General features: G+C 40.1%; 2 protein-coding genes across 11 annotated transcripts; one reads left to right on the top strand and one right to left on the bottom strand.

Annotated features, from left to right (window-relative positions):
- Positions 1 to 33,680: 33,680 nt before the first annotated feature.
- WAC (WW domain containing adaptor with coiled-coil) lies at positions 33,681 to 122,901 on the bottom strand. 10 transcript variants are annotated; one of them, XM_047868168.1, is made up of 14 exons: positions 122,884 to 122,901; positions 121,431 to 121,467; positions 119,658 to 119,853; positions 71,078 to 71,184; positions 65,444 to 65,559; positions 64,766 to 64,878; positions 60,191 to 60,499; positions 47,546 to 47,815; positions 46,049 to 46,171; positions 44,980 to 45,128; positions 41,919 to 42,037; positions 40,240 to 40,426; positions 38,847 to 38,974; positions 33,681 to 36,864 (listed from the first exon to the last, which is right to left on the bottom strand). In XM_047868168.1, the coding sequence occupies exons 3-14, from the start codon at positions 119,794 to 119,796 to the stop codon at positions 36,795 to 36,797; spliced, it is 1,830 nt and encodes a 609-aa protein (XP_047724124.1). In that variant the 5' UTR covers positions 119,797 to 119,853; positions 121,431 to 121,467; positions 122,884 to 122,901; the 3' UTR covers positions 33,681 to 36,794. The 10 variants fall into 10 exon arrangements, with proteins under 10 accessions (XP_047724124.1, XP_047724125.1, XP_047724121.1 ...); XM_047868169.1 differs by lacking the exon at positions 122,884 to 122,901 and adding an exon at positions 122,483 to 122,632 and having other exon boundaries at positions 119,658 to 119,871; XM_047868165.1 differs by lacking the exon at positions 122,884 to 122,901 and adding an exon at positions 122,483 to 122,581.
- On the top strand, positions 121,927 to 133,838 carry LOC125170530 (uncharacterized). Its single transcript, XM_047867258.1, has 4 exons — positions 121,927 to 121,937; positions 122,056 to 123,074; positions 124,717 to 124,786; positions 130,254 to 133,838. The coding sequence occupies exons 1-4, from the start codon at positions 121,927 to 121,929 to the stop codon at positions 130,285 to 130,287; spliced, it is 1,134 nt and encodes a 377-aa protein (XP_047723214.1). The 3' UTR covers positions 130,288 to 133,838.
- The last annotated feature ends 10,341 nt before the right edge of the window (positions 133,839 to 144,179 follow it).

Raw genomic sequence — 144,179 nt, 5'->3', positions numbered from 1 at the left:
CCTCGCGGATGCCTGCGCGTCCGTGACCTTCTGGAGGCGCGGGGTCGATCCCGGCCTCCGGGTCTGTCTCTGGCACTCGACACCGAGACCCTCACAACTCAGCCTTGGGCCGGCTTCTTTTTTGTTGCCCTCGAAACGCGCGAGAGACCGCGCGGCCGCCTGCGAAAGCCCTCCCGGGCCACGCTGCGCGCTTTAGGAACCCCAAGGACAAGTGGCGGTCCCCCGGCGTGCGCCGACGGCCAAGGCGCCCCTGCCCAACCCTCCTGGCTTGCGTGTGGCCAAGGAGGGGGTTCCGTCGGGAGCCCGAAAGGGGGGCGGCGGGCGCTAGGGTCTGCTTTCTGCCTTCCCCCAGCCGCCCTCCCTCTCAGCGCATCCGCCTCGAGCCGCCTGCCCTGTGATCAATAAAGCCCAGACAGACAGACTGTTGATCAGTGGGAGCCGCTAAGTTCTCCTGGGTAGACAGGGGACGAGTAGCCGGCTAGAGACACTTAACGAAAATTAGCAAATCCAAAAGCACCCGGCGCCAGCGAGACGACACTGGCCGAGACTGACACTCAATTAACCACCCCCCAAACAATCGCAGGCAAACACACCGGCTGACTCTGATCAATATCAGTCCCGCAGTGATCTCCTTTCTGAGATACTAATTCATTTATTAGGACTTGCAGGGCTGTCGGCTCCAACGTACCCAAAGGCGTTCCTGGAGGTTGTGCTGTTTTTTTGTTTGTTTGGTTTGTTTTTGTTGGTTTGTTTTGTTTTGGTTTGGTTTTTAGGAGGTGAAATTCAACTTAAAACTCTTGATCCGAGGGAATGCTCTTGTATCCCTTCCTCCCATAACCTGAGATTAACAAGTCAACCATTTGCGAAATTTCCTTTTAGGATCAGCCAACATTTCCCTACCTGATAAAAATGTCAAGGCAGCGGGGGGAGGGGGAGAAGGAAAAAAGCATTTAATTCTAAGGTGGGAAATGTAAAGTCAAACCCTTTGGGACTATTGTACAGAAATGACCTTTAAGACTAAGAAAAAAATGTACATGTCTGGAGGACCGAAAATCAAGGTGAACCTTGTAAATTAAACTTATTGAAAGTTCACAGAGGATACAGGATACAGTTAATGAAATTGCCATTAAAAAAATAATGTTTATATGCAGAAAAAATAAAATAATTTCATAAGTTGATGCGCTGTCCATTACTTCACTAGATCAAAATTGCATCTAAAAAAGATGGGAGAAGTTTTAGGGGGAAATTACCCTGGCTGGAGCACCAGGTAACCTGCAGGCATTTCTCAAATGGTGGGTTGACCCTTGCTCCTGAGGAGGAGTCTGATTAGAACTTCCTGACATCTGCTTCTTTGACAAGTTAACAGTTCTAAGGGGTTCATGAGACAGTACTTTTCATGTAAGGACACACTCTTTTTTAACTCTAGAAGAGTCCATCATTAGCTAAAAGGAAGCTTTTAGAGTATATTCATTCAACTATCTTGAAGCGCCCACTATAGGCCAGGCACAGTGTTTGGGGTTATAAAGATGTCAGAACCTAAACAGTAAATCACTAACAATGGAGTGGGGCGATGATAGAGATTTATGTGCACAATGTTATGCTGCATAAAGAAAGAAGAGATAACTAGACAGGAAGGTAAAGAAGTCCACGAGGTCTGTTGTAAGCAGTGACATCAGGCATGACTCCTAAAGAACAAAGAGAGTTGCAAGGAGACCATTACAAGCATAGAGGACCATGGGAACTTAGGCATGAAATTTATTGATTGCATTGGGGGATATAGGTGGTAAGTAGGGGATAGGGAGTTGGGACTGCGAGCAATTCTTTGTTGTTGGAGCATAAAATGTGAAGCAAGGAGTGGGCAGAGATGCACCAGGAAATAACTAGATTTACCTGTAATGCAAATAAATACTTGTTTAATGGAAGGCAGTCTGGGGGATGTGTTGATGAAAGTTCTATTGTAGTGAACACTTTCTGAGTGCCTTTCAAAGAATATCCGATTTCTCTGTAGTGGGCATTGGCAGCCAGACCAGGGGCCTCTGTCCCTCTAGCCGTAGGTAGTCACATGATCCCAGTTGGGCCAATTAAGTTTTCTCTCCTCCATCTTTGGCCAGAGATGCTGGTCAATCTGTAGAGGCCAATTCACAGGAGACATACAAATTCCGAATCCACCTGTGTGCAAAGAAAGAGAAAAATGACAAAGATGTAAGTCCAAATGGATTCACAGTCACACGGTGTCACTTCGGGTCCTTAGGTTCCATATTAAGGTTAACTCAGGCACCTTGGTAAGTCCCCTTCCCCCCCTTTTTAAAAAAAATTATTTATTTTTGAGGGAGAGAGAGAGAGACAGAGTGAGGTGGGGGAGGGGCAGAGAGAGAGGGAGACACAGAATCCGAAGCAGGCTCCAGGCTCTAAACTATCAGCACAGAGCTCGACAAGGGGCTTAAACCCACAAGCAGTGAGATCATCACCTGAGCTGAAGTCAGATGCCTAACTGACTGAGCCACCCAGGTGCCCCTGTAAGTTCCCCTTTTTACTTAAGGTTCTTTTACTTTCAACCCAAAGGGTGTGAACTATGGTACTTGTATTTTATTGAATTCATTGTGACTTTCATCATTCCAGGATATCTACTTTTTTTGTTTCAAACACAGAGTAAGAATGTATGATCCATTCTTCAGACAATGATTTCAGCTCTTTTGTTTTTATTATTAGTTTAATGGGCAGGCTTTTTAAATGGCCAGAAATTAGTTTTAAGAAAAACAAGTCTGCGCTTTATCTAATGGTTTTGGAGCAGACATGGGCTTTTCAACTAAGTGAACAAGAGTGTTTGAATCAATGTGGAAAGTAAAAATTATTTTATGGATAATATGTCAATTATAAGGCCATATTCATAGTTGAGAGAATAGGTAACAATTTTAAGTCAATTGAAGACTCAAGCAATTTGCTTCTTTATAGAATTTTACTTGCGTCTTATGAATAATTCAGTTATTACTTTCCTACACATAGGCCGGTAAGGAGAAGAGAAAATAGTAAAAGCTAATGTCTTTTGGAAATTTAAATTAAGAAATGAACTCAGTGACCAAAATTCTTTTCACTCTTTTGAAGGGAATTACGAAAATATAAGCTGGAATCAGCTATGCATGCCTAAGAACAGAAAGCTGATTCTAGACCTAACAATAATATTAAAAGTCATAATAGCTTACTATTATTAGCTTCAAAGAGTGTTCTAGATACGTTTTATCCACAGACATATGGATATGTATTAGGTACATTATATATATTATATATAAGTATATAATCACAACGTGCCGCTATGGCACATTTGTATGGTAGTTCTACACCACAGAATAACTTTCTAAATTTCATTTTTTCTATAAAGAGTAAAAAGAAAAAAAAGGGGTGGTGTATGTTCAACCCGTTTTGTTAACACAGCTATAAATACTAGTCTCTGCTTACTCAAATAATGCCATTGTTTTCCAAGGTTATATGTGATCCCCATTTTCAGTAATGACTCTCTCTTCACAATGCAGATGAAAAATAACTCTTGGTACATTTTGTTCGGAGAGAAACCGTTGTGTTCATGTCCCTGGCTAGCATACAAACAACTCTTACAGTCTAGGGATAGAATCTAACATTTCTTCTACCAACTAACAATCCACAGAGGTTAGATAACACTTCGAATTCCCAGTAGCAGCTTTTTAAAAAAGTCATTTGTTCTCAGTAGAAGTTAGGAGTTCAGAACTCAAGTTTACTTTCATTGGAATGGAGTCAAAGGTGAGTGATTAGCCCAGCCTACAGGAATGGCTGTCTAGTGAAGTGTTTTTGTTTTCGTTTTTTTGCTTTTTTTCCCCCCTTTTTTCCGAAATGAACTGACTGCAGAGTCCAGGAAGTAGTGTGATAGAAAAAAGACTTAAGGCCACATTCTGAAATGCCCATCTTCCTGCAAGCTAGCAAAAACACTATGGGGTCTTACAAATAAACCTTGCAGTGTCTGTGGAGTTAAGGTTTTCTTAAGAATTTTATTTATTTATTTATTTATTTATTTATTTATATTTTAGAGAGACTGTGTGAGCAGGGGAGAGGGGCAAAGGGAAAGACAATCTTTTTTTTTTTATTTATTTTTTAATGTTTATCTTTGAGAGAGAGAGAGAGAGAGAGAGAGAGAGAGACAGTGTGAGCAGTGGAAGGACAGAGAGAGAGGGAGACACAGAATTTGAAGCAGGCTCAAACACAGCGTCTGACACTGGGCTCAAACCCACCAACTGCAAGATCATGACCTGAGCTGAAGTCAGATGCTTAACCCACTGAGCCACCCAGGCACCCCAAGAGCGAGAGAATCATAAGCAGTGCAGAGCCCTATGCAAAGCTTGATCCCACGACCCCGGGATCATGACCTGAGCCAAAATCAAGAGTCAGATCCTCAACCGACTGAGTCCCCCAGGTGCCCCAGTTTTCTTAAGAATTGTGAAAGCAACAATGTTTAGAATACAGTAAGAAATATCCCTGGTTAAAGAACATTACCTTATGAAGTTAACCATGAGTATCATTTATAATCCAATAGCATCAAATACATTCTGTATGATCCTTGACCATAAGCCATAGCCTTTGTTCTATTCATTTATGTTAATGTAATAAAGCCAGTAAAACTTTTAGAAATTATTCAATAGCCTGCTAGTTTTGCCTACCTGATGTCAAATAATCAGGTTTTTCCCCCACTTTGGTTCTTATAACTAAAATGGTAAGTCAGTCCTTTAAAACAGAGAAATTACCAGGGCACCTGGGTGGCTCAGTTGGTTAAGCATCTGACTTCAGCTCAGTTCATGATCTCAGGGTTCATGAGTTTGAGCCCTGTATCAGGCTCTACCCTGATAGCTCAGGGCCTGGAGCCTGCTTTGGATTCTGTGTCTCCCTCTCTCTCTGCCCCACCCCTGTTTGTGCTCTGTCTCTCTCTGTCTCTCAAAAATGAATAAATGTTAAAAAAAAATTTTTTTAAACAGAAATTACCTTAAACAAATTGCTACTTAATTGGAGGAACATTCTTGACCCTGAATGCTGTTCAGTAATGCAGTGAACAGTATTGTTGAGTTCTATCTCCTTAACTGACAGTACTTTGCTTACGTTCTTTTGGATTTTTTTTTAAATTTTTTTTTCAACGTTTATTTATTTTTGGGACAGAGAGAGACAGAGCATGAACGGGGGAGGGGCAGAGAGAGAGGGAGACACAGAATCGGAAACAGGCTCCAGGCTCTGAGCCATCAGCCCAGAGCCCGACGCGGGGCTCGAACTCACGGACCGCGAGATCGTGACCTGGCTGAAGTCGGACGCTTAACCAACTGCGCCACCCAGGCGCCCCTGGATTTTTTTTTTTTTTAATGTTCACATTCAGGGGCACCTGGGTGGCTCAGTCGGTTAAGTGTCTGACTTCGGCTCAGGTCATGATCTTGCCGTTGGTGAGTTCAAGCCCTGCATCAGGCTCTATGCTGATCTCAGAGCCTGGAGCCTGCTTCAAATTCTGCGTCTCCCTCTCTCTCTGCCCCTCCCCTGCTCGCATTCTCTCTCTCTCTCTCTCTCTTTCTCTCTCTCTCTCTCTCAAAACTAAATAAACATTAAAAACAATTTTTTTAAACATTCACATTCAAACCTGAATTCAGCTTTGATATTTTCATTAGACAGCCAACCATTTAGACTTTTGCTTGAACAGAATTCTTGTCCTCCCTGATATTCAGGGAAGAACTTATAATGCATTCACCCCCATATCCAATAATCTTCCTTTGTTCCACCTGGCCACCTAACAAACAAGTTCCGATTCTGCTGTGAATTTGTTTAAATGCAAATAACTCTCCACTGTCCCATTCCTAGTTTCAAGTCGCCTACCTATATATTTAGCCAGGCATCTCAAAGACATCATTTGAAATATGCACATTTAGAGTACACTGTTCAGTCAGACTTGTTTAATGCAAAGAAAGAGAGACCTACTTAAGATTAGTTGATTCAGGAGGGGTTTCTTGTGCAGATACAATAGGCTTATTGTAGGGATACAGCTAATTGGTAATTGATAAGCATTACTTATCTTGCTGGGAAGCCAGTGTCCATGGAATGGGAAATGAGAAGATTTGGGTCTCATTTTCTCAGGGTTGTCTCTTCCCACCTCTCTAATGGCGAGCCAGCATCCTTTCGTTAGCTCTAGTTTTTACTCTCTCGTAACCTCTGCTTGCGTGGTCCCCCCCCCCCCCCCCCCAGGCATAAGCATCCCTTACACAGATGCAATGCTCCTTCTGTCCCTGTGGCACACGACCTCTACCCTCTGGCTTCTGGATTTCCAGCTCCTAAGTGAATCTGACATGCAAGTTACACAGGCTGCTGTTCAGCTTACGGAGAGACCAAAATGTGCACTTTGCAGTCTGTTCAGCTAGGGTAGAGCTCCTGGCTGATATAAAATGTGTCTGCTGCCCCTCATCAAGGTTGTGGGCCAGGAAGAGCAGGAAGGGTGGGTGGACAGACTGGCAACATAAAGCATAACATATACCTGCTTATATTGTAGATATGATACACACATATAAAGTTTAACTTGCTATAAAAAAGTTTGAGTGAGTTCCTTTAAATGATTTAGTGTGAATTTGCCACTTGAGTGTTTTGCTGTCATCAAAAATAAACTTCATGGGGCACCTGGGTGGCTTGGTGGGTTAAGCGGCCAACTCTTGATCTCCGCTCAGTTCTTGATCTCACCATCATGAGTTCAAGCCCTGCACTGGGCTCCATGCTGGACATGAAGCCTGCTTAAAAATGATAGATAGATAGATAGATGATAGATAGATAAAATAACCATGTTACCAAATGAAGGCAGCCCATCTATAGAGCCTAAGACTCAGCACCTTTCCAAACAAGGACAGAAGGACATCTTTAACTCTTGGGTTATGTTTAATATACAACAATCTTGAATATCCCTTCTTTTTAATTGACTGTGGCAACTGAAAGAGCTTTTCAATCAGTTTCCTGAGAAAGATGGGTCGTTGGGGTGAATAATCACCTGGCTTATCCCATATGTGTAGTTTGGATATTCAAGGTCAAGGTGCCGACATGTCTATGAGCAAATGGTGTTGCAGTCTATATGTAATAGGTGAACAAAACGTATCAACTCTCAACTAAACAGCCAGAATAGTCATTTGCTTCCTTACAGTCCTCCCCCTCTCCCCGCTCCACATCATACCGCTTAGCTTTTCCTTATAAAATCACAGGACTATAATAAGAGTTTTCTAAAGAAGCAGCATGGTTACAATAGTTACTATACTTCTCTTTTCATTCTGGCTCCTCGAAGAGATTATAAATAAAGACCAGAAAATACCTCTACTCTGCTTTCTATTCCCTTTGATGCCTTTCACAGTGCCATCCAGAATAAATTTCATTTTTTACTGAATTAATGTCAACGAGTGAATTCTGAATGGAAATGATAGAAAGTTGTGGACGAGGAAACAACAATCCCCTGGGAGACGGAGACCTGAATTGGTACCCATGCTCCACCGTTCAGGGTGTTATCACCAGCAACTCAACTGCTCCCTCTGTGCCCCTGTTTCCTGTCCTAGAAAACGAGGACCAGAGTGCTAGGTGGCCTGGCTGTCTCAAGATTGCTGAGGGAGTAACTTGAGATCCCATCATGTTAGCCATGAAACCCTACAGGAACGTTCAGTGATTTTCCTTGGAAACAACGAGTTTATCCAAATCTATTTTTCACTCATTCGAACACGTTTGCGGTAGCGTCGGGACTTTTCAGCCGGTTTCAGGATTCTCTTCTCCCCGGAGCTGGAAATCTGAAGTAGAAATGAGGGCACTGCCAGTCCAGTCTTGGCAGGGTGGTGATATCTCTGTAAACACAGCATGGATCTTGGCCAACACAGGTTAGCTCTCACGACGGCTGCTAGTCTAAGAATCAGCAGAGACAAATTGGTCGGCTAAGTTGTCGTTATACGAGAAACGTAGCTGCTCACTAAAGGAGGAGCCCTAATTCATGCCCCTCGTCATTGGGCAAACACAAAAGTATCTTCTACCCTGTAATTGGACTCCTTTGAAAGATTATCCGTCTCCAAGTCAATTGCGTTTTTTAAAGAACTCTGGTGTTGCTTCCTCACTGTCAGAGAGAAGCATTTCCCAGTAAAATCCCGATTGGTTATGGATGTATTTGCCATGAACTGTCCCATGAGCCATACTCTTTTTTTATGGGTCATCAGCAAGGTTGTGAAGAGGCTCCTGCCCTCCAAATGCTTCCAATCCTGCCATCCTTCTTTTAGGTGACTATCTAATTTTAACAAAGTTTTGTAGAAAGAGGGGAGGAAATGGGGGGGGGAGGGGTGCGGCTGACATTCCTTTTGTCCTAATCCTTGAAATCATCCCGTGGAGACCAGCACAGTTTTCCTGGACATAGGTGAGTTCCGGCCCCTGATTGATGTAGGTCATGCAGAGAAAAGAATCCGTGTTTTTATTTTATTTATTTACTTATTTATGTATTTATTTATTTATTTTGTCAGAGGCAATGTACAAACAAAAGCCCCGTCAGGTCTAAAATCTTGTTTCCAACACTCAGCCCAAGTCCGGCAAGAGTCAGGAGATAAAAGGCAGAGGGTGATGGGGATGGGCGGTGGCCAAGGGGGAATCTTCCACATTGACAGATCCAGGAGGTTGGGGCGGGGGGGGGGGGGGGGGGGGGGGGCGGTTAACTCCAGGCTCCGCCCATTTGCCCTGGTTCCCAGTTTCTTGGGATGGAAGCAGAGGTACCTGGGCCTACGAGGCCCTCTGAAGCTTCGGCAGAAAGAAGCAAGAGCACAGCAGCAGCAGCTCCATTTCGGGCCAATCAACGGGACTCAGTGTCGGCTCCAGGGAGCACCCCCACCCCCGGCCCCGCGGGGACACTGTCCAGGAGGGGCAGATGGATAGAGAGGAGGGCGAGGCTGGGGGTGGCGGACCAAGCCAGACGGACGGGGCCGGGAGCGGGAGAGCGAGGCGGAGAAACCGGGAGACGCAGCCGAGCTCCCTGGGGGGAAAGCAAACGCGGCAGAGAGGCACCAATTATTATAATTGGAGGTAATGGGGCCGAGGCGCCAAGCAGCTCCGCTCTGTTTTACATCACCCAGCCCCGACCCGGACGCACCCGCACCGGCGCTCGGCTCCTCCCGCGCCGAGTCCACGCCCGCGGGCCTCTCCGGGCCCTTCCCCGCCCGCCCGCCCTCGTGGCTCTGCCGCTGCCCCGCCCGGGGCCGCGCTCAAGTTCAGGTGCGCGCCGCCCGGCCGCGCTCCCCTGCCTGACTCACCCGCCGGGTCCTCGGCCTCGCCCCGCCGCCTCTCTCACTTGTGACTAGTCCAGCGACACGGACTTGTCCCAATAGTAAAAGGGGGGCTGTGTGTGTGTGGGGGGGGGGGAGGCAAACCCTTCTGGTGTGGGCAGATTCCCCCCAGGCTAGGGTCGGTAGGGCCGGAAACAACTCTGTCCTCATCATCTCGCTTTGATCCCACCATTACTACCAGCATCACCCCGGAACTTAAGTGGGGTCTTGAAGATAAGCCACGTGGGAAACAAAGCACATGAACATAGGGTGTGGTTGGGGCCAAACATCGTTAACATCTCGCTAGAGCTGTTTTGTCACTGATCGGACACCGACCAGGAGAATGGTCTCGCAGACCATTTCGAGGTTCGGTGAAAGACAGCTTCAAAAATGAAATCAGGGTGGAACACAGCAAGTGCCATTACCTCCTCCAGCAAGTCAAATAAAAATTACTGCTTTTCTTTTTTTTTTTTTTTTTTTTTTAATTTTTTTTCAACGTTTATTTATTTTTGGGACAGAGAGAGACAGAGCATGGACGGGGGAGGGGCAGAGAGAGAGGGAGACACAGAATCGGAAACAGGCTCCAGGCTCTGAGCCATCAGCCCAGAGCCTGACGCGGGGCTCGAACTCACGGACCACGAGATCGTGACCTGGCTGAAGTCGGACGCTTAACCAACTGCGCCACCCAGGCGCCCCAAAAATTACTGCTTTTCAAGAAATGCTTTGAGGAGGCCTTCACAAGGCAGCCAGGTGACCCATCGGTCCTTTAGAAGCGTTGTTTCTTCAAAACAGATGTGAATAATCACACCAGGTTCCGGCAGGGCAACTTGGTGCCCACACGTGTTTAAAAGTCCAGCTCCAAGGGATGACTGTTGTACTGGAGGCTGCACTGATCCGACCATTTCGAAACGCCTGAGCTCAAGGCACAGTGTAGCACCTTAAAAGGCCTTTGATGAAGGAGAGCAACCAGGTAAGTAATAGCACTTAATACCACATCGAACGATAAATGTGAAGGGAAGACTTTCAGGGATTGAAAAGAGAGAGAGAGACCTGCTTGTATAATCGCAGAGGGCATAACAAGGACCAGGGGGTGCCAGCTACACCCGCCAGAAGTCGCCAGGGAGAGTTCAAATAAGGAAGAACTTGCTAGCAATAATGCCACCCGGAGGCGGACGAGGCATCCTGAAGAGACCGTGTGGTTCCCCAAGTGCGGAGATGAAGTCCCTGGATGGGGGTGCGAAGTAATTGTTGGAGCAGGTGACACTTTGACGTCCCTTGCAACACTGAGATGCTCTAATTACAGCTACAGCTCGAATATTAAAGACGACGACGCTGTGTCATTTTCCAAAAGTAGGCAAAATGCGGGGCGCTGGAACTCATCTAAGGAGTAAGGAACTGGGGCGCCTGGGTGGCGCAGTCGGTTAAGCGTCCGACTTAGGCTCGGGTCATGATCTCACGGTCGGTGAGTCCGAGCCCCGCGTCAGGCTCTGGGCTGATGGCTCAGAGCCTGGAGCCTGTTTCCGATTCTGTGTCTCCCTCTCTCTCTGCCCCTCCCCCGTTCATGCTCTGTCTCTCTCTGTCCCAAAAATAAATAAACGTTGAAAAAAAAATTAAAAAAAAAAAAAAAAGGAGTAAGGAACTAAGAGTGAACTCGGGCTGCCCAGAGCTGTTCAAGACTGAGGCTGTCCCCCTGTTGGGGGGGGGGGGGCGTTGGGGGGAGGGAGGGCTGAGGCTCAGCTGTGACTCTCAGACTTGGCTGTGTACCCCGAAGCTGGCTGTGCCTGCTTGAGGGGGTGCCTCTTTCTAATGTACAAAATGAGCCTAGTATGAGCTAGTCACAGTCCTGAGACCCAGCCCTTAACTAACATTAACAAGACTGGTTCACAGGCAGGAAATGATAGCCTCCAAAGGGCAGATGGCCCACGTGAAGACAGCTATATAAATATAGATGGTCTTAATTCAAGGCTGGGATCCGTGCAAGACCAAGGAGAAAATCTCAAAAACCACTTTCAACTGATTCAGATTCTCCCCACCCTGTACTGCCTGTGTCACCAAAAGGCATTCTATATCCCTTTCCTGACAAGTGTCTAAACAATGCCTTCTGCCCATCTTCTTTCAGTTGACTGCTGGACAGATTTGACTTTCAATGGGAATAAAGACAAATTGTGCTCGCCAGGCCTTTGCAACCTTCCTCGTGATTTCATATCATATCCTCATTCCAGACCAAAAAAAAAAAAAAAAAAAAGAGGAAGAAGAAAGAACCCACGTAGGTCTCCTGTTTTTCTTCATGATGTAATTGTAGATTTATTTTCTCAGCTTCTGCTAGCACAGTATTTTAAGTTCCTTGGTAAGTACCCCTCGAGGTGTGCTTGGAACTGGACTCCGAAACCAGGAATAGATTCACCATAACTTAGCCTAGTGGCTCGCTTCTCTTGAAAGCATTGTCCTCCCCAGTATCCTTCCCAGATGTCCTGCACATCACATGGTCCTGAAGCAAGAGTAACAGCTCTGGGAACTGGGCCTCTGTTCCCCATCACCAGACCCTCTCTTTTATCACACATTTGAATTCTTACCCATGTACCCTTAAAGTGACCTAAACTAATGTGTTCTTTTCTGGAGAAAAAAAATGGGTTAAAAAAAAAACAAAACTCCCACCAGGGTAACCCTTTTTCCCCAAGCCAGCACTAGATTATGCACATCTGTGGTCACTTTTATTTTTCGGAGACTGTATTGCACTGGTCTTTGCAGCCCGGAGTCGGTTCCCCTGTCGGGTGGACATCCCCTCGGGCCGATAGGGAGCTGGCCGGTGGCATGTCTTTCTCGCCCCCTTGTGGTGAGAGGGAAGGAGCGCCCAGCTGGGAAGACAGGAGCTGTGATTTGCTGTCGGGGCAAGTAGCGAGGTCACCGAGGGGAAGATTCCGAGTCAATATTTTAATAACCGTGTCTCAGTGTCATGTGGTGACCTCAGTAAGAGGGCTGTGAGCCCTATTTCCAGAACCTTCTTAGGGCTTTGGACAACAATGAACAGGCTTCTCTCTGTGTGTAAGGCCAGGAGAAGGTGGTGGTTGCAACTCCAGGTAAGCCGTGGACAACAACAGTGACCATTGTTCTAAACAAAACACCCTTGCCTGTGTCACCCACCGGCAAGCCAGGACTCTCCCCGCAGAGGAGTCCATACTCTCAAAGACTTTGGTTCATTCCTTGGTTTCTAACATTTTCCAGTGGAACTGTGTTAACTGAACAGAACCACCACAGAGCATGACTCCTAATCTCTAAAGTCTAAATGTGTGCATTGTTCCTACAAATCCACAGACTTTTTTTGGCCAGCTCCAGCTTTAAAAAGCAAACAGACAGAAACCCTCCACGCAGATGAGTTCAACGAAAATCCCCTCCCCTCCTGATCTGCATTCCACCAAAAGATGGGTGATGGACGTTTCCCCCAGAACCAAGCATGGCAGTATTGTATCGAAGTCTGGAGCTACCCGACTCTTCCCGCCATGGGGCATGAAAATCTGACTCTCATTTGGGTCAAGATCAAAGCCAGGGGTCTAACAGGATAATTCAGTCTCCAACTCTACACGAGTTGCCAGTCTCCACTGCTGAAATTAACCAAACAGTTCCTCTGGGTACTAAGAGCTGCATGAGGCCACGCCAGCCACTGTTTATGTTAAATCATGAAAATGATCACTTCCGTCTCTGATTTTACAGCGGAAGAAACCAAGAGAAGGCTACGTGGCTCTCCAAGGTCACACCAGCTGCACTGAGACTCAGGGCTCAGGGCACGACCTTCTGGCCCATCCAAAAGGTGGGAAGGTGTGAGGGGCCATTGCATTCACTGGTAAATCGGGGTCAGTTTCTTCTTGAACAAAGATACAGAAGGAAATCTGTTAGCGTTCTGAGCTGAGATTCCATAGAAACATTTCGGCCGTATTATAAGGTAAAATCACCTCTTGCCAAATGGAGTAATTTGAAGGAGACTGAGAAAAGGAGGAGAGAAAGAGAGAGAGAAAGGGAGGCATTTGACTGCTGAGAACAAAGGCTGTTTATAAGTGGGTTGAATCACTGCCGCTCCCAAACCTCTCTCAGGTCCTGTGAGCCTGAAGAGAGGATTTCTGGGAATGGGCTTTGGGGTCATTCTTGGGCGTCAGTTTTTGCTGCAGGAACCAACCTGCCTAGGCAGCTGTCAGTGATTGCTTTCCCCGATGGCTTGATTGTATCTGCAGGCCCCTTCTGCTCAGAACTTGGCCTTCCTCTGCAGAAATCTTCTATGGGATCCCTGACCTTCACCCTCAGTTCTTGTTAAGTGCATAAGCAGAAACATCTAGGAATCCCAGCCTTCCTACCAGCCAGAATTTTCACACCAATCAGGGAAGTGGCTTCCATTGGAAGAGACACCTCAGGGCCTCCGAAGTCCATACCTCATTTGTGTTTTGAGGACAATGGGCGGGAGAGCCACCAATTACGAAGAACCTGCAGATAACTTCATCTTCCAGACCAGGAGCAAGGAAGGCAGCCATGACTTCCCCTGGAGTCCTGCCCTCTGGGCTGGAGGTAAGTGGGTCTAACCAAGCCGAGCTTCTCCACCTGACTTTGCTTCTCTGTGCTGGACCCCCTTCTTTGAGTAGCAACTGCATGGCATTTGTGATCTGGACGCAAGAGGGAAATGGGATGGAGGAGAAGAGCACCGGACTGAGTCGTCTTGACATCACCTCTCGGCCTGGTTTGGGGTCAGATCTCGCTTGACCCCTCGGGGCTGCAGAATCCTCAGCTATGGAATGAGCCAACCGGACAAATGGCTTCTCATGTCCCTCCTGGGTCTGGAATTCTAAGCCTCCTTTGTCCTGCCCGCTCACATTGTGAAGGATGAGTAACAGGCTGTTAAAGGGGCCCTTGTTCTTGGTTTCTGCAGAGGCTCCAAGACCTAGTTCAATGGTTCTCAAACTTGAGCAAGCAGAAGAATCATCTGGAAGGCTTGTTAAAACAGATTCGTGGGTTCCTCCCCCAGAGTTCCTGATTCAGAAACTCTGAGGTTGGGCCTGAGAATTTGCATTTCTACTAAGTTCCTAGGTGGCTGCTGATAGGAGACCACACTTCGGGAACCTCTGGCTGAGCACTGTAACGGAAGCACCAAAGTACCGAGGCTCCAAATGACAGACTGACGTACGGCTCAGAGAGCTTGACCTGCCCTGCCAGCCAAGAGGGAGGCTCTTTCAGACAGACACCCAAACCGACCCCTGTTGACAGGTCCCTAAATAACCTACAACCTGTTTCCTAGAGTTAACCTCACGGAGAAGGATGTAACGGTAACCGATACTAATATAGTGCTCTACAATCTGCGGAGAGCTTTGGCTTTACTTCTTTTGTTCCTCCTGGCAATCCCATGGTCCGGATAAGGAAGATGTTACCATCCTCAGTTTCAGAGGCTGAACCCGCAGTTCCAAGTGGTCACGTGTTTGATCAGTATCACACAGCCCAAGAGCAGCGGAAGGGGGACTCAGGACGGTTCATCGAAAGCTTTCGAGTCTTCTCTGTTCTTCATGCTTCACCAAGCTGCCCATGAGTGTACTCTTTTGGGTAATTGGGGCACTGTTTCTACCCAAATAATCATTTCCTTGAAGTGCTAATTAGGTATCGCTTTAACACACGCAAAGCCAGATGATTCAGAAAGCTGTTTTCTCCTGCTCCGTTGCCATAACGCAGCAGAAACCTGAGCCGAAGGCCCCGACTCTCGCTCAGTGTGGCTTTCCAACAGTCTAGGGAAACGGTGAATGAATTTGCATCGTATTTCAGTCACCGCCATTAGTTGTACCAGATAATTTTTCTGCACAACCCAGCGTCCTAGACGAGGACTCCCCGGATAAGACGGACACAAGGCCGCTTTCAGCACTTAGCTCTCGGTTTTGATTTTAGAATGTCTGATCACTTGCTGGATTCCTTTCTGTCGTCAGTTAATGCAGTTCACAGCAAGTCCTTGGAGAGAGTTGGCAGTCTGGTAGTATACAGTGATGGCTGCAAGCGGACAGAACGAGGCCGCACCCCTTCACCGTCAACAATGATGAGTTTCCCGAACAACGTGACTGAAGTGGTTCATCAGGCTCATTCTCCATCGCCCGTCCTGGGAGCGCTGCCTGAGAAGAGTCTTTCCTGCCCAACACCCCAGTGCAGCTCTAGGGAAGTCCGACCTCCTTCTTAGGGTAAAGGAACGAAAACCCCCGCATATCCTGTTAAATGCTTCCCCTGGAGGACACACGGACTCTTACACCGATTCAACTGTGCTTATCGTTTTGTCGAACAGTGACTCTTGGAACAGAGCTTTTGCAAGAGAGAGTAAAAACCTTGCTCATCTACCCCGAGAGCCTCAGCCCAGAGCAGGGGCCTGCACCCCTCATCAGTGATACTGGGAGGTGGGGGGGGGGACATGGGGAGTAGGTGCTGCCCAGTGGGGAGCTCCTAAGCCGCAGGGCACCGAGTTGGGCTTTCTGCCCTAACACCCAAAACCTGGTCCACCAAAACCGGATCCCTTGAGACAGGTGTCTAAGGACAGAGGCATGGAAAAATATTGTTGGCCTGCTGGCCTTCACGAAAGTTGGATGATTAGTCTCCCAGCACCGGCTGGAAGGAGATGGGCCTGGGAGAGCGGCAATGGCTGTGCAGAGCAAGGACAAAGGCCGGATTTGTCTGCACTTGGAGGTGAGCAGTGCTGGCAATAGGGGGAGGGGCAAAACATGCATTACAAAGTTTTTAATAAAAACTTAAGAGAGTCTTGGGGCGCCTGGGTGGCTCAGTCGGTTAGGTGACCGACTTCGGCTCAGGTCATGATCTCGCGGCCCCCGCGTCGGGCTCTGCGCTGACAGCTCAGAGCCTGGAGCCTGCTTCAGATTCTGTGTCTCCCTCTCTCTCTGCCCCTCCTCCGGTCATGCTCTGTCTCTCTCTGTCTCAGAAATAAATAAACCTTAAAAAAAAAAAAAAAAAAAAAAAAAAAACTTAAGAGAGCTTTGCCAACTTTCCTAAGTTGGCAGAAGGGTTTTTAGCAAACTGAGAGCCACCCAGAGTGGTCAGCTGGTCTCTCCCTTGGGATCTTCCTGGCTTGGACTTGCCCCACGCAAGCGACTACCTTTCCAGCTAAACTAGGTGGGAGTCATGCCCCTTCCTCCACTATTACATTGGTCCTCGATACAAACTACTGGCTTCTGAGATAACGGCTCAGTAATGCTTTTCCGCCCACAAACCTCCTGACCCCACACCCACCTAACACTTTTTCCCTCGGGGACCGATGGAGGCCGTGGCCTGGGGAGGCGGCGGGTGGCCGTGGGCACGCTCTGGACTCAAACACCCACTGGTACGCTGGCCAAGCCAGGACTGGGTCTGTGGCTCTTGTAGACCCCTCCTCCTCTGTCTCTTTCACCGTCCTCCCTCTCCCGCCCCCCCTCCCCTTTATCCTTTCCCCCCACTTCCTTCTCCCCACTACTTCTCTTTAAGTTTTTTTAACGTTTATTCATTTTTGAGAGACAGAGAGACACAGTATGAGTGGGGGAGGGGCAGAGAGAGAAGGAGACGCAGAATCCGAAACAGGCTCCAGGCTCCGAGCTGTCCGCACCGAGCCCGAGGCGGGGCTCGAACCCACAAACCACGAGATCGTGACCTGAGCCGAAGTCCGATGCTCAACCGATCGAGCCACCCAGGCGCCCTTTCACCCTGCTACTTCTTTTTAAATTACAGTAGATTTAATGGATCGATTTGTTCAGAAGACACTTGGTTGAAGTCTTTAAATCTTCCTAAGCCTCCACTTTCTCATTTTATAGATGGGAATAAAGGGGCACCTGGGTGGCTCAGGGGGCTAAGCATTCGACTCTCGGTTTCGGCACAGGTCATGATCTCGCAATTTGTGAGTTCGAGCCCTGCATCGGGCTCTGCGCGGCCAGTGAGGAGCCTGCTTGGGATTCTCTCTCTGCTCCTCTCCTGCTTGTGCTCACTCTCTCTCTCTCTCTCTCAAAATAAATAAAAATAAATAAAGATGGCAATTAAATAACCATTTCACGAGGTTATTGGGAGGAAAAAATGAGACATTATATGTAAGGCACATGGCATAAACGACTATCCAGAGTGAGCCCTCAATGCATTTGGCTATCCTTACTACTTTGGTTACCTGATAAGGGAAAATCTTAGGATTTGAGGATCTTGGCCAGAATCTACACGTTGCCTGGGTTATATGATCTAGGGAGTTACATGATCTATGATTTTGATGCCAAAATATGTCACCTGACTCAGCGTCTCCTCCGCTCCCGCTTTCTCACCGATGAAACGGAGGTCACGATAATTCCCACCTCCTAGGAATGTTGCAAGGATTAAAACTAAAACATCACCGGAGACTCTGGTGAGCTGTGAAGATTAATTCCCAGAAGGCTAAGGGACTGAAACCTGAGGACAGACCGTGGACGGGAGAATGAGATCGAAGGAAGGATACCGGAGAAGACCCTGAACACAGACTTCTTCTCGTAATTACGCCCAAAGGCTGCCACGGCTGCCCGAAAAGTCTGGCTCTCCAGATGTGGTTCCGTCTGGGGCTTGTGTGCTGGGGCTTGGTATGTTCCATAGGCAACATTTTAATATTATTTACTCTTTTTGTAATGTTTTTGACGTTTATTTTTGAAAGGGAGAGACAGAGTACGAGTGGGGGAGGGGCAGAGAGAGGGAAACAGAAAATCGGAAGCATGCTCCAGGTTCTGAGCTGTCAGCACAGACAGGCTTGAACTCACGAACCGTGAGATCATCACCTGAGCCGAAGCTGGGTGCTTAACCGGCTGAGCCACCCAGGTGCCCCTATTTGCCTTTTTTTTTTTTTTTTTTTTGGTAAGTAATCTCCACAGGGCACCCGGGCGGTTCAGTCAGTTGAGCGTCTGACTCTTGATTTCGGCTCGAGTCATGATCTCGGGGTTGGTGAGTAGGGCACACGTCAGGCTCTGTACTGACAGCGTGGTGCCTGCTTTGGATCCTCTCTCTGCCCCTTCTCCGCTTTCTCTCGCTCTCTCTAAAAAAATGAACAAACTTTAAAAAATGCAAGTAATCTCCAGGCCCAACGGGGGGCTCACACTCATGGCCCCAAGATCAAGAGTCACCTGCATGAACTGAGCCAGCCAGGCGTCCCTGATGGTGCTTGCTCTTTGAATTGAGATGCTGCACGCTCACTGCCCATGTTCCCCGGGTTGCTGACAAACAGAACACAGGCAAGGCCAAACGCTGCCAGCCTGTGGCGGGGGGGTGGGGGGGGTGGGAGCAGGGGTAGTGGGCTGCAGGCCCCACTCCCGCTACAGGACAGCCCCTCCCCACCCTCAGTCCGTCAGCACTGGAGAGCCGAGCTGGGGGGGGGGGGGTGGGGGCTGGAGGGCTGGATAGTGATCTTCCCTAAAGCCTGTCCCTCCTCTCAGATGCCCACCCAACAAAAGATCTACTTGGCAAAACATACGGACACTCACTGTCCTACCCAGACCTGACCTCTGAACACACAAGAAAATGGATAAACACAAAGGAGTGAGGTTATCACCAAGTTCAATTTCTTGTGGAGCCACAAACGTCACCGCGTGTGTGTGTTGAAGTCGATACCCTCTCTGCTCCCCGCCCCCCCTCCCCCGCCCGCCCCCCCCTTCCCGCCCCGGGCTCCTCACTAATAACATTAGGAGCTCGGGCTGGAATGTCAACTTGAACTTTTAGCATTTGTGGCACAACCATAACGTAGTTTAAGCGCACTCGTTTTATTTGATCGAGGGCTCGAATTTACTATGCACTTCCTGAGGCCCCTGGCTTAAAACCACATGATCTAATGCAATGAAAACCAGCAACAACAAAAAAATATATTCTTTATTTCCAGTAGCACAAGGCCAATTGAATGTACCCAAAGCGTACTTAGACAGTGTTAATCAGCCTAAAGACTAAATGGTTTTCTCTCCTTCCTTCGTGTCCACACGCCCAACTCAGAAGCACCCCCCACGTCCACACACACAGTCCTCCGATGGCACACAAACATACGTGATTTTAGGAATAACCAAGCGCCTCTGGAGGCTAAAAGGTAGTGTTCATAGTGAGTGCCCAAGGAGGTGCCCGAATCGTTTTGAGGCAGATGAGACCAAAGAGAAAAAAGTTCAGTAATTAATTCTAATTCTATATCTCCTGCCAGGAGTGTGGGGTATAAAGAACTTTATAATACTCTTGAGGACATCAAGCCAGAAAAGCAGCCAGGAAGGAGTTGCTGCTTGATTTGAATTTCATTTATTTATTTGATTGTTTATTTTTTTAATGTTTATTTATTTTTGAGAGAGAGAGAGTGCAAGCGGGGGAGGGGCACAGAGAGGGGGAGACACAGAATCCGAAGCAGGCTCCAGGCTCCGAGCTGTCAGCACAGAGCCCGACAGGGGGCTCAAACTCACAAACAGTAAGATCATGACCTGAGCTGAAGTCGGACGCTCACTCAACTTACTGAAACACCCAGGCGCCCGTTGATTCGAGTTTTAAAGCAAGGACAGGACCTGGTTGATAAAAGGGAGAAAAGATGACATGGCGGCAGACGAAGTCACACAAAACCGAGGCAGGTGTGCACAAGTGAGCTCGGCGTGTGGGCCCTCAACAGATATGAATGGTCACGGGCTGTGTGCCGGGAGCCAGGCATCTGGGATGCCTCAAGGAGCACAAATATCTCCTGGGACTTACATTCTCATGAAGGCAGATGGACAACAAAAAACAGCCAAGGAACATATAAAGGTGCCAGATGGTAGTAAGTACAAAGGTCCTGAGGTAGAATTATATGCAAATAGTGAAAGTATGCATTCCCAACAGGGAAGACATCCTCCTAAGGGGGTGAAAAGTCATTCTTGGGAGGATGATGAAAATCTAATTCTTTAAAAAAAAATTTTTTTTTAATGTTTATTTACTTTTGAGACAAAATGTAAGCGGGGGAGGGGGAGGGGCCTAGAGAAAGGAAGACACAGAATCCAAAGCAAGCTCCAGGCTCTGAGCTATTAGCACAGAGCCTGACGCTGGTCTTAAACCCACCAACCGTGAGGTCGTGACCTGAGCCGAAGTTAGTCGTCCAACCGACTGAGCCCCTCAGGCACCCTGAAAATCTTACTCTTTCAATGTATAAAGCACAGATACAGGGGTGCCTGGCTGGCTCCAGCCATCCATCCATAGAGCATGCGACTCTTGATCTTGGGGTTGTAAGTTTGAGTCCCACGTTGGGTGTAGAGATTACTAAAAAAACAAAATCTGAAAGAAAGAAAGAAAGAAAGAAAGAAAGAAAGAAAGAAAAAAGAAAGAAAGAAAAAGAGAAAAAGAGAGAAAGAGAAAAAGAGAAAAAGAAAATAGGAAGGAAGGAAAGAAGGCACAGAAACGGAGACGGTAAGTAAACATGTATATAGTACATGTATATAGTACAGTCATACCTCAGAGAGATTGTGGGTTTGGTTCCAGACCAACCACAATAAAGGGAATATTTATCTCAATAAAGCAAGTCAAATAAATTTTTTGCTTCCCAGAGCACATAAAAGTTGTGTTTACACTATCGTGTCGTCTGTTAAGAGTGCAACAGCATTGCGTCTAAAAAACAACGCGTACGGGTTAATTAAAAATCACTTCATTGCTAAAAAATGCTAGCCATCATTTGAACTTTCAGCGAGCCGTGATCACTGATCACAGATCGTCACAACAAATATCGTAGCAATGAAAAAGTTCGCAATATTGTGAGAATTCCCAAAATGCGACACAGAGGCACGAATCGAGCAAATGCTGTAGAAGCTCGACACAGGGCTGCCACAAACCTCCGACGTGTAACAGCTGCGGTAGCTGCGAAACACAAGAAAACAAGATGTGCCTGTATGTCCGTGGTATTAAAATGTCATGGGGTGAGGGGCGGCTGGGTGGCGCAGTCGGTTAAGCGTCCGACTTCAGCCAGGTCACGATCTCTCGGTCCGTGAGCTCCAGCCCGGCGTCGGGCTCTGGGCTGATGGCTCAGAGCCTGAAGCCTGCTTCCGATTCTGTGTCTCCCTCTCTCTCTGCCCCTCCCCCGTTCATGCTCTCTTTCTGTCCCCCCCCCCAAAAAAAATAAATAAACGTTGAAAAAAAAATTTTTTTAAATAAATAAATAAATAAAATGGCATGGGGTGAGGGTAGGGTTGATTAGGAAAAATGTCTAAAAAAAAAGACATTTCCCTTTTGCCCCTGATGGGGGCAATAATGAAAAAAAGTTGCAATACGCCGAGGTACAGGAACAGTGAAGGTGGCTAGAATGGAGGGAACAAGGGAAAGAGTGAAAAAGAGAGAAGAACAGAAAAATAATGGGGAGCAGTCTTATAGGTCATCATAAACCCTTCCTTTTTTCCTCTAAGAAAATGAAGGGCATTGCAGGCTTTTAACAGAGGAGTGAAGTGACTTAACGTGGCTTTAAAAAGAATCCTTCCGGCTGCCATGTTGAAAATGGACTTCAGGGAGACCGGTTGGAGACCATTGTTATGGCGCAGGTAATGGCACTTGGTCTGGGATGGTAGAGGCTGGGAGCCGGAGTGGCTGTGGAATGTAGTGGATTCTGGAGACACTTTAATGACAAGACTGACAGGATGTGCATGTGTTGAATGTGGGGTGTGAGAGAAGGAGAAGGGCCAAGTAAGACCCCAAAGTTTGGCTGGAAGAACTGGAGAGAGTTGCCATTGTCCTAGAGGGGGACCCCCGGGAGAGTCAGGCAGGGGACTGTCAGGAGCTTGGGTGTGGTATGTTAAGTTTGAGATGCCTGTTGTATATGCAAACACAGGTGTTGAGTAGGGAATTGAATTTCAGAGTCTGGAGTTCAAGAGAGACCCAGGCTGCATACGTGAGACATGGCGGTGATATTAAAAAGAGAGTGAGGAGAGGAGGTGCCTGGCTGCCTCAGTCAGTGGGGCGCGTGACTCTTGGTCTCCGGGTTGTAGGTTCGAGCCCCATGCTGGGTGTAGAGATTGCTTAAAAAAAAAAAAAAACCTTTAAAAAAAGAACAGGGAGTGTGGAGGTAAAAAAGACAAATAAAGAGAACAGAGTAGACCAAGAGAAAAGTCATACGACAATAGATCCAAACCCAAATGTATCAATAATTACATTAGGCATTAATGAATTAAACACTCCGATTGAAAGGCAAGCTCTGGGGTGCCTGGGTGGCTCCGTTGGTTAAGCAGCCGGCTCTTGGTTTCAGCTGAGGTCACGATCTCATGGTTCGTGAGATCGAGCGAGCCGCGAGTCAGCTCTCTCAGCACAGAGCCTGCTTGGGATTCTCTCTCTCCTCTCTCTGCCTCTTTCCCACTTGAACTCTCTCTCGTAAAATAAATAAATAAACTTAAAAAAAATAAAGGGCAAGCTTTGTCAGATAAAGATTTTACATATGTATGTATTATGTATATATCTGTGTTAACTATTTAGACGTGGAATTTAAATATACAAGCACATGTGAACAGAAAGCAAATGGATGAAAAAAGATATGGTATGCAAACAATAAGTATGAGAAGGCTGGAGTGGCGGTCACCATCCTAAATAAACTCTAAATGACGAGATGTGACAATAAGGTTCTGAAAACTAGAAGGATGTGTTTTCCCCAGCTCCGGTCTAGGTACGTCACAGTTTTTTGGCTTTAGGTCCAAGCCTGATTCGGTTTTCTAGATAAATAAACCCTCCCAAGACCCGATCGTGTAGCTTTGCTTGAGCAGATCTCCTCGTCTGATGTCAGCAGAAGGTCTGCCAGAGTGAGGACTCCACAACTGAGGCCTGAGCTAGTATTCATCAGGCGCATACAGGCTTCGGGGATGGGCCTATGCTTCTGGAAGGAAGATAGGGCCTCAACAACTATGCTGCTAAAGGGTCACCGGTGATAATTATTTGCCAAGGCACAAGTAGTTTCTAAGTACAGTATCATCACAAAAGTAGTATTTCTGGGGCGCCTGGGTGGCTCAGTCGGTTGAGTGTCGGACTTTGGCTCAGGTCATGATCTCACGGTTCGTGAGTTCGAGCCCCGTGTCGTGCTCTGTGCTGACAGCTCAGAACCTGGAGCCTGCTTTGGATTCTGTGTCTCCCCCTCTCTCTCTGTCCCTCCCCTGCTCATGTTCTGTCTCTCTCTGTCTCCTGAAAATGAAAAAAAGTTTAAAAAAATTTTTTTGAGTCATATTTCTTTTTTTTTTAATTTTTTTAATGTCTATTTATTTTTGAGAGAGAGAGAGTGTGTGAAAGTCAGGGAGGAACAGAGAGAAAGGGAGACACAGAATGCGAAGCAGGCTCCAGGCTCTGAGCTGTCAGCACAGAGCCCGACGCAGGGCTCGAACCCACGAACCGTGAGATCAAGACCTGAGCCGGACTCGGACACTTAACCGACCGAACAACCCGGGTGCCCCAAAAGGTAATATTTCTGACTTCTCCTCCAAGTGACAGGTGTCAGGGTTGACTCGTTTTGCCATTTCACACGCGTTTCTCACTTGCCTGTCAGTTTCCACACGCTCTTCTCCACCCCCCCACCCCGCCCCCGAAACCCATTTCATTGTTAACTCAAATAGAGCGAGAGACAGGCCCTCCATTCAACAGGACACCAGGCCTGGCCCTTGGGCTGACCCCAAGGAGGTGCTACCTCCCTCTACATCCCTTCTTGGGCCTAATGACCTTCACGACCCAGAAGGTCTCCCTCTCATCGGACCTACACATTTTACAGAATTTTTGAACTCCGTTTCCTGTTCGTTCATCCTTAGGACAAAGAACAGTGGAGCACGGCCGGTGACACCCCTTCAGGTATCAGAAGACCACCGTGAGGTGTGGTCTGACCCTTTTCATTGCATTAATCGTTCCAATTCCTTTGCTACCACGTTAATCACCACTGTGGCTGTCCCTTGACCTCTCTTCTAGCTCCGGGGATCGCTCCCGTCTTGCAGAGTTCAATGCTGCGTGCCATCCGGTCTGGGTCTGACCAGCGCAGAAAACTGGAGACCCCGCAGCTAACTGGTCCACCCTGCCTTCCCCTTAGCCGTTCTGAGCTCCTGACGTCCGGGCTACTGTTCTTTCCCCCTGTGCCACCTGCCTTGAGGACCCTGGTTTTTCGGAGCTGTGAGGGGCAGAACCGTTGGCAGAGGTTGGGAGACCGGGAGTAAGGGAAGAGGGAAGTCGTACGTGTCCTGCACAACACGAACCCCATCTGTTTTACTTGACCAGACCTTAACTTTCGTGTGGAAAACCCTGCATCGTATCTGCCCCAGAAACGGCCTCTTCTCCTCAAAGCACAGGTGGGAAGGCAGGTCCCCAGCTGCAGAGGTAATTTGGGGTCCACCGTCTCAGACTTCAGGTAGAATCTCCAGAGCGATGGGCAGGGGCGAGGCGGCCCGAGGCAGGAGGGACGGCTAGGACTGCCTCTGCCGGTTTCATCCGCGTCCACTGGGCCCTGGCCACGCCGCGCACGGAGGACCCGCCGGCCTGGCACCCCCCAGCCCACGGCCAAGGCGACTCCACCCACCAACGTTTGCAGCAAGAGAAGCCAGGGCAGAGCTTGGCCCCCAGAGCCGGGAAGACCCAAGGGAGGCCTCCCTCCCACATTCCGGCACCCCACCTCCGTCAGGGAGCACCCCAGGACCACTGGAGGGGTGCCCTTCCCCAGGAGAAGAGGTGCTGCTCCCAAACACTTATTTAGCTCTTCAGCAGGACAGCCAGAGGGAAGTTGCTGGAAAGGTCTGCATCCTATGGAAAAGCAGCACAAAGCCCTGAGTTCAAAATAGTTCCCCCAAGCAGCCTGTAATTTTGGGTTATAAAAATGTCATCGAGGGGCGCCTGAGTAGCTCAGTCGGTTAAGAGTCCGACGCTTGATTTCGGCTCCGGGCATGATCTCACGGTTCTTGGGTTCGAGCCCCATGTCTGGCTCCACGCTGACAGTGAGGAGCCTGCTTGGGATTCTCTCTCTGCCTCTCTCTCTTTTTTTTTTTTAAAGTTTTTTTCAAGTTTGTTTATTTTTGAGAGAGAGAGAGAGAGAGACAGAGTGTGAGGGGGGGAGGGGCCGAGAGAGAGAGAGAGGGGGAGACACAGAATCTGAAACAGGCTCCGGGCTCTGAGCTGTCAGCACAGAGCCCAACGCGGGGTTTGAACGCACAAACCGTAAGATCATGACCTGAGCCGAAATCTACAGTGGGACGCTTAACCAACTGAGCCACCCAGGTGCCCTGCTTTTTTATTTTCTCTTATTTCACAAGCCTTGCTTTGCGGTTCGGCAGGTACTGGGGACCCCTGTCCAGAGCAGCCTTCCGCACATCAGGACAGAAGAAGCCAGCTGCCCCCTCATTCCACCAATGCTCTCAGTTCTTGCGGGCCCAGAGGCACAGATGAGGCAGCTTCTGGGGTCACTCCTGGAACATCCTTAGTTTTAGGGGAAGCTTTTTTTTTTTCCTTTCCTTTCCTTTTTTTTTTTCCCTTTCTCAGTCGAGAAACTTACCAGTTGCTTGTGGCTAACACAGTGCTGAACGCCCACAAAATATTTAAAAAAAAAATACGTTTGCTTGTTTCGTTTATGTATTCACTAAATGTTCACTTATTTATAAAGTCGTCTGCTTTACGCCAGGTATTATACTTAGGGAGACAGAGAGAGAGCACAAGCAGGAGAGAAGCAGAGGGAGAGAGCGAGACACAGAATCTGAAGCAGGCTCCAGGCTCTGAGCTTTCAGCACAGAGCCTGACGCGGGGCTTGATCCCACGAACCCTGAGATCATGACCAGAGCCGAAGTCTGATGCCTAACCGACTGAGCCCTGAAGTGCGTTCATTAAAATAAGTTCTCTGTCATTTTCCCCCTTCCTGCCTCTTCAGGGTCTGCCTGCGGTTCTAACATTGACTTTGAAAACGTAACCGTTCTCTTGCTCCCTACCTAAAGTTTCTTGGGGGGCTAGCTCACCGGTTGGGGTGAGCTGGCTGACGGCAGCCCAACACCGCCACCTGGTGGCGGCAGCAGGCGTGCCCAGGCCCGCAAGCACCCAGAGCGGCCACCAGACACAGAACCTACCGGCCCTGATTCCCCCTTGTCTTTGTTTCGGTTTGCTTTTCGGACTGCAAAAGAAACACGCTCCTTGTAACACTTGCGAGTCTGCTTGGGAAGAAGGATTCTAAAAGCTCGCTTCTACAGTGGGAAGCCAAATCGGCCCTGCTTTGACCTCTATTCCCCTAATTTTCCTTAACCCCCAGTTCCATGAAATTGTACCTGTCCTTGTGACAACGGTGTCCTGGTTATGTAGGATAACAGGCTCACTCTTAGGAGACTCACACTGAAGGGCGTAGGGGTAGGTGCCGCAGTGTCTGCGTCTGGCTTTGAAACGGATCCGGGGGACAAAAGAGAGCCCAGGTATTGAATCCAGACGGTGGTAACTTTTTGTATGTGTGACAGTCTTCCCATAAAAAGTCACAAGCATCACTGGGAGTGGGAGGAGAGAGATTAGGCAGGGTTCACGGGTTAGTATCCAAATCTAGGAATGTGGCCCACACGCATGCGCGCCCTTCCAGGTGAGTAGTGAGTAGAATTTCTAGACGCTGGGGAGGGCTCACGGGCAAACTGAATCTTGTGGGACTGGATTCCAGCCTACACCCCCGGGGGTAGCATCAAACCTTGGACATAAGGAATTTTCCTCTACTTGATAAACCTCAGTGGTTCCAGCCCAACCCAACACAAGTTGACCTGACACAGTGTGCGACAGAAGAGTTGCATACTGTGGCCAATTAAGTGGAGCGAAATTTGCTACCCCAGAATACGTCTCTTGGGCCTGAAGGTTAGTTCGAGCTAAAGGGAATCGAAACCCAGCAGATCCAGGGAAAGCCTTTTAGCGTTGCTCAACGATGTAAATTTACATGAGAAAGGAGACCTAGACCTGGAAGATGGCCTTACCAGAGAGATGTCTTTTTCTTAATAAACTTACCTGCCCCACAGGGCAAACTTTGCTTTCCAAACATGTCACCTTCCCTCCGTATCCGCAGACCCCCACCCTTTGCCTTAATTCCGGATGTTAGATAAGCCTCAATTACCAGACTGCCCTCGGAATCTCCCGTCTTTACAGGGCTCCCATACTTACAAAATTAAAATTTGGTTTTCTCCTGTTAATCATTTTTTTTTAATTTACATCCAAATTAGTCAGCCGATAGTGCAACAATGATTTCAGTAGATTCCTTAGTGCCCCTTACCCATTTAGCCCATTCCCCCTCCCACACCCCCTCCAGTAACCCTCACTTTGTTCTCCGTATTTATGAGTCTCTTCTGTTTTGTCCCCCTCCCTGTTATATTATTTTTGTTTCCCTTCCCTTATGTTCATCTGTTTTGTCTCTTAAAGTTCGCATATGATTTTTGTCTTTCTCTAATTTCACTTAGCATAATACCCTCCAGTTCCATCCATGTAGTTGCAAATGGCAAGATTTCATTCTTTTTGACTGCCGAGTAATACTCCATTGTATATATATACCACATCTTCTTTATCCATTCATCCCTCGATGGACATTTGGGCTCTTTCCATACTTTGGCTATTGTTGGTAGTGCTGCTATAAACATGGGGGTGCATGTGTCCCTTCGAAACAGCACACCTGTATCCCGTGGATGCCTAGTAGTGCAATTGCTGGGTCACAGGGTAGTTCTGTTGTTAATTTTTTGGGGAACCTCCATACTGGTTTCCAGAGTGGCTGCACCAGCTTGCATTCCCACCAACAATGCAAAAGAGATCCTCTTTCTCCACATCCTCGCCAGCATCTGTTGTTGCCTGAATCTTTTTTTTTTAACTTTATTTATTTTTGAGAGAGAGAGAGAGAGAGAGAGAGAGAGAGAGAGTGCAAGTGGGAGAGGGACAGAGAGAGAGGGAGAGAGAGACAGAGAGAGAGAGAGAGAGAGAGAAGGAGAGAACCCCAAGCAGGCTCTGCTCGGTCAGCACAGAGACGGACGCGGGGCTCAATCCCAAGAAGTGAGATCACAACCTGAGCCGAAATCGAGAGCCAGACTGAGCCAACTGAGCCACCCTTTCTTTTCCATTTTTATGCTCAACCAGGAAACGTTAGAGCCTAGCAAAAGGAATCAAAAACAAAGTGGAAAAGAATAACAAACGAAGGGGCTGAATGAAGGCCCCGAAAGTGTAAATTGGTGTCTTTTTCTGTAGGGTGTGGAGGAGGGGGAAGGGTGAAGGCGGAAGGCAGATTCGAAGGGCCTGACCAAGCCGATGGCACCCAGAGTTGGCCATCGATACTGAAACTAATCACTCTGGTCACTTGAAAAATTCTTGTTGTGACCGTAATATTTATCTAAAGCAAATGTTTGCACATCTTGACAACTTCTATACATAACTGGATAAACAACCGAAGGGCACAAAGGCAGGGAAAGAGGATTTTGTAAGCAAGCTTCTCTCTACCCTCACCTGCACTTTTTTGTCACGAGACTTCTCTCAGGGAATTCATATTGTGTTCAAAACTGGAAAAGCTTTGGGGCATCTGGGTGGCTGCGTCGATGAAGCGTCCAACTTCGGCTCAGGTCATGATCTCGCGGCCCGTGGGTTCGAGCCCCGCGTCGGGCTCTGTGCTGACAGCTCGGAGCCTGGAGCCTGCTTCGGATTCTGTGTCTCCCTCTCTCTCTGCCCCTCCCCACTCACACTCTGTCTCTCTCAAAAATAAATTAAAAAATGAAAAAAAAAAAGAAAAAAATTATTTCCAATAATTTGTACGTTGATTTTTCCAGGTGAACATAGGTATCATTCTATCAAATTCCCACCAAAAAAAAGTTGGTACTTTATTGAAATTACATTGAATATATTGAGGATTTTGACATTTTAAAATTTTATTGATGGATTGATTGATTGGTAGGGAGAGGGCATAGAGATAGGGAAAGAGAATCTCAAGCAGCCTCCAGCCCAGCACAGAGCCTGACATGGGGCTCAATCTCATGACCTTGAGATCATGACCTGAGCCAAAATCAAGAGTCAGATCCTTAACTGACTGAGCCACCCAGGCACCCCTAAAGTTTTTTCACACAGGCTTACACATATCTTCCCCTCTCCCAGTTTTACTGAGAAATAGTTGATGTATAATATTGCGCAAGTTTCAGGTGCACAATATGATGATTTGATACGTGTATATATTCCACTACCATAATAAGATTCGTCTCACATGATTTTGGGTTTAGTTTGTGTGTGTGTGTGTGTGTGTGTGTGTGTGTGTGTGTTTTGTTTTTTGGTAGTTAGAATATTTAATTTCTTGGAAACATCCAAGTATTCACTACAATATTAACTACGGTCACTATATTACACATTAGATGCCTGGACCTTATTCATCTTATAATTGCAACTCTGATCAACATCTCCCAAATTTCCTCACCCCTCAGTCCCTGGCAACCACCAGTCTCATCTATTTCTATGGGTTCAGCTTTTTTAGATTCTACATAAAAACAATACCATACGGTATTTGTCTTTCTCTGACCTATTTCACTCAGCATAATGCCCTCAAAGTTCACCCATGTTGTTGCAAATGGTAGGATTTCTTTCTTTTTTATGGCTGGATAATATTCCATTTTATAAATACATTTTTTTTCGTCCCTTCATCCATTGACACTTATTAAGCACAACACAATAAGCTTCACATGGCTGTCTTGTTCTCACTCCTCAGATCTTAACTCGAAAGTCATGCCTTAAAAAGTCTTTAAGGGTTTTCCTAAACACATGATCTAAAATCGCTAACAATCCACTCCCTTGTGGGTCTCTAATTTAGTACCCGGTTTTATATTCTTCACAATTATTTCTGCATTTATCATGCATTATGTATTGAATTCCGATTTTTTTTTTTTGGCATGCATTTGCTTTTTCAACTTATTGTTCTGCCTTCACTTCAATGGAATGTCACTAGAGTGAGAACCTGGTGTACCTTTGTACCACTTTATTTCTTGATCAACTTTGGACTTTCTGTTAACAAAAATGAAGGCACTTATATTTCTTCACATCTTGTGACCATTTCCCGTTTTATTTCAACATTGCCACGTTTTACTGAATTCATGTACTTTTCCCATTATTCTGAGGTTGCATATGTAAATTGCTTCTGTATCACCAGTAATGCTTTTATCACCATTCACCACTCATCTCTTAGCTTTTGTCAGTTGTTTTCTTCAAGGACTCAAGAGTTCAATAACAGTCTTTGACCCTTTCATGTTTGGGAGTCACTGTTGCTTTTATATTTGAACAGCTTACTAAATACAATATTTGGGTCCCAATACATTTTCTTACACATTTCTTAGAACTTCATAGACGTGCCTCCATTATTGTCAGGAAAGGTGGCTTGAATTGACATTCTTTCTTCCCTTTGTCTGCTGGTAGGGTCAGAGGTTATGCTGGGGGTTTGCCCTCAGATTCATTTTTCTCCCTTCATTCTCTACCCTTCTCAGCATCGCAGGGACTGTCCCAAGCTCTCTCGTCCTCTTGCTTCTGAGTAAGTTCTGCCAACGTAGGCAGAACTAGAGGACAAAAAGAGGGAAAGTCTGCGTTTCTCCCTCCCTCTGCTTCACATGGCATTTGGTCAGAAGTTTTGTCTTTTCCTTGGATCCTGCTCCCTCCCTCCCTTCCCTCTATCTTCCCAGGTCTCTCCTGACATTTCCTCCAATAAGGCTGCCTTGTTTTCATTCGCCATTAGTTTCAAACTCTCTTTTGAAATAACTAAGGTGACCTCTATTTTCTGACTGAACCCTCACTAATTTGGGGATCATTTAACGTGGTAAATTATACCAAAATTTTCTATTTTCCGTTCTCTCCATCACCTTTCAAAGATCATAGAAGTTTTGTTTCTTTCATTGTTTTGATGTTTGTGGAGAAATATTTTGCCTCTTTAAATACTTTTGTTAAGCGTTGGGTGAAACTTCATCAGCTATCTTATCCTCCAATTCCGTTGTGTTTTTACATGGTATCTTTGGAAGTTTTGGGCTTCTGAAACTGGTATAGAGAGATGTAGCCTGAGACTGCACTGGTGTTTTAAAAATTAGAGCTCATGTCCAACCATGGTAAAATTTTATCATCTTAACAGTTTTAGTTATTAAGATGATATTCAAGGCATCAATGAAAAAAAAACATTAGGCAAGAGGCTTTTCGAAGCTTCAGAGTGACTCTCTATTCAAAGCTCTAGTCAATAATTTCAAGACTTTATTTTTAACTAATCTCTACAACCAACATGGGGCTTGAATTTACCCCCAAGATCAAGAATCACATGCTCCACTGACTGAGCCAGGCAGGCGCCCCTAATAGTTTTTTTAAGTTTATGTATTTTTGAGAGAGAGAGAGAGAGAGAGAGAGAGAGAGAGAGAGAATCGCAAGCAGGCTCCGCATTGTTAGTGCAGAGCCTGATGTGGGGCTTGAGTTCATGAACCGTGAGATCATGACCTGAGCTGAAATCAAGGGTTCGGCGCTCAACAGACTGAGCCACCTAGGAGCCCCCTCTAGGAACAAACTTTTAATTTAAAAAATATTTTTGAAAACATTATGCCTAAAAATTAAATACAAGTTTGAGCAAACTTAACAGAGAAAATATTTAAAATGTGTATTTGTATCTCATACAAAAATTCTGAGCAGCCACTATGTGCTGACCTTTCTAGGTTTGGGAGGTAGACAAAACACAAAAGACCCAATTTTGTCCTTGCATTCTGCCTTTCACATCCAAGGTAATAATCCTGTAACTACCTAAAAGGGATAAGAAAACATATTGTGATGCTAACAGCCACATAGGATGATCAAACTAAGCGATGGTACCCACCTTAAAAAAGGAAAAGATCCTGTTTATAAAGTGCATACAATGGTGTCAAGGGCCTGTCAATCTTAAATCTTCCCACCTGTCATAAAGGCAGGCCATTCCCACACCCCAGCCATTTTCCTGTAGGATATATACACGTGGTACAGATGTTCTGTGACACATCTTAGAGTGTTGTCAAGTGTTTTCTGCCTACACCCTTGTCCTAAAAAGTCAGAACGGTTTCCTCGGATGTAAAGGCGTCATCCGAACCAAACAGGCCTGTGAAAGCATCCCTACCTTGAGGGGCCTCTAATGATTACTGGTTCCGTTGATTAAACGTGTCTAGAGACCACATTTCACAATAAAAACAGGTATGGAGTTAGGTTTTGGTAACCAATAGTAAGTTGCAGTAAAGGAAAGAAAGGAAGGTAGGGAAGGGAAGAAGAAAAGAAATAAAGGAAGAAAGAGAAAAGAACAAAGAAAAAAAGCTAGTTGCTGCTTCATGCCTATCTCCCAAGGTCTAAGGGCCAAAATCAAAACCCTTGAAGAAAAAGTTTCTTTACAAATTGTAAGGTGATTTTTTCCATAGCCCTTTTTCTTAATCCCTTTCAACAAGTATTTCTGGGGTACTTCCTACGTATCAGACACTGTTCTCTCGAAGAAAATGAATGAACAGTGATGGTGTTCTTTTAGATGGGAGGTCAGAACAGGCTTCTGTGTGTCCTTCGAGAAGAGACTGAATGGGCGGCAAGCTGTACAAGTCTCCAAGAACAGAGCTTTCCAGCCAGGTATTTTAAAAACCCTGAAGTGAGACTGCAGTGAGAGGGAGAATCTAGTGGGTATTCAGGGCCTTGAGCACAAGCTACAGGGAGAGGTTTGGACTTTGTTGTATGTGAAGTCATCGACCAGAATGATACATGCTTCTCATTTCTCTCTGGCATAGAGAACAGATTGGGTACGTGTGGTGGTGGTGGTAAGCGGACTAGGCAATCATGCCAGCAGTCTGGTTGGTTCATAGATGATCGTGGGTTGGAACAGAGTTGTAAACATGGAGGTAATGAGTGCTCAGATCCAAAATATATTTTGGAAACCAGGTTTGATGGATTAAATACAGGGTGCTAGACAAAGGATGCTTCCTCCGTTTGGGTCTCAAGCAATGAGGAATGACGGGATCAATTACTGAAAATGGGGACACTAGGGAATGAAGTCTGAGGCACAAGGCTTTTTTTTTTTTTTTTTTTTTTTGAGACTTTGCCACGTTAAGGCAAGTATCTACACTGACTGCTGTTTGGAGCTGAAGGGTTCAAGACTGGAGGTTAATGTGGATGAAACTGACCGAAGATTGGCATTCTCAGAGCCAAGGGCCAAGATGAGATCACCTAGGCAGACTGTACTTTCAGGGCACTCCCAAACTCAGAGGTCAGGAAAAAAGGGTACAGCAAATTAGAAGAGGACCTCAAGACCTCCAAAGATTAAGCTAAATTTTTCATCAAAATAGTGCAATTAAATTAAATGGAAACTACTGAATCGTAGTAAAACTTTTGCAGTAATTTGGTATTTTCTTACTCAAATGCAAATTATGCATTCTAAGACTAAGACTTTCAAAAGACTGTTCTGAAATAACTGCACAATATAGTCAAAACATATTTATTACTTTAAGTGTCATTTTGTACACTTCAGTACAAATACAAGAATATAGCCATATATACAGGTATTGAAAAGAAATCCGTATATTCAAAACCCACATCTAAATACAGTAGCTTTAAGTCCTCAACTACAATAGTTCCGGTTTGCAGAATAAATTACTTTGTGCCCCCCCTTTGAAATAATCCCTTAAAGCTAGTTATGTTTAAACAATAGATTGTTGGAAATGGGATAACAATTCACTTTGCAAAGTTTTAAGCACCTCCTTTCCAAGGTTTCAGAAGTGTGAAATGTATATAAAATTGAGAAGATAAAACCATTCGTTTGGGTTATTAAAAGAAGCATCAGGTCTTTAAAAAGAGCTGAAGAATGGAGTTTTCAGTGTGCTTAAAATCTGGAGTCATAGTCCAAGGTTTAAAGTGAAAAATTAGTCAAACTAGCTAAACAGAAAACAATGTAAAAGTAGGAAATCTGGTTCTTCAGGGTAAAGACTTCCTAACAGACTCACCTTCACAAAATACGTTTTATTACGACACCAGTTTTTAAGGTTTGAATAGAAGACTGCTAATGTCCTTTTAAAATAAAAACCCTGAGGTTTCCTAGGGACTCTTTGCATTCTTATTTTCAAATAATCTCAGCCAAGGTGCCCATCAAAATGAGATACGTGTTCCAAGCCATGGCAACAGGCCGACTGTATGAAGAATATTCTTGGGTATCATGCCTATCTTAAGAAATACTCCCTGGTTATCTCAAGAAGGTTTGTAGCTGGACACAATGTATTAAACGCAATGATTGAGATAATTTACTACAGAATAATAAGTGAATCAAATATTGTAAAAATATTTCCACAAAAATTTTAATTGTTTAAAAATTCACCAGGAAATTTCATATTAGGCATCTTCTCCTATATATATATATGTGAGCAATTCATTTAGGGATGTAAACATTTTTTCAAAGCAAATGAATAAGGTGACATAGATCCATAAACTATTAGCAAATAAAATTCCAATTTACCTTAAACCACAAGTCAAGTTGCCATCTGACCAGGAAACATTTGCCTACTACATCACAAACTGCTCACTTCTTTCCAGGAAAGATACAGGACTCCATCAGTTAAGAGTTCTCGCTTAACATTGCCCTTTGGAGTTTCATTTACATGCACTAATCAAGCCCAGCAAATGTTAACAATCTTACAGGTATGAACATTCCATGAGGATAGATTTTGACAGTCGTCTTTTCTTACATTTTTAAAAGGAAGCTCAAGTTACAACAACAACAAAAAAAAATCAGTTTCCAGTAGAAGACTGTGATTCCTCTTAATTACACTGGAACATTTATGTATTTTAGAAAGTATCATCCATACTATCACTTACAGTTTACTTTTTTAAAGTTTACTGAAAGGTTTGAGCATTATCTTCTATACTTTAAATATGCTTGAAGCACAAGAGCAATTTTGGAATTTTCGTATCCCAGAATGCAACAACATGTCTAACATCACAAAATAAGCCCTTGGTGCTGGCAGTTCTGAAAGCACATAAATACATCTGCCTCAATAGGAAAAAAGTCTCTAAATCGGTTAAGATTTTTGAAATTTAAATTAAATTTTCTGCATAAAGAAACCCTTGTGATTTGATAGAATACTGGCAGTGTCATGCTAAGGCCATGTGACCAATATTTTAGAAAAGAAAAAAAAAAAAGCCAAGGTAATTTTATAGTAGCAATAGTTTCTTTTTTTATTTTAATATACTTTAGGAAACAATATACAAAGCTGAGCTTTCCCACCATTTCCAGGTAACAGAAGGAAGCTCCAATGACACAAATTTAGCGTTTTGTGATGGCTAAGAACAGCAGTCAGCACCAGACTTGAACAGTTAGCTACAACACAAACATCCTTCAAAATGAAATGTCATAATAGCAAGACAGGTTAAACCAGGGTTTATAACAAATGACAACCACTTGGGAAGTGACTTAATCATTCTTGTTGAATTTCTTAGTTCATTAAATATCTTATACACAATTTCCTGTTAATATGCTTTAAACAAAACCTCCCTTAAGGAATTATTTCAATTAAGTATAAATATTCAACAAGAATAGTTCTGATAAAGAATCCCCAGGTAGTTCAATTTCTAATATGCATTGACCGAAGGAAAAGAAAAATAACAATTTTTGTTTGTTTTAACATGTTTATTACAACAGATACAATTCACATCTGACTAGCTCTGTTTCCTCTTTCCCCTCCCACAACCATGTTCATTGGGCCATTTCTTTCTAGTTGAGCAATCAATGTACTTTCAGCACACATGCCCAGCAGTACTTTTAAGTCCATTCTTACAGGGTGCAAATGGATTTCAATAATTTATACAAACAAGTGGGTTATGCTCAATCACTGCAATTTTAAGCTACTGTACACGGGAATGAAAAGGTTATAGAAAAGTGCCATAGCAACAGTGCCTTAAGAAAGGAGAAAAAGAGGAGCCTTAAAAAAAAAATGGATAAAATCAGATCGAGGATTTCAGAGGGAAATGGAACACACTGAGGAAATGAAAAACATTTCTCTGCAAAACAAATGGAGAAGCACTGCTCTTGATCAGGTGCAAGTGTGGAAACAGTTGTTTCATGATATTTTGTACACTGCCCATATGGTTCAAAATCGTATCCTTAGACACAGATCGCCTGGCGCTTGCACTGAATTTTTGAAAATGCAAGATTTCTGAATGATAAATTAACCCCCCAAAATTTTTTTTTAAAAAAGCTAATTTTGCAGACAGGTTTACATGTAAAAGGCTAGGTATTTAGCCACCTCAGCATTGATTAGTTTTGGATGTCTAAGCTCTGTTACACATGGCTTCCCATGGCTTCACTCTACAAAACATATTTACAACGTGAAGAATACATCTACAAGAAATCTACATTTCAAGGGTTTTACAAATCAATCTTGTATCTTTCCCCTGAATTGACTCTCACAGACCCCATCCCCTTGTCATTTCCTTTGCCCAGCTTAACGGTCCAAAGTCTACTTAAATGCAGCTCAAAAATGTTAAGATCGGGCAATAGAGATTTACAGTTCCTGTACGCAAAACCATGTGCAATTATTCACATCTTCACACCATGAAGGAATTCTGATTTTTTAGCTTTTCGAGTTCCTTAATTTGTTGTCTCAAAAACAGTATCCTGAAAAATAAAAGAAGGCATTAGAACTCATGTAATTCATATAAATGTTACGAAAAACCAAATTTTTAACTACAGATATTATCTTAAAAAAAGATAAAATGAGTAACTGTTCAGACTAAGTAATTAAATATGGGTTTGTTAACACAAAATGACCCTATGATACGTAAAGTATTACGATGACAAAAGTTAGAATGTTCCTAGTTTCCTAAGAATTCCAATTAATTTGAATATAAAGATTAACAACATTTTTTTTTTTTAAGTTTGAGAGCGAGAGTCCGAATGTGTGTGCACGAGTGGGGGGTGGGCAGAAAGAGAGAATCCCAAGCAGGCTCCGCACTGTCAGCACAGAGCCTGATGCGGGGCTTGTACTCACGACCTGAGCGGAAACCAAGAGTCGGGTGCTTAACTGACTGAGCCAGCCAGGTGCCCCGATATTAAGACCAACTTATAAAATGTATTTGTTTACGGTATCATCAGAGACCCACACACAAAAGGCAATGGAGGTTAAATAGGAGATAAACCTAGACTGCATGACTTCTGGGCCACAATCCAGTAAGCCTAGAATTAACTAGGTGCAGGAGGCTAATCGTTTTGAAGAACAATTCCCAACATAAATACAGACCCATAAAAACGGAGCCACGTCACAGTCCAAGTGACACATATATTTAAAATAAATGTTAGTAAAACACCAACTCCACAGGCAACTAGATTCCAGGAGCTTCGTGAAACTGTTCCCCTTCTGGCCCTCTCTTCTGTGAAGTGGGCCATTTACCGCCTGTAGCAGTGGATTAGGCACGATCATAAGAGGGACGGGCTGGTATTTACCTGTGTACACTTGTGTCAACAGTTGAGGCTGCAAGTTCCTACAAGTCAAACCGTCTATCTTACCAAGCCAAAATGAAGTCAAGCTTTGTGTCTATCAGAAGTACTTTCAGAGCAATCCTAGAGTACACAACTCTCAAGTGATACTCAAAATGTACCTCCAGATGCTTTAGTGACTGCAAGATGCGTTACTTTTCCAAGCTGAGGATAAACTCCAACTTAGTGTTTACTAAATATCTGTGGTTTCATGTTAAGAGTAACTCTACCTATAAACCAGTGACTTACACAGACAGGATGTGAAGCCATTAAAAGTTTGTCCTTCATTCTGTAATCGGCATTTAAAAAATATCTATACTATTTATTGGGATGTAGGTATCCTTACTGGAGTATGATACTAGATTAAGAAATAGGAGACAGGAAGAGTTTAAGTGAAAACAATTCAGAAAATAGATATACTTGTTGGGACAACTATAGTCTTACTGTAATTCCCAAGGGATCCACAGATGATCCAAACACCATGTAAATAACGATTTGAAATTTCAGCTGAAACAAGCATCCTCAGAATCCCATGCTCAATTAAAGAGACCCTTTGTAATCAGCTGCTGCCAACATTTCACTTTTAAAAAAGTTTTATTTTTTAAAAATTCCTGTATACTTAACATGCAGTGTTGCAACATTTCACTTCTTTTTTCTTTTTTGAGAAAGAGAAAAAGCGTGCAAGCACAAGTCAGGGAGGGACAGAAAGAGGAGAGGGAGAATCTTAAGCGAGGTCCATGCTCAATGGGGAGTCCCATTGTGAAGCTTCATCTCACAACCATGGGGATCATGACCTGAGCCAAAATCAAGAGTCGAACGCTTAGCCAACTGAGCCACCCAGGCACACAAACATTTTATTTTTTTAAAACTTACTGTACCTTACAGAGTTCTAACATAAGGGGAAAAGAAGTCTATCGCAGCATTTACCATGGGTTAGAGAATTAAAATCTAGATGCCATTACCATTCACCAGGAATACTATTAAACTATAAAAATGCAGTTACAGTAGTATGGAACATGATATAGCAGAAGGAACTTTAAATATCAGAAGTGAGATGTGGTTTATATTCTTCACATGAAGATATACAATGCTCACACAAAAATGGATTTCAGTGAAAAACTTACCTTTGCTCTCGCAAAGTTGCTTGAATTTCACATACTCGGACTAAAGATCTTAAATTTTTTAATTCAGTACAAATTTCTGACATGTGAACACTTCCCATATTATGGGCTTCTTCTCGCAATCTTGATGCCTATAGTTAAAGAAATACAAATCGTGGAAAATATGTCACAATCACATACCAAAAAAACATCAAACTGCTGGGTAGAACTTTAAACCAAGATTACAAAATAATCCTTTTATTTTTTAAAAAGTTTATTTTACTTATTGAGAGAGAAAGGGTGCGTGTGCAAGCAGGGCACGGGCAGAGAGAATCCCAAGCAGGCTCTCCATGTCGTGCTGCCACAGGCCTCGATCTCACAAAACCAGGAGATCATGACCTGAGCCAAAATCAAGAGTGGAACGCTTAACTGACTGAGCTACCCAGCCGCCCCTAATTCTTTTCCTTTAAATCCACACCTCTCGCTCTGCCCCTCCCCCACTTGTGCTCTCTCTCTTGAAAATAAACATTTAAAAAATAATAATAAAAATAAAATTGAATTGAATTAAATTAAATTAAAAAAAGAAAACCCATTGCTAATGGTGGAAAGTACTTTTCAAAGATTTCCCCTTCAACTGCTTGAGAAAACAGTATTTCCAATTTCAGTAATGCACAGCACTAGGATAGATCTCATGATTTGTGGTTAATAAAAGATGCTGAGTCAGCTAGAGTAAAGTTCAGGTGTAACACTGATAAAAGGGCCTCACTGTTTTCTTGTGTCATAAGACACACAACATTATCTCTGTGAACTGAGAGAAAATTTCAGACAGTCAGTAATCTGCTCAAAGGGAGAAGCCAGTGGCAGTTAACTGCACTGTCCAAAGGTCCCTCACTACAAAGCAAAACTGCTGCCTCACTTCTAGTTGCTAGTCTAGTGGAGAGAACGACGTAAGACTAACTATACGAACGGGTTCTAAATATCAGAGTGGCCAGCTGGGTGGAAAAAACACTATGGCTTTGATGTGAGCTCCATCATGATTTAACCGGGTGACCTTGATATAGAATTTATTTGGTCGTAAGGGACTCATTGGTAAAATGGGAAAACTCATTACCTGCAATGGTTAACAGTTTTGAGAAGTGGAGAAAATAAAGGACTCAGCACAGGTGCTAACTGCTGAGTATTTGATAACGGTAGCTGTAACAGTAATTATTTTAATAGGATAAAAAGTCACCTCATAAATACCCTATAGTTATTTATCAAATATTTTATAAAATGACTACAGACAATCTAATTAGAAATTAGTTATTTTAAAATGTAGCTTACATTCAGTGATTTGGATTAGATTTTCTAAAAGTAGAAGTTGTATTTTCGTCACTCACCCAAAGGTAAAACATCTTCTGTGAATCATGTAACATACCTGCTTCTCTGCATGATCTGCAGGCCATCCTTGAACATGTTTTATGAGATTTTCATTGAAGTGTGCTGCTAGCGTAGGTGTTAATGAACATGTAGGTCGAGCAGATGAATTCTGTGGTACAACTGTTGCATTTGATGCATTACTACTAGAAGTATGATTTGGACCAGGTGATGGACTTCTCTGGCTACTGGAAGAGAAAACAAAGTTGAATGTGTAGTATGTTTCAAAAAGTAGGTATCCTAGAAAGTGTCAATACCTTCTATTAATTTAAAGATATCCAAATTCCTAAGAAAAATTTGTTATTTGAACATCAAATAAATAGAATTTAAAATCCAAACTGTATTTATATCGTGTATTCCTCTCCACACTTTAGGGGGGAAAAAGAGCCCTTTTAACACTAATGTCAGTTAAATTTAAACTACCACTGCTCTCTAAATTTGACAACAGAAACTGTTGATTTCGTATACCAGAGACACTAATAAGAATGTTAGAAACGGTCCAGTGTTAACCGTTGTAGATACAAGGAACAACTGAATATTCTATTTTACATACATGTAGATATGGAGGGGGAAAAAAATCTATTGCCTTTGCTTAACATCAGAACGAAATACTGAATCAGAGGGTAGATAATGTGAAGCAAAATACAGGCATTTTATTGGAGAGCAATGAAGGAGTTTAGTGGCAAAATAAGACCAAAAAAGTAACACTCTGAAATTGGTTATCTTCTTTTAAAACTGTATGGTTTGGGCTAGGGTTTGGGGATATGGTGGTGAGAACCAAAAATTTAATCACCCAAGTTGATTTCCTACCTGCTTCACCAGACTTGGCTCTGAATGAATTTCAGTTATTTCCAAAAACTAAATCTCCCAAAGGATGAAGAGTTTTCATCACTGAGGATATTTAAAATAATACTGCCGCCTCTAAAGACAATTTAAAAGAAGAGTTTCCCAAAAATGTTCTGAGCAATGGCAACATTGCTGGAGTAAGAAGACAGCTTCCCAAGGTGATTATTTTGAAGGGAACAACTCTCATTTGGATGTATAAGTTCTGAAATGCTTGTTTAGAAAACAACAATAAAAACAACAGTTGAATTATTTTGCCACCTCATAGCAAGAAATAAAAATAGGAAAATCAATCAAATGAAAATCATTTAAAGTCGTATTTGTTAATTAACAAAGAAAGTGACAACACAACACAGCCCTATCTGACAAGCAATCCACATAGGGGTCAGAGTTAAAGCTATCAGGAAAACCTGACACAGACCAGTTGGGAAATAAATACTGGCCCAAGTCTTAGATGTAACATTTTTGGCTTCGTCAATACACTCAAAATCTGAAACTGCTATGAGGTTAAAAATGATGTCATTTCCAACAAGTAAAGTATTATACACTCATGTGCCCTCTTTATACAAGTATCACATATTGTTAATCCCATCATATTCCACTAAGTAAAATTCTAAAGAAAGGAATCACTTTCTTCAAGAATAACCCAGCTTCACTACTAGAGATAAATCACCTAGTTGTAACAAGATTTCCCTTTATAAATCTTATAATGCACAAAACAAAGGCTATCCATGGATTCTTCCAAGATCAAGTTCTATTACACACATATATTTATAATATTCAAACAATGCAGCATGCAATATTAAGGAAAAAATGTTTCAACACCTATCAACTTACTTTGAGCGCTGAAGACTTCGAGGAGAGACAGGTTCATGACCTTGCTGCTTGTCAGCAGTTACAGGCTGCTGTGTGGCCGATTGTGAAACCGGTCCTTGCTTAACTACTGGAGTACTAACCTGAAATGTCAAAATCTGGTGAGATATCCTTCTATCACGTAAGACAAATACCATGGAAACTAAATAAAAGCAAAAGTACTATCAATGAAAAGTACCTATTATTTCTATTCTTTAGTAATTTAAGATAACACAAATTGTCCTAATTCTGTTTCATAATAAAATTAGTATTAGCGATACAGACATATTTAATAGTATAAATCATGGTAATTTAAGGCCCCCAAATCCACACACCCCTCCAAATCTGGTTGAAAAATCTTGAACTGTGAAAAATCTAGAGATTTAAAGAAGTGAAATCAAGTAAGTTCTCCAAGTTCATGTAGTTAGAAGACAGTCAAGTTTTGAGACTAGGATCTAATTTCTTCATAAAACGGCCCAAGGCTGTTAAGACTACTTTCTGGGTGCCTGGGGGTTCATTTGATTTAGTGTCCAACTTTGGCTCAGGTCATGATCTTGTGGTTCGTCAGTTCGAGTCCCGCATCAGGCTCTGTGCTGACAGCTCGGAGCCTGGAGCCTCCTTTGGATTCTGTCTCCCCCGCTCTCTCTCTGCTCCTTCCCCCTCCTCTCTCTCAAAAATAAATAAACATTTAAAAAAATTATTTAAGGGGCGCCTGGGTGGCGCAGTCGGTTAAGCGTCCGACTTCAGCCAGGTCACGATCTCGCGGTCCGTGAGTTCGAGCCCCGCGTCAGGCTCTGGGCTGATGGCTCAGAGCCTGGAGCCTGTTTCCGATTCTGTGTCTCCCTCTCTCTCTGCCCCTCCCCCGTTCATGCTCTGTCTCTCTCTGTCCCAAAAAATAAATAAACATTGAAAAAAAAAAAAAATTAAAAAAAAAAGACTACTTTCTTAGCACAACAGTCTAAGAAACTAGTTCTCCTAATGTTGTGCCTACTGTTGTGGAAAGTTTTCTTTCCAATATGCTAATAGCTTTTCTGATTTACTGCTACTTATAGATCAAGAAAAATTAATGTTAACACATCACATAAATACAGCTGGCTCAAATTTCAACGACATGTGCAGAGAATGTATAGATTGGCCTATATATTGGTATAGGTATGGCCCATGCAAAATTCAACTGGAGTGGTCTTCAAAGAGATGTTACCCTGTAGAGGTGGAACAAGAAGAGGTCCGTAATTGTCAGTGGCGATATATATACTAGGCAGGTTCAGATGCCACTGAGAGGGAAAACAAGTAGTTTTAAACATAAGCCCCAAATTAAGGCGCAAAGGCAACAACAGCCATTTGTGATTAAGTCACATCCTCCGATAGCAGTTATTTTTTTCTTTTCTTTTTTTGATTAATTTTCTCCAAAACAAATCTGTGGATAGCCTGGTAAACTTCTGAATGTAAAAGAACATGTCCTTTTATAAAGACCATTTTTAGAAGATCTATAGAATACCAAATGTCCACTTTAAAAAAAAAAAACTTGAAAGTTGTTTTTTTTTTAATTTTGTTTTAATGTTTATTTTTGAGAGAGACAGAGAGAGAGAGAAAGAGCGTGCGCGTGGGGGGCGGGGGGGGGGGGTAGGGTCAGAGAGAAAGGGACACACAGAATCTGAACTCACGAACCGGGAGATCATGATCCGAGCTGAAGTCGACTGCTTAACCAACTGAGCCACCCAGGCACCCCGAAAAAGTTTTTGAATACAAAAAATTGATAGCCATATGCTTAAGGGATTTGAAATGCTAATTTTATAACTGACTATAAAACTAACACTACCACTTACTTCCCTTTCAGTCATCATTTATTATACTCTTAAAACACCACCGTGAAGTTAAGTTTTACGCTCTAAGGATAAGGCCTAAGAATAAGGTCTCTTTAGCTGAAACTCACAATTCTCCCATCAAAATACAGCCAAACAATAAGAAACTGCACAATAAACTAACAAGTTTAAGTCAGAATTTTAAAAACTCAATCCAGATTGACCTTAAAACACGCATAAAGGACTGAAAAAGGAAGGGATAAACCAACAGGAAGACCTAAGCTGGCCTACCATCAATTTCAAGTTATGGATCAAGGCACTTTTATTTTTAGGCTTCTGCTTATGATTTTATTTCAGTAAAAAATTCCTTGGCATCAAGGACTGAAACAGCCCACTTTTTACAACAACTAAAAAGAATTTCCTAAAGTTACCATTAAGAAAAAACAAATGCAATTTGTACATACCAACTTCCAAATCTCTTAATGTGTTGCTGGTAGTAGGACTACAAAGCCAAGAATGAGCATGGACTGGGATTTACTTATGAATCTGTAGGCAAGACTCAAATGATGTAGTACAAAATTGGGGTGCAGCACTGTTGTTGTTAAATATACTCCAAAAGGAACAGACCAGCAACTTTCTAACTGTGCCCTGAGGAGCCATCTAGAGAAGATTTCTCCTGGACAAACACAGGCAGTATAGCTTAGTAAAATGGGCTCTGTGTTCAGAAAGACCTAGGTCTCAAATTCTGAGTCCATCACAAAAAACTAGATTTAACTGAAGGCTTAGTTTTCTTATCTATTAAATGAAGCAAACAGTCGTTGATTCTCATGTGACGTTAAATATATACGTTAAAGGCATCAGCACAGAAACAGACTCATCTCTGAAATACAAGTATGGGGTAGGAGGAGCCACTGGAAAACATGTTCTGTCCTACCTTTTAGAGTTAAACAATTCTACAAACATTAAGACAATTAGCATATCCTTCTTTATCCCACTCTCCAGGTCAGAAATCCCAAAGCGAGTAAGAACAGAATCAGTGTGTAAAGAGGAAGCACAGATGAAATTCCCTAATCTAGCCCTCAGTTTACCAAGTCTAACCTGCATCTATTCTCACCCCTCATTCATTCCACCACTGCCTACATTCTCAAAGAGAGCTTTTTCGACCCTACAGATTCTAAAACATTAAGTTGGTTTTTCCAAAAGTGAGTGGTTTCTTTTCCAAATTTCCCTCAAAAGCGACATACCTTTGGCTGTGATGAAACAGGAGGAGTACTAATCAAAGGTTTGATAGGGACTGTGTTAGTTTGAGGTGTGCTTATTCTTGGAGACACATACGATCTTGGGGATGATGCATCAGAAGTTAAAGACATTGGAGACTGATTAGATGGCTGGGCTGTAAAAAAGTGAAGCAATTAATTTCAAAGAAACCAAAACCTCTGTAATGTATGTGAAGAGGTCTTTCCATCTCTTCACAGGCCCCCTGCCCCCCAAAGAGAACACTTAACACTTATCCGAGAAAGTCAAGAACCTGAAGTACTCACTGGGGCCACATGGACTACATTAGCCGTGGATTAGACAGGCACACCTAATGTGTGCCTCCCCTAACCCCTTTCTTAGGCTGGAGCAGGAAGGTAAGCCTGAACCTGTTCTTACATGGGAAGGCACCCTCACCATCCTTATTTCCTCTTTCTTATTCTACACGTAAGCCTGGTTATCCCCCTGTATCTCCTGCTTCATGAGGCTAACCAGAGGAATAGAAGTCTTTTCACTATTACATTTCAATTTCAGAACAAGTATTCCTGCTCAGTTTATCAATTTTTTGAACTGGGGCCGGGGGACAAGTCAAAGTGACCCTTTCACTTCTCTTTTTTCCTATGTATGTCCCTCTCCATTGAATACCTCCACAGAGAAGAGAAATGGCTGATTCAAGACAAGACTTGAGCATTTCTGTATCCTCTGGTCAAAAACCATCTACCATCAAAGCTGAAACCAAACATCAACTCTTAAAATACATTCAATGTCTCACAAAGATTGAGGGCATCAGTTTACATTTAGCTTTGGAGTAAAATATTTCACTGGCAACTTAAATTCTGAATTAAATATATATTACAGGTTTAATGGCAATACTGCAAAACAAATGTCAAAGCTTGCCTCATCTCAAAAAGAATCAGTAAGTAAAAATACTGTATATACTGGTGTTAAAAAAACCCCAAATCATTATTATAGCTAACTTCTTCAAAGACTAAAGAAAAATTTGCTATGAAACCCTCCAAGTTAATATGCAATTCTCGTGATACCTAAGAATATGAATACCTTGTGTAGAGAGCTGAGCAGCTTGAGAAATCAAAGAAGTTATGTTGAAAGCAGATGGTCCAGCAGTAAGAAACTTATGAATTATAGACTGCAATGAGGCTTGTGTCACAGCTGCTGTAAGAACTAAAAACATATTATACCTTAAATTAAAATAAAAACACAGAAGTATTTATGGCATTAGTAGTAACTTGAAAACTCAAAAGAACCCACAGAAAACTACAGTGTTTCAAACTTAGAACTCTAGAAGATAGGAGTAATAAAATGGATCTAGAAACGTGAAATGACAAGACAGAGGAAAAGAAACTTAATCAGTTTATAGCAAAGGAAAACAGTAGTTTCCTTCACACTAAAATTTAGGTGTTCAATTAAAGAAACTCCTCCAAGACTTGATACAAACAGTAAAGCATGTTCCCGGGAATTTGATTATATAACCAGAAACCTATTCATCCACTGCTAAAGTGCTCAGTATGTTACTTGGAATTAACTGGATAAATAAATGGTAGCTATTTCATGCAAATGCTTTATTAGACAAGCTGACCATTCAAATCCTGCACTGATACGCCCTCCAACAATCTTTTAAAGGCAGACATTAAAAACCTAGGTAATTTAGGAATACCATGTATTTTTGACATACAAGATTTTTTATTGTTGGCATTTTTTTACGCTATCATTTCTTCAAACTGTTGAAAAGCCCCAAAATCCCTAATAACACAGTTACCTATCACACAATAAAATCAAAATACAAAAAAGTACAATAAAGACAGAAGATTATTGACCAACTAGCCTGAAATAGCTACATGTTTAAGATAAAGGAAGAAATTCACCACTTTACACTACTATTAAATATATTCTGGGACAACAATGGACACAAGTCAAAATTGACTATTCTAAACAGAAAATTCTGCAATGCCTTTAGGACTCTTTGAATGGTTTGTGAATTAAAACTACATCCATTTTTATTCAGACTTCTTTGAGGTGACTACCTAAATACTTTAAGTAGCATGCTGACAAGCAAAGCTGGAATACTGCAATTAACTAGAAAAACAAGAAAAATGTTATTTCTCACCTCAAATTTTTTTCAAGTATTATAAGGAACTACCTGAATTCCTACTTTTATTAATTAGCTTAATATCCCGAATAATGTACTCCTATACAAGAGGTTTTTTTGAAATTCAAGAATTTTTTTGAAATTCTAGAATTCAAGTATTTTCATATCAGCTTTTGGAAATGCTGTTTTTACTTAAAAAAAAAAAAAAAAACCTCACCATACACATTACGCAAACACAGAACAGCTCATCTCCACTAACTACCAGGTACACAGCAAGTCTTAAATAATATACAGAAAAAATCCAAATATTGCTAATGCAATTACAATACCAAAGGTCTTGGATTATGGGGGATATAAATCCTAGCAAATGAAGTTCAAATGTGAATTTCAAAATGAAACAAAGACCAATGCAAATGAATTTTTAAAAAGTTTTGACTATGAAAATTTACCTTCATTTATTTTGGATATGTCCACATTAGAATTATTAAGTTGCAGTGTGGCTTGCAAAGCAGGAAGCAACTGTCTAAGAAGGTTTGGGTCCTGGAGTAATGGAGGTATTGGGGACTGTGGAACAGGAGAAACCGGGATTGCTGAAGCTGATGTTGGAGGTGCGGACGTGGGATTCAGTCCAGAGGCAGAAGATGTGGAAGGAGTTGTGCAAGAATGTGATACAGATTTGTCTCCTGGCGTAGACTCTGGGTAAAAAGGAGATAACAAGGCTGAAAAAAGTTACTTGAATAGAGAAAATTGGAACCGACGGCAAAAAAACAACTTTCCTGCGTCAAACACCTAACTCAAGTAACCTCATTTAATCTTTCCAAGGTAGCACAGAGGGGGCTCAGTAAATATTTGACTGATTAGAATAATGAGGGAGGGCATTTTTATATCCCAACTTCATAGGTGAGAAAACTGAAAAAGAGAGATTATGGAACTTGCTTGAAATCACAACACCTGGTATAAAGCAGTGATTCAACCACATTCATGTCTGATTCTGAAAGTACCATGCTCTGTTTACTGGTAATGCTGTTTCAAAGAGTTATGAATTAACTACACCGTTAAATAAGCTTCCATTAGGATAAACGGACAATGTAATTCTCCTGAACTTAATTTAAGATGAAAATGTTTATGACCACAGTAACAACCCTCCTAATAAACACAATGGCCTGAATACAAATCAAGATTGGCACCATGATGAGCACCTCCAGAATAGGGGAAGGACAGATGAATGAGGAGACTCCCTACTTTGAACTTTTATACTTAACAATTGAGTTTTACGATTACATACTTTTATAATATATAAGGCAACTAGCTATTTCTATTTGTAGTATTTAAACTGTGGGCAATAAAAAGGATCCCAGTACACTATATTCAGTATTTAAAAATAAACACACACAAAAAATATAAAACATTCATGGAAAATTATCATCATTTGAAAGCAGTCCATGCAAATTATGTACATAGATTCAACGTAATTGCAGTCAAAACCCCAATAGCATTTTTAGCAGCATTTGACAAGCTGATTCTATTAACTTACTTAAAAAAGACAAGGGCTGGTACAGCCACAAAATTCGTGAAGAAAAAGAACACAGCTAGTGAGATGTGTCTTGCCAGTATAAAAACTTACATTTAAAACAAAACCAATTTAAGGAAGATCAAGCTTCTGTATACATATTTAAGTCTTTAGAACTAGTAAAGGAAAATAGGAAAGTATCTTTAAGATCTAGATACAGAAAATTACAAAAAACAAACCAATTACATTCAAAGTATTGATAACCGAAGTACTTTACCTAGAAATCAAGAAAGAAACCACATGATAGAAAAATGAACAGAAGACCTGAAATAAAAAGACATTTTACAGAAGGAACTTGAATGGCTTTAGAAAACACGGGGTAATCAACTTCACTGATATTCAGGAAAATGCAAATCAACAGGATATCCTTTTATGCTTACCAGATTGACAAAAATTTGAAAATCTGACAATATCAAATGTTGAAAAGGAGTAACAGGAACATTTCTGATGGACACTAAATTGATGTACCCACACTGAAGAATAATTGGGAATTATCTAGGAAATGTGGAGATGCACACACTTGATGACTCAGTAATTCCCTTTAGGTAGAATACCCTTAAGAGAAACTGATGTATGTAAATTGGGAGAAATATTCAACAATATTTATAATAGTACTATGCTTGTTTTCATTTTAGCACAAAACTAGAAACAAACTAAATGTCTACCAACAGAAAGATGAACATAAACTATTTTCATATCATGGAATTTTACTAATACAGTAACTTTAATGGACGAAAAAAGGAGTTAGAGGACATCTGGGTAAAAAACATTAAGACTCAACTATTCAAGATATTCATACACGCTCTTACAATACTGGCCTAAAGACTAAATATGAAGATTTGCTTAAGTATCTTTAGTTTCCCATACACACCCATTTCTTGAAGATGATTTTCAAGCACACATATACATTGTACAACCCAAATTAAGACTATTACGAGGCATAAAAGTTTCAGGAATATTACACTGCTACCTAGTAACTGTAAATCCTCATTTCCAATTCTTAGAACTAAACATTCTTTAATCTTCATGTCCCCAAAGAAGCTGGGAATTACTAGCAAACTTACTGAAAAGGGACTCCTCTATCAGCCTTTTTACACCACTACTGTAATAGTAAAACAAAACCAGGGGCAATAGCTCTCTCAAGTATGGACCTCATAGCTGCTATAAATACATTTCAAGGCTATGCTGATCAACTACGACCAATTCATAAAGTATAAGACATTTTAATTTTTGTAAGGCACACATTCTAAAGGAGGGTTATTAAGCCTAGCAGACCGCTTATCATGTCTAGCCCTGCTGTTCTGGATTCACAAATATACAGAAACTTGAATGAAGTAAGGTTTTCTCTGTGAAAACATGCTGTCAGTTATTACATTTTCTGGGGTAAAGACTATAGTAACAGTTTTCTCCAGATCATATTCCACAAGGGTCAGCTTAGTCAACATATTGCTGAGGGGCAATTTTTTTTTTTTTTTTAAGTTTGAGAGAGAGGGCCCATGAACAAGCACATGTGAGAGCGTGGGAGGCACAGAAAGAGAGGGGAGAGAGAATCCCAAGCAGACTCCAGGTCATGAGGGAGCCCAACAAGGGGCAGGATCTCACAACCCTGAGATCATGACCTGAGCTGAAATCTAGAGTAGGATCTTAAACCAACTAAGCCACCCAGGTACACCCCCCTTAGGGCCATTCCTGGTTAATGTTTAAAGAATGTTTTTAATGTTTATTTGTTTTTGAGAAAGAGAAAGAGACACAAAGGAGAGGCAGACACAGAATCCGAAGCAGGCTCCAGGCTCTGAGCTGTCAGCACAGAGCCTAAGGCAGGGCTCGAACTCGTGAACAGTGATATTATGACTAAAGAAGGTAAAAACGGTCTCCAACTGTATTTTGATGCTGTTAAATCTATCCAGACTTTAAAAAATCAACACAACTTAAAAACTTTTCAGTGTTACCCTTTAATCCAAGAAAAGGAAACACTCCCAAGATAGAAAACTAATACACATCACTATAAAGAAATAAAGTAACAAAACCTAAATATCCTTACCTCCTAGTTTTAATGTTTATTTACCATAAGAATAAATTTCTTTTGAATTTTGTGGAAGATTACTGATGAGCAGTATAAAACTAGCTGGTACTACTAAATACCTATGAGACCCTTAAACAAGTAACATCTCGATCAAAAGGCCAGGATTTTTCTATTAAAAGGTTTGATTTTGAGGGGCGCCTGGGTGGTGCAGTCGGTTAAGCGTCCGACTTCAGCCAGGTCACGATCTCACGGTCCGTGAGTTCGAGCCCCGCGTCGGGCTCTGGGCTGATGGCTCAGAGCCTGGAGCCTGTTTCCGATTCTGTGTCTCCCTCTCTCTCTGCCCCTCCCCCGTTCATGCTCTGTCTCTCTCTGTCCCAAAAATAAATAAACGTTGAAAAAAAAAATTTTTTAAAAAGGTTTGATTTTGAATATTAGTTTTCAACAAAATGCTGATCAGAATCATCTATAAAGCTGAAACAAAATTAAAACAAAACAAAAAGAAAAACCTAGATACTTGGACTCCACTCCTACTGAACCTGGGGAGGTCCGAGCATATGTTGAACTTGTGAGAATTCTATGGGTGATTCTGACATCCTTGCTGATTTTGAAAAAATAGATTAGAGAACTTCCGAGGTTCCTTTTAACTTTAAAAACCAAAGGAAACAAAAGCAAAACAAAATAAAAAAGCATACCACAAACATATAGGAGTGAATAGAGTTAAGGATAAGATGCAAGACAGGGAAACTAAATCTTTTTTTTCAAGGCAGGTCTTCGGTATACGATTGTTTTTTTTAATTGAAGTATAATTGACATACAATACTGTATTAGTTTCAGGTGTTCAACAATCTTTATCCATATATATTGTGAAATGATCACATTATTTTTCTTGTGATGAGAACTTTCAAGATTGACTGTCTTGGCAACTTTCAAATATGCACAACTTTCAAATATTAACTGTATTAATAACTATAGTTGCCATGCTACACATTATTGTCCCCATGCTTCCATTTTATAACTGGAAGTTTATACCTTTTGACTTCCTTTACTCATTTCCCCCCTGGCAACCACCAATCTGGTCTCTGTATCTATAAGCTTGGTTTTGTATTTTTAGATTCCTCATATAAATATTTCCAAGCTATTTTAAATAATAGCTCCACCCTAAGACACATACCCATACAAACGCCCTTCCAAAGCATGTTACGTTATACATTTAAAATATTAGTTGCCTCAATCTACATGTATAACTGAAAATAATGGAGCTTATTAATATAAATATGCTACCCCAAAAGGCAGTCTTAGTTTTATCATTAAAATATCACAAAAGGTGGGGCGCCTGGGTGGCTCAGTCGGTTGAGCGTCTGACTTCAGCTCAGGTCATGATCTTGTGGTTCGTGAGTTTGGGCCCCACGTCTGGCTCTGTGCTAACAGCTCAGAGCCTGGAGCCTGCTTCTGACTCTGTGTCTCCCTCTCTCTCTGCTCCTCCCCCACTCGTGCTCTGTCTCTCTCTCTCTAAAATAAACATTAAAAAAAAATTTTTTTTTAAATATCACAAAAGGGGGGCGCCTGGGTGGTGCAGTCGGTTAAGTGTCCGACTTCAGCCAGGTCACGATCTTGCGGTCCGTGAGTTCAAGCCCTGCGTCAGGCTCTGGGCTGATGGCTCAGAGCCTGGAGCCTGTTTCCGATTCTGTGTCTCCCTCTCTCTCTGCCCCTCCCCCGTTCATGCTCTGTCTCTCTCTGTCCCAAAAATAAATAAACGTTGAAAAAAAAAATTAAAAAAAAAAAAAAAAATCACAAAAGGTATTGGTTGTGTACCTTTCCTCTGAGTTCTGACTGTCCTAACACAGATCTATCATATTACTCAGCATCTTCTATTATATAGTTTATGTTTCCCTCCTATTAGAACTTGAACTCCTTCAAGAGAGGAATTTTGTTGTATTTACCTTCTGTAGCCCTGGTACAAAAATAGGACTTGGCAACAAGATGGCATCAACAAGTATTTGTTGAATGGGTGCCTGATTCTGTCATTAAGGCCCAGGTCCACATACATGTGCTCTCCCTCTCCCTCTTAACCTCTAGGTGTAGAACTTATGATAATGGGGTGGAAAGCCTAAGGTCTCCAAACAGCCAATTAACGGCTTACTTTATGCTATTTTCAAAACAGGGATTAACAGTATACAGTCTTAGAGATAAATTTAACTTATTTAAACTTATTTTAAATAATCTTACATTTGGGCACCAGGCTGGCTCAGTCGTTAAGCATCGGACTTCGGTTCAGGTCATGATCTCACAGTTCATGAGTTTGAGTCCCACATGGTGTGAGCTCATGTTTCCCTTCAGGTAGAATGACAAGCCCCACTTCTCTTTCTCTCTCTGTCTCCCTCTGCCCCTCCTGGGATTCTCTCTCTCTCGTGCGCACTCTCTCTGTGTCTCTCAAAAATATCTTATACTCAATCCCTTTTTTAAAAAAATATAAGAAAGGAAACAAAACTATTTGGAACAGTCATCAAATATAGTTTTTTCTATATAGATGTTTAATTTTCTTAAGTTTTATTTAAATAATCTCTACACCTCATTTAGGGCTTGAACTTACAACCCTGAGATCAAGAACTGCAAGCTCTTCCAACTGAGCCAGCCAGGTGCCCTCAGGTATTTAATTGTAATTAACATTTCTATGAGACCTTTTAATCTGGAATCTAATCTGTTAGGAAGTAAGGCTGATATACTTAATAACATGCTCATTACAAGTGTGTATCAAACATAAATAAAAACTATTTTGCATTACAAAGCCATTCCTATAGGCTTTCACTTTTAAAGAATATCAGCCTCTAGTCTCATTCCTTTAAAAGCAAACTTTCCCAAGCATTCAAACCAACCTAGGTTCCTTTGAGCGTTTTTTTAGTCTCTTCCCAAAGCTGTTTTAAACTTAAATAAATTAAGTCACTTTCCCATCTGATATTTCTATGATTTACAGATCTCTAACCAATTATTCACTTTAATATGAGCCTTAAAATAAGTATGTTATCCTCTGATTTTAACTTCTGTATATATGCATTGACAAAACCTTTTTCTTTCCCTTTATGCCTGTAACTATGAATTATTCATTTATATTTCCAACGCTTACCAGTAGGGGGCGAAACCTACTAAAGACTAAACTGCACATACAAATCACACAGAAATCTGTTACTACACTCTGAGGTGTTAAGGTTAAAAGTAACATTCACCTCTTCTAATTCTAGGCACCCATTCAAAATATCCAAGAGCATAAACCAAAGTCAAAATCTATTTCTGACCTACATTTTTCTGGTATGCCAAGTAATTCCTTTTTGAACTACACAGTAAGATCTAAACAGATACAGCACTTAAAGAGTAAAAGGTACTATATTGCATTTCTAAACATTAATCTCCTATGATGTCTGGACAGTTGCTGTAATGCCACTCCACCAGGACATGCGAACAAGCACAAACCACCGATGCAACAAGGGCAGTCTGTTTTGTCCTATTTTGTAGTAGTGGTGTGACACTGAAAATTACAACATGGAGAAGTTGCAAAGGAAACAAAGTATTCAAGCGTAGTAGAATAAGAAAACAAAACAAAACTGTAAAGTAGCTTGTTGACAGCAATATAATCTGTGACTTTCATTTATTTTTACTTTGATAACTCATGAATACTTTAAATCATCTATCCATCCACTAAGGTACTTAAGTATGGTGTTGATGTGAAATATATTAGGATATATTTTTGCAACTTGCTTTTTTATTTAACTGAGAAAATTTTTAGGCTAACAGATATGAAGGATAAACATTTTAAAACTTTTAACAGATTTTATTAAAATGACTCCTGCAATAACCAACTTATATATTCCCACCGATTGTGCTTCCCCACATTCAACTGTTAACTGTCACTAATCTTAGGAATGCAAAATCTCATTTTACTCTCCAATTTGTACTGACAAAGCTTTCTCTTGAAAATTTTTATGCTGTTAAAATACATACAATATAAAATTTACCACTTTAACCATTTCTAGGTTTACAATTCAGTGGCATTAAATATATACATTGTTGTGCAATGTAAACATCACCACTATTCATCTCTAAAACTTTTCCATCTCTCCAAACAGAAATTCTGTAACCAATTAAACAAGGATTCCTCACCACCCTGCTCCCTAGAAGTCACTATTCTACTTTCTGTCTCTGAATTTTGCTCACTCTGAGTACCACATAGAAGCGGAATCACAAGTATTTGTCCTTTTGGGTCTGGCTTATTTCACTTAGCATAAGGTCTTCAAGGTTCATCCATGTTGCAGCATGTGTCATAAATTCCTTCCTTTTTCAGGGTAACACTGCATGTGTCACACGTTTTGTTTATCCTGTTTCAGCTGATGGACACTTGGACTGTTTCCACCTTTTGGCTACTGTAAAGAATACTGGTAAGAACAACGTCCATGTATTAATACCTGTTTGATTCCCTTTCACTTCTCTTGGCTATGTACCTAAGCACAGAATTGGCTGATCCTACGGTAATTCCAGGTTTGGTTTTTTTGAGGAAACACTGTATCCCAAAGGAGCTGCATCATTTTGCAATCTTACAGGAAATGTACATGGGGTCTAATTTTTTCCACATCCTCAAAAACACTTATTTTCATTGCTGTTTTTATAGTAGTCATCCTATGGGTGTGAACTATGTATTTTCACTGTGCTGAATGCCTTTTCAGCTTACTGACTGGCCACTAGAACATCTTCCTTGGAGAAACGTCTATTCAAATCCTTTGCCCATATTTGAACCAAGTTGTTTCATTTAATTGTTCAGTTACAGGATTTCATATATTCTGGACATTAATTCTGTATCAGACATATGATTTACAATTTACTTCCTCTCATTCTGTGGGTTGTCTTTTCACTCTAGAGTGTCCTCTGATGCACAAGTTTTTCATTTTGATGAAGTCCAATTTATTTTATTTTGTTGCCTGTGCTTTTTGTGTCATAGTTAAGAAATCACCACCAAATCCAATGTCCTAAAGATTTTCACCTGTTTTCTTCTGAGAGTTTTATAGTTTTAGCTCCTGGGTTTAAGGTCTCTGATCCATTAAGTTAATTTTTTATAACTGTAAGCCAAGGCTGGCAATTTTAAATTCCTCTTCTATAATTGCCTGTTCATATCCATTGCTCATGTCTTACGTGTTCAAATCTATCAACATTTTTTTCAAAGGCAAATGCATTTTGGGTCTTGATTTAAAAAGTCCTCCCCTACCTCTCAAATTAAAACTGTATTTTCTAATATTCTTTCATCACAGGTACTGCATTTCTCCTGCCCCACTGTTCAAAGTGCCATCTTAGGTTGACTAACATCATTTTAAACTTATTGATTAAAACAGACTAAATTCTTCCACTAATGTATTCAGTTACTCAACAAAATTTGAGTAACTCTATGACCAGTCTTATTAATTTTTATGAATAGTTATTAATCCTAAAAATTATTATAAAGCAAAGCAACTCAGGGCTGAAGGTGGCCCACTACAGCTGGTTAATGACCAACCGAAGTCTTCAGGTTCATTCAGGTTTCACACTGACTACAGATACCATCAAAACACAAAAGGGAAATTTATTCCAAGTGACTAACTCACACCTCATGTTAATGAAGGACTAATCTCCCCTCCCATTAGATTAAGAGTGTGGAACCAAGTAAATGGTTAGATATGCTAATCTCCTAAAAGCTATCTTGTAAATCACTGAATAGATCTGCTTCTGTGGCCATTTTGCTTTACTTTTCAAGCTTATCTATGCTAATATATCAAAACTCTAAATTACTAAATAAGAAACTTCATAATTAAGGTCATTAAACTCCTCTGGACTGGCAGTTATTTGGCCAAAGCAAAGGTCTCTTGCCCATTTTGTCATGTCACAAATCCAGAAGGGAGGGCAGAGTTAGGACCGATTTAGAATGGTCAATGGGGTACCAACCGATAAAAATCAAATTTTAGGTTTTTAAGCACATCACTATCTCTGTTACTTTGTTATACGGTTGTTCAGGAGAGTAATCTTGCCAGTAGATGTTCAAATGTTACCCTAGCAACAGATACAGATCTAAAAGAAGATACACGACCTTGTTTCACTCTACTGAACACCAGGATTGTTCCCTATAAAACGGGAGCTTCAGATTCTCCACACTCTGGCTTCTCAAGCAAGCATTTGAATGTATCTTGGGCTCTTTTTCTCAAAAGGCACACTGGCATTTTGGCATCTAAATCTATTGCTGGTATCTTTTAATTAGATTCACAACAAATACAGAATACTTTATTTCTGCAAATACATTTGTTAAAACATGACCACTGCAGGTGTTTCCCCAACCTTTAACACACTCATTACCCTTCTTTCAGGTATTTATCCTTCTACAACAAATATTTACTGACTGCCTATTATTTTGTCAAGAACTAGAGACAGAGCAGTGGTAAACAAAACAAAGACCTTGCTCTTGTATTACTTAATGCAGCACCCTACCACTGATATCCCTAGATAGAGCTTAGCTATATTATCAGCACTTATTACCAAGAGTCCAAAGAGTCTGATCTTACCAGAACCATCAACCTCTCAATATAAATTTATTTGTTAGGGCAAATCCAAACAAGGAAATCACTGTATTGATGAGAAGAGTCAATAGGAAGCTTAACTTAAATAACATGGATGTCTCCATTAAGGAAAAAAATAGATTTCAAATTAATGAGCAGTTCACAAATTTAGACTAAGTGCTAAACAATCTGAAAAGATCCAAATAGTCATATTTGTGGACTGTCTTCAATTCGGAGGCAAGGAGTACCTGCAAAGATTATACGATTTTCCCTCTATCAATAGTCAATTCCAAAGTAATCAAGGTTCTTCCTATAATATCTACAATTTGTCAGGAATTTTGAGTTACTGGAGTCCAAATTAATATAGATTTGTGTCTTTCATTACCTACAGTTTTAATGGAAACAATGGCAAAGCTGCCTCTAACACCAGGTGGCAACATTCAGGCTCTTCTTAGCTAAGAGATACACCACCTTCCCATATAATTATGTTTTAAGGAATAAACTAAATTGTATGATAAACACTTAGCCCTAAACCTGGTACACAGTTAATTTTTAATGATGTTTAAAAAGTTTGTCAGGAATGGTGCTTATAGCATGGAGGGAGAGGGCAGAAGGTGAAACAAGTTCAACATGCAATTAACATCTAACCCTAAACAGTTTAATTAAAGGAACTAAAATTAAAATGTGTAAGTGCTGTAATAAATAAAAGCACCCGATGTTTGGGAAACACAGAGACTGGGAAAGGTTCACGGACATTGAGAACCCAACGACATTAGAGCTGGCTCTTAAAGAAAGAGTACGGAGTTCAACAGGATGGAACGGAAGAACAAACATGTCCTTCTTTTAAGCAAAGGCTCAAAACATGAAAGAATGTAACATGCCCTAAGAAATGTACAAGTTTGCAAAAGATGAATTATGGGGAATGGTGGAGATCAAGCCAGTCAGACAGGCGGCAACCAGACTATCAAGTACTTGCTATGATCATCTTACTAAAAAGTATGGACTTTATCCTGTGAATAATGGAAAACTATTAGAAAATTTTAAACAAAGAAGTTAACACAATCCAACCTAAATTTTATGATGATGCCACCATAAGTCTGGGTAGAAGGAAGCAGAGCGGTTATCAGATAGTTATTTCAAAAGAGATGTCCTGAGTTTCAATAACGGTAGTAACAATAACCAGAGAAAGGATATATATATATACACACACACATAAGATACAGAAGGCAGAATCCAGGATTTGTCAATAGACAGGTAAGGGTAGGTGCAGATGAACCTTGTTGAAGAACAAGGAATAGCTGGGAGAACAGTGTAGTTACTCACTGAGAACCTAAGAATAAATTGTGGGGAAAGGGAGGAATCTGGGACACATATATGCAGTAGGAGTTAGAAATAAAGATTTGGGAGTCACCTTTGTAGACAAAGCAGCCACAAGAACAACTGTTCAGCAAAAGAGAACATGCTGAGCAAGAAAAAAAGAACAAACCACAGGAAAAGGCTGAACGATACCGATATTTAAGGAAGGCAAAGAGAATTAGTAAATTGAAGAGTGGCAGTATCCCAGAAGCTAAGGAAAGAAAGAATTTCAAAAGGGAGGTAAGAGCTAAGAAGTGTTAAATGAACAAGAGAGGAAATGAGACAAAGACTTTTTAAAGGCCACAGGATTTTAACTGACAGGATTTTAAAATAAAATTTCTGTGACCAAATAATCAAAATTATAAACCATTAACATCCTTTAGAAAGTTCTATCACATTAACAATTACTGCATTAATTCAGATTTCATCTCTCAAGAATTCTCTTCATCAACTTAATTCTGCATCAAGGTAAATAGGACTTACACGTATGAATTCTGGTACAAACCATCTTAGGGGAATCTGACATTTGGAACAACCTGCTTAAGGTTTAATGTATTTAAAAGACTATACGATAAAAGTCTGTGGCTTAATATGTAACCACTACTACAAGAGAAATTCAAGTAACATGCATAAAAGGAAACAAGAAGCAAAAGAAACCGAACTATGAGAGCCCTTTGTCAACAAATTAATGTGAAATAACGAATCGGGTAATAGATTAAAAGCTTAAAGACTCATCAGATCCATGTAGCATCTCCCAAACTCATAGGACGTTTAAAAGTTTCTCAATAGTTACTGATGCTAATCTGCCAATTAGTCTGCTAATGGGTCTTGCCCATAATTTACTTCCTTAATGCCTTTTAATTGCCTTTATTTCTTAAAATGCGTTATTACGTGTGAAGTTTAGTAGAACTGTGGTCCACGCAGATATAATTATCTCAGCGCTCTGCTTCTGTTGTGTGTTACCTCCCAAGTAGTTGTTGCCACAATTTTTCTCTTAACTCTTTTAACAAGCTACGGTTATCAGCACTGAGTTGTATAAAAACACAATTTGGGTTGCAAAGTTTAACTTCTACTCTTCAGATTAAAGTTCTAATTCAGACATTAAGACTCTATCTTATGGCCCATGACACAGTTTTCTAATTCACAAATTAAAACCAATAGTTGCATGGTATGCAGAAATAACAAGCTTTAAAATGTCTATTCATATTATATTCATATTAAATTTTAATTAACAGAAAATTGAGACCATATCTGAACTAAACCATCATGACAATTATTACAAAACCTGAAAATTATACAAATATGAAGGGACAGTCCTTTGACTTTGAGAAGTTATTTAAACCATTACTGTTATAAATTAAGCACTTGACTTCAAAGTGTCGAAGGCAAAAAACAGTGCAAAAGCTTCATAATTAAAAATTAAAAGAAAAAGCTAAATATGGCTAACTCTAGACCTAAATCTATGCAGTAACATTCTAAAAGACTTTTAAAGAGTCTTATTCAAGCTAATGGAGATAATGTAATATAATCAAAAACTCAGAAACTATAGTTCAACGTGCATCATCTAGTAATAATGGCATACCTTTTCTTTCTGTTTTCTGTGCAGGGACAGAAGATGTGGGTGTAGGCAGTTTTGATAAAGTAGATGCTCCATTAGCATCAAATGATTTCTTTGGCTGGTGATCAGACTGTAGCGTAAATGGACTAGAAGGAAGAGTGCTTGGGGTAGCAGTTGGATGAACCACTGGTTTGATGGGGTGCTGTACTGGCGTAGAACTACTGTGAGTCTCTGCTCTTGGCAGTCTGTAGTCTCTGTCATTGTGTCTGCTTGTTTGAGACAAAATATTCTGTGGGAGCAAACTACTGGCATCACTGGAATGCTTGTCTTCCACTTTAGTTCACAGTTCGAAAAAAGAGATGTTGGAATGACGGAAGGGGGAAGAAAAAAGATTACGTTAGAATCCTGTCTTTAACATCAGCTAATTTAGCAACATACCTGTACTTGTATCTTGATATAAAACTGCAAGCCCAGTTAGTATCTGCAGTTTTACACTAGCATATATAAAAATCCGAATACTGAAAGAGAGAAATTTTAGCTCAATTGTAATTAAGCATTAATCTATACTCAGATTTCAAGTGGGCTACTAGTTTCGGGCGATTCTTTAGAACCACACCACAGTTCACACAAAACATGGAAAAAAATAAATATATGGAGTTATAACATTTTACTCAAATGAAAACCTTTTTAAATATTTTAAAATAGAAAAGGGAAATGGTCCATTCCTTTAAAATATGGACCACAGGTTCTAATAATTGAATTATCCACAGTGGTTCAACTGCAAAGGAATATTAGCTTTATTAGCCTGATTGTTCTGAATAGTAAAGTAGCTAACTAGTGGTCTCTAAAGTAGTTTGTGCTAGGGCTTAAATGACCTTATTTTGGGATGGCTGAATTTATGATGTACTGTGCTTTCAAAACATAAATCAGTTCATATTTTTAATAATGCTAATAATACCATTTAGTTATAAACTCAAGTTATAGATAATGCTATATGAAAATACAAAGCCTACATCTGGCAGCACAGTCAGAAAATTCTACTCGCTATTTACCAGTTCTATTAAAAACATCTCCTTCCGATTTAAAGTCACAAAAATATTTAAACCTCAGAAATATTCTACTTCCAAAAAAGAGTACAAGGAAAATTTCAACAATCATGATAACAAAATTTGGATTTATCAAAAATTCTATAGCCAAAATTCTAATAGTCTAATTTATAACTAAAAAATTAAGCAACTTTCAAGTAGAGAAACATCTTAAGATTCAAGCACATATGCAATAATATTACCAAAGGATGCCCTCCCTGTTGAATATTTTAGTTTTTTTCCAATTCGTGGTTCCTCTGAGTCTAGAGATCAAGACAGTGCAAAGAAGGAAGTATACTGAAACTACAAGTCAGTTTCCAAATCTTCAGTGCACAACTCCCACGTGTTACACTCAACAAAATGTACTGGGTACTGCCAAAAAAACCTTCAGTTGTACGAAAACACAAAGTCTTTTGACTTAATAAATGAAATTCAATGTTATAAGTTACACGTATATTAACCTTAGCAAAAAAAAAAGAACACACAGATTGAGCTATCAGAGCAGAATACAAACATCTGTTGCATGATATTAACTCATCATTAAACCATCAACTTGCATGCAGCACACGAAACTTAAGAAATTTTGTTCTAGAATGTCTTCCTGGGAAGAATACCGCTACAATAGAAACTTTTCAGGACAGATAAAACAAATAACACCATGCCCAATTCCCCCTAATCATGTCACTTGATTACCAAGAACTTTTTTTTCCTGGACACCAACAAAAGTCCCTTTCAGTTCTGTATGGCTGGAGTCAAAGTACAACAAGCAAATGCATTCAGATGAAAATTAAAGCTGATACTTCTTCACTTGTAAGCTTTAGGGAAAAAAATGGCAGCAGGATTACAGGAGCTAAGGAAGTAGCAGCTGCAACAACTTTCTATTATTCACAACTCTAGACAAAACAGTTAACGCAATGACTCTGCTTGCACACCCCCCACAACAAAGACATTTGGCAAATGTCTGCAGACATTTTTGGTTGTCACGACTGGGGAGAGAGGAGGTGTGCTACTGGTATCCAGCAAGTAGAGGCCAGGCACAGTATACAGGTATGGAGGACGGCGTCCCACAACAAAGAATCTCCCAAGCCAAAATATCATCGGTGCTACTGTTGAGAAACCCCAAATTAAGGTTTCTCTAAGCACAGAGCAATCATTCTATGAGGCACAGATTAAAGACAATGAAAACCTAGCAGCAGTAATGTCAAATTAAAAATTTTATCCAGAAAGTTTTCAATGTCAAGTTCTGGATAACATTATTTGCTATAGTGCAAAAAACAAATCTATTTTCTACCTTGATGTCTTTACATATAAAACCTTTCCATCTTGCCCCGCCTCGCCCCACACATTTTATCGGCATTTATGAACTTGTACAAAGCTTTAGGCCTTATCCTATATGAACACCAATGCACTGGACATATGGGAAAGTTGCCAACATTTTTTGGATAGACCAAGTTAAGCACTGAAATGGCATAATGACTTCATTACTACCACACTTAAGTACAAATCAGTTGATCAATTAAGGAAAAATAAAAGGAGAAAGTCAAGGTTTTTCTCAAACATTACTTAAAACTGAAAAGGTGTGACTCATGACTGTATTTCAACACAAAGTCAGACCTACTGACTCATCATTTGCACTTCGAGGAATTTGGCTGAGGAAGTAATAATAGGAATCGCAGCACTGTTGACACTAGGAAAAGGCAAAAAACCACCTAAGTATCTTATTTATATATGAGGGCACAACCAAAAATGGAAAACCATGCAGCCAATTTAACACATATGGATTTATAAACTGACACAGAAACATTTCCTTGAAATACTACTGAACAAAAGAAAAGATTAAAAGCAGTAACATATCATCCCATATATATACACATATATATATATGTAGTTTTTATAAACATTTGTAAGCATATAGAAAAAAAGTATAACCCCAAATGTTCCTGGCTGACGGAATTTAAAACTGACCCCTCTAATTTGTTAACAATAAACATGCCTCACTTGTGAAGTTATGGAAAAAAAGGAAAAAACTATTTCATCTTTGAAAGAAAAAGATGCACACAATTTAAAAACTGATTTTATTTCCTTAAAGGTGGTTTATTAAAAAGACAAAAAAATAACATTTTCACTTCTATCATTATTTGCATCAGGTCTTTAACTACTTCTCTCATGTACTCTACCTCAAGGGAGGAAAAGAGACTTAACTGATAAGAGTATTTTGGAAAGAATAAAGCAGACACACTACGCTCTGTTTTCCTATCCGGGAACCATGAGCCACTGAGAGGCCTGCCCCAATATCTTAATAAAGTTATTATTTTTACACCCATTTGCCACTCCTTCTCCATACCTCCTAATATCCCTTTTTCTGCAGTTTGTTCGGGAGGCCCATAAGCAGGGTGCTATTTTTTTTAACCTGGAAAGAAAAACCTTTATCTCATTTTTGATTGTTTGCCAGAAGTCAGTTACTTAAGGTAGTAAGTGAAATGGACCTAGAACCCAAGCCTTCTGTCTCAAAATACAATAGTTTTAATTTTACTTCAGTATTTTAAGTCATTGTTTTCTGAGAATTAAGTACAATTTCACGAATATAAAAAAATTAAATGTTCCAAGGAATGTAAATTAAACATTCAGTGCTGAAGAACTGTTAACTATGTTTCACTTTAAAGTTTTTCCCATCAAAAAATCAGCATCCTCTGCTGAGACCAAACACATCCCCTACATAAGTTACAGGAGGAAGATTCAAATGCTTAAGTCCAAGAATTTCCAGAACACATCTTTTTAAGATTCTTCTCAAAATTTCAAATTTGACAAAGAGCCTAAAAATTCTACAGTGGCATTTAAATTCTATTCCAGGCAAGGGAAGCCACTGGGAATAGACTACCACTAGTAAAAAGCTTCACATTCAAACTCAATTTGAATTAAGAAATAAAAGTATAGGACTCATACTGTCCCACTTAGACATAATCTGACCTCAAAAAATATTAAGGTATGCCCACATTATGGAGACGTTATACAGATGTAGGATTATGACAAAATCAGTATCCAGCTATGAGGATAAAAAAGTTACTCCTTGATAAACACAAAGCACCGATATTTGGATGTCACGATCTGTGTGTGGCCACAAATCAATAATTAGATGGAAACACTGAGTTTTGGAAGGGACTTCACTGTCCAGTTTAATAGGACACAATTCAGGGAAGGTGAAAAAACACAAAACTCCTGCCTTAAAAAGCAGTCAGTCCACATTATGAAATTTTATTTCTCACCAATTCAGCTGCATTATAGCCATTATGAGTAATGATGAATACATAGATGTACTATTCCTCTGTGCACCCTTTTTCTTTTCAGCAATCAAAATGGTGGAGGTTAAGGGGACAGATCTGACATAAAAGAAACCCTGTATGTTACTATTATTTTAGTTTACATATGTAAACAGTTATGCATACAGAGATAAATACATGATCTATAGGAGTGAATCAAACATTATACTGTTGCAAAGACAATAATTAATACTTACTTCCACTGGCAAACCCACTAGTGGCTGTTGCTTGCATCACCTCCCTTCTGTAATCCCTATCTTTTGGGAAGCTATTAACTGCCATCTTGTTTGCTTCTTTTTGTCTCTGTTCTCTAAAAATAAAACATGGATAAACCCATAAAAATAATATCAAGTACAATGAGTTTACATGTGCCACTTCTCAACAAATGGTCAAAACAAAATGGTATATGGAAAATAAAAGAACTGAACACAGCCATACTATCAAGTGGTGTGGAAGATGAGAGAGACATAGCTAACAGAACATTAATGTTTCTCAGTGATGGCAATATTATAGCAATTATTTATATGCCATTAACCCTACAACCAAAACTCTCCAATATTAATTCTACATGTATGAAGGAAACATATTATCCTTTAAGAATTATAAAGATCTCTATTACAAATTATAAGACACATAAATATAGGATGATATAAAATTATAATTAAATATACTGTTTACAAAGTCCTTGGGGACAGCTGCTTATCTGTCCAAGTTATTTTTTTTATTTTAAGAGAAATTATAGAAAACACAATGGGCCAACTCCTATAACTAAAGAGGAGAACGAGGAGTTTCACTATAATAAATCTAAACTCAGAATGTTCTAAGATATTAACTTGTAGAATCAAGAAGAAATATTTTTCAATAAGAGCAAATACCTTTCAAGCCACTCTTTCGGTTTTTCCCATTGTGAAACTTCTGTTCGACAATTGTAGTAGTATTTTTTCCCAGAAGAGCTAATATGCTCAGACCAGTCATCTGCAGAATCATAAGGCTTAAAAATACATTTTTACAAGTTAGAAAATGTTAATGCTAATCAATCAATATCAAGAATGCCAAAGGTTTTCAAAGCATATATATGGAAAAAGACTATGAAACAAAGGGATCTTGATCTAGAATGTAATTCTCTGTATATATATCTTAGGAGACCTTGGTCTACTGAAAACCATCAAAAATAACAATAGAAAATCCTATAAAACAGATTACATTAGATTAGGCACAGAATAAGAAATGCAAAATTAACACATCTTGACTGTATTTCTACATTACATTACATTAGTAATGTAGCATTACTTTTTGTAGCATTACAAAAAGTTCCCCATTATTGTAATTTTAATTGCTGAAATCCAGTCACACGTCAGCGGGAGGGAGGGTGTTTTAGAAAACCCACTCAACTGACTGATTTGATGACAGGACAGTGCAGCAGTTCTAAACTCATTATGGCACAACAGTACTCACATACTGTAAGAGAGAACATCCTGCCTATATTAACTTACTTAGTGGAAAAAAAGGGCACAAAATTAAAAAAAAAAAAATGTAAACACAGCTTTGTGCTATAAATTTGTTTCACCTTCAAAATCCATGAGATGGGCCAAGTGTTAGCTAAACCTTGTCTAATACACAGGGTCAGCAGCATCACTCATTTCCCTGTAACAAAAACCAGCCTTTCAAAAATTCTCACATTCTCTAGGTATTTTATAGATACTGTTAAATTATAAAGAAATTAGAAAAGTCTGAAAGGAGGCCCCATTTCCATGGAACTGATCTCAAAAAGTATGAAGTCTAAGTGCCTGCACTGGCCCCAGGAAATCGGATAGGTTTCCAAGTGTACTTCTAGATGAAGTTGACTACTTTCTCAAAGGAGCTTTGAGATCAAAATGAAACAATGTCTTACTTTGGTAGTCCACACTTCTTCTGGGCTCACCGGTGTAAAGTGAACAATTTTAAAGCTTGAGGAACAAACTCTCATGCCCTGCTTTAATTTCACCAAGTAGGAAATAAGCCTAGAGAACTTACAAGTTGTCCATAGCTCACAAAACTAATTGTGACAGAAAAAAGGGTCAACACCTGTTTCTGGATGCCCATTATTTCCACCAAATCAACTCCAATTCTAAATAGGTCACAATAATTTTGAGGGTAGATGAAAAAATATTGCAGATTCTGCCACATTTATGTTCTTGGGAGTATGCTCCCCAAAAATGAAGCTACTGGAAATCACCCATGTGCCTCCAAACTTCTGATACCAGTGGAAAGTTAACTCTCAATCCTTCTAGTTTTCAGAAATAGCCTACAAGTACCAAGCTGCAGGAACCCAACCATGGGAGATTGAATGCAGAGCAGATGTGAAGTTCTAGGTATCTTCTATTAAGACAAGCGTTAAAGAGATAATTCGATTCTATTTTTTTGTTTTATAGTTATTTTTCATAAAAACATTACATACGCTAACATATAAAGGGTTTACAATTGACCAATTTAAAAATTATTTTTCATATTTATCAAGTTTTAATTTTTAATACGGCAAATACTGATAGAAGATAAACAAAGGCTCTCAAAACTCATGAATGTAGAAAGATCTTGAGAAAGAATGAAAACAACTGCACTTAACGAATAGTACTAAACAGTTAGTACTCCATAGGCACCATCTGTCCTCCAATTCAAAATGTCTTTTACCTCTTACGCAAACACTGCTTTTCTCTTTTTAAAAAAGCATATCCCTTTCTACTGTCTTTCTTGGAATACAGAATCCCACTACTTCTTCCCCAAGTGAGACCATGGGAAAGAAATGGTTAATCTTGGAATTAACCTACGAATGGTTATTAAGGAACAGTTCACTGAACAACAACATCGAAGATGGCATTTACTGTAACAAAAGAATTTCATGGAGTCCTAAGAATTCTCTGATAAATTTCTAATTTTTAAAAAATTAAGCTGTGGGGCGCCTGGGTGGCTTGGTCGGTTAAGCATCCGACTTCGGCTCAGGTCATGATCCCACGGTCTGTGAGTTCGAGCCCCGCGTTGGGCTCTGTGCTGACAGCTCAGAGCCTGGAGCCTGTTTCGGATTCTGTGTCTCCCTCTCTCTCAAAAATAAATAAAAACGTTTAAAAAAAAAAATTTTTTTTTTAAATTAAGCTGAGTATCTTTGGGCAAGGCTGATTACAGAAACTAGATCTTGAGGGCCTCGAACTGAAAAGCTCCAAAATATGCAGAAGATACTTAAGCCATAACAGTAGAGCTGATATATAAATGCAAAGTCATCTAGGACTGAATTCAAACTAGGACTGAATCCCTAGCAAATCAAAATTGGTGGACAGGCAGAAGGGAAGGTACCAATTATGTATTTAAATGGGAATAATTTTTTTTTCTAAATGAAGCAATTTAGAGGCCTCTTAAAAATCACAAATACGCATAACTAATCTAAAATAATCTACATGAGGTAAATCCTATTATGATTTAGATTAGGGAGGAGGACGCATTCAAAAAGCTTTTCCTAGTTACCATGGGCTCGGTTCTGTGTTAAACCACAATAAGTGTTCATCATCACAGGACATGTGAGCATCTTAATCTAATACTGAAAAAATAAGACAACTTCAATTTGATTTTCAACAGTTTATAAATATAAATCACCCAACAATAAAAGGTCTTTGTAGATAACTAAGATTTTCAAAGACAGATTTAAAACGTGAAAACTTCGAAGAGAAAAAAGAACTACTTTTTAAAAAAGTTATTCCATATTGTGTTGACCTAAGTTACCTAATATTCATCTTTTCTTCCATTATGAAAATATTAAAGACTAATTTTATGTTTTATTTTCTACTCAAAAACTTCCATTAGAAGTCATTTGAAGAGAAAGTTAGTTTACAGCTAAGTAACATGCAGAAGTTTCAAAAGCTAACTTCTCAGGTAAGATTAAATTTATACTTTATAAAACATGTGTCATGCCCACTGGGTACATTATAATAAAAAAGACACCTGCTTGGAGATTAATTATATACCTATAGTTGAAATTTACCAAAAGGGAAATCCTGATTCTGAAAACATGTAACACTTAATTCATTCCATTTCAGTACAGTCTTCAGCATCCACCCACATAATGAAATCCCCTAACATGATTTGGGTTGATGAAACTTCTCTGATTGCTCATTGTCATCTTGGAAATCAAAATAACCAGAATTAGTTTTCCTTGAATAAAGATTCTGTTTAAACTAATGTCCACATGGCCTGCCACTGTAACTGTCAGCAAATACCAAATCAGAATTGTGAGTGATAAATGGAACTTTAGGTTATTGCTTGTTACTTTGTAAATTAATGGAGCCATTTTCCACAAAAAAGATTCATCCTAAAATCCTGACTATACACCTTAATGGAAATGACTCCTCACAAGTAGTTTGGTAAACACCGGTTAAGGTTTACCAAGCTGTTGTCTCAGTCTCGACACCACACTCCTACTAAATTTTTTTTTTAATGTTTATTTATTTTTGACAGAGACAGAGCATGAGCGGGCGAGGGGCAGAGAGAGACGGAGACACAGAATCCGAAGCAGGCTCCAGGCTCCGAGCTGTCAGCACAGAGCCTGACGCAGGGCTCGAACTCACAAGCTGTGAGATCTGCCAACAGTAGGCACTGGAACAGGACTGAAAGGCAGGAGAAAGGAGAAGCCTAGCAGCCACAGCTGGCTCCAGTTTCTGGCTCTCTGCTGTCTGAAACCAGAACTAGCTTCATACCACTGAGGTTCTAACCAGATCTCTGCAGGACTCCTCCTCTAAACTACTAGGTTCTAATAACCACAACGTCTTCTTACTGTACTCTGGCCCTAATGGTGATTACTATAGATGCAATAGCTGAATGTTCCTTTTTGTTTCTTCAGTCCTCAAAAGCATGCAGTATCTGCTTAATCCTATATATAAAATTCTTTGCACTATTAAATTTTCTGTGCTGAAATATCCAGTATTGTTTTGTTCTCCTACCTGGACCCTGACTAATACAATATTTAAAACCATTCTAAATCTACCTTTATGAAAATACTACCATTTATGTTTCGAGTTTCGGCAGAAATGTACTATCCACACTGCTTCAACAAGGGACAAGAAATAATCCCAAGCACCTTTCAATGCTGATTAAGTCATGATGATCACCAAAGCAAAATCTGTTGGATTCAACCTCCACTTCTATAGTCTTCTAGTTGTTCTTTCCTTCCTAGATTTTCCAAGGTACTACCGGATAGAATTTTTTAAATTGCAAGTATGAGGTTACTTCACCAATTCTATGCTTCAATAGCTCTCCACTGCCTTTCTATAAAATTCATATTCCTTGGTAAGATATATTATTTTTTTGTGATCTGGCTCCCACTCACGTCTGTAACCTGAACTCTTGCCATTCTTTCACACTACCAAATCCTTGCCGTTCTCCAAATACACTGGGCTATCTCACACTTCACTGTCTTTGTAGATGCTGTTCCCTTTGCATAGCACACAAATTCCAGACCTCTTCAACTGGCTAAATTCTATTCAATCTGCTCAGAAGTGTTACTTGTACTTTAATATCTTACTCTCATCCAAGCTGGGAGTTCTCCTTCTGAGTGCTCCCAAAGCAACTTTAACTCACACTGTTTAAAAAAAATTTTTTTAAGGTTTATTCATTTCTCAGAGACAGAGAGAGACAGACTGTGAGCAGGGGAGGGGCAGAGAGAGAGGGAGACACAGAATCCAAAGCAGGCTCCAGGCTCTGAGCTGTCCACACAGAGCCTGATGCGGGGCCCGAACTCACAGACTGCGAGATCACGACCTGAGCCGAAGTCGGACGCCCAACCGACTGAGCCACCCAGGTACCCCTAACGCACACTGTTTTAACTGTTCACCCTTCAGCTTTCACCACAGGTCCAAAAGTTCCTTTTAGGATGGGCCACATTTTCTTAGTACTATATAGCTACAACCTAGCATATGCTTGGCAACTTTTGTAAAATGGACTTGTTACAACTTTCATTTGAACCCTAACTTTAAAAAATGCAAGCTGAGTTATTACTTCAGTTTAGAAATATCTAAAATTCCTGACTTAAATTCTCTTGAGGACAGGAATCTTTGCATCACTAGTGTTTAGTACAGTGTGTAACACAGGAGATGCTCTTAACAGATGTTGTAAGATGTGTACATATTATAGAAGGAGAACAAGCTCAAGTTAAATAGGTAACTATAGAAGTTTCATAATCTACAGATCTTTATATCTCAGATATTGCAACGGTAGATTTTGCTCTGTACAGTAAAAAAGTGAAGAAATATCAAAGTGGTGTCTCCCAAGTATTCTCAATTCTACTAAAAGGTAAGCTCATTACTTTAAATACATTTTTAAAAAGGTCAGCATTTACTTAAAAAAAAAAAAAGACATTAGACTTAACAACAACAACAACAACAACAACAACAGACTTGGTTGAAGGGGTGGAGAGTGGAGGTGGGTAGGGCAATAAATGAAACAAACAGAAAAAACCCAAAAACCAAAAGTGAGCATGTTTATGTACTTACTGTGTCTGAAGTTTTGCTTGGATTATTGCTTGGATTAGAAGAATGTGAATTTGAACTATGAAGAGCACTGTGGTTGTGTGAATTTTCTTGTGGAGAGTAACTGGTCCCTTAAAAGAAATAAAGAACAAAGTGAATTATAAATCGTATTTCATGTTTAATTTCAACTGGTTTCTACCATACTACAGATCACCGTGTAACCCTAAATCATTTTACATAAGCATCAGGAATATATACATATTCATACTTCTTGCAATATTAAGCATTTGTGAGCCAACTAAAGATGTGGCTTGAAGAGCATGTATCTTACATGGCTGACAGCCTAAGGAAAAATGTTAACTATATTTAGATGAGCAAAACCTAATCTATATCATTTCTGGCAACTTGTTTTTGTTTTTTTTTTTTTTTTAAATAAGTTATATTAGGGAAAGACAGACACACAACCACACATAAAGAAAAAAGTCACAAAATTCAAGTGATACACAACTAAAAGTCACAAATATCCAATATATTTTTGCAATTATTTTTAAATTTCTTTTTAAAAATATTTTTGAACATTTACGTATTACTGAGAGAGAGAGTACACGCACAAGTGGAGGGAGGGGCAGAGAGAGGGAGAAGCAGGCTTCACACTGTGAGCACAGAGCCCGATGTGGGGATGTAGGGCTCAAATTCATGAACCGCAAGATCATGACCTGAGCCGAAATCAAGAGTCAGATGCTTAACTGACAAGCCACCCAGGCGCCCCTATTTTTCAATTTCTTAAATAGCTCCTACAACTTTATTTTAAAGAGTTCTCCCAATTTTTTAACTAAAACAATATCAAGAAAACTAAATCTTAGGGAAAGTACTTCCCTTTCAAGATGGTGAAATGTTATCAAGTCCCCTAATAACAGGACCAACTCTACCTAAGAATGGTTTTTAAAGTAATTCATAAGTTTTATGAATAAACCACACATCTCAGAGACTATCAGAGATGATAAGTGTGCACAGTCTTTAAAAAAAAAAAAAAAAAAAAAAAAAAAAGAGGGGGCACCGGGGTGGCTCAGTCAGTTAAGCGTCCAACTTCGGCTCAGGTTATGATCTCACGAGTCATGAGTTCTAGCCCTGCGTTGGGCTCTGTGCTGACAGCTCAGAGCCTGGAAGTGCTTCGGATTCTGTGTCTCCCCCTCTCTCTCTCACTCTCAAAAATAAATAGTAAAAAAAAAAACAAAAAAACAAACAAATTTTAAAGCCAAGGTATAAAAACATAGACTTGTAAAAACGCTGGTAAGGATATGAAAAGGTTCATCATAAAAGTCTAATTGCTAGTATTTCAAATTTCATTCCACATGTTTATTTTTCATCAACAAGGTACCATAATTCAACTTTAAAAAAAAAAAAAAAAAAGAAAAACAACTACGCTGTCAATGGTATGGAGGGTACCCTATAATGAACAAAAAAGTGGGAAGAGTAATTTAAATGGATGACTGGTCTAGGAATTAGCACTTAGAACCAGAGTTGTTATTAGTAGAAATAATTAAGAATTAACTATATCAGCAGAGGAAACTAGGTGGATAAGAAAGTGAACTGGGGACAGAAGGGGACTATAAAGTTTTAAGATACCCAAGTGGAAGTGGTCAGCAGATCTACACAGAACCAGGAATTCAGAAGGGGATCTGGAAGTCTCCTCCATTAGAAGTGAAAGGTAGGAGACTCTAACTTTACCTTGCATGATAATATAAACAAGCACTATAAGCTTGGAATGAAGTAAGAATATGGCAAGAGTAAAGGCAATGACCAACACTTAACCTTGGATAAGGGCCAGTTTGCAAGGGATGCCAGAAGCAGATCCAAAGACCCAAAAAAGCTAGTCAAGTGACAAAAGGGGGTTACTTAAGAACCTGGCAAAACGGAGGTGGTATAACAGGAAATTTCTCAACAAGGCTACTGCTTGATGACTTCTTCATCTACTTGTTTTTAATTTTTTTCTTGCTGTATGGAATGTGTTTATATAAAACACCCTAAACTTTAATACAGTTGGCTAAACATTCTTCAATAAACAACGTAAAACACAATCAAGACGAAATCAGTGAAGATTAATTCAGTGTGCAGAAAAGTTATCAGAGCCGGGCTAAGACTGCTATCCTTAGAAAAGCCCACTTACACAGTTGGCCTTTGGCTCACATGTGGGAACCTAGATTTCTGGAGAGTTCCCACAACAGCTGACAGTTGCTCACTGGCTCTAAGCTGTTTGTGCATGCAATATGGTTTATGCTTAACATATGCTTTCCTATTGGGAATCCAGATTTTTGGTACGTGCTAGGGAGAGGTGCCTATGTAACGACAAGCCAAATCCAATAAAATCTTGGGTACTAATTCTCTAATAAGCCTCCCGTGTAGTCAACATTTCACATGTATTGTTACAATTCACTGCTGAAGGAACGAAGAAGTATGTCTTGTCTGCCTCTACTGGAAGAAGACTCTTGGAGGCTCACACCTGGTCTCCTCCAGGCTTTACTCTGCATACCTTTTCCCTTAGCTGACTACTATGCTTTGTATCTTTTCACAATAATAGGTCATAGCCAGGGTAGTAATTACACACTGGGTCCTGTGAGCCTCTTAGACAATCACCAAGTCCCAACACACTCAAGTTACAAAGAAAAGGCAATACTCCCAGGTTTTTAAGAAAATCAGATCTATGCCAAAATTTGCACTCTTTAGAACGCTTATTTTAAAGTCAGATTTACAAATAAAAAGCAGAATAATACACACTTGGAATGTCATATTTATACATCCCTAGTAGAGGTGAGATTCCCATTGAAATTTCCAGAGATATGTTGAAAAAAAAGAAAATCAAGGCTAATTTTAAAGACTGAAAAGAATCCTAGAATAATCCTTTAAGAAGCCTGTGTTAGATGCCCTGACATTTACTTGTATATATTCTTAAGCAAGACAATCTATGCTTAAATCTATGAAATAAAGACCCAAATTAAAGATCTGTTGAGAAGACATGATAAGTGAAGTACTCTATAAACGTAAGGTATATTTGGAGTGCCTGCGTGGCTCAGCTGGTTAAGCATCTGACTTGGTTTCAGCTCAGGTCAGGATCTCACAGTTTCATGGGTTTTGTGAATGCGGGCCCTGTCTGGCTCCACGGTGACAGCGCTGAGCCTGCTTGGGATGCTCTCTCTCACCCTGTCTCTGTCCCTCCCCCACCTGTGCTATCTCAGTCTCTCTCAAAATAAACAAACTTCAAAAAAATAAACATAAGGTATATTAGGAATGAGGTCTACTGATGAGCCTCCCATGAGGTTAAAATCCACGAATCTACTCCGCTTTAATGTTATTCTTACTATCAACAAAAATTCAAAAATTGACAACCACCCAATTAGCTAAGCTCTTGCCTCTGAAGAAACAGTGTACTTTCCACAAGTCTGACACAGATGGTATCAGAGAGCTTTGAGGCCTGGTGTATGTGTTTTCAGAGGGCATAACATAATCGTCAAAAACGCCAAGTACAGAGGCACACCAGTCTAAGACTTTAGAGAGAAGAGAAAACTGAATCAGCTGTTAAGAGAGAAGGCACTTTCAGAGACAGGAGCTTTTTCAACAGGGATTAGAGTCTACATCCTGTGAAACAGATTTATCTAGACCACTTAGCAAAACAACTGAAACTTAGAAGTGAGAAGATTAAGACACAGATATTTTAGTAAGAGACTAAAAATAAACTGACATTCTTAAACAGAATTCAAAACTAAGTAAAAGAGGTTTTTATAAAAAGCATGATATGATATGGTAGGCAATAAATCCGTACATTCTAGCCAGAAGGGTGTGCTTAAGAACTTAAGGCAGGGCAGATTTGCTTCTGAATAACATGATTATATTAAGTTAAAACTAACTCTCTATAATAAAAGCTACAATTTATATTATCTTCTAATGCAGTTTTGGGGGGTATGCCATTTGAGTCTTCATTTCTCCATGTAGTTCTTTCCAAACTGAAGTAACACCCAAGTAGAAAAGTATAGTGATGATACACACCCAGCATCAGAGTTAATGGTGATGGTGGTTATGATTTTCAGAGCTACATTTGCCATACCTATACAAAAAGTGCTACATCACAAAATTTCTTCTAAATCTTTTATCTTAAAAATTCACATGAGTTTTTGTATACTGCCCCACAATGAGTTTGTGTGTTTCAGAGTAAGAACACGAGTTTTCCGTTGTTTTTTAATGTGTATTTGTTTTTGAAAGACAGCGAGCGAGCAAGCAAGCAGGGAAGGTACACAGAAAGGGAGACAGAGGATGCGATGTCGGCTCCACACTGACAGCAGAGAGCCCAATGCAGGGTTTGAACGCATGAACCAAGCTGAAGTCGGACACTCAACCGACAGAGCCACCTAGGTTCCCCAGAACACAAATTTTTATTAGTAGGTTGCAGAGTCTAAGACTGAGAGAAAAAATAAGTGATTTGTGGATGGCAATATATCCAAAGATGCATAAAACTTGAACTCAGAATTTTAATACTATGTCCAGTGACTATTCAAGTGCACAAAGGAAGATTATATGCTGGTGAGGAAAAAAATGCGTATACACATAGACACACTTATATATATAATAATTAATATAATATATAAATATATATATAAAGCCGGTTAAAAGTCTCATGGATGCTGTCTGGCCCAGGAAAATAATAGCAGCAAAAGCTGTTTATATGGTCTGGTACCCTTTATGGTCTCTGTATATTTAAAAACAAATTTTTGGGGTGCCTGGGTGGCACAGTCGGTTAAGCGTCCGACTTCAGCCAGGTCACGATCTCATGGTCCGTGAGTTCGAGCCCCGCGTCAGGCTCTGGGCTGATGGCTCAGAGCCTGGAGCCTGTTTCCGATTCTGTGTCTCCCTCTCTCTCTGCCCCTCCCCCGTTCATGCTCTGTCTCTCTCTGTCCCAAAAATAAATAAACGTTGAAAAAAAAAAATTAAAAACAAACAAAAAAAACCCCAATTTTTTTTTAATGTTTATTTATTTTTGAGAGAGACAGAGTGTGAATGGAGGAGGGGCAGAGAGAGAGGGGGAGACACAGAATCTGAAGCAGGCTCCAGGCTCTGAACTGACAGCACAGAGCCCGATGAGGGGCTCGAATTCACCATCAGTGAGATCATGACCTGAGCTGAAGTCAGATGCTTAACCAACCGAGCCACCCAGGCTCCCCAATACTCTCTGTATATTACCAAAAAAGGGCTCACTACTTAAAAAATCTGAGAAAGGCAGTATTTATGGATAAGCAGGATAAAATCAACTTTAAATGATAGCGTAAAAAATTTAAAGTGCAGACTGGTGAAGCAAGTCTTAAAGACCTCTAAGAAAAGGATATTACTGAGATTTAGGTTTAAAGGTAGGGTGGGGAGTGGAATAAAGGGGTTATAGGTCTATGTTTAACCAAAGGCAGAAATGAAACAGAGATGTACTAACATGATTAGATGCTAATGTCAGACTAGAATCCAGGTATCAGCAAAATACAACCTGCTGGATGTAAGTTTTCATCAATAGTTTTATCAGAACACAGTGAGAGCCAACCATTTAAGTATTACCTATGGCAACTGTTTCTCTTTTAATTGTAACAATGACCATGAGACCTACAATACTAAAATATTGTTAGATTGGGCGTTAATCTAAGATAAAGTAGGGGCGCCTGCGTAAAGGAAAAACAGCAGGTATAAACTTCTATATGATCAAACAAGGCTGGGAAATGCAACCAGCTTTTCAAAAAGTGAAACAACAGTTTTCATTCTACTCAGGGATAAATATCACAGCATTTGTATCCTTATTCAGAACAACCGTTATCAGATCCTCAGACTTAGACAAATAACTGGAATGGGTAAGGTATACCTAGAATGCTAAAGTCAAGATTTCAACCACCCTAAACTGCTATTCAAACTAATAAAAGCAGATAGTAAGTATGCCTGAATAAGGTTCAGCAGATCTCAAACTTTAGTATATTAAAAAAATATAGATTTCAAGGTTGAATGTCACAAAGATTCGGATTCATGGTATATGGGATGAGAACCCCAAGACATAAATTTTTCATAAGAGGGTTTTAATATGGTCAGTATCCGGGCCACACTTTTATTTTAAATGCTCTACTGCCTTCCACTGTCTTCAGTCTTCCTTTGAACAGTTCAAAGAAAGAGGCCACAAACAGTTAAAAATAAGGAGATTTTTACAAGGAAAGCCACACCTATAATGAGTAATTTTACCATAACATGACAAATATTTTCCTGAAAAACCTTAAATTCTGCAAACTCACACTAAAAATAAGTCTTATGGGAAAAACAGAATAAGAGCAAATCACTCAAAATTATGCAACTTTATTACAACCAGAGCATAAACAAAAACTTGAATAGCACAGGCAAGCAGCTCAGCATGGTTGTAGCTTGTTTCAGGGGATATTAAAAACGCAAAAAAAATTAGGAAAGAAATGCAGCTTGCTGAGGCTGAGAACAGAGAAGTGAAGTTCTGAGCATTGAGGCTACAATTAAAATGGACAGAGAAGAAAGTGCAACTTGCCACAGACAGGGAGCCATGAAGGCTGGGGGAGTAGACTTGACTTTAGGGGTCTTGCCTGTGCAGCAGCTGGTTGAGGGCTTTATCCTTTCTATTTGAAGGTAATAACCTACTCCTGCTATTCTGATTCTCCCTGCCTAGAAAAAAAAATTTCACATATGAATGAACACAGTTTCAGTTTATACTGATGTCATTCTCCAATTTACTACTTGTACACGAGCTCAATGGTGGTGGAAAAGCAAAATGTAGCTAATCAGACTATGTTTCTCGGTGAGGGCGGAAATGAATAAGATAATGTGTCGACAACAGGCTTGCACTGGACAGTCCCCTGTAGTTGAGTTACTCCTTCGGGATCTGTGTTATACAAGTGATAGTTCACTAGGCCACACACAGCTGTTGAGCACTTGAAATGTGGCTACTCTAAAATGAAATCCGCTGTATGTACAAAACACACACTGGATTCAAAGACTCAATACAAAAAGAATATAAAATAGCACAATTAGTATTTTCATATGGATTACATAATGACCTGTTTTCGATATGTTGGGTTAAATAGTATATATGATTAAAATTAACGTCAGATGTTGGCTGGAAGAATAAAACTGCATACATGGCTCACTGGACAGCACTGTTCTAGATGAAGGTACCCACTGACAATTAGTGAAAGAGGGCCAGAGATGCCTAGTATACAGAGGCCATTTCTCAAAGATCTGTCCCATCTAAAAAATTAGCTTATAATTAGCTAAGCCTAGAACCTAATTCTGCTTAACACAATATGCAAATTTTTCTAGAAATTTAGATTGTACTGTACAGTACTTAGTTCTGTTTCAAACTCTTACCAAGATGCTCACCACTTTGAAAAACTTCATCATCATCAACGTCATACAATATACCTGCTGTTGTATCTATCACAAACAAATGATATTAAAGAGATTCCTTTGTTAAGATTAAGGACCAAAAATTAAACTAGCAGAGATAGGGGCGCCTGGGTGGCGCAGTCGGTTAAGCGTCCGACTTCAGCCAGGTCCCGATCTCGCGGTCCGTGAGTTCGAGCCCCGCGTCAGGCTCTGGGCTGATGGCTCAGAGCCTGGAGCCTGTTTCCGATTCTGTGTCTCCCTCTCTCTCTGCCCCTCCCCCGTTCATGCTCTGCCTCTCTCTGTCCCAAAAATAAATAAACGTTGAAAAAAAAATTTTTTTTAAACTAGCAGAGATAAATGAAAGATGCAGCTTTCACTGAATTTCATTAATAAAGCTTGTTTTAAAAGCAGTACTGCTATCCTTTATGTTTATCCCAAATGAATATGCTACCTATTTTTCTGCACAGTGATACAAACTACTTTGTGAAAAGTATGTATTACATACTTCCTTTAGAACTACCCACATCTTTCTACTCTAACATGTGTAGGTAACATATTATTTATATTTACCTACAGTCTAGAAATGGAATTTTACAACATATTTTAAGGGAAGGTGTACATGCAAAAGAACAAAGTTGCGTTGTACCCCAATGTTTATAGCAGCACTTTCAACAATAGCCAAATTATGGAAAGAGCCTAAATGTCCATCAACTGATGAATGGATAAAGAAATTGTGGTTTATATACACAATGAATTACTACGTGGCAATGAGAAAAGAATGAAATATGGCCTTTTGTAGCAACGTGGATGTACTGGAGAGTATTATGCTAAGTGAAGTAAGTCATACAGAGAAAGACAGATACCATGTATTTTCACTCTTATGTGGATCCTGAGAAACTTACCAGAAGACCATGGGCGAGGGGAAGAAAAAAAAAAAAAGTTAGAGGGAGGGAGCCAAAACATAAGAGACTCTTAAAAACTGAGAACAAACTGAGGGTTGATGGAGGGTGGGAGGGAGGGAGGGAGGGAAGGGTGAGTGATGGGTGTTGAGGAGGGCACCTGTTGGGATGAACACTGGGTGTTGTATGGAAACCAATTTGACAACAAATTTCATATTAAAAAAAAAAAAGAACTACCCACATCTTTCTTACTCTAACGTGTAGGTAACATATTTATATTTACCTACAGACTAGAAATGGAATTTTACAACATATTTTAAGGGAAGGTGTACATGCAAAAGAATAAAGTTGAGTTGGACTCCTTCCTCACCCCATACATACATTATACACTATACATACGTATAATACAAAATGAATCACAGACCTAAATGTAAGAGATGAAACTAAAACTGTTATAAGTAAATAAATATAAGCTCAAATCATCACCAAAAGTACAAGTGAAAAAAGAAAAAATATAAATTAAACTCTGCCAAAATTGAAAACTTTTGTGCTTCAAAGGACACCATCAAGGAAGTAAAAAGTCAATCCACAGAATGGGAGAACATATTTGCAAATCATATATATGCAAAGGACATTTACCTAGATCTACTAGTAGGAACTCTTACAACTCAATAAAAGACAAACAGTACTTTATTTAAACTTTTTTTTAAACATTTATTATTGAGAGAGAGAGACAGAGCATGAGCATGGGAGGGGCGGAGAGAGAGGGAGACACAGAATTTGAAGCAGGCTCCAGGCTCTGAGCTGTCAGCACAGAGCCCGACGCAGGTGGGGCTCAAACCCACCAACCACGAGATCATGACCTGAGCCGAAGTCGGACGCTTAACCGACTGAGCCACCCAGGCGCCCCCAAAGCAACTTAGTATTTTATATTTTCAACACCAGTGTGTATGAGGATTTTGGTTTCTCTACATCCTCCTCAACACTTGTCCATCTTTTTTGACTATAGCTATCCTCATGGATGTGAAGTGGTGTTTCATTGCAGCTTTGCTTTGCATTTCCCTAATAGCTAATGTTGGTGAGCATCTTTTCATGTGCTTTTTGGTCATTTGTATGTCTTTGGAGAAATGTTTGTTACCTTTTAGTCATTTAAAAAGTACTGTTTGGGGACGCCTGGGTGGCTCAGTCGGTTAAGCGTCCGACTTCGGCTCAGGTCATGATCTCGTGGTCCGTGAGTTCGAGCCCCGCGTCGGGCTCTGGGCTGATGGCTCAGAGCCTGGAGCCTGCTTCCGATTCTGTGTCTCCCTCTCTCTCTGCCCCTCCCCCGTTCATGCTCTGTCTCTCTCTGTCTCAAAAATAAATAAAAAACATTAAAAAAAAATACTAAGTTGCTTTGGAAAACAGTCTGGCATTTCCTTAAAAGGTTAAACACAGAACTATATGACCCAGTAATTCTACTTCTAGGTATATATCCAAGAGAAATGAAAACATGTGTCCACAAATGTTCAGAGTCCATAACAGCCAAAAGATAGGAACAAACCCAGGGCGCCTGGGTGGCTCAGTCGGTTAAGCCTCCAATTTCAGTCAGGTCATGCTCTCATAGTTCTTGAGTTCAAGCCCTGTATTGGGCTCACTGCTGACAGCTCAGAGCCTGGAGCCTGCTTCAGATTCTGTGTCTCCCTCTCTCTCTGCCCCTCCCATGCTTGTGCACTGTCTGTCTCTCTCAAAAATAAAACAAAAGAAGATAGGAACAAACAAGATGTCTACTTGATTGACAGATAAATAAGATACAGAATATTATCCGACAATAAAAATGAACAAGTACTGCCATAACGTGTAACATGGATGAACTGAAAATGTTATGCTAAATCCAAGAAGCCAGTCACAAAAGACTGTACCTTGTAGGATTCCACTAGGATGAAACATCCACAATCGGCACATCTATAGAGACATAAAGGCTGCCTAAGACTGGGGGCAAGGTGAAAGCTACAGGGTTTCTTTTTGGGTAGTAACATTGTTCTAAAATGGGTGGTGGTGATGGCTGCACAACTGGGAGTATACTAAAAACCACTGAACTGCACCCTTTAAATTAGTCAACTGTACAGGAGGTGGATTACACACCAATAAAACTTACCAAAAAAAAAAAAAAAAGAAAAAGAAAAAAAACCTGCCGTAACTTAAATGTGACTTTGACTTGTCTAGCTTAAACAGAAACCCTTAATTCATCATTTCTTAAACTCTAATTCTATGAGATGCTTTGAATACAAAATGTCACATGGTCATGTAAATCTGGAAAAAGTTGTATATGATATTCTCTCATAGAAAACTTAAATGTACTTTAAAGGATCTAAGAATTACTGAAGTAAAGAAACTTTAAGCTGGGTAGGTGGGGGGGAGGGAATTAAGTACTGACACATGACACATCATACGTGATCCATGAAAACACTATGTTAAGTGAAAGAGGCCAGTCACAAAAGACCACATGTAATCCATTTATATGAAACGTCCACAACAGAAAAATCTCTCCGGACAGAAAGCAGATCAGTGGTTGGGGAGTGGGCAGGGAGGGGAAGAAATGGGGAGTGACTGCTACTGGTGGGGTGGTGGTGGTGGCTATTGTGTGGTATGCGAATTATACCTCAATTTTTTTTTAACGTTTATTCATCTTTTGATAAAGAGACAGAGCATGAGTCGGGGAGGGGCAGAGAGAGAGACACAGAATCCGAAGCAAGCTCCAGGCTCTGAACTGACAGCACAGAGCCCGACACGGGGCTCAAACTCATGGACCGTGAGATCATGACCTGAGCTGAAGTTGGATGCTCAACCGACTCAGCCACCCAGGTGCCCCTATACCTCAATTTTTAAAAAGACATTTAAAATTGAGAACCACGTGGGGAAAACAGCACTCAAGCAGGTAAATATGGGCTTCAGTCCAGACTTTGCCTCTGCCTTACTAAATAAAAGTGAGGAGGTCACCCACCTTCTACAATTATCTTCACTTGTCAAATAAGATACTGGCTGGACAGTGTGCAGAATTACTTCTACTTGTTTAGAAAAACTATCAACACAGGACTCTGGACTCTTCAATGATCTCAAGCACTTAATTCAGTACGACACAGAGCAAACAGCAAGACAGGGCTGATGTAGAACTAATCTTGAAGTAAGGATCTCTTCATTCTTATGAATTCCAGTAGAAATTCACTGGGTTCACTGTAATATTCAAACTGCTCTCCCACTTTCATTCTGGTCTCCATTTGAAAACAGTCTCTACAGAGCAGTTGAAGTAATCTTTCAAGCCTGTATCTTCAATCATGACAGGTGTCTTGAATTTTAATGGTTACAGTGGGAAGCCATTCAACTTCTCTGGCCCTACTTACCCTTCCAGCCTTATTCTGCAGCACTAACCACACCTTGCTCTCTACACCTGAGCTATCCTGGCCACTTTCAAGTTTTTGAATACATGCCCAGTTCTTTCCTACCCTAGATCCTTCATACATTCTATCTCACCTCTATCTCCCATTCTTTATCTGCCTATCTCTTGGTCATCCATTTCTTCGGTCTCAGCTTAAAAGCCACATCCTTAGAAATGCCCTTCCTAATCCTCCAACCTCAAACAAGCCCCCTCTCATAGCACATAACTCTCTCCTTAACAGCTATTTGTATGGAGTGTAATTAGATTACAACTCACATTGTTCTGTTTTCTTGTATTTATATTAACTATGTGGCTCGCCAAAGTAAGGAACGCATTCCTTTGAAAGAGAAAAGAATATAGCATAGGTTAGCATGAAAAAAATTGAGTTTTAGGAAACTTACCAAATTATCCTAAGATTCTGAATAGGTGGGTAGGAGACAATGTAGTTGGAAACTATCCTTTCCCAAGCTGATGCCTTTAGAGAGAGTACAGCAAACAAGGCGAAAGAGAGGCAGGTCCTGTCATGCCTATGTGTCTCCAAGTAATTTTACCTCCTGACTATAATCAATTGAGCAAAGTAATCAGTTTCAACTTTGGAAGCCTCATGGTATTCTTCAATCTAGAAATGGTTGCAAAATGAAAACAAAGGAATCCTCAAGTATGTGCTACACTCTCATATGTTTCACACACTTGTAACTCTCAGTTTATATTAAGATAATAAAGGAAATGATCATCTAACAAAAGATTTAACTGGATAAAATGAAACGAAGAATAAACTTCAGTCAAGAAAAACAATATGAGAAATGGCGTAAGGAAAGCACAAAAAGCGTAAGGAAAGCAATAACGATTCCCACTAAAATTAGTGGGATAGGAACATAAACTTTCTATAGATGAGCTAAAAGGGGTGTAAAGCTAAATTAAGAAAAAACTACTGAAGGACCTTGGAAGCCAAACTAAGGGAAAAACAGAGTTTCTCTCTCAAACAAGGAACTCTCAAAATATTAAGAACTGTTACTTGCTTTTGAGTATTTTCCCCCCAATGCTTTTGAACAGTACTAGATACACCATGAAAAAAGGACACTTAAGAGTATTTATCTTTAAGAATAACACAAAAGATTAAAGAAGAAAATTCTTTCAAAGAAATAGTTGCCTAGTATTTTCCCAACTTTAAGCCACCGAATTCTTTCCTTACATGGCTTGCTGCTCTTCCTGCAAATGTCAATTCACAAGTTACCCCCTAAAAGAGCCTTTACCTGACCACCTCCTGTCACATTCCATTACCATGTCAAATCACTATTTCCTTTATAGCACAGACCACAATATGAAATTATCCTGTTTGTCTATTTCATATTGTCTGTCTCTTCTACTAGGAGAGAAAAGCTCCCTGAACACAGGGACTTTGCCTGTCATGTCACAGCTAGAATACCTGTAACAGCGCTTGGGTCTGTCAGTAGACTAAAATAAAACAAATGCACGAATGGAAGCCCAATATGTACAGCAGGATACTCTCTTATTGTGATGGGAGTATGAGGGGTTGAAGACATGCTCAGTCCCATCCTTGGAACCTCTAGCCTCCGTACAGTATCATTTAAAAAGTAATGACACAGAATCCTGAATGGCTCAGTCAGTTAAGCATCCAACTTCGGCCCAGGTCATGATCTCACAGTTCATGAGTTCAAGCCCCGCGACAGGATCTGGCTGACAGCTCAGAGCCTGGAGCCTGCTTCGGATTCTGTCTCCCTCACTCTCTGCCCCTTCCCGGCTCACACTTTGTCTCTCTCTCTCTTAAAAATAAATAAAACAAACAAAAGGAATGATACAGATAAATTCTATATATTAGCTATCAAAAAGCTAGGTAGTAGTAACAAATCCTGTGGGTTATATATAAGTATATAAACTTCACTTGTTAAATGTAACTAATATGACACAGCAAAAAAGTGTTAAGATGACCTTCACTACCTGCCAACACCCACTAAAACTGTATAATTAGTACATGTTAGTAAAAAATTATTCTACCCTCCTCCCTGTACACCATTATATTAATTGGAAAAGTGCTTTCCCAAAATTATGAGGTACTAAAAGAAAAAGGCAGCACGTTACAGAAGAGTAACCTCAAAGAAAACATTGGGTTTTCCCTTACAGGTAGAACTTTTTTTTTAAGTTAGGATATCTCTCTTTTAAAAGTTTATTGGGGCGCCTGGGTGGCTCAGTCAGTTAAGCGTCCGACTTCAGCTCAGGTCACGATCTCACGGTCCGTGAGTTCGAGCCCTGCGTCGGGCTCTGGGCTGATGATGGCCCAGAGCCTGGAGCCTGCTTCTGATTCTGTGTCTCCCTCTCTCTCTGACTCTCCCCCGTTCATGCTGTCTCTGTCTCAAAAATAAATAAACGTTAAAAAAAAAAAAAACTTAAAAAAAAAAAATAAAAGTTTATTATTTATTTTGAGACAGAGTGAAAGAGCATGTTGCACAGGGGAGGGGCAGGGAGACAGAGAATCCCAAGCAGGCTCGAGACTGTCTGTGCAGAGCCCGATGCAGGGTGCAAACTCACGAACCGGTAGATGACTGGGCCAAGACCAGTGAGCCACCCAGGAGCCCAGGTAAGACATTTTTAATATTGCTCTTCCATGGCTCCTAGTGGAGACGCATAAACAGACAGCATTTATTCCAAAACTCCCATCGGTTTCTGCTGCTAAGCTATCCTGCTTTTGCGTTGAGACAGGGCTGAAGTTTTACATACAGATGCAAATGCTGCTTACTATGAGGTATTTTAAAAATAAAAACAGAAGCTCAATAATTAGAAGAGGAGAAGCTCAACAGATCACATTTGCTGATAATGTTTAACCGACGTATCCATTTTATGGCAACATTTTTTGGATAAATATTACAGATCTCTTCACTCTCCCTTCAGTCTCATCGTTCCATCTCTCACCCCCTTCCCTGTCCAATAACAGCTCTAGCCAGACTTAGATTACAGAGGTTGATTTAGGAACTGTTTCAAGCTTTCAAGGAAAAAGAATTCCTATAATGTATCATGTGTTCCAGAAACAGACTCAATCATAAAAGAAACCCATTACAGAATTCTCACAAAGACAACAAGAACCATAGGGCATTACAGAAGTTAGAATTCACAACTATATATGCACCTCAGGCCAGGAAAGCACAATATCTGAATATCGAACTTGCATGAATATAAATCTTGAATGCCGATTTTTAAAAACAGATTGAGAGGGGCATCTCAATCTTCCGATTCTGTGTCTCCCTCTCTCTCTGACCCTCCCCCGTTCATGCTCTGTCTCTCTCAAAAATAAATAAACGTTAAAAAAAAAAAAACAGATTGAGAGAGCATTTGATAAATTTCAAACAGACTTTTAACAACAAATTACCAACTGTAGGAATAGGTAGTTTCCTTAGTATGAAGAAGATAAACTTCAAGAAGGGATGATCTTTATACATAATGATCATTTATCGCCAAGTAATACGTTTTAATACCAAGAACATTCCCAATCAAGCCTTTTTTCTTTTTTACTTTTTTTTAAATTGCAATAACTTATCTGAAACAGGTATTAATACTAACTATACTCATAATCTTAAAAAAAAATCAGGAAAAATAACTCTATCCTCTTAGATTTTTTTCCTACATGTACATATAATACCCAAACACAGAAGCATACTACTTACTTAATGTGTGGATTTTCCCCTAAATATCCAGAAACACTTTCACTCAATAAAAAAGTGGTTCTACATCACTGTTTCTAATGACAACATTATACTCCACATAGCATGCAAATATCCTAATACCCAATCAGAGAAATATTTGTGTCTTCTAGTGACCACTTACCTAGGTGTCAGAATTCCCAACCCATACAAAAATGGAGTTAGCAATACCTTAACACTGAAAAGAACCATGAAGAGTCATCTTAAGAGACTACTTCCAAATTGATTTTAAAAGCCTGTAATTCTATGATTCAAATGATAAATATATTTCAACAATTAAATGATTTATGTAGCACAAAAACTTGGTAATGAAAATTACATTGAAGGCAGACTTTCAGAAGGATGACCACATGAACAAGTTTCTATATTTGCCCTCTATAAAACCTATCAAAATCAGGGGGTGGGGGAGGGGGGAACAGAAAATTTAATCAAATCCAACAATGGAATGGTCACAACCCAACAAACTGGCACTGACAGATGGTTTCAAGAGAAAATTAAAATCAAATCCATATTCAGTACAGAAAAGTGCTAAAGACCAATACCCAGTTCCTCTGAAGTCTGTTAGGATATATTTTGAAAACTACAGCAGGCAGAAGAGCTGGGAGAGAAAGGTCACTTGGCCCATTTGTTGACTTTTTGGCCCAATTAAGTACAGAACTACCTGAAACAGGAAGGAGGGCCCTGCCACGCTAAACCTTTGCACTGACCCCAAAAGTGAGCTCTGAAGAGAGAGTTAATCACATATAGTGTGGGTTGAGAAAAAAACAAATGAACTGCCTTCTCATGACACTCCTTTCCATGACTCTCCTCCCAAAAGACACTTCCCATACCCCTTTCCCTAACCGCCAAGCATTTTATAAAAAAACAATTTCTAAGGATACAATTAATGTAGTGTCCAGGAGAATAAGAAACAGAATCGAAGAGAAATGAATCACAATTTACACACACACACACACACACACACACACACACACACAGATACTCAAATTCACTCAAGTACACAGAAACCACCCTACACAGAACCTATGCACAGACCAAAGTAATGGTATATACCATTAGTAGGGTGAAGAGAAAACTTTGAAAAAAGTTAACTTTTAGACAAATTCTGTTCTATCTCAGAGTACAAAGAACAGGAATTTTATGAAACAAAAGCAAAACAAGAAACAAAAGGATACAATAAAGGGGTGGGGGAGCTGGAAGAAATAAGAGGAAAAACTTAAGGATGCAATCATCAAAGAAACAAATACAACATTTGAGGTAATGAAAGAATCAACATTGCTGAAAGTGATGTCATCCATAAGGAGGTACACAGTCCTGAAAAATAACACAAAGCACAGAAGACAAAACAACAGAGATGCTAGCACTTAGAGATAAAATGCCACAGATGAAAAATGAAGCCAACATACATAAAACTGGAGGCCCTGAAGAAGAGAACAGAAAACAGGACACTAAAGTATTAAAAAAAAAAAAAAAAAAAAGCTTTCCTGAAATACAGGAAGATCTCATTCTGGAGATTGAAGGGGGTCACCATATAGGAGGAAAAATTAAAAACCGATAAAACTGACGCATATCTTCCTTCACAGTCTGGTAAAGCTGCTGAATTTTAAGCACGAAGAAAGAATTCTTAAAAGCATCCAGGCAGCAGAAGCAGGTCACTTATAAAACAAAAAAGGGCTGACCTCATACTTCTCCACAGAAACCTTAAATGCTAGAATACAAAGTGATAATGTCTTGTGCTAAAAGAAGAAAATGGATGTGACCCAGAAAATTACTTTTCTAACCAAGACGCCATTTATAATGAACAATAGTAGGACATTATCAAATATTTAAGAATTCAAAAATTAAAGTACTCATAACCTGGGGAAAGATGGGGTTAGTAGATTAACACAGACTAACAATCATAAGAAAAATCGAAATAACAAATCTCAGAGAGAAGCTGTACTGCTAAGATAGCAGTGTGCACTACATGCAGCTAAACTCACCTGCTTAACATCTGGAATCAAGAGCCACTTATGATTACTGATTATTTTGAAAACTTTTATGCCAAATGACATTATACAGCAAATATTAATTTACTCAAAATAGACTTTAAATGTTTCCTTTGTTGTAATTTTATTTCATAAAAGCACTCGGCTACACCCCTTGCCCCGCTGCACACAGTACTCCCATTTGACAAATACTGAAGAGCAAATACCAAAGATGGTACAAGACGCTAACAGAATAAACCAGAAATCATTCTTCCCTGGAGTTCTGTTTAGTTTCACAGACTTAACTATGTATCAAAAGAAACTATGGGATTTCTAGTCCCATACCACCACTTTTAATAATGAGAATTTTCAAGTTTGTTTGAGCTACCCAGGTGATTGATAGACACGTGCCAAAGGCTACAACATATACTACAACCTCTTTAAGTCTCCTAAATCTTCAAAGGCAGATTAAATAACATCCAGTAATTTTACTGCTGACTGTATTTTATATTACGGTGAGTTTTTTGACAACTGCAGTTTAGTAGGTATTGGCACCGTGCTACGTCAGACTCTAGAGTAGGTGACTGCTTTTTGAACACAATTTTTAAATGTCTTAAAAAGAGAGTAGCAGCAATATGTACCTCTGTGAAAATATAACAGCTCGAGAGTTTGACAGGTTAAAAATTGCCTTAAATCTATTAAATGAATAGTGTTATTTGTTCCAATAAGTATAATGACCAAATATGAAAGTACAAGTTACCCAGGAGAGTTGCTTATATTACATTCTAAGTAAAACAGAAGAAAGCAAATCTGATACATTTACTATCACTCTACATTAGATATAAATATTGAAACATTAAATTAGCATCCAGTGATTAAAGGCTTTCCTAAAAAACATGCAGGTATTTGTATCATGACTTACAGAAGAATATAATTAGAGAGGACAATACACGAGGATTGAATTCTGGCAACAGTAATTATAATAATACAGTTTGATGACTGATGACCATTAAGTGAAAATTTTTCTACTTATAGTTGTCATTAAAAAACTAAGCAGCTAAGGCAACCTGGGTGGCTCAGTCGGTTAAGCTTCCAACTGCAGCTCAGGTCATATCTCACAGTTCGTGAGTTTGAGCCCATGTCAGGCTCTGTGCTGACAGCTCAGAGCCTGGAGCCTGCTTCGAATTCTGTGTCTCCCTCTCTCTCTGCCCCTCCCCTGCTCACGGTGTCTGCCTCTCTCAAAAATAAACAAACATTAAAAAAAATAAGAGTCCGGGGCGCCTGGGTGGCGCAGTCGGTTAAGCGTCCGACTTCAGCCAGGTCACGATCTCGCGGTCCGTGAGTTCGAGCCCCGCATCAGGCTCTGGGCTGATGGCTCAGAGCCTGGAGCCTGTTTCTGATTCTGTGTCTCCCTCTCTCTCTGCCCCTCCCCTGTTCATGCTCTGTCTCTCTCTGTCCCAAAAATAAATAAACGTTGAAAAAAAAAAATATTAAAAAAAAAAAAAAATAAGAGTTAAATAAATAGCTAACCTACCATATGATCCAGCAATTGTACCTTAGCTATCTGTAACAAAGAAAAGTTATTTCACACAAAAGTCTGTACGTGAACGCACAGCTATGTTGGTAAGAGCCCAAAACTGCAAACCACCCAAGTGAATGGTTAAACAAACTGAGGTTCACCATACCATAGAATACTACTCAGCAATACAAAAGAAATGCATCACTGATACACAGACCCTTGATTCTGAAGGGAATTATGAGGAGTTAAAAAATTTAATCTTAAAAGGTTACATACATACTGTGATTCCATTTATATAATACTCTTCAAACAGCAAAATCGTAATGATTGAGAGCAGTTAGCTTGCTAGAGGTTGAGTGGAAGGAGGGAAGTGGATGTGGCTATAAAAAGCACAAGAAATTACTGTGATGATCTGTTCTGTATCTTGACTGTGACAGCAGTCATGTTAATCTACTCATGTGATAAAATTGCATGAAACACACATATGCAATGCATGTAAAATTGGTAAAAAATCTGAATACGGCCACAGGAGACTGTGAAGGAGAGCAGAATACGTCACCCAAAAATATGCCACTTCAGCATGTGGACATTTTTGAGCTAAAGAAAATTAAGACCCTACAGACTCAGGAAAAAGTTCTCCCTCTCCCGTAACTACCTAAAAGAATTTAGATAGTCTTTTTCTGGTACGAGCTTCCTAATTACCTGAGATAACTTTTTAAACTAAAAGACCTATTTGTATGGCAGGGCAAACTTCTAATTACAAACATCTGCTTTTATCATCCTGTGAATTACCTTCCGCCCCTATGAAGCCCCAGGCCCCATCCCATTCCTTGACTCAAGACATCGTATGTGCCTCAACTGATGGACTCATGAGTCCCTGTTTGGGGCTCTTGTAGATAGGAAATCAAATTGTCTTCTCCTATTTATCGGTTTGATGCCAATTTAATTGTTAGACCAGCCAAAGAACCTCAGAAGGGAAAGGAAAAGTTTTCCACACCTACAACTGTAACAATGTCAAATTCCTGCTTATGATAGTATACTATAGTTACAGAAGATATTATCTGCATGCATGCAAACTAGATAAAAAGTACACTGAGCCTCTCTGTAGTATTTTTTACAGTTGCAAGCAAATCTACAATTACCTCATAATTAAAAGATTTTTTTAAAAAAGGAAACCAGCTAAAAACAAACAGCTGGGATTTAAACCCAAGTGTGACAGCTCCTTCTATATCCTGCTTGTTGATGACAAGTAGAGGGGACATTGTGGCTTTCTTCTCTCACAGTCCCTAATCATAAAGCCATTCTTGTTGGAAGGTGACTTTCATCATTGCTCCTCACTATCCCCATTAAACTTCCTCCTCTCCACGAAGTCTGTTTCATATTTAATCACCCTGTTCACTTGTCTAACCTCCATGTTCTCATTCTATCACCTTCACATAAATCATCTTGCCTTGCAGAGACAACACCGACACCAGCCAATCACATCAATGAACTTCACACCATCCTTTCCTTTTTTACACTTCTATATTTGATGTCATTTCAGAAAGACTTTATTTTAGTCAAATAAGGTTTTACTGTAATTCTTAAAAATAGAGAAGTCTCTTGTGTTGCTATCATTATATTGCCATAAACTTTTAAAAGTAGAAGGTAATCAAAAAGACTTCAGACAGTTCAGCTCAAGCTCGCTGTAAAATGCTGAAACCTAATTGATTAAAGCTATAAAATACAGCATTTTAAGAATTAAATTTTAAGAAATATTTTCAATAAAAAACAGTGCCACATTAAACATTCCCTTTTTTTGTTGAAATCCAAAATCTCATGTGTTCTACCTTCTAGAACACAATCACTAAGCTTGGGCAGAAGCCAAAAATAAAGACAGAAATGTTAGGTACAAGTAGAGAGGAATAAGAGATTACTTAAAAAGGGTAATGCTGAAAGAATATGGCTTTTTGTGCCTAAATCAAATAGATTTTTACTCAAAGCAGAAAGTATCACAAAACAGAAAAAAAAAACAAGGTAACATATTTTGATTACCTTGTACACGTTAGGGACTGTTACAGATGTCAGGTACATTATTCCATTTAATCCTCAAACAAGTCTTTGAGAGGGGTAGTAAAAATGCCTATTTTACAGTTCAAAATCCAGAGAAAAATTTTAAATAATGAGCCCAAGGCTACAGAGTTAATAAGCAAAAGACAAACAGGTTAGAGTCCTTTGCCCTAATGTTAAATTTTCTTTCTTTTCCTTGTACCCCAATGTCACTAATTCACTGGTATTAACATAATTGATTACCCCACTAAACTTTTTCCTATCCTATGGTATAGGAAAACCAATATTCAATTAGTCTGACCCCTTCAAATAAGGAACAGAAAATGCCTAAATACTGTCAATTTTATTAACTTTTGTTACCTTTATCTCCTAAAAGTATATTCTTAAGTTATATTCAAATTCAAAAACTACTATTAACCGTAACATTATTTTCTCATTAAATCATATTATTCAGCATCTATTATATGCAAGGACAACACGTACCAGACCAAAGAGCATGCTATAAAAAGGTGAGATCACTCTATTTGAATCAGATTTTCAACTAATGTCATTGTCTTTAAGGAGCTTGGGGGGAAAACATCTAGAAAATCTACTAGAAAACAGAACTCGGACTGCCTAGATGGCTCAGTGGGTTAAGTGTCTGACTCGATTTTGGCTCAGGTCATGATCTCACAATGGGGAGACTGAGCCCAGGGTCAGGCTCAGCACTGAGCGTGGTGTCTGCTTGGGATTCTCTCTGCCCTCCCCCACTCACACTCTCAAAATAAATAAATAAACTTAAAAAAAAAAAAAAAAAGAAAACAACGCATCTCAAATGTCTGCAATATATCATGTATCATGATCAGTTCTTGTTCTCTGTTCTCCTGTCGTCTCAATGTTAACCCTTCCCCAACCACCCCACCGACAAAAGATTCTGATGCAATAGTCTAGCAGAGAAAGCCAGAAAGTATTTCACTCACCATCCCCCCCTAACAAAAAAATTTAAGTTTTGCAATCTAGGGTCAAATCTCATTAAAACACACATACATCCGCATACCCTACCTAATACAGACTGTTTTGAACTACTGTTTTTTTCAGTTTTTTTTTAATGTTTATTTATATTTGAGAGAGAGAGAGAGAACAAGCCAGCATGAGTGGGGGAGGGGTAGAGAGGGAGACACAGAATCTGAAGCAGACTCCAGGATCCAAGCTGTCAGCACAAAGCCCCGAAAAGTTTACTTTTAAATGTTTTTAAAAACAGTAGTTTAGTGGCGCCTGGGGGGCTCAGTCCTTTAAGCATCCAACTTCAGCTCAGGTTCTGATCTCACAACTCCAGAGTTTGAGCCCGGCATCAGGATCTGTGCTGAGCTCAGAACCTGGAGCCTGCAGCCTGCTTCGGATTCTGTCTCCTTCTCTGCCCGTTCCCTGCTTGCACTATCTGTCCTCTCTCTCAAAAATAAACATTAAAAAAATTTTTTTAACTTAAAAAATAAATAAGATAAAGGTAAACTCTTCATTTCTGTCAAAAGAAAATTTGTAAAAGTACATTTTAGGTGACACAAAATCAAAAGAAGACAAATTCTTGGGAACAAATACCAAAATCAGGGTTAATTCTAGGAAAGTAGCAGGACAAGGTTGAGAGTGTGACATCCAGAGGATACTATGATTAAAAAAGGGCAGTTACACAAGAGGCTTCCTTTATTTTTAATGATGTATTTCTTCAATTAAGTGGGGAGCATAGAGTTCTGAAGAGGTGCAGTAGATCATCACCTTCCATTACTTTTTTAAAAATATTTTTAAACATTTATTTAGTTTTGAGAGAGACAGACTGTGAGTGGAGGAGGGGCAGAGAGAGGGGTGGGGGAAGACACAATCTGAAGCAGGCTCCAGGCTCCGAGCCGTCAGCACAGAGTCTGACACAGGGCTCGAACCCATGAACCCTGAGATAATGGACCTGAGCTGAAGTTGGACGCTTAACCGACTGAGCCACCCAGGCGGCCCTCTTTTAACTCTGACATTTATCACTTCATATGAACAAAATATAAAATATTTTGACAAATGGTTTTCAAAACCTTTAAAGAAGAATCTTTTTCCAAAAACAAATCTTGCCCAGAAGAGATATATAAAACAGATACAAATAGAATTGGTCTCTCTTCCCTTGCTAACAGTGACCTGGCAAGGTACTTTTGCAGAACACCAATGGCACCAAAGGATGCAGTTTGAAAGCATTAAGAACACCAATTTAGCAACTATAGTTTCAAATAAATCTTCCTATGATTTACTTAAAAAATGGTGCTATAGTGATCTCTCCAGCTATAATTAAATGACAAAGAACAATCAGTATATACACTCAAATACTAATAGGCTGTCCTCTTTACTTATTATCAATGAATAGTTAATGCTCCTATCTCAGGTCAAACATTTATTTTGTATACTAAATCTCAACACTGCTCCAGCAATAGTCCCTCTGCAAGTTCTTCCACTACTAGATCGGTTCCATCAGCCTATCAGTATATTTTAATGACTCTTCAAAAAAAGAGAAAGGGACGGAGCGGGGAAGAGGAGGCAGGAAGTGTGTGGGGGGGGGGGGGAGGAAGAAGGAAGGAAAACCCTTTCCTTTAACCCACACATCCTACTCTAGCCATACCTCTGTTCTCTACTCTTTTATAGCAAAACTCCTGTGTTCATCAATGTCTTCACCTCTTCTATGCTCTTAAACACACTCCAATCAGGTCTTTATTCCCCCAAGCCCACTGAAACTGCTGAAGGTCAATACCTTCTAGGACACCAGTTCTCACGTTACCCAACCTACTGACAGACCTAGACAGAAGTCATCACAAACATCATGTAACACTTTCTTCACTTGGCTTCCAGGAGATACTGTAAGGTTCTCTTTTACTCCACTGGCTGTTCCTTCCCCATCTCCTTTTCTAGTCACTCTCTGATTTCTAAACACGGAGAAGTCCCTGACTTCTAAACACGGTGGCACCACCAGATAAATTTGCAGCTATATCTTAATTTGTTGATGGCAGAGGTGTGCAAACTTTTTGCTAATCAAATCTGGCCATCTGACCACACTCATTCCTTTGTACAATATCATAGTTCCACTGCACTACACTGGTAGAGCAGAGTATTTGTAAGAGACCATATGGTTGCAAAGTCAAAAATATTTACTTATCTAGGTCCTTTACGGAAAAGAAAGGCTGCAGAACCCTCATCATTACTCATTTTCTAGTCTGGGTGAAATCTAGTCTCCTAGTTTTTAAATTCACTCTATATGCAGAGGACTCAAACCCAAACTCCTCCTTAAATTCCAACCCAGCCATCTGCCTACTCCTTTGATGTCTGAACAAGATTCTCCAATTTAAGACAACCCAAAACCACAAAACTCGCAATTCTATCCAACCCCAAACCTTTTGTTCTATAGTCTTCTTCAGTGCAATAAAGGACAATTCCAGCTTCCAAATGCTTAGGCGAAAACTCTTGGGAGTCATTCTTAACTTCTAGTTTATCTGTTCATTCTTTCAAAATACATCCAGAATCACACCACTTCTACTGTTTCTTCCGAATCCAAAGCCACTATGGTCTCTTTCCACTAATGCAAGTGTCCTAAGTGACCTACCTGTCTTGTTCCTACAGATTAAGTCACTCAATATCCTCCAATGGTTCATCTGAGTAAAACCCCAAATCCTTTCAAAAGCGTACAAGACCCTGCTTGATCTGGCCCTTGCCTCACCTCTCTTGAGCTTCTATCACCCTCACCCTAAAAACATCTGTAGCTATCTTGTTCAAACAAACATTCCAAACACATTCTCATGTGAAGCCCTTGCCATTTACTATTCTCTGCCTGGAACCTACTTCTTCCCCTCACAGTCGTATGCCTACCTTCCTCATTTTTTTTTTTAAATATATATATATTTTTAATGTTTACTTATTTTGGGGACAGAGAAAGACAGAGCATGAACGGGGAAGGGGCAGAGAGAGAGGGAGACACAGAATCTGAAGCAGGCTCCAGGCTCTGAGCTGTCAGCACAGGGCCCGGACATGGGGCTCGAATTCACAAACCGCAAGATCATGACCTGAGCTGAAGTCAGAGGCTTAACCAACTGAGCCACCCAGGCGTCCCTTTAATATTTTTTAAAGGAGAGAGGCAGAGCATGAATGGAGACACGCAGAAGAGGGAGACACAGAATCCGAAGCAGGCTCCAGGCTGTAAGCAGAGCCCGAAGCAGGGCTCGAACTCCTGAACTGCGAGATTGTGACCTGAGCTGAAGACGGACATTTAACCTACTCAGCCACCCAGGCATCCTACCTTCCTCATTTCTATAGAGCAACCCTTACTTTCAACATTTCTTTTTTAACAACCCCTACACTTCCCTAGATTATTTGTATTTCCTCTTCAGCTTTTTCTATGAGGCAGCACTTTTCTCGAACTCTCTAACATGGTAGACATCCAATTTATTTCTACCTGCTATATCAGTATCTTATAGAAAATATCACTTTCCCCAGTAATTTCTTACAATTACATATTCCATTTGTTACAGTAACAAATTCATGTTCGTTGATCTGTACCAATGCACTACTACAGATTCAATCTACAATTCCTTGAAATCTTCTAACTTCTTTTCTGGTCAACCTTTGACTTCTAGGTGCCTACCAATTTCATCAACTAAGAAGCCTGCAATGTATAAATATTATGCTCCACTCTTGGCAGCGTCTTTTTAATCCTTGGGACGGTCCTACCTCAGGATTACATGAAGTTCTTGAATTTGCCAGGTTTTATTGATTCTGAAGCAAATTCACTTATTTTTTATGTGCTTTCATTAATATAACTACAGTCTTTAACACAATGGAGTGCAATAATGAAGACCAAGAAAAATAAAAATTCCTAACTTACATAGGTTGGTCCACTCACAAAAAATTTTTTACGATTTATTTTTATAAAAGTGGACTGCTGCACATAACACTGGAGAAGAAAGTTAAAGTGGCAGCAGGGAAAAAAATGAGTAATTTCACAGAGGTAAAGTTTTCTCTCTAAAGACTGAGCTTTCTAAATTTCGTATCCTTCATATAGGTAACAATACTAAATGACATTAATACAATTTTATAAAGCTGTTGTTATACTCCCTCAATAGGATTTACACCAGCATTGAAAATGCTTTAAATCATGCCTATAAGTCAGTTACACAGATACTCAAAGCTAATTTCCAAACACCTTAGGATATAACCACCTGTTTTTACTAGAAAAAGACTGTTTCAAGTTAAACAATTTTGACTTAAGCAGCATTCACAGAAATATAACCAAAGTATGCAACTGCCAGTCCCAAATGTTTAGGAGAATCTCCAACTTAACACTGTTATACACTAAAAGGATTAAAGCAACAAAGTTTTCACATAACAAAACTACTGCTAGCACATAGGAAAAAATAGCCATCCTCAACCCAAAATAACCCATTCACATTCAGGCTAAAAACTGAGTGCTAATATAAAAACAGTTCCCAATTCCTGTAACACACACCTAAAATTTGTTGATGCAACCAAAGCACTAAGACAAAACAGGCAGTTTCCTAAAAAGGAGTTGTATAAACTCTCTTTACCAAACTGTTCATGATGTTTCTATGATTTGAATCAAAGAGTATTCCTCAAGGTTCTCTAGTGTAACCCTCAAGTAACAAAATGTCATTCAGAATCAGAAGGCACAGGAACACCGACAAGTTGTAAATTAAAAGTCTACCCCAAACTTTCTGCCACTGATCATGCCCTGGAATCCTTAATTCCTCTATTCCATTATAACTCTACCATTCCTATAGCACGAAGTACTGGTTGTCAAATTTTTACGTGCCCCAACATGCAGACATCCAGGTTTCATCACCTAGAAGTTCTGATTCAGGTAGTCGTTGAGTGGGAATGAGTGGCATTTTTAAACACTCCGAGTGATTCTTTGAAAGGGAAAAAAAGCCATAATGTTTCTCTAAAAATATAATGAATATAGGTTTCTCCAAAATACACTAAAGTATTCTGAAGAATACCAAAGGCTTGTTAAGGTTACTGGGAATATATTTGATAGTGTATGTTCACTTTTTGTTAAAAAGAAAAAAACTATAGACTCTAAATTACCACACTGAATTTAGTCTTTAAGATTAGAGATTTACTCCTCTGGCAGGAGAAAAAAAGATTCATGAGAAACCCAGCATTTGAACAATCTGTTGCTGGCCTGGGTAAGAACCATGGTACCACAGATGTCACTGTAATCCTTTTGATAATTCCATTCAATTCAGTGTTATTACTCGGATACGTATTCTTAATCCACATTTTGTATGTCACTTTCAAACTACCTAAATGACAGAAGACATCTGAGATATCCAATAAAAAAAGAGAGCAAAGACAGACTGTGAGGCAGGAATGTGCATAGAACGCTCAAGGAACTACAAGGTCATTGTGGTTAAAGCCAAACAAATGAAAAGTAAAATCTAGAGACATAAAGTCAGAGGTAACAATGGAGAGAGTAACAAATCACACCAGGCCTGTAGGCCATTGTAAGGACATGTGAGAAGGTTTTGAGCAAAGGGGTAACTTGATATGATTGCTGCGTGGAGAATATACTGAAGAGCTAGAAAGTAGGAAAGCAGAAAGACTGGTTTAGGAGGCTCAAGATTATTGGCCTGAGCAACTGAGAGGCTGTATTTTCTATTTAACAATATACAGCAGACTGTGGGAAAAGCAGGCTTGGGAGGGGAAAATGAGAGGCCAAGTTTTGGACACTACCATACAATCACCAGAAATAAGGTGTTACATGTGGTAACAGATGTGCTAACTAACCGAGACTGAGGACTGGAGGTTAGAGGAAGTAACTTCTAAGTTGAACCCTAAAAAACAGGAAGGAATTAACTAGGCTAAAGGAGGTGGAGGAGAGACAATATCCTAGAAGGAAACGGCATGTGTGAAGTACCCATGTGTGACAGAACTCATTATCCTCAAAGAACTGAAGCATGTAAGAAAGCAAGAAAATGAGAAAGAGATATAGCAAGCTGTTCAGTGAAACATTTGTACCTTATCTTAAGGGGGTGGAAGACACTGAAAGATTTTTTACATAAAGAAAGAGCAAATGTACTTTCCTTAAAAGGTGATTCTGGCTGTGCTGGGGAGAATGAACTAGCAGGGAAGGAAGGGGCAGTATCCCACGTCTTTAGTTCAGGCAAAAGAGGATCAGGATCCGAGAAAAAGATGAATAGATTCAAAAGCTATTTCAGAGGCACGATCTACGAGACTCAAAAACTGGATATTGGGGATAAGGGAGGATAAGGGCATTAAGAAAATCAAGGGCTAAGCAAAGGAAAGGAAAGGAAACCAAGATGCAAAGAGAACTGAAGCTCATACAACCATATAAATGCACATCCAGGATGTTTCACCCAAGCCTCAGTGCTCATTCCATTCCCCAGCTACAGAAACATACACAACATTATGAATATTGACTCTCAATTTTCACTGGAAATAAATTGCCAAATTTAGGAATTAACATTTACGCTTCACTTACAAACTTTATATATATTTTTAAGTAGGCTTCAGGACCAGTAAAAGAGCCCAGAACAGGGGCCTGAACTCAAAACCTTGAGATGAAGACCTGAGCTGAGATCAGGAGTCAGATACTTAACCAACTGAGCCACTTGGGGGCCCATCACTTACAGATTTTAAATGTAAAATTTTAAATGTAAAAATTTAAATTTTATATTTTAAATCTGTAAGGACTCTTCCCACAATGTTAAATGGCATTATATAACTATATAATGCCTGTTTTATAATACCCATTTCTCACCCATTAAATAAAAACCAGAAAGGCTCCACTTTTAAAATACAAAGACTACAAAAGAACTTCTAGAATATGCAAATAATATCTTTCACTTTTTTTTAAAAGTAAACCCACAAGAAACTGGTGTTAGACCAGTAGATTAAGTTTAAAATGTTTAATACTCTGGAAAGTCAAAATAAGTAAATAAAGTAAAAAATGAATTCTGAATTTGGTGGGCAACTCAAGACTTAATAAACTAGAAGCTTATATTGACAAGGTTAAAAACTAAACCACTTTTTACATAAACAAAATCTGACTTCTATATTATATATAGCATATACAGTAAAAACTCTAGGACTTCTGTTTATACTAGTCTTCAAAAACGTCAATCTTGTTTCTCAATTTAAACTTAGTAAATGCAGGGGCACTTGGGTAGCTCAGTCAGTTAAGCACCTGACTTGAACTCAGGTCATAATCTCATGGTTCTTGAGTTCGCACTCTGCATCAGCCTCTGCACTAAAAGTGCAGAGCCTGCTTGGGCTTCTCTCTCTCTGCCTCTCTCCTGTGTGTGTGTGCACCCGAGTTCTCTCTCAAAATAAATAAATAAATTAAAGCACAAAAATCAGAAAATTCTCATGCACACATCTCAAGCCATTTATTTGGAAAGGACCTTGGAGATTATCAATCCAACCTTGTTATAAAAAGGGGAAGGAAAAAAAAAAAGCAGCAGCCAAGAAGTTATATGAACATGATTTGCCCATGGTTAAAAAAGCTAATAACCAGTAAAAAACAAACAAACAAAAAAAAAACAAAAAACACAACTAGAACCCATATCTCAAGATATGGATATCTCCTTCCACTTTACACGTTTCCACCTTAATTCTTGTTATCAAGTTAACAATGATCTATCTCTAGCAGCACAGCATCCCGAAAATATATCCAAACCCCAAGAGGAACTTTTCTTTAAAAAAACTTTTTTAAACATTTTTGAGAGAGTGAGAGAGATAAAGTGCGCGGGAGGTACAGAGAGAGAGACACAAAGAATCAAAGCAGGTTCTAGGCTCTGAGCTGTCAGCACAGAGCCCTATGCAGAGTTCGAACTCACAGACCACGAGATCATGACTTGAGTCACAGTCGAACGCTTAGCTGACTGAACCACCCAGGTGTCCCTAAAAGGTACTTTTCTTATAAGACAATTAGAATCCAGTCAATATTCAGAATTCTGGCTCTGTGATCCGACAACTTTACGTTGTAAATTTTATTTGGTAGTAGTTCCTTAACATGATGCTTTTGACATGTATATTCAAAGGCTAACCAATAAAGAGTCTTTGGAAATAACACTGCACATAATGCAAGTTCTCTATATGCCTCCCTGCCTTCCTCCGTTGATACTAATCTTAGTGATACTGAAAGCATTACAATGTTTACAAAAAAACAAAATAAAACAGGGCTAACAAACCAAAACTTAAGTACCACTCTGTCCAACAAATGGACTTTCTCCACTTAATTTGACCAATTCTGAGCCTAGAGGAAAAATCTTATGATACACCATTCCAACATCTACAAAAATAAATCAGCGCTTTTCAAAGCAAGATAGCTTTTATCTTTTTTAATGATTATTTATTTTTGAGAGACAGAGACAGAGCATGAGCAGGGGAGGGGCCAAGAGAGAGAGGGAAACACAGAATCTGAAGCAGGCTCCAGGCTCTGAGGCGTCAGTACAGACCCTGAAACGGGGCTTGAACTCGTCAACCGTGAGATCATGCATGACCTGAGCCCAAGTTGGACACTGAATCCACTGAGTAACCCAGGTGCTCCTCAAAGCAAGACAGCTTTTAAAAACCACACCCATCCTTAAGACTAAAGACAAAGAAAAAATTGGAAAAGGGACAAATATGTGATTAAAAAAAAATTAGAATACTCACATACAAAAAAAGTAGAAACCTTCAAAGTATTCATCTTAAGACTCTCCAGTGTCACTTCTCAAACCATTTATCACTCCTCCTCGAGAAACCATTTCAAAGCCTATAATATATTCACTCAAATATCTTAAGCTAATTCTTCAAACATTGGAGATGGGTTAAAAATAGTGAGTAATTTGGGGCGCCTGGGTGGCTCAGTCGGTTAAGCGTCCAACTTCAGCTCAGGTCACGATCTCGCGGTCCGGGAGTTCGAGCCCCGCGTCAGGCTCTGGGCTGATGGCTCAGAGCCTGGAGCCTGCTTCCGATTCTGTGTCTCCCTCTCTCTCTGCCCCTCCCCCGTTCATGCTGTGTCTCTCTCTGTCTCAAAAATAAATAAACGTTAAAAAAAAAAATTTAATAAAAAAAAATAGTGAGTAATTCAATTAAAATACTGGTAAATATGGTAGAAGGAATACTGGCTAATGTTTCATATCAAAAACAAAATGAGTTATTAAAGAGAAATTAAGAATGATCTGCTACTGTGGCTCTTGGATTTTCAACAAAATATGTATTCAACCCCAAAAGACTTGAACTGAGCCACTGCTGGACTAGAATAGCTTATATTCTTTCAAAGAGTTTACTTTTTAAAAGCCATAGTTTTATTGTCAAGAGGCACAAATTCATGAGCCCAAATATGCCACGTTATAGCTGCACTCTTTTTTTCCTGATCCAAAACGATCTTAACATTTTAATCATTTTAGGAATAAAAATCACAACACAATGAATCACTAATTAAAAATAACTAGAGCAGTAATTCTCAAGGGTTTACCCTTGAGAAATGGAGCACCACATATGAGAATTTCTGGGGAAATTCTTAATTTCACTAAAGCTCGAAAAACTGAATATTCAAATATAGGGTTATATTTGGAAAAGACACTATGCTTTAGGAAAAGAACAGTTAAAAATTAGTAAAAAGTCTGTAGCATTTAAAATGTCAGGGCACACTGGTGGCTCAGTAGGTTAAGCATCTGACTCTTGATTTCAGCTCAGATCATGATCTCACAGTTCATGGCATCGATCCCTGCATCGGGCTCTGTGTTGACAGTGTAGAACCTGCTTGGGATTCTCTCTCCCTCGCTCCCTGACCCTCCCTGCTCACTTGCACACATGCACGCTCTCTCTCTCAAAATAACTTTTTAAAAAGTTTAAAAAAATAAACTTAAAAAGTGCTTTAAATGTCATTTTATTCTAATTATATATATATATGTATTTATAGAATTATAATAAAGCTACTGGTACCAGTCTAAAAATCAGGGCTACTTAAGGGATTGGTAGTATTGTGATGGAATTAGCACATCAATTACAATTTGTTTTTAAATTTATAACTAAAACTTTATATATTTTCCTCAAGATCTGAATAAACTATTTGCTTTCTTCACGAATAGTACAAAAGCAAGTTTAACCACTTTAGGAATTCTAAAATAGTAAATTCTTACTATTTTACTCAATTGCACTTGAAAAATTAACTCACTTGAACACAAGTAATTCCCTGAAGATTACTACCACTTACCTATTTCTGACATGTGTTAGACATGTCAAATGTCATACCAGACATTAATTTAACATTACTGAGCATATACATTTATATGCCAGGCCTTGGTACAATAAAAATTAAAACGGTTTCTGCCTTCTAGGAGCTTACGGTATAGCAGGCAAACCACATATGCAAACAATTAACCTCCCCATAAAAAAAAAAAACAACTGTAATATAAAAAGGTTCAAGCAAGTCTCCATACAATAAAGAGCTAGAATCTTGAAGGATTACCAAGAGAAAAAAAAATGGGATAGGAGAGGACAGTTTCAGCTGTGAAAATGTACAGAAGGACAACAGCATTTGATGTTCTAGGACTGGGTAAATAAATTTACATGACAGTAGTACAGAGCGAGGCAGTAGGTTGAGAAGAGACAGAAATTTGGACTCTTGGCAAGGATGACTTAGATTTTAAATTCTTCAAATTTTCAAGCTATATTTACAAGCAAAACATCTACTCTGAGATGCTAGTTAAGATTTCTGGCATGAACATAACTGTTCCTTTTCGTTTCAGTGTCCCCTATGTACACCAGACAGATTTCCCAAATAAGTACATGACAAAGGAGGAAAGCCATATACACAGGCAATCGTGTTGGCAATACAATATTAATGAAGACTTCTAAGGGTTAATGAAGGGAATATGTTTAAAATTATAGTCTAAAATTTTTACTCAGATAGCAATGCATAGGAATGAGACAAAAAATCTGTTAAAAGGATGCTGCAATACTTAAAGAGGATATTGAGGCCTAGAATTCCCCACAGGAGGAAAAAAAAAGGAAAAGGAAATCAAGGATGCATTCCTAAGCATTAACCGGGGAATAATCAATTTAGGAAGAGATTTTAGGAAAGTAACTATGGAAAATATTGAAACATGCCTAATAAGCAAAAAAGACATGTGGGCCTGGACACCAAAGGGTAGGATTTACAGAATGAGAAGCAGCAAGGACAGAACATGTCAGGGAATAATAACTGTTCAGTGCAGGCAATGAGATGAAAACAGCAACAGAGAAAGGAAAACCAACATCGTAAGAAATATTATAAAGAAAGAGAAAACTTCAAAAAACTAATGGACTGAACGGTTTTCAGTGGACTTGTTAAACAAAGAGATCATAAGCAGTTGCAAAAAAATTTGTAAAAAAACCTCAAGTGAGAGAGAAACAGCGTAAGGGCAATGGGCTAAATTTAAATTTAAGTAACACTAAAACCTGAAGTTCACAGCAGCACTAGTCACATGTCAAATGTTCCACGAGCACATGTGGCTAGTGGCTACCATATAGATAGCTCAAACATCAAACATTTCAACCATATATTCTATTGAACAGTGGCTAACCTAGATTCTCATTTCCAAATGTGAACACTCAACTATAAACAGCAAACATCCATGGAATTCGGGGCACGCCTGGGTGGCTCAGTCAGTTAAGCTTAGTCTGACTTCGGCTCAGGTCATGGTCTTGTGGTCCATGAGTTCAAGCCCCGCATCAGGCTCTGTGCTGACAGCTTGGAGCCTGGAGCCAGCTTCAGATTCTGTTGTCTGCCTATCTCTCTCTGCCCTTCCCCCGCTCATGCTCTGTCTGTCTGTCTCTCTCTCTCAAGTATAAACATATAAAAAAAAAAAAAAATTAAAAAAAGAAAAAAAAAATTCATGGAGCCCAATAATGTGGAAGAGATGCACTAAACTCAAACAGAAAACCTTATGAGGAAACATTTGACATGGAAAAAAAATGAAAATATAATTTAAATTCCCAGACTATTTCTATTGAATCAGATTCATAAAATTAAAAGCTATAAAAAAAAGTAGATTGTGCAAAATAGAACTTTCAATAGGTAGATGATATGAACACATCTTTATAATTGGTGTGCTGAAATATGCCACGGGAGTGCAATGTATTCTCACTCAAAAAGCATCTGAATAATTGGCGTGCCTGGGTGGCTTAGCTGGTTAAGCATCCAGCTTCGGCCCAGGTCATGATCTTGTGGTTTATAAGCTCGAGTCCTGGGTCAGACTCTGTGCTGACACCTTGAAGCCTGGAGTCCACTTCTGATTCTTTGTCTCCCACTCTCTCTGCTACTGCCCCACTCACTCTCTCTCAAAAAAGTAAAAATAGACATTTGACAAAAAAAGTATCCAAATGTCTACTGTTTATCAGAAAAGAGGGAAGTAGAATATAACCAAAAAACATATAACAAGAATTCCGAAAGGTGAGGAGTCAGAAACAGTTTTAAAAAGAGGGGGAAAGTAGCAGGAGTAAGGAACAACTCTAAGGGCTCTCTTTAGACTAAAAGAGCCATAAGCAGAAGTATGAAAAAAGACCCCACTTACAAGAGAAGCCTGGTGAAGTTTTACATTTTAGGATGAAGAAAAAGAAAAATCTTAAAGGCTTCCAAGCTGGGGGGTAGGAGAATTAAAGTAAAAGACACACATCATTATGGAAAACTACCTATAGATAACAACCAGATTTGAGATCAGACTTCTCATCTGCAACAATGAATGGTAATCGCCAATTTAGAAGTATCTTAAGAAAAAAAAAAAAAAAAAGATTTGTATTTAATCTAGCCAAAAGATCATTCTTCTTGTATAAAGACAAAATGAAGACATGCAAAGCTTCACATTACCACTCATAAAAAATATCAGTTATACATCTCCATGCAAACATATAGAACATGTAAGGCAAAAAATGTTTTTAAAAAAGGAGAAGTGAAATCAACTATCATAATAGAAAACTTTCTCATCAGTCAGAAAACAGATCAAAATTAAAATTACTAAGGACTGATATTACATAGTTAGGTGTTACAAAACTAAAGAACTTGATCTGACAGTTCTTTGTACCAAAAAGAAGTAAGATTATTTTCAAACATCCACAAAATACTTAAAATAATTATCCTGAGGTAAGGAAAAAATAATTCTAACAGGCCAAGAAAATTAGAATTTAGCAGAAAGTTAAATAGTAATTTTTAAAATACTGGTTTATAAAATTCATTAAACATTTGATTTGAGAGAGAGAGAGAAAGAGAGAGAGGGAGAGAGAGCAAGGGCGAACATGCCCTCAGGAGAAGGGCCAAGGGAGAGAGGGGGAGAGAGAATCTCAAGCAGGCTCCATGCTCAGCCCAGAGCATGACACAGGGTTCCATCCCACGACTCCAGGATCATGACCTGAGCCAAAAACTCAACCAAGTGAGCCGTCCAGGTGCCCCAGCATTAAACATTTTTAAAACACACTCCCAAATACTCAGGCTAAAAAACAGAAAAAAGACACAACTGGAATCACATCAAGACATGAATAAAAATGCAATCACTCTGCATCAAAACCTATGCAGTATGAACAAAGCAGTCAAGTTTAGAAAATTTACAAGTTTAAATGTTTTCAATAAACAAAACATCAAAATAAACTATCCAACTGATTCAACTGAAGAAATTAAGGCCAAAGAAGAATCCAATAAAAAACGAAATAAAAATAGAAAACAAGAGTTCTTTCTCTGTAGTTTGTTTAAAAATACCAATATAAGAAAAGAGTCTTTGGTTAAGTCTGATTCTTGAAAAGTACAGGATACAATGTTAATACAAAAAAAAGAGAAACTGTTGTTAGATATAAATTTTAAACTTTGTATCAACACATTTTCTAATAAAATATTACAGGAAGCAGGGAAAAGGAAATCAGTAACCGCACAAAAAACATGAGAAGAGCCAAAGTTCTACCACTCATTAAGGCATTAAGAGCAGAATTTTATAGCAGAATTCAACTACAACTTTCATAAACAGGTAATTCCAATTATTATTTAAGCTGCTTCAAGACACAGAAAAAAAATATTTCTCACCTATTTTAAACAGTGCTTCTCCTCTCACTTCTGGACATAAAGAAATGGGACACAAAATTAAAAAATAAAATAAAAACTAGCACGTCAGGGCGGCTGGGTGGCTCAGTTGGTTACACATCCGACTTCTGCTCAGGTCACCATCTCACAGTTCCAGAGTTCGAGCTCCGTGTCAGGTTCTGTGCTGACACCTGGGAGCCTGGGGCCTGCTTCAGATTCTGTGTCTCCCTCTCTCTCTGCCCCTCCCTGCTTGTGCTCTGTCTCTCTCTCTCTCTCTCTCTCTCTCTCTCTCAAAAATAAATAAACATTGGGGGGGGAAAAAAAACACTAGCACGTCAAAACCATGAAGACCATGACCAAGAAAAGGTGCATCAACATGAAGAAACATACTGTAGTTTATTATATTAATGAACTGAAGAAAAAAACAATATCATCTCTCTTAACGGCTGCAGAAAAGCAAGAGATTCAAGGTCCATTCCTGACAAATACTTTGGCAAACTAGGAAAAAGAAACCATCGTATTTCGTAAAATACCCACAAAAAAACTAAAAGTACTCTTACAGGTGAAACTATAGAAGTATGCCCATTAAAGTCATGAACATGGATGTTCATTGTCAACACAATAAACATTTGTTTTTCGGGTTTTTTTGGTCTTTAAGTTCATTTATTTATTTGGGGGGTGGGTGGGAAAAGGGCAGAGAGAGAGAGGGAGGGAGAGGGAGGGAGAGAGAGAGAGAGGGAGGGAGGGAGGGAGAGAGAGAGGGAGGGAGGGAGGGAGGGAGGGAGAGAGGGAGGGAGGGAGGGAGGAAGAGAGAGAGGGAGGGAGGGAGGGAGAGGGAGAGGGACGGAGGGAGGGAGAGAGGGACAGAGGGAGGGAGAGAGGGACAGAGGGAGGGAGAGAGAGAGGGAGGGAGAGAGAGAGGGAGGGAGAGAGAGAGAGAGGGAGGGAGGGAGAGAGAGAGGGAGGTAGGGAGAGAGAGAGGTAGGGAGAGAGAGAGAGGGAGGGAGGGAGAGAGAGAGGGAGGGAGAGGGAGAGAGAGAGGGAGAGAGAGGGAGAGGGAAGGAGGGAGAGGGAGGGAGGGAGAGACAGGGAGGGAGAGGGAGGGAGGGAGAGAGAGGGAGAGAGAGGGAGGGAGGGAGAGAGAGAGAGGGAGAGACAGGGAGGGAGAGGGAGGGAGGGAGAGAGAGGGAGAGAGAGGGAGGGAGGGAGAGAGAGAGAGGGAGGGAGGGAGGGAGGGAGAAAGAGGGAGGGAGGGAGGGAGAGAGAGAGAGGGAGGGAGGGAGGGAGAAAGAGGGAGGGAGGGAGGGAGAAAGAGGGAGGGAGGGAGGGAGGGAGGGAGAAAGAGGAAGGGAGGGAGGGAGGGAGAGGGAGGGAGGGAGGGAGGGAGAAAGAGGAAGGGAGGGAAGGAGGGAGAGGGAGGGAGGGAGGGAGGGAAGGAGAGGGAGAGAGGGAGGGAGAGGGAGAGAGGGAGGGAGAGAGAGAGAGGGAGGGAGGGAGAGAGAGGGAGGGAGGGAGAGAGAGAGGGAGGGAGGGAGAGAGAGGGAAGGAGGGAGAGAGGGAGGGAGAGAGGGAGGGAGAGAGAGGGAGGGAGGGAGAGAGGGAGAGAGGGGGAGAGAGAGAGAGAGAGGGAGGGAGGGAGGGAGGGAGAGAGGGAGGGAGGGAGAGAGAGGGAGAGGGAAAGAGAATCCCAAGCAGGCTCCATGATCAGCATGGAGCCAGATGCAGGGCTCAACCTCAGAACTGTGAGATCATGATCTGAGCCAAAATTAAGAGTCAGATGCTTAACCAACAGAGCCACCCAGATGCCGTGTCAACACAATGAGTATTATCTGGATACCCATCTTTGGCAATAAATATAAAATTAAAAAATAAAAACAAAAAATAAAAAGATTATCCAGGCAAGAAAATATATTTAAGTATATCCTAGATATTTTTGAAAACATGAGGACTGCCCTAATAAGCAGTAAAATATGCTATAAATCTATAATAACTTAAGTGGAACCACATGAAATTGAGGATTCTTTTTTTTACTTACAGAAATAGCAACATCATACAAATTAACCTAATATAAAACTACAGTGAGGGGAAGCAGCTGAAATGTACATCATTTCATCAACACTGCTGTTCTAATTTTAATGAAGAAACAACACATATAATTAGCACAAACTACATATAATGGCTACCTTGCACAGGCCTTTCTCTTTGGATACAGTCCTACTGATTTTGTAAAAATTAAGTAAACCTGTTTTAAAATAGAAAACGTGGGGGGACCTGGGTGGCTCACTTAAGCGCCAACTCTTCTTGATCAGGGCTCTGGTCATGATCTCACAGTCCGTGGGTCCAAGACAGGCTCGGTACTACTTGGAATTCTGGCTCTCCTGCTCTGCCCCTCCCCAACTCGTGCACACATGCTCTCTCTCAAACAAACATTTAAAAAATAAATTAGGAAATTTAAGATGTTTTTAACTCAACCCATTCTACATTATCAAAAGAGAAATGAGAAGTGTCCACGTGACTGACATTTTGATGTTTCCCATATTAGTAAAATTCCAGAAAGGCCATAAAAGCAACCAAAGTAACCCAATAACACATGTCCAAAATCTAACTTTCTAGGCCTCACTCCTATATGAATAAAACTAGTTGTTTCTTGGATTCACCCAGACTATCAGGTTCAAGCTTGAGCTGTTCTTTAGCATTTCTAACCATTTTGATGTCAAAAGTATTCATACGGACCGCAATTCTCTTTAAATTCTACTTCTATCTTAACCCAAATCCTAATTACCTCAAATCTACAGTACGACAAGCAATGCTAGTAACATAAGGCTTTATATAACCAAAACTTAGCTAATGTGCCCCCAAATCAGCAAAGGACAATTTCAAATCCTAAATGTATAATGTGCCAATGTACAAGGGCATGGGGGGGACAAACTAGTGAACGGTATATAATCCCCTCACTGTGCTAATAACATGTGCTGACAAAGTCAAGTTTTGAACAGTTAGGAGTCACAGCTCCAGTAGTTCTGCTCTAGACTGACCATACTTAAGTCTTTCCACGAACTATGGAAATGAAAATCAACTAATGGATTTTTTTTTTCAACTTTTTTTTTTTTATTTTTGGGACAGAGAGAGACAGAGCATGAACGGGGGAGGGGCAGAGAGAGAGAGAGACACAGAATCGGAAACAGGCTCCAGGCTCTGAGCCATCAGCCCAGAGCCCGACGCGGGGCTCGAACTCCCGGACCGCGAGATCGTGACCTGGCTGAAGTCGGACGCTTAACTGACTGCGCCACCCAGGCGCCCCTCAACTAATGGATTTAAACACAGAAATACTAAAATGACTGCTGCATTCTGAAACCTGTTCTTCCCAAGACATCAAGAACATCCCAAAATTATGAGTCAGTGTCAGGGACTCACCCACTCCTTTTCAAGGTAGTAATAAAACTGGCCCAAATCAAAGGGGAGACTCAGGGGCTAAGCACTTTTTCCTCTTTCTCCAAAATAATCAACATTGACATTTAGCAGTTATATAAAAGAGGAACTATCATAATCATACAAAAATATAAAATTAAGGTTTACAAAGTATAGCTCTGCTTTGTGACTTTAACATTTTTAATAGTTTAAACGTCCCATGATAAATGAGACTTGGACATTTATGCATACAATACTATATATACAAATGCTTTAAAACCCTGAGAGGAAACCAAAAAAACGGCATAAAAGAAATTGGACCAAACCACCACAGAAAAGGCAACAGGCAGTATATTAGGTGAAGAAACTTTACCATGATCCTCTCCCTCATATGAGCCAAAGTATTTCAAAATACCGCATTTTGCTAGCGTTGCATTTTGGCTACCAAAAACAACTAACTCTATTCAGACAGCACAGGTCAGAATCTTTCAGAAGAAGCCAACATATGTCACGCTCTTCTGGTATACTGTCACACGATTCAAAAGTAACGAAAGATTAAACAAAAGACTAACACTAAGTAAATATACCAGCCACACTCAGATCCTAAGTTTCTTTTAAAATGCACTTATTCCCAAAAGTCAATTTTAAGAAAACGGTTTATGAACACCTGAAGTCAGCCAGAGTACGCCAACAGGCAAAACCTGTTTCTCAAACAAAAACTAAACGAAGTTCACCATTCAACGGTCTCACGACAATGTGAACGCACACAGGGACGGTGTGGGTGGGTGGGTGGCGGCAGAGGACATGGAGCATCAAGGACAGTTTTACCTCACGCAGTGACAGTGGCTCCTGGTACCACCCCAGTAGCTTAGCAGCCTGCCCAGTCACTGATACTGGTTAGAAACTTGTCTATCGTCCAGCACGAATTCTACAGTAGGGCATCAGATGTATGTGCCACAGAACACTAGGTTAGGTATTTAACGTGTAACTACAAAGAAATTGTACTATTTATAAATTAGGAAAGATTAAAGAGAAGAAAATTCTTTAAAACTCAAGGTAACACGTTAATGTTATGATTTGGCAAATAACCACTCTAACTTCTAGATTCCTGAATCTCGCTCAGAGTTCCTCCTCCTCTTACATGTACTCTCTCTAGACCTGCACTTTATAAATAAATTAAATTCATGTTTATTTAAAAATTCAGTTTTCTAGGCTACATCCTAGAAACTGCTCTGATTTATAGTAATTCAGAGGCAGTCAAGGAACTTGTAGCTTTAAGTTTCTCAGGTGATTCTAATAAGCAGCCACATCTGAGGGAAATTATCCTTACATCTATCCTAAAAACCTTAAACTGCGAAGTCCTGGGTAGGAGCAGGTACCAAGTTAGAATTGCCGTGTCGTGTCGCCCCACCCCCGACACGGCTCTCACTTGCCAGGCTCCTCAGTCGGCAACTAAAATATCTAGTATTTTCCTTCCTGACTCTAAAGAAAGCAGTAGCCTGAGACCTACACCTGCTGATCTACCACTAACTTAGTGACAGGAATACAAGTAAACCTAATCATTTAGGGTGCCACAGTCAAGGCACTCACCTAACTGCTTGGAAGTGTTTTAGATACATAATAGGTACAACAATCCTAGGGGAACAGGACACAAAAATTCAGAGTATGTAGTGTGCCTAACATCACCTAGCTACAAGTATCAGAGCCTAGACTTAAAACACTAATCTAACTGAAAGAAGACTTCAATCTATTAGGTAAGGATAAAAGATAAATATGCATATTCTCTAAGAACTAAAAAGTATTCCTGATCAGTCCTCTGAGACTGATACCATCAACACCAAGTGTCCACTGAATCCACTACACAAATCTTAAATACAAGCCCCCAAAAAGGGCATAACAGAATATGGAATATGAAACCATTTTAATAAAAATTCTGGAAAAGCTACCTGTGGAACCCTACTGATATTTTACGACATAAAAATGTATACTGTGAAAACTGATTAACTCCAAGTGACAGCATTTAAGGCAATTTTATTTTTCCCCATTCTCCACATTTCCTAATTCTTCTATCACAAACGGGTCCTAACAGAGAAAAATTTTAGTACAGGAGCACTCTATGGCTCAAGGATTCATCAACTCTAACCATACCTTGCATTTTACGTGATATTTCAATCATCAGGCATATGAAAAATTTCTTTAGTGGGGCGCCTGGGTGGCTTGGTCGGTTAAGCGGCCGACTTCGGCTCAGGTCATGATCTCACAGTCCGTGAGTTCGAGCCCCGCGTCGGGCTCTGTGCTGACAGCTCAGAGCCTGGAGCCTGTTTCAGACTCTGTGTCTCCCTCTCTCTCTGCCCCTCCCCTGTTCATGCTGTCTCTCTCGGTCTCAAAAATAAATAAACGTTAAAAAAAAAAAAAAATTAAAAAACAAAAATTTCTTTAGAGAAATAGGAGTATGTGAAGCTAGATCATTCAACAGAATGATCATATTCTTCAGAATATGGAGAATATGTGTTGTCCAATTCAGTAGCCAATAATCACTTGTGGCAAGTAAGCACATGAAATGTGGCTAGTCCAAACTGAAATGTGCTACAGGTGTAAAATACTGGATTTCAAAGACTTCACACAAAAATAGGAATGTAAAGAATCTTAAGTGTTTTTAAAATATCAAGTACATGTTGAAATAGTAATATTCTGGACAAATTAGTTTATAAAATATATTAAAATTAATCGTACTTTACTTTTACTTCATTATGACTATTAGAAAACTATACGTGGGATTTGCATTTGTGGCTCACAGTCTTCTTCCACTGGACAGAGCTGCTGTAGATCCATTACTCACACGCAGCCAGCAACAGGGGCATCATGTGGGATCTTGTTAAAAAGACAGAGCTTTGGAACCAACCCCAGCACTACTTAACTAGAATATGTATTTTAGCAAGATCCCAAGGTGATTACTATACACATTGAAGTTTAAGAAGCACTGTTTCAGAAAACTGGAATGTTCATTTCCCTTAAATTATACTGACAATCCCACTACTATTCTATCTACCCATTTACTGAAATGTTATAAGGTGTCAGGCACTGTTCTAAGCAATAGGAATACAAGTTAACAAAACAAACTCACTCTCTGTTCTAGAGCGTATTCCACAGAAGATAAGCAAAAATAAACTAAAATAGTTAGTTCTGCTATTAACACTTATTTTGAAAACACAAATTTGTCCCAGCACTATTGATAAATCAGGAAATTATTTGGGCATAACAAATTTACCACTTCTGAGTGGTTTCACCTATGAAAAACACTAACTGCACCCAGCTGAACCAAGCTACACAGCAATTCACAAGCACACCCCAAACATCTGCCAGCTACCTCGGTTCATCCTGCCAGTAGAAGTCTTTCTTATCCATCCACAATTTGTGTTACAACTTTACGAGGGTTATTTCAGGTAACCCTCTTCCCAACAATTCACAATAACTCACAATCTGCAACCCTTTCAAAAGATGCCCACTTCCACAAGCTAACTCCAGGTCTTTGTCAAAGTACCATATGTACTGCACTATTAATGGACTCCTTAACCATTTAATGTTATGCTAGGATTTGTTAGATTTCTATCTTTTTAATGTGCCCCTAACCACATTTTTCCCGTAGGTGCTGTGGTGCTATTTTGCATAGATAGCATGAAACCTTTCAGGAACACATGTCATGTTATAGCAGAATGACTATAAATAAATAACATCAAGTCATGTTAAATACGAGCAAGGAACAAAGCAATGAAAAGGATAAACAGTGCTGGGGATGGCTGTTTCAGAGCGACCAGGAACAAACACTAGGGAAGGCCTCTGGGAGAGGGTGCCATTTAAGCACATTATTCAGTGAAAGCGCACCAGGAGGACATACAGAAAGATGAACGTCCCAGAGAGGAGGAGCATAACATGCAGTATCCTTGAGATAAGAACGAACTTCTTCCTGTAAGGCCAGAATGGAGAAGCACAAACAAGGGGAAAGAGTGGTAGGTGAAGAGGCTGAAGAAACTCAGACACCAGAGAAAATACCAGAGTATTTTCATATAGGCCTTGTAAGTAACAGAGAGTCACTGGAGGGTTCTGAGCAGGAGTGATGTGAACTGATCAGTATTTTAGTGGACCACTCTGGACTGTGGGGGGAAATGATTGTGTGAAGCAAAAAGAACACCATTCAGCAGGCTCTTACACAGTCCCGGTAAGAGAAGATAGTAGCTAGGAGTATAATGGTTGCATTTTAACTACTAAAAAGTGGTTATAAGTGCAATCCAAGTGAAGTATTTAGGCTACTATTAATTATTGAAACTGGAAAGCAAGTTTTTAGCACTATATGAAACCTTAGCTTGATCTTCAAATTATATTTCTAAGAACAACCACTTAAACAGGAATAATCCCCATCAGCCTGTTTCACAGAGTTGTTAAAGAATGAGATGAGAAACAATGTAAAAGAGCTTTCAAAATTATGATTTATCACATAAATCATAAATGGAAAGGAGACTCTTCTTAGGATACATTTGCAAGACCTAAGTAACTGGTTTTGAAATGATTAACAAAGAGTTATCTCCAGTTCTTAGGACAGAATCCCAGAAGCGGAATAGTCCCACTTATAGAATGTGAGTCCCACTTACAGAAACCCTGTAAAGATGCCCCAGCTCATTGTTATCTTTACTCTTTCAAGCATAACATGATAAACTACATACACCACAACCATTCTGCACAACAGAAGAAGCAGATGCTTAACAGAGACAATCTAGAATAAGTTTCCTGTAAATTATGGACCAAAAATCCTAAATATGTTACACCAAAAACTTTAAATATATCTTACACAACTAAAAAACATTTTGTTCAATCAAGACAGCCTTTAAATATCAAAGCAAAAACTCTGGTCAACTTTCACATTAAAACTCTTTCTAAAACTAAAACACTGACTTGATAACTTGGTCTAGAACTACACACATATATTGTACCAATGTCAATGTCATGGTTTTGATAATGTACTAAATTAGGTATGATGTAACCACAGGGGATGCTGGGTGAAAGCATTAAGAGGATACAAGCAAACTGACTTTAAATTAATTTGTGCTATAGTAAACACCCACCAAATAAGCTTTCAATATGCTTAAATGTTTCATCTGAGAGTGTGAACAATCTACCAGAGTATAGAGGACCAATTTCTAGAGTCCACTATTCAATTTTATACAAGTAAATTTTCCCTCATTTGTAGAACTGTAAAACAGGGATGCTAGCTGTTCTACCTCCCAAGAGCAACATGAGGATCAAATTAAACTGTTTATTTCTATAATACTTTCTAGCATTATAAATGCAAAGCATACTTCCTTTCTATTCAAAACAAAGTTATCTGAGTAACTATAAGGCCATGTTACACAAGTACCAGTCTATCATCCAACATGAAAAGCTTCAAACGTTACTAAAGTATATTTTAAAAACTATAAAAGTACCCATTATCCCCAAATAGTTTCTACTGAACAATTTCAAATGTTAAAGTATCCTTCGTTTGAAAATTAGATGAAAATACATTTCTGAATATCTCCAAATATATAGCTAAATGACAAAACAAGATAAAAGCTTTCACTATGCAGCTAAAAACTTTAAAATCTCTAGAACAATAATTACTAAACCACTAAGGGTACTTTACTTTGTACTCAAAAGATACTTGAATGCTAACTAAAAAGCTATGCAAATTCAATGAAGTCCAACAAATCAGAAAACCAATAAAGATTATTCTGCTATCAGTCAATTGAGCTGTCTCCCCAGAAAAGAGGTTTCTAAAAAGTATTCCAAATGTATCTTGTAAGTTTCTTAACAGTTAATTCTGAGAGGAATAGTATGAAAAATGGAACAACTCCCACGAGGCTGAAGTTTTGTGGAACAGCTTTCCAGAATCCTTGTAAAGATACCTTTCCCTCCTAAACTCATCTGTACTATCATCATTCTTAAATTTAGTTACTTGATAAAATAATCATTTGAAATTCGTTCTCCAGAAAAAATACTTTCATAACCAAACAGAAAGTGTTTTTAAAATTCCACGAAAATACAAATTTAACCTGAATTGTATGCTCATACTTCTAAGGTCTGGATGTCAGCTGCACTTTTAAAACATGTCTAAGCTATAAAAAAAACAAAAACAAAAACAAAAAAAAACCCCTTAAGATTCTTGTTTTTGGTTATTTTTAAACAAAACATTTTAAACAAAAGACTGCTTTGCAAATAAATCACAGAATACATAAAAAATAGCTTGATTCACGAAGTTAAAATATTATACTCTCACAGAACTTCCCTTTACTTACAATAAACCACATTCCCTTTAATAAATCCTAAAGGACAAAATTTAACTCTTAACTGCACATATTATGTCGCAGTCAGTCTTTTAGCTAAGGATTTCTAGGACAAACAATCCGATAGACAATCCTTCTCAATAATTGCTTTCTTACTTTTCATGGTAAATTACTTAAAGTCATTTTATACATCTGAATTGGCACTTTTCAAGGAAATCCAAGGTGCTATAGAAGACATCTAGTAATTACTGTAAAAAATATGTTGCGATGTGGATAGATGCCAGTAAAATCCAATCTCGGAAAAAAACAAACACATTTTGTAAGTTTCACATCCGTTTGTTTTGTAAGATGCAAGTTACAAAGCATAGCACATAGGCTTTTACGTTATTAGGTATTTACTAAACTCATTAGATTTTTTTAAAACACTAAAATGAAAACACATCTGATATTAAATCAATAAACAATGTAGTAACCCGTTCTTATATCAAGTTGTTTCTTAACACATGGGCAGAGAACCCAACTCACTTCCATCTGACTTTGGGTAATAGCTTTGCGTTTAAATAGACAAATACCTATCTATGTACAGATATCTATACATAAATGTATATTTAAAAATTAAAATCTAAAAAGATACAAATGTTTGTAATAAGATGATACTTATACACTTTGAAAAACTCCATTTCAAACACGTATCAGCAATCAAGGCAAACACCTGGAGTCAATGTATAATGACAAAATAAGTATTAAAATGAGAAAATGACTTCATATCTTTAAAAGAATGGACACCAAATCTGCACTCCAAACTTCAGAACAGAGCTTCTATTAGTTAAAGTCTCCAGAGGAAGACAGATAAGCAGCTAAAAAGCAAATCAGAAAGTGGGGCCTAACTCGGCAAATGACTATCAGAAAAACAAGGAAGTTTCTTACAAATGGAAGAATCAGCAAACAGATGCAAAGAAAGAAAACTAAAAGCCTAGAAAAGGTATCTGGAATTCATATAAGAAATAAAATTAAAATAAAAATGAAGAAAAAAAGGAGTACAGAGAAAGTAAGCAGTTAAGCTAAAACCACCACTAGCTGACAAGAGTCAGTCTTCCAAACTTGTTTCCAGGACAGGATCACATTTTATCTTTACTTCCAGGAATACAACACAATTGGTGCCCCATGTTTGTTGAATAAGTAACAGAATGGTCTTGGGATTATTTCACCTATAAAGGAATTATCAGGTACAGTTAACTATAAATGTTTGAAAGCATTTACAGAACTTTCCTAGAGTACCTAAACTGACTTCTTCCTGGATTTAGAAATTGATGATACATTAAACCAGATCACAATCACTAAAAGAGAACCCAAGATACTTATCCATAAGGAGATGAAGTGCCACATCCTATTTTGTCACAATCACCAAAATTTGAAAAATAAAGCACAGTACAATGCAAACAGTACCTGCCTTCCAAGAGCTAACGTTTAAGATGAAATCCACTACATAAGAGTGATTGAGAATGGTATCATCTCAGACTGTACATAACACTGGGGAAAATTTACCCACAAAATTAAAAATATTAATAGTTTAAGTAATTTTGCCATCAAAGAACTTCTAACACTTAATAACCAAACCCACCTGCTACTGGTTACCTACAAACAAAAATATAGTTTATCTGCATAAGTAGCACAGAACTACAGCTATGTTCATCAGAACTATATTCACCTCCCATCCAATAACCATCTAAATTCTTCCATCTCAACACAATCTGACCATCTTCTGACCATCGCTAATTTCCTCAACCCAGTAACTATGTACAGAGGAGACCCATGTTTCCGAGTTATCTGAGCACACTGAACAAAGCAGTTCTCCATCCCAAGAGGCAAAAAAGACCAGAAGATGCAGGATATTTTTTAAAAGGAAGTATTGAGAAGGTAGTTGGCAGTCAGAGGCAGAAAGCCACATGGCACTCGAGTTTCCTTAGTAGCTTCTAAAAGCACAATCACTGTTGAATATTTGTATATCAAACATGTTACCTGTTGAGAAATTTTATAGTGGGGAAAAACCATGTTTTAATCACCTTAGTGAAATCGGTTTGTTGCTCAATACATGCTTTAGACATGAAATTGCATTTTTTGATAAATTCTGGGCAAATTAAATCTGAAGTTATTGAATTTACTTTTTCTTAGCCTCCCACCACAACGAACTTAAGATGAGGTAAGGTAGTAACTTAAGGGTAACAGCACTATACAAAAGAAATGAGGCATACTTTTAAAAAGCTGAATATTTGTATGAACACAGCATAGAAATTACATTAATAAGACCCTGGAGAATACAGAAAGTAACATTTTAAATCCTTACAACAAAAACCCGTAAGAATTTTATAATCACAAGTGGTTTTTTAAACCTGTAAACTATCTCAAAAACCCTACTGAACTTTTAAATTCATAATGTATCAGTAGGAAATACATTTGAACTCCTTATAAAAGTAAATGAAGCAGCAATAAAAATGTTAAACTGAGCCAAATAAACTGAAATCTTTACTTGAAAAGGTGAAAATTCCTTCCTTGGAAAAATGTTCTGCATTTCTCTCATCATTAATAAAGCATTTGATAGATTATATTCATAAAGGCACTCTCTTATTACATGAGATTGGTATCCATTTTAAGATGCTCCTCAGATCAGCACCTTACTTCTATAGTGACTTGTTTAGGGATTAATTGATGGAAATAAAATATTTTAATGACACAACCATATGGTCATGTCCACAGGCTGGAAATATCACTGCTACCTATTGTTTTACACAGAGCTATTGTTAAATATATGTGGAAGTTTCATTAAAAAAGCTACTCACCACCATCCCTCTCTCTAACTCTGTGAATATGCACATTTTTGGCCTTACTGTGACCTGTGCTGTCACTATATTTGTTTTCAGGACTATCAGATCTCCGCAACATTTTATTTGGTGGTGAAGGATCTGCGGCGTCTCGCATTTTTTCATGTCTGTGATCACCACTACTGGGGTGACTCTTCGATGAATACTTAAGTGCCTGTAAAACATCACCCCCCCAAAAAAAAGAGAGAAAGAATTGAAACTTTAAACTTAACAATAAACCAAATCAATTTTAGCATATGTCATATTAACTTCAGTTTCGTGAACTTTTATCAATAAAATTAAAATTTCCATTTTCAATTCTGCCTCTAAGTTATTCAGACAAGACTTAAATGCCCCAGAGTTATGATAAGGCTCCTCATACAAATCATGTTCAAAAAAGGAAACAAAAAAACACTTCATTAAATATACTGTAAATACCAGAAACCAAACACCTTGGCACATTAATTCCATAGTAAGTTTTTCTGCAAATTACAAAGTTTAGCCCAAAGTAGAAACTCATGTACTAGTTCCATCGTCTGTGATCTTGTATACTAGTGTAATCTTGTGTTCTACAACTGATAGGCATAAATAAGCAGAAGCAGGTTTCTGAAAACCTACAAAAAAAGAAAGCATCAGGTTCTCCAGCTTTCTGATTCAAATAAAACATTTCAGGACTAACTTACCTACTCTTGCAGGTGTGGAAAAATAATTTTAAGGTATAAAAACATTGGTCAATACTTCCTATTTCCTAACATAACTTAATGGAACTCCCTCAGAAAAATGGTTCAGTTTTATTCTAACACACATTTAAGACAACCATAATAGACCAGTCTTTCACAGTGTGTAATTACAATGTTTTAGAGGAGCAGATTCAAGAGAGTTTAATCTCTTGACTATCCAAAGGTAATGAACAACGATTTTACACTTCAAGGGACCTAAGGCTTTTAACTTGAGCTTTAACAACTCCGGCTAGCCAGTAACAGAACTATCAGCTTAGAAACCCCTTTAAGCGATTAAATGTACTAAGCAGAATGTATTTACTTCTGGTGTCATCTGATAGTTACCGTTTATGAGATTCTTCCCCCTCAAAACAGGGCCCACTTCTATAATTTTTAAAAACTTGATATGCAGAAACCGCAGTAACAAAAAGGAACCTTACATACCTAGAGCCATCTATATTAGAATGAATTATCCAAGTATCCAAAGATCTCAATTCGTACAAAGAGAAAAGCACTATCTCTCACTAGTAAGGCAATTCCTTGCGCCAAAACCATTCAAACGGGGAGGAGATAGTTTAGGACATACTAAGAGCTGCAGATCAATTAATCATTTCTTCCTAGGCCCTCCTAATTTAAATATCATTACGTTATTTCTAGTGCCCAAATACAATAAATACTGCTTAGAAGTCACCTATCACCTCATCCCATCGATTCCTTCACACTGAAATAATCGAGTCAGGTCCTTCCTGGCTAGGAATATTTTTCCAAAAAAAAAAAAAAAACAGAAAAAAAGAAAGAAAAAGAAAAAACAAACCCTGAACTTCCTCCAGTCACCTGTCAAAATAAGACACTCAACGTTGCTGGAGAGCGCTAATGGCACCAAACACGAATTTTAAGGGGACCCGCGGTGCTAGTTTCAGATTTGTTGCACCGAAGGGCCTGTAGCGACTTCTGAAGCCTGCGCTCGAGTAGCAGTTCCTCCCTTCCCCCTCCGTCCCCCCACCCACCCCTCCACCCCGGCCTCGGCTGGTACCTGGTAAGGCTGCGAGTCCCCCCTCCGGTCGTGACAGCTGAAAAACAGGAAGAGAGACGGCGATATGAGACACCTCGGGCGGGGAGGAAGAAAACGGGTGCCCCCCCAGCGCCCCTCCCCGCGGGAGACCTACCAAACGTACCGGCAACGAACACACACACACACACACACACACACACACACACACACACACACACACGACTCAAAGGCGGTAACGAGGGCGAAACGCTGCGAACCCGGCCCTCCGCTGCCTCCACACTCACTCAGTCCTCGCCTGCTCGCGCGGCTGCTCCTCCTCCCCAGCCCGATCCGGATCAGGGTTAACAACAAAAATGGCGGCTCGGCCAGCACCAGATAAGGAGGAACAGCCCCCCCCCTCCCCGCGCCGCCGCCGCCGCCGCCACCGCCCCCCGCCCGCGCTGCGGCCCGGCCCGAAACGAAAAGACAATTTACCCATCACTGAGTCTCTGCTGTTTCCTCGCATACATTACCATCAATGCCCGGCCTGTGAGTGTGTGTCGGGGGAGGGGGAGAGCGGCCGCGAGAGGCGGGCGGGCGGGCGCGCAGGCGGCGGGCGGGCGGCAGCACCGGCACCAGGGCCCGGCGCGCCCTCGGCGACTCTCAGCACCTCCCCGTTAGTGGCGCCGGCGTTCCCGGGCCATCTCCCTCCGCCGACACCACGCTCACTCTCAGCCCGGGCAGCGGCGCCAACTACACGGCGGCAGCGGCGAACCGGGGGGAGGGGGCAAGAAGACGCGTCCGGCTCAGCCCCGCGGAGAGCTACCGCCTCCTCCGCCTTCTCCTCCTCCTGCTCCGCCGCCTCCTCCCCTCCTCCCCCCGTCGCCGCCGCTGCCTGGTCCTTCTCCTCCGCCTCCTGCCGCCGCCGCCGCCGCCGCCGCTGGTGCCGCCGCTGCCGCTCCACCAACTACATCCGGGCAACTCGGACGCCGCGGCCTTCGGAAAACCTCGGCAGTTTCCGCCGCGCCCCTCCTCTCCCACCCTCTGCCTGCCTCCCCGCCCCGCGCGGCTCCGGAACGCCGCCTTCGGCAAACCTCGGCCCGCCCCGGCCTTCCTCTTCCTCTGAGGCCTGGCTCGCCTCCTCGCTACCCGGCAGGTCTTTCCGGTTGCCGCTTCTTTTCCTCACACGCAAATCTGGCCGCTGCCGTTCCAGTTTAGGGATAGTCCCGCTCGGGGACCCGCTCGAGGCTGTTCCCCGGGGCTCCGGGATGCGCGGGGAGGGAGCCGCCTTCGGGAGGAGGACGGTGGGGCGCGAGAGAAGCCATCGCGGACTAAATAAAGGAGTCTGCGGCTGCTGCGCGTGCGCCCAGAGGCGCGGGGGTGGGCGGGTGCCCTTGAGTGAGCTCTTCGGCCGCCGGCCCCCGCCCCTTCGGGCTCCGGCGGGGTGGTCGGACCCCCCCCCCCCTCCCCGGTTAACCGGCGGGCGGACGGTTACCAAGGAGCTTCCTCGGTTGGCAACGACAGCAGCCGCCCTCGGGGAGGTGGGGAGTGTGCCGCTGCTCCCTTTGGCCGGCTCCCGGGAGCCGGAACCCGGGCCTGGGCACCTGCCTCAGACCGGAAGCCGGGCGCGCGGCCGGCCTTCGGTGGGCAGGGGCTGCGCGGAGCTCGCCCGTCGACGCGCTAGAAGTAAGTGTCACCCCCGGAGGCGTGCAGGAAAGCGAGCTTGCCGGGCGAGGAAAGACGCAGGCGTTACGGGGTGTCGTACAGAATGCGGGAGGACCGGGCGCCCCAGCGGCTGTAAGGCGAAGGTGCCCGGTTCGAGGAGGGAGCGCGCGCGCGCGCGCGCGCGCGGCTCGGGGCAGTGAATTAAAACCGAAACTGATCTGGAGCGGGATGTGTTCCAGGGGAAAAGGGCTTACCCGCCTCATCCTTGAGTATTTTCCGTCCGCGGCAGTGTCTTCCCCACCCTCACCTTTATTTCCCATTTTTCTCTTCTAGTTCCTCTTTGTCCTTAAAGTCCTTTGGTGAAAGAAAACTCATTCGAACGTTCTGCATGTGAATAAAGGCATAGGGGGTGCTAAATGGAGTTGCTACGAATTGAATTTTATAAACCGCTACCCGCGCAATGCCAACATTGGCGTATTGGGAGGGGAAAAGTCAGGTGTACCCCCCCAAATTAAGCGTGGGGTGGTTAGTGGCTGATATTCAGGTGGGATTTTTCCCCTGCGCTGAATTTCTTATAAGGCAGCATTAACTTAACGAATAGATTGTAATAAACATAAAGGAAGTATATACTTATTTGCGTAAAAGAGAAAGGTAAAACGGGAAACCAGAAAAAAACAAGACCCCACCAAAAACCAGTATCCAAAAGTAGCTGACTTGGTTTCCAACAATTATCCTTATTGCTGGGCCTAATAAAGAGAAGGAATGAAGTGGGGAAGAGACCCTGAAATCACAATTGATTGAAGAAAAAATGCTTACATACCCTCATTTGTCAAGTCCCCCTGCCAGATGTTAAGATTATTGCTTTTTGTGAGGACCAGTAAAAGCTTAATACCCCTTGTGAGCTATTGGTAACTAAAACAAAACTGCTAGTGACTGAAATGGGAAAACAAATTTAAAACCTAGAGTCTTACGTGCAATTTCTAACACGTTTGTAACAAATGCAGTGAAGATACAGGTTAGTAGAGTACACACAAATATATAAATCCTTTGCAGAATGTTTTTGAAAACTGGCAGCAAAAATTATTACTAATTTCTTGATGGTAATCATGTGCTGAAACTTTGACATATACCGTTTGATCAAAAGCCGCGAACTGGAGGAAACTACAAGGCAATGTACAATTTTCATTATTCATAGATTCCATATTTGCAAATTTGCCTACTCACTAAAAATTTGTAACCACCAAATCAGTGTGCATAGCATTCATGGGCATGCACACAGTGGCAAACAATGTAACATTCCCAGCTGTGTTGAACAAGATAGCACTCCCTTATTAATTCAGCTCTCATATTGTAAATAAATGTACTTTTCATAATATATATACTTTTGTGGTTTTTGCACTTTTCATGCTTTTTATTGGTTTTGCTGTTTTAAATGCCCCTCCAAGCGTAGTGCTAAAGTGCTGTCTAGTACCCCTGAGCACAAAATGTGATGTGCCTTGTGGAGAAAACACAGGCCCTAGATAAACTTTCAGGCTTCTTATTTGTGCTCTTGACTGTGATGAGTTCAGTGTTAAGGAATCAATAATGAATATAAGATGTTTAAATAGAAACTGATGAAAATGTGACCAGAGTGTTTCTGGAACCTAACCCTGTTTTCCCCTAGGAACAGATCAGTGTTCACAGTGGCTTCATAGAACTACCTCACAAAATAAGAATCAGTTATTTACCAAAAGGTACATCTAAATGTTATACCCATGTTTTAAAAAATTCCTTGCCTATTTTTAGATTCCATTATCCATTGTTATGAACCCTTTGTGAATACCTTCAATCCTTTCCTTCTCTCTTCCATTTTATCTTTCTAATCCACAGTCCTGGTTAATTCACTGTATGCTTGCTGCGGAGCAGTTGAACTTGGCTGGAGAAAAACACAGCCCTGCTAACTGCGGATTGAGCTCCTTGTGTTCTCCCCTTACCCTTAGTCTGATTTCCCTAATACGTTTACGCCTGTTCTCTTAAACAGCTGTTTAACTTCTTAATCCCACTCCTCCTGAGTAGATCCTTATCATGCTTCTAATCTCTCCAGGGATATAGAAAAAAAAAATCAGAAATCAATAACAGCTGTCTGCTACTCACCATTGCATCTACCAACCTTTCTATATCTGAATATGCTGCTATACTCCAGTAACTGTGGATAAACTGTCAAAATTACTAAGAGCAAACTTGGCCACCTTTGCCTTGAATTCTGTTTAACTCTTGGAATTGTCTACGATTTTTTCACTTTTAAGTGATTCATTCCTGTCAACTTAAAAACATGTTTTAATAGCTGCCATCATTTAAAAAAAAACTTGGGCCGCCTGAGTGGTTCACACTATTTCACTTTTAGAAAGGTCTTTCCTGGGGCGCCTGGGTGGCGCAGTCTGTTAAGCGTCCGACTTCAGCCAGGTCACGATCTCACGGTCCGGGAGTTCGAGCCCCGCGTCAGGCTCTGGGCTGATGGCTCAGAGCCTGGAGCCTGTTTCCGATTCTGTGTCTCCCTCTCTCTCTGCCCCTCCCCCGTTCATGCTCTGTCTCTCTCTGTCCCAAAAATAAATAAAAAACGTTGAAAAAAAAAATTAGAAAGGTCTTTCCTCTGAAGACTCTGTTTATGGCACCCCACCATTCTCTCTCTGTCATCCTTTTTTTTTTTTTTAACTATTTGCCATATAATACATATTTTGTTTATTGGTTGTCCCCCACTATAATGATATCTCTGTGACATCAGAAAAATATGTTGAATGAAAGGATATTTACCTACAAAATTGCTAAAAGAAATAGAAGGGGTGCCTGGGTGGCTCAGTTGGTTGAGCATCTGACTCTTGATAATCGGCTCGGGTCATGATCTCATGGTCACGAAATCAAGCCCTACATTGGTCTCCGTGCTGACAGCATAGAGCCCGCTTGGGATTCTCCCTTTCTCTCTGCTCCTCCCCTGCTTGGGCTCACTGTTTCTCAAAATAAACACTAAAAAAGGAAACTAGCAAAGTATTGTAATCTTAAGAAGAAAAGACGTGGCTATAAGATCCAGTCTGGCTGTCACAAATAAAATAGAGAAAAGCTGGCTTATTCCTAATCCGGATAAAATATTGTATTAGATAACATTTGAAAATTTACATGTATAACAAATCTTAAGCTATTTACATTCCTCTCTATTGAGAGATTGCAAGTTTGTATGTGCACAAAAGATCCATATTTCAACCAACAGATTAACGTATCAGCCAATAGAGAGGAAGAACTATTGGCCCATTAGGCTGTAGGTGACCATGATTTTAATGTGATCCTATTCATGGAGGAGAGTCAAAAAGTGAAGTCCTCAAGCCTCTAGCTGTAAAAGTGACTTAAAAAGGTTTTGCTAGAATTTATTTTTTTAGTTTTGTTTTTTGAAGGGGCGGGAGTATTTGAGAGAGACAGGGAGAGAGCCGGGAAGGGGCAGAGGGAGAGGAAGAGAAAATCTTAAGCAGGCTCTACACCCAGCACAGAGCCTGACACAGGGTTCAGTCTCACAACTTGTGAGACCATGACCTGAGCCAAAATCAACGGTCAGGTGCTCAACCAACTTAGCCACCCAGGTGCCCCAGTTTTGCTAGAATTTCTAAAGGTTCACAAAATAAGAATGTATTCCCTGAAATTTTTACCTATTTTCTCTGTCCTTGCCTTCCTCCCATACAGCATAGTATAGTGGTTAAAAGCATGGCTTTTGGAATCAGAATGGCATAAAGCTCTGGCTACATTATTCACTGACTAGCAAGCAGTGTGACGTCAGGTAAATTACTAAAATTTCAGTGATTATGCTTCCTTGTCTCTAAAATTGGCTTGATAGGGTATAAGGCTGTTTGTCAGAAGTAAATGAAATTACATAAATACTTTAGCAGCACCTGGCATATACATGCCCTACTGCTGGTGGTTATTATTCATTCATTAAAAAAAAAACAAAAACATTGACCTGTGTATCATGTCTTGGGAACACAGTATTAAGCAAATTAACTTAGTTTCTGCTCTTACAGAGTTTATATATATATATTTTAATTTTTTTTAAGGTTTTAGTCATTTTTCAGAAACATGAGCATGAGCAGGGGAGGGGCAGAGAGAGAGGGAGACACAGAATCTGAAACAGGCTCCAGGCTCTGAGCTGTCTGCATAGAGCCCAATGTGGGGCCCGAACTCACGGACTGCAAGATCATGACCTGAGCTGAAGTCAGACGCTTAATCAACTGAGCCACCCAGGTGCCCCCAAGAGAGTTTGTATTTTAACTGCAATATATAACTAAAAAGAAACCATTTGAGTTCTCAGAGTTGTGATGTAAGGCTTTCATTCAAATATGTGGAAAACTAGGAAAGCTGTAACCAAAATCAGTATTTAGAAAAGGGGAGTAAAAATCTCCAGGACAGCATCATATTAGTAAATGGTGTATCTTTTTAAGCAGAGATAATAGTGTAAATAGTTAACAGGTCCAGAGGGCCTTATTTACTCATGTGAGGTCTGAATTTACAAACTAGCCACTTTTTAAAGTCCTTCCAAGTGATAGATGGTAAAATACAGCCAAGACTGAGAACTGTACCCTAAACCCTTTGACTCTGTCTGGCAGAACTGCGGCCTGAATTAGACCAAACATCTGAGCAATTGCACACTGCCAAAGGCTATTGGAAAATACAGCAGTCTGATTCCACTAAAATTTCATAATCACCAAAATCAAATGAACCCTAAGTACATCTAGACAATCTTCTATTTATATATCTCTTCAACTTTTTTTTTTAATTTTTTTTTTTAATGTTTATTTATTTTTGAGACAGAGAGAGACAGGGCATGAACGGGGGAGGGTCAGAGAGAGAGGGAGACACAGAATCTGAAACAGGCTCCAGGTTCTGAGCTGTCAGCACAGAGCCCGACGCGGGGCTCGAACTCACGGACCGTGAGATCATGACCTGAGCCGAAGTCGGCCGCTTAACCGACTGAGCCACCCAGGCGCCCCATCTCTTCAACTTTTAACCAGGTTTTCAAACTTCCACTCTCCTCAAATCTACCCCCCTCACTTTACTACCTCCCCGACACTCTCAGAAGATCACATCATCACTTTCCTCCCAAACTGAAGCCATCAAATAGAAATTTTATCTTTCCAAATTTGCAAATCTACCTACACTCATCCTCCCTACTTAACTTACTGAGTACCCACTATGTGCTGGGGATACATCAATGAGCCATACAAAGAAAAATCTTTACTTCCCCCTCACCGGCTTACCTTTTAGTGGGGGAAGATGGGAATAAAACAAACACGTGGTATGGCAATTTACAAAGTAGTAAGTACTATGGAGAAGAGTGGAAGGTTATAAGAAGGACTTGATTAAGAAGTAATCAATAGAGTAGTCATTGAGCAGATGACATTTGAGCAAAGACTCAAAGGTGGTGAGAGAGCAAGCTGTTTGGCGGTTTGGAGAGGAGTATTCCTGGCAGGAGGAACAGCAAAAGCAAACGTCTAGAGGCAGGAGTTTGGTGTGTAAGAACAATAAGGAAGCCGGGGGGCGGGGGGGGGGGGGGTGGAGGGAGAGTGATTACTTCTTTCTACTTCTGACAGGTCCTCTCATTCCTTTTTGCAGAAGGGAAAAGTTTTAGGAAATGCAGTCAAATAGGTTAAAGGAGGGTGATTAAGGGGCAGATCATGAAGGATCTAACAGGCCATTGTGAGAAGGTTGGCTTTTATTCTGAGTGAGATGGGAAGCCATTGGAGAGTTAAAAGCAGAAAAGTAATGCTGGCTACTGTGTTAAGAATAGTCTATATGGCAAGGAAGAAGCCAGAGAAATTAGCTGGGATGCTACTGCATCATCCTAAGGTCCCTGTTTCAAAACAGGAATTAAGCTTCTCTAAGGTTATTTCCTTTCCCCATGATTTCCTTCCACCTCTTAAGTTACTTTACACTAACAATTACCCCTTTCTTTGTGTGTTTAAACTCTCCCTTTTATTTGGATTGTATCCACTTTTTAAAAAACATGCCTGAATCCTATGTCAAAAAACCCCATCCCCTCCTTGATCCCAGTTGCTACACTGTCCCATTCCTCAGTTCAGCTAAACTTCCAGTAAGCCTTGTCTCTGGCACCTCACTGGTTTCATTCCAGGTTACTGTCATCTGCCCCCATAATATCACCAAAATACAGTTTTCTAATGCAGTGGTTCATGAAGAGATAGTGCTAATTATTCTCTAGGGGGCATTTGGAGCTATGTGGCGGTACTTCTTGGTTTTGATTTGTATATTCGTGGTTATGACTTAAGGCTGAAGAATGCCACTGCTGTTTAGTTATCAGGGATCAAGTATACCTAACATATGCAATGTGTAGGACAGTCCCTCACCTTTAAGCATTATCCTCCTTGGAGTGCCTGGGTGGCTCAGTCAGTTAAGTATCTGACTTTGGCTCAGGTCATGATTTCACAGTCTGTGGGTTCAAGCCCCACCTCGGGCTCTGTGCTGATAGCTCTCTGTCCCTCTGCCTCTCCCCAGCTTGTGCTCTCAATAATAAATAAATAAACTTTAAAAAAATTATTAAAAGAAAAAAAGAGGGGCACCTGAGTGGCTCAGTCGGTTGGGCATCTGACTTCGGCTCAGCTCATGATCTCACAGTTTGTGGGTTCAAACCCCATGTTGGGCTCTGTGCTGACAGCTTGGGGCCTGGAGCCTGCTTTGGATTTGGTGTCTCATTCTCTGTCTGCCCCTCCCCCATTTGTGCTCTGTGTCTCAAAAATAAATTAATGTAAAAAAAAAATTTTTTTTAAAAGAAAGAAAAAAAGAATTACCCTTCTCAAAATACCAGTATCATGTTGAAAAATAGTCTTGGGTGCCTTGCTGGCTCAGTTGGTAGAGCATGCAACTCTTGATCTTGGAGTCGTAAGTTCAAGCACCACATTGGGCATAGAGATGGAAGGAAGGAAGGAAGGAAGGAAGGAAGGAAGGAAGGAAGGAAGGAAGAAAACTTCTTGAAAAACAGTCTTAAGGTCACAAATGACTTCTATGTACCTGTTTTCACTGAACATATTCCAATCTTTTTCCTACTTGGTCTTAGAATATTTGGCAGGAATAGCTACTGTTTGCATTACATTCTCTCTTAGCTTCTATAATGCATCATATTCTTTGTTTTCTTTCTACTTCTCTGACAGCCCCTCTCATTCCTTTTTGCAGATTCATCCTCTTCTACTCCACTACCAAATGTTGAAGTTCTCCGTGAATCAGTCTCTTGTGGGTTATGTCAACAAAAATGTCCATTATGGAACTCCAGGGACCTGTCCCTCCACATAAACAGCAAATAATTTGGCAATAATTGTCAAAAGCAAGTTTATGTGAACTGGAAATTAGTAAAAGGTTACAGTAACCAGGCAAACATTTAATCAAGAACAAGGTGGTAGAATCCCATTAGGAGAGCTTTGTGTTATTTAAACTAACCCTAGCCCCATTTCTTCATCCCCAGTTCAGTGGCAGTTTTGAAGACAACAGCCTGCATTTCTGGTGTAGGTGTCTGGTGCCAGAGGTAGCAAAATGGACCTTGTTATTGGAGAATTGTAGTAGTTTATTTTGACCTGTCTGGTGGCTCCCTGAAGGACTGGGGCAAGGGCTTGCCCTTATTTTGCCTGATGTGGAACTCTCCTGAGTCAAAGGTGACTACCGAGGGGATGTTTGTCAAGAACATTTAAAGGCAAGTTTATTAGCTCCTGCTAGTTGGGGAAAGGAGTAACAGTTGAGGCAAACAATAGACACAACAGAAGGCCTGGGAGGAAAGGCTGAAGAGTGAAATACTTTGGAGAATAAAATCTTTGAAAAGCTCCTACATATTCCTTGGAATCTAAAAGACTACCTGGGGCAAATGGTCAGAAAAAACCCTGCAAATTTCCTAAAGTCTCACCTCTGGCTAATGTTCAGGATCTGCTCAGATTTGCTTAATGAAATCTAAGATAGATTTATAAATTGCCCATTTGGGTGATAAAGACATGCTCCAACACACACAAAGAGCCCTCTGATAAAGCCTGGAAATTGTTTTCTTCATTTTTTGACTCTAGGCACTTAAGGAAATCTGTTGAATCACTAGCTGACCACTAAGCCAACAGAACAGAAATTTCAGTGGTCACAAATAAGGAATACAGACTTCATAAAGTTAGTTCAGAAAAGTCATTAAACAAACAAAAGCAACCACAGTAAACAGCGAAAACATTCCAGGGAGGAAGAAGAATCTGATTTCCAGACTTGCCACATTGTAATAATCAAAGTGTCCAGTTTTCAACACAAAATAACCAGGCAGGGGAAAAAAAAAAAAAAAAGGAAAGAAAAGAAAGAAAAAAAGTGTGACCAATATACAGGAAAAAAAAACAAACAAAAAAAAACAAAGAAGAAGCTAATAGAAACTGTCCCCAAGGAAGCACAGACACTGGACTTACTAGACAAAGACCTTCCACCAACTCTTTTAAATATGCTGGAATAGCTAAAGGAAACCATGAACAAAGAACTAAACGAAATCAGGACAGCAATGTCTCACCAAATAGAGAATATTGATAAAGAGGTTGAAGTCTCACCAAATAGAGAATATTGATAAAGAGGTTGAAATTACAGAAAGGAACTAAATAGAACTTCTGGAGTTGAAAAATATAATAAACTAAAAATTCACTAGAGGAATTCAACAATATGTGTGAGCTATCAGTTAAGGAACTCAGCAGACTTCAAGATAGGTCAGCTAAGACTACTTAACGTGAGGAGCAGAAAAGAAAAAGAAAGAAGAAAAATGAATATAGGAGACCTGTGGCACAGTATCAGGCATACCAATATATGCATAACGGGCATCTCAGAAGGAGAGGAGAGAGAGAAAGGGAAGAAATAATAGCCAAAAACTTCACAGATTTGAAGAAAGACATGAACTTAAATATCCAAGAAGCTCAATGAATTCCAAGTAGGATAAACTCAGAGACTCACACCAAGACACATTGTAATCAAACTGTCACAAGCCAGTGACAAAGAGAGAATCCTGAAAGCAACAAGAGAGAAGCAAGTCCTCACATACAAGGGATCCTCAATAAAATTAACAGTTGATTTCTCAACAGAAACTATGGAAACCAGGGGGCAGTGGAATGACATCCAAAGTGCTGAAAGAAAAAAAACAACTGTCAGTCAAGAATTCTATATCCAGCAAAACTATCCTTCAAAAATGAAGGAGAAGTTAAGACAGTCTCGGAAAAGCAAACACTGAGAGAATTTGTCGTTAGTAGACCTTCCCTACAAGAAATATTAAAGGGAGTTTTTCAACCTGAAATGAAAGGACACTAGGCAATAACTTGAATCCACACGAGTAAGCACTGTTAAAGGTGACTGTATAGGTAATGTAAAAGTCAGAGTTAATGTATTTTTGATTTGCAGCTTTTTTTCTGTATGACTTAAAATCAACAACAACAAAAACCAGTAATTATAAATCTATATGATTGGGCACATGGTGTATAAAGATGTAATTGGCAATAACATAGGATGAAACCTAAGAGCAAAGATTTTTTTATACCCTTGAAGCTAAGTTGACTTTTATTTGAACAATATTGTTATTAGTTGCTAATTCTAGTCCCCAGGGCAACCATTAAGACTAAAAATTATGTAGTAAAATAAATGACGAGAGAAGTAAAAGATACACTAGAAAATAGCTAGCACAAAAGAAGTCAGTAGTGGAGGCACTGAGCAACATAAAAGATATACAACATATGAGAAAGCAAATGGCAAAGTAAGTCTTTATCACTAATCACATTGAATTTAAATGCATTAAACCCCAATTAACAGGCAGAATGGATTTTTTTTTTAGAATGGATGTTTTTAATGTTCTAATTATATCCTCTCTACAAGGGACTCACTCTAGAACCAAAGAACCAATGAGTTGAAAGGATGGAAGGAGATATTCCAAGATACCTCAGATGCATGCAGAACAGTCTCCAGTATAGAATATAGGTTAGTCCATAAAATAAGTCTCAATACATTTAAAAAGATTGAAATCATATCAATTATCTTCTTTTACCACAATGGTATGAAACTACAACAGAAATTTTAAAATAAGAGAAATGAAAAAGAAAACAGTGCACACTAAAACATGGATGCGGAAAAACCAGAGCTAAGAAGGAAATTTATAGTTGTAAATGCCTAAATTTAAAGAGAAGATCTAGAATCCGTAACCTAACCTTCCACCTTAAGGAATTGGAAAAAGGAAAATAAATGAAATCCAAAGCAAGCAGAAGGAAAGAAATAATAAATATTAGAACAGACATAAATGAAATAAACAATAGAAAACAGAAGAATCAATCAAACCAAAAGTTGGTTCTTTAAAAAGATCAATAAAATTAACAAACTTTTAAATAGAATAAACCAGAAAAAAAGAAGATTCAAATTACTACAATTAGAAATAACGTGGGACATTACTACTAATACTACTACCACTACCAACCTTGAAATAAATGGAATTGTTTAACAATTATATGCCAACAAATTAGATGATCTAAATGGAACAAATTCCTGAAAACAAACTACCAGAACTGACTCAATTAGAAATAGAATGGACCTATAATACCACAAGTAACAAGACTGAATCAGTAATCAAAAAGACTTTCAACAAGAAAAGCCAAGAACCATATGGCTTCCTTGGTGGCTTCTATCAAACATTTAAAAAAACACCTTCTCAAAGTCTTCTTTGAAGACTCAAAGTCTTACCAAAAAAAAAAAAAAAAAAAAAAAAAAGCAGATGAAGAGGAGACACTAACTCATTCTATGAGGTCAGCATTACCCTGATACTGAACCCAGACAAAGACACCATGAGAAAATAAAACTACAGACCAATATCTCTAATGAATATAGATACAAAGATCTCAACAAGAGTGAATTTAGCAGCATAGTAAAAGGATTCTATTCCATGACCAACTGGAATCCACAAAAATATTTTTTAATTAAAAAAAAGAATTTTTTTAATATTTAATTTTGAGAGAGAGAGAGAAAGACAGAGCATAAGTGGGGGGAGGGGCAGAGAGAGAGGGAGACACAGAATCCACAGCAGGCTCCAGGCTCTGAGCTGTCAGCACAGAGCCCTATGCGGGGCTAGAACCCACGAGCCACAAGATCATGACCTGAGCCGAAGTTGGACACTTAACCAACTGAGCCACCCAGGTGCCCCTCCACAAAATATATTATTAGAGCTAATAAGCAAATTTGGCAAAATCACAAGATAACCTATAAAAAATCAGTTGCCTTTCTACGTTTGCAATGAATATTACAAAAATGAAATTAGGAACACAATTTTGATTGACAGCATCAAAATAATAAAATACCAAGAACTCAGTCTAAATGAGGTGTAAAAAATGTACACTGAAAACTACAAAACATTTTTGAAAGAAATTCAAGAAGACCTAATGAATGGAAAGACAGTTCTATGTTTGTATATTGGAAGACCAAATATTGTCAGAATGACAATACTCCCTAAATTGATCTGCAGATTCATTGTAATACTTACCAAAATCCCAACATCTTTTTTTTTTTGCAGAAACTGACAAGTTGATCCTAAAGTTCATATGGAATAACAAAGGATCCCCAAATAATCTTGAAAAAGAACAAAGTTGGAGTATTCATACTTCCTTTTTTTTTCATTTTTATTTTTTGTAGTGTTTTTAAATGTCTGTTTATTTTGAGAGAGAGAGTGAGAGAGATCAGGAGAGGGACAGTGAGAGAGGGAGACAGAATCCTAAGCAGGCTCTATGCTGCCAGCATGGAGCCCAATGTGGGGCTCAAATCCATGAACCATGAGATCGTGAGCTGAGCCAAAACCCAGTTGGATGCTTAACTGACTGAGCCACCCAGGCACCTCAACTTCCTGATTTTAAAACTTACTACAAATCTATAGTAATGAAAACAGTGTGGTCCTGGCAGAAGAATAGATATGTAAATGTAATAGAATTGAAAGCTCAAAAGTAAACCCATACATCTATGGTCAATTGATTTTTTTTTAGGTTTATTGATTTATTTTGAGAGAGAGAGACAGCATGAGCAGGGGAGGGGTAGAGAGCGAGGGAGAGCGAGAATCCCAAGCAGGCTCTGTGCAGTCAGTAAAAAGCCCAACACGGCTCAACCTCACAAACCATGAAATCATGATCTGAGCTGAAATCAAGAGTCAGATGCTTAACCAACTGACCCCCCTAGGCACCACATATGATCAGCTGATTTTTGGTAAAGATGCCAAAACAGATCGCTGAGGGAAAAATAGTATTTTCTTTTTTTTTTTTTTAATTTCTTTTTTCAACGTTTATTTATTTTTTGGGACAGGAGAGACAGAGCATGAACGGGGGAGGGGCAGAGAGAGAGGGAGACACAGAATCGGAAACAGGCTCCAGGCTCTGAGCCATCAGCCCAGAGCCCGACGCGGGGCTCGAACTCCTGGACCGCGAGATCGTGACCTGGCTGAAGTCAGACGCTTAACCGACTGCGCCACCCAGGTGCCCCAAGAATAGTATTTTCAATGAATGCTGCTGAGAAAACCGGATATCAACATGCAAAGGACTGAATTTGAACCTTTTTCTCACACCATGTAAAAACTAACTCAAAATGAATTACAGACCTAAGTGTAATAGCAAAACTGTACAAATGTCAGAAAATATTTGGGTAAATCTTCATGACTTTGGATTTAGCAGTGGATTCTTAGATATGACATCAAGAGCACAAGTGACAAAATGAAAAATAGATAAATTGGACTTTATCAAAATTTAAAACGTCTATGCACCAAATGACATTATCAAGAAAAAGAACCCAATGAATGTGAGAAGATATTTGCAAGTCATATATCTGTTAAGGGTCTGTAATCTGAAGTATATAATAACTCTTGTGAGTCATCAATAAAAAGACAACCCAATTTAAAAATAGGCAAGGATTTGACTATATTCCTCTCAGGAAGATATTCTAATGGCCGAGAAGTATATGAAAAGATGCCCAACAAGGTAAGCCATTAAGAAAATACATATCAAAACCACAGTAAAATACCACTTCACACCCACTGGGATGGCTATAATTTGAAAACAAGTATTAGCAGTGATGTGGAGAAATTGGAACCCTCATAAATTGCTGGTGGGAATGTAGAATCATGCAGCCGCTATGGAAAACAGTTTCTGGGGCCCTCAAAGTTTAAACATTGAATTACTGTATGACCCAGCAATACTGCTCCTAAATACACACTCAAGAGAACTGAGAATAAGTGTTCAAAACTTGTACAGGAATGCGTATAGCCGAATAGTAACCAAAAAGTAGAAACAATCCCAAAGTCCATTAACTGATGAGTGGATAAACTGTGGTATATTGATGTGATGGAGTTTTATCCAGCCATAAACAGAAATGAAGTACCAATGCATATGGATCAACCTTGAAAAACATGCTAAGTGAAAGAAGCCGGGCACAAAAAGCCACATATGGTATGATTCCACTTACATATCAGGAGCAGCCAAATCCATAGATATAAAAAGCAGTATTAGTATTTGCAAGGGGCTAGCAAGAGGTTGGATTGGGAGTTACTGCCTAATGGTAGTAATACTGCCTTTGTTGAATGATGTTCAAATTCAGTGGTGGTGGTTGCAAACATTGTGAATGTACTGGGAAGTCACTGAATTCTGTACTAAAATGGTGAATTTTATGTCATATTAAAATTGAGTTTTACCTCAATTAAAAAAAAATCAGGGGTGCCTGGGTGGCTCAGTATGTTAAGTGACTGACTTTTGATTTTGGCTCCCATCATGATATCATGGTTGTGAGATCGAGCCCCACACTGAGTGTGGAGCCTGCTTGGGATTCTCTGTCTCCCTCTTTCTCTGCCCTTCCTACACTCCCACTTTCTCTCAAATAAATAAACATTAAAAAAATAAGTTTAAAAAATCAGTCTTTCTCCTCACTGTTTTGTTTTTTTTTTTTCTAGGCAATCTTACCCACCCCAACGGTTTCTGTGGATAGGTACCATCTGAACACACATGACACTAATTTGTATCTCCAGCCCAGATCTTTTTTTTTTTTTTTCTGCATTCCAGGCCTGACTATCCAACTGCTTACTTATTTAACACCTCCACATGTATGCTTCCAGTATATGCTTTGAAACAGACAAAGCTGAGATCATTCCTTGCCTTTCAAAATGGATGACCTTTGAATGTTTCAGTAAAGGCTAAAAATAGCTCATACTCACTGAAGGCTCACTATGTGTTAGGGCTGAAATAAGTGTTTTACATCCATTAATTCATTTAATCCTCACAAAAATCTCATATATTATTACCTGCTCTCTGTAGTGAGGAAACTGAGAAGCAAAATAACCTGTTGCTATCACACACCTTGTAAGTAAGGCTAACTTTGAACAAAGGTATCCTGAATCTCTGTTCTTCTTTTTTTTTTTTTTTAATTTTTTTTTCAACGTTTATTTATTTTTGGGACACAGAGAGACAGAGCATGAACGGGGGAGGGGCAGAGAGAGAGGGAGACACAGAATCGGAAACAGGCTCCAGGCTCCGAGCCATCAGCCCAGAGCCCAACGCGGGGCTCGAACTCCCGGACCGCGAGATCGTGACCTGGCTGAAGTCGGACGCTTAACCGACTGTGCCACCCAGGCGCCCCTGAATCTGTTCTTAATGATAATGCTAGACCATCATTCACCTTTTTATAGAAACCTAGAAGACATCCTTGTCGCTTGCATCCTTTATATGCCATATCCAATTCATCATTAGGTCTTGATGATTTGACTTCATTAATTTCTGTCCCCCCATCTGTTTCCTTTCATCTCTACTACCACCAGCCTCATCTAAACCATCATTCTTTTGTCTATACAATGTCCTCCTAACTGATCTCTCCATATTTACTGAGAAAAACCTAATGAAAAATAATTATGAATATAATTTTCTATCTTACAAGTAGGAAATTCATATTGTCTTATGTCTATGGAGCATTTCCAACTATTAATCAAGTTTGGCTACATAGAAAACCTTAGTGAAACTTGCAAAGGTAGAAATCTTAAAACCTACTCTTAAGCTCGAAACAATAAAACCTCAAGTCAACAAAAGTTACCTTTATTTCTTGATGATTTATCTTTGTCAGTCTCTCCAACATTCTTGCCTCCATTCTGGGTGATCTTAATATGCATATCAATGATTTTTTTTAAGTTTTTTTTTAAATGTTTTTATTTATTTTTGAGACAGAGAGAGAGAGAGACAGAGCATGAGCAGAGGAGGAGCAGAGAGAGGGAGACACAGAATCAGAAGCAGGTTCCAGGCTCTGAGCTGTCAGCACAGAGCCCGACGTGGGGCTCAAACTCACGGACTGTGAGATCATGACCTGAGCTGAAGTCGGACACTTAACCGACTGAGCCACCCAGGCGCTCCTCAATGATTTTTGTAATGTTTTGATTTCATCTTGACTAGCTTTCCTTTCCATGGCACTTAAGCCACTCCCTTGGTCATTCCCTACTTATTACCAGTAACTACAAACTCACCAGTATCCGAATTTCATGCATCCCCCTCTATGATCACCTTCTTCTATCTTTCCAGCTCACCTCTTCTAAATACCTGCTTCCCAACAATTCTTCCAACTCATTGGGAATTCCAATATATTTGATCCTATCACTGTTTCACTGCCTCTCACCCCTTTTTCCCTCTGTTTAAATTTCATGGTCTATTATTGATCACTCCTTTGGACATTTCCTTAATATTCTCTCTTGATTCATCATACTCACCTGGCAAAACTGTAACTCTAATCGGTGTTTGTTTATTCCACTCTTGCTCCCAGGAAGCTGACCATGACTGGAAGAAAAATGACAGTGTGAAGAGGTCTCACTTTAAATTTATGAACACAATCCTCAAGTGATCTCACAATGCTGGCAGGCAATCCAATTATGTTGGCTCCAAGTTTATCCATGTTCTCCTTTTCATAGACAACTGCTTTATACAGTTCTCCTCCTCAGATATTCAGCACTTTCTGCTCTCAATCTTACCCTTAGTGATAACGTTTCCCATTTCCTGGAGAAAATTGAAGAAATCAGAAAAGCTTCTGCTACTCTAAGTGTCTACCTACCAGTAGCTGAATTCGTGTACTATGCTTTTCAGCCTATGACTGTACAAAAGCTATGCATATTCTCCATGCTCTTATTAAAATCAGCCTTTCTGCCTGTGTACTAGCTCAGGGATTGGCAACCTACCTGTGGGCCAAATCCTACTATTTGTTTTCACATAGTCCATGAGCCAAGAATGATTTCTGCATTTTTATATATGGCTGGGTATGAGAGGAGAACATACAACAGAGAATATTTGTGACCCGCAAGACCTAAAATAGTCATTATTTGGCCCTTTAAGTTTGCCAGATCGTATCTGCTCAGCTGCTCAATGATAATTAATTCAACAATTCTCCCTTCTCTCTCTTCTGTTAACAAATTTTTGCCTCCATATTAGATTATCTCCACTATCATTCAAGCATTCTGTTATTTCTTCTATATTAAAAAAAAGTACAAAACTCTTGACTCCACCTCCCTTGACAGTTATGTTCCATTTCTTTGCTCCCCTTTGTAACACAGCTTCTTGAAATACTAGTCTTTATTTGTCTATACTATTCCTCCTTTCCAGTTCTCACCTTTGCCTATTTCAATCAGGCTTTCACCCAATCACCGAAACCACTCTTGTTAAGGTCACTAATACCCCCCATCTCCCAATGATTGATCCTCAATCCTAATCTTATTTGACCTAACAGCAATATTTGACACAGTGGGTCACTCCTTACTTCTGGATATATTTTCTTCACTTAACTTCCAGAATGCCAAATTCTGTTTTCTCCCTATAGTACTGGTGTATCCTCCACTGGTCTGATGCTTCTTTCTGGTCTCTTGACATTGGAGTGTCCCAGGATTTTGTCCTTTATACGTCTCAGTGATGATATCTAGTTTTATGGCTTTCAAAAACATTTGCTGATAATTCCTGAATGTATATCTTACCTTGACTTTTCTCCTGATACCCAATTTCCTATATCTAACTGTCTACTCCATATCTCCATTTAGATGTCAAGAGGACATCTGAAACTAATTTCCTGATCTTCAACCCTAAACCTGTTCAGTTGTTATTCTCATTTCACTGTCGTTACCTCCATCTTTCATGTTGCTGAGGCTAAGAACTTTAGAGCCATCCTTGATTTCCCTCTTTTACACCACACATTCATTTTATCAAGAAATTCTGTGAAATGGAACCAGAGTCTGACCACTTCTCAGTTCTTCCACTGCCCCCACTCTGATTCCACTATTGACCCAGCTATTGCTGGGTCATCGGGTAGATCTATTTTTAATTTTTTGAGGAACCGATCATCCCTCATCTGGATTACTGCTCCATTGCCTATTAGTTGATCTCTTTGGTTCTACTTTTGCTCCCTATAGTCTATGCAGAACATAACAGCCTGTGATACTTTTAAAATATAAATTATATTGTGTCATTCATCTGCTCAGAATCCCTCAATCACTCCCTATTTCACTCAAAGTGAAATCTAAAGTCATAACAGTGGCTTACAAAAACCATATACGAATTGGCCCCTTTTGTGTTTTTTTTTAATACGAAATTTATTGTCAAATTGGTTTCCATACAACACCCAGTACTCATCCCAACAGGTGCTCTCCTCAATGTCCATCACCCACCCTCCCCTCCCTCCCATCCCCCATTAACCCTCAGTTTATTCTCAGTTTTTGACTCTCTTATGGTTTGACTCTCTCCCTCTCTAACTTTTTTTTTCCTTCCCCTCCCCCATGGTCTTCTGTTAAGTTTCTCAGGATCCACAGAAGAGTGAAAACAGATGGTGTCTTTTGCTGTATGACTTATTTCATTTAGCATAACACTCTCCAGTTCCATCCACGTTGCTACAAAAGGCCATATTTCATTCTTTCTCATGGCCAAGTAGTATTCCATTGTGTATATAAAGCACAATTTCTTATCCATTCGTCAGTTGATGGACATTTAGGCTCTTTCCATAATTTGGCTATTGTTGAAAGTGCTGCTATAAACATTGGGGTACAAGTGCCCCTATGCATCAGCACTCCTGTGTTCCTTGAGTAAATTCCTAGCAGTGCTATTGCTGGGTCATAGGGTAGATCTATTTTTAATTTTGTGGGGGACCTCCACACTGTTTTCCAGAGTGGCTGCACCAGTTTGCATTCCCACCAATAGTGCAAGAGGGTTTCCGTTTCTCCACATCCTCGCCATCATCTATAGTCTCCTGATTTGTTCATTTTAGCCACTCTGACTGGCATGAGGTGGTATCTCAGTGTGGTTTTCATTTGTATTTCCCTGATGAGGAGTGACTTAGAGCATCTTTTCATGTGCCTGTTGGCCATCTGGATGACTTCTTTAGAGAAGTGTCTATTCATGCTTTCTGCCCATTTCTTCACTGGGTTATTTGTTTTTCAGGTGTGGAGTTTGGTGAATTCTTTATAGATTTTGCTTTCCAGACTTTAGCCTCTACTACAAAGCTGTAATCATCAAAACAGCATGGTAGTGGCACAAAACAGACACATAGACTAATGGAATAGAATAGACACTCCAGAATTGGACCCATAAAAGTATGGCCAACTAATCTTTAACAAAGCAGGAAAGAATATCCAGTGGAAAAAAGACAGTCTCTTTAACAAATGGTGCTGGGAGAACTGGACAGCAACATGCAGAAGAATGAAACTAGACCACTTTCTTACACCATTCACAAAAATAAACTCAAAATGGATAAATGATGTGAATGTGAGACAGGAAACCATCAAACCCCTAGAGGAGAAAGCAGGAAAAAACCTCTCTGACCTCAGCCGCAGCAATTTCTTACTTGACACATCTCCAAAGGCAAGGGAATTAAAAGCAAAAATAAACTATTGGGACCTCATGAAGGTAAGAAGCTTCTGCACTGGAAAGGAAACAATCAACAAAACTAAAAGGCAACCGACAGAATTTGAAAACATGTTTGCAAATGACATATCGGACAAAGGGCTAGTATCCAAAATCTATAAAGAACTCAACCTTCCGCGTTTTTGACCCATCTCCAGTTCTCTACCCTTGCTTGTTCCCATGGCCTCCTTGTTCTTCAGATACTCTAGACATGCTACTACTTGAGGGCTTTTGCACAAGCTATAAACTGTGCATTCTTCTGTTACATGTCCACTTGGCTAACTCCTTCATCTCCTTTAAGTCCTTGCTCAAATTTCACCTTCTCACTGAGGCTTAATTTGATTAGCATATTTAAAATTGCAGCCCCCGGGGCGCCTGGGTGGCGCAGTCGGTTAAGCGTCCGACTTCAGCCAGGTCACGATCTCGCAGTCCGTGAGTTCGAGCCCCGCGTCAGGCTCTGGGCTGATGGCTCAGAGCCTGGAGCCTGTTTCCGATTCTGTGTCTCCCTCTCTCTCTGCCCCTCCCCCGTTCATGCTCTGTCTCTCTCTGTCCCAAAAAATAAATAAACGTTGGAAAAAAAAAAATTAAAATTGCAGCCCCCTCCACCTGCATCCATGATTCCCCTGTCTCTGTTTTGTTTTTCTGTTTTTGTGTGTGTATGTGTTTTCTTTTTTATTTGTTTGTTTGTTTTACCCATAACACTGAACACTTTCTGGCATGCTATATAACTTACTTACCATGTTTATTGTGGATTGCTTATCTCCTGCCCACTAATGTAAGCTCCACAAGGTAGAAATCTTTGTCTCTTTTACTCATTGATATATCCCAAGCATGTGACTCAGATGATGCTCAATAAATATTTGATGGATGAATGAACAAATGAGACAAAAAGACTTAAAACCTTACTAATTTTTAAAGCACTCTACTACATAATGTTTGGGTCACAGCAGAATTCAAAGTTGAGATTACCAATTGTATGCAAATTGAAAAACCAGAAAACCAGAACATTTCATACAAAAATATATGAGATATGAATAAGACCTAAACCCAGAGGAAGAAATCATAAATTTAAAGGAGTATAATGCCAAACATAATAATCCTTACTGTGGAAAGAGATCTAACTTAAAAAAAATTTTTTTTACATTTATTTATATTTGAGAAACAGAGTGAGACAAAGGGTGAATGGGGGAGGGGCAGAGAGAGAAGGAGACACAGAATCCGAAGCAGGCTCCAGGCTTTGAGCAAGTGGTCATCACAGAGCCTGATGCGGGGCTCGAACCCACAAACTGTGAGATCCTGACCTGAGGCAAAGTCGGACGCTCAACCGACTGAGCCACCCAGGTGCCCCAAGATCTAACTTTTAATGCTCTCTCTACCGTCTCCTTTTGCATCTATCTCAGCAAGGCTACTGGAATTTCTCTCCCAGCATCATTTCACTACATCAGTGGAGGTCAAGTGTAATCATTGGACTAACACCATCAGCATCACCTGGAAACTTGCTACAATGCAAATTCTGTTTTAATAATCCCTTCAAATGATTCTGATGCACATGATTGTTTGAGATTCTACACATTAAAAGTAAGGATTTTACTCCTAACTTTTCTCTTTTCAAGACCCAGGGAGAGGCATGGAATCTACTTTTGACTCAAACATTTTATCTTGCTTGAGGAGACAAATTTAATGGATCAGACAAGTTTAGTAGACAAACAGTTCACCTATCTTAGCCGGTAAAAAATCATCTTTAATTCTTGATGTATTTTGTTCATCCTATAAACTTTGAATGCCTTAACTTCTATTTTTCAAGATGAGGCAAAACAAAAATATGGTGCATAAGAAAATTCACAGTTGTAGACTTTTATCTACAGTTTTTATCCTGATTGAGGGTAATAATCACAGACAGATCTCTACAGAATAACCCATTTGATACCCAAGAATAAGTTTTTTAAAAAGTATCAAGACCTATGTTGAGAACATCTTAAGAATTTGCTGAAGGACATAAAACAATTGGACTAAACTAAAAGCCATTTAAAATCCTGGATGGCATAACTTAATCTGGTTTTTGTTTTGTTTTGTTTTGTTTTTAAATTAAACTACAGTCCAACGTGGGGCTTAAAGTCACAACCCCAAGTCTCATGCTCCACTCTCTGAGCCAGCTAGGCACCCGGGATAACTTAATATTGTAAAGGAGGACAGTGCT

Source organism: Prionailurus viverrinus, chromosome B4 (genome assembly GCF_022837055.1).
Source record: "Prionailurus viverrinus isolate Anna chromosome B4, UM_Priviv_1.0, whole genome shotgun sequence".
NCBI classification, from domain to species: domain Eukaryota; kingdom Metazoa; phylum Chordata; class Mammalia; order Carnivora; family Felidae; genus Prionailurus; species Prionailurus viverrinus.
Note: the sequence above shows the minus strand (reverse complement) of the source record. Positions and strands in the feature narration are given on the sequence as shown.

Excerpts from the sequence above, each read along its gene's own strand:
- LOC125170530 (XM_047867258.1), top strand. Across the intron at positions 123,075-124,716 it reads CGCCCGTCGACGCGCTAGAA|GAACAGATCAGTGTTCACAG; the intron begins GTAAGTGTCACC and ends GTTTTCCCCTAG. Across the intron at positions 124,787-130,253 it reads AATCAGTTATTTACCAAAAG|ATTCATCCTCTTCTACTCCA; the intron begins GTACATCTAAAT and ends TCCTTTTTGCAG.
- WAC (XM_047868160.1), bottom strand. The coding sequence starts at position 121,924 with ATGGTAATGTATGCGAGGAAACAGCAGAGACTCAGTGATGG. Across the intron at positions 121,468-121,883 it reads CAGCAGAGACTCAGTGATGG|CTGTCACGACCGGAGGGGGG; the intron begins GTAAATTGTCTT and ends CCTGTTTTTCAG. Across the intron at positions 46,172-47,545 it reads CATATCCAAAATAAATGAAG|TTCTTACAGCAGCTGTGACA; the intron begins GTAAATTTTCAT and ends ATATGTTTTTAG.